This window comes from Phyllostomus discolor, chromosome 4 (assembly GCF_004126475.2).
Source record: "Phyllostomus discolor isolate MPI-MPIP mPhyDis1 chromosome 4, mPhyDis1.pri.v3, whole genome shotgun sequence".
Lineage (NCBI taxonomy): Eukaryota > Metazoa > Chordata > Mammalia > Chiroptera > Phyllostomidae > Phyllostomus > Phyllostomus discolor.
Genome location: NC_040906.2, coordinates 172,154,442 through 172,276,337, shown reverse-complemented (window position 1 = coordinate 172,276,337; position 121,896 = coordinate 172,154,442). Strand labels below are relative to the sequence as shown.

General features: G+C 36.5%; 1 protein-coding gene and 1 long non-coding RNA gene across 2 annotated transcripts; one reads left to right on the top strand and one right to left on the bottom strand.

Moving 5' to 3' along the window:
• The first annotated feature begins 2,337 nt into the window (after nt 1-2,337).
• On the top strand, nt 2,338-94,050 carry FRK (fyn related Src family tyrosine kinase). Its single transcript, XM_028510235.2, has 8 exons — nt 2,338-3,291; nt 48,628-48,749; nt 75,484-75,647; nt 77,595-77,763; nt 82,168-82,326; nt 89,337-89,518; nt 90,742-90,907; nt 91,290-94,050. Exons 1-8 carry the CDS (start codon nt 2,945-2,947, stop codon nt 91,493-91,495), a joined length of 1,515 nt encoding a protein of 504 aa, XP_028366036.1. The 5' UTR covers nt 2,338-2,944; the 3' UTR covers nt 91,496-94,050.
• LOC118500310 lies at nt 86,577-106,414 on the bottom strand. Its single transcript, XR_004902875.1, has 4 exons — nt 105,762-106,414; nt 103,202-103,210; nt 87,377-87,382; nt 86,577-86,587 (listed from the first exon to the last, which is right to left on the bottom strand). It is a non-coding gene; the product is annotated as an uncharacterized LOC118500310 (long non-coding RNA).
• Between the last annotated feature and the right edge of the window lie 15,482 nt (nt 106,415-121,896).

Here is a 121,896-nt window from a genome sequence, read left to right as displayed (position 1 = left end):
GAAGGTCTCTGAAGAATTTTTTTTACATGGCAGATTGACATTAGGTTTTTGTTTGAGAGTCCTCGAAATCGAGGAGTTACCATCTGAGGCTCTGGAGTCAGATTGAGACTAGGGTGTTACTTATGGTTCAGCCGCCTGGTGGCTGTGACCTTGGACATTACTTAACGTCCATAAACCCCAGTTTCTTCTTCTCTAAGATTAAAGAAAACGTTAACCCCTAAGAAAAGAAAACCCCTTTTCTTGAAGGGGTTGTTTCTATTTTCTGAGGACTAAGTGATGTATCATTTATACCATTCTTAGCACAGTGTCTGGCAAATAGAAAGCCCTCCAATACTGATGGCTACTCTTACCAGTACACACCTATGACTTCTGGCAATGTTACTGTTATAAAAATGGAGCGGTGTGCAAGTGAGTCAGAGATACGTGGATACATTGGAGGGAGGGAGACTAGTTAGGAGGCCTGTGGGATAACCTAAGGAGTAATATTCTGTTTTTGTTTTTTTTTGCTCAGTACTCAGCTGTCATCCAGAAGGAATTAAAAAAAAAAACCAACTCTGTGAAGTAAATGAAAAGAAAGACTGAGCAACACTTGGTGATTGATTAGCTCAGAGAAATGAGGGAGAGAGTGAAACAGGACTGCAAAGCTTCAAGCTTGGGTGACTGCAGAATTCTGGTGCTACGGACACAAGGAAACCCTGTCTCCTCCCGCCCCTGACCGAGCTTTCTCAGCCCATTGCTTGCCTGACGTCGTTGGACGGTCTGCCGCTTTTTCAATGTCATTCACAGCTCAGGACGGCGCTGTGCAGACCTGCCCCTTCGTCTTTCTCCGGAATGACTTGGCATAACCATAATGGAAGCATATATGAATTTAGAACCTTCAAATGTTTGAAGTCTCATACTCCAGTTACAGATTGGTTTTGAATACTTCTCTTCCAAACATGATTTCATTTTCAGATCATGTAGGTATCTCTGGAAAAACTTGAGCATCCATGCCTCTGTTCAGGAGCATTAACAGAATCCCGTTCTTTTACAATTAATATTGTGTTTGGAACAACGTACTTTTCTGGTTTCTCAGTATTGTATAATTGCGATTTTGTGTTTTATATGTGGAATTCTATTTTAGACTCCATATGACAAACAAACACACAAACACACCTGGCTCAGCTTTCGGTTTGCTACTCCTGACAAATTGGTCTTCTCTGACTCTCAAAAACGGTTGGAGACACCTGGGGTCCTGACCTGAGATCTTGTTCTAACCAAATGCTCTGTCCACCATAAACACCTGATTTTAGTACAAGGTAATGGCAGGTGGGACTGAGGCCATGGTTCTCTGGGTTTCTTTCTTTCTTTTTTTTTCTTCTTCTGATCAATTTTTCTGATTACTAAAAATGCCTTGCTGTTTAAAAAACAAAACAAAACAAAACCCCAGGAGTTTAGAGATTGTACTGGGGGCTAGGTTAGCTAGGTTCAAGACTCCACCAAGAAAGAGATTATTTTTAAGAGCAATTTTAAAATAAATGCCTTACACGAAAACAAGTGACCCATCATAAACAAGTTTGCAGTGCTCTCTACTAGTGAAAATGGCAATGCACTGATCCATCCAAACTCGCTGCCCATATCCGTGGGATCCTGGACACATGTGTGATGTGAGCCAGCCGCCCTGAACTAGGGCAGTAGAGGAAAACACACTGCCTGTTGGGATTGTGTCCTGGTCTCAGCTTCATTAAGTCCTGAGCTCCTGCTACCAAAGCTAGTAGTAACTATATACACCTGGAAGTCAGCCTTTAGCAGAAAGAGCTTCCACAGCAGCACACACGGCACTTCTACTCTTTCCACCGGTCACCTCATTTGTGCGCATCTGTGTGTGTTTCACAAATAGTGCATGAGAGGTGGGAAATCTAATGTTTCTGTGGGAGAAAGCAATGTTTTGGGTTCTCAGCATTTTAGTCATCTGCTTTCATACATTTCCAGACTGTAAATAGACTTTGAAGCTATTAAAACATGTTTATAGTGATTAAAAAAGTAGGAACTCAATGGTTCTTTCCCAAATACCCCTTTTCTAGTAACAAATACCTAAACATTTTAATTCGCCTTTTTATTTCCCCTAGTGGTGGCAAAACAATCCTACTCATCTTTGGGGGTGGGAGGGGGTTTGGGGAGAATCTCCCATTAATTTCTGTGCTGAGAACATAGCAAGACAAAAAGCTCCCTGGGCTAGTCTGTTGTCCAGGAGCAGGGATTTTGTCAGCTGCTTTAAGAGTTTGGCTCCCTGATGAGGGCGCTGGTCTCTCTTGGGTGTTGCAGAAGTGAGAGGTAAAGAGGGCGGGAATCTCATTTAGATCACAGAGAAAAAGAAACCAGGAAGTAAGGAGAAATTATTAGAGTTTGTTCATAGCTCAGGATGTTAAAGGCAATAGTCCTGGCTTGTTGGTTACTCATTAGCAAAAAGGAAAGAGCCCTGGGGGTCAGGACTGGCCAAACTACAGAGACAGACCTGAAGGAGGGAGAGAGCTGCCGGCAAAGGCGAGACGTGCAGATCTCACCTGGAGCTAACATCTTTCTCTTGTTAACTTTTTCTTGGGGCAAAAGGCAAGGTGACTCTTTTCTGTTCTCAGACATTTGTCTAAATAAAGCCCTCTTAATTTTATTTTTCTTGTGGGATTCCTAAGTAGACAAGAAGAAGAGGCGTCTTGCCACTGAGCAGCTGCCCAGCTCCCACTCGGCTTGGTCTGGGACAACAGCTACAGCCACAGAAAGCAAGCTGGTGAGTCTCTCCAAGCAGCCAGCTCTGCCTGACTTCTGGGAGACAGGGCTTTGCACACTCTCTGAAGCCTGGTGAACTGGTGCTGATTTCAAAGCTGCCCAGTGGAGGAAGAGAAAGTGAATCTGCAGAGACAAAGGGGAGAGGGAGAAGCCCCTCTCCCTTCCTCTCCGCCAGGCCAGCATGGGCAACGTCTGCCTGAGGTTCTGGGCGTACCTGAAATCTTATCTCCCCTGCTTTGTCCAGGAGGCAGACAAACAGGTGGTGAATGAGAACGTAGGGGCCCCCTGTCCCCCTTGTACTCCCAAGCCACAGGGCCACTACTTTGTGGCCCTGTTTGATTACCAGGCTCGGACTGCAGAGGACCTGAGCTTTCGAGCAGGCGATAAGCTCCAAGTCCTGGACACTTCCCATGAGGGCTGGTGGTTCGCCCGGTACTTGGAGAAAAGGGGAGACCGCTCCAGCCAGCAGCTGCAGGGATATATTCCTTCTAACTATGTGGCTGAAGACAGGAGCCTACAGGCCGAGCCGTGAGTATTACAAACCCACACTTTATTTCTTGACTCTCTGAGGGTGGGTAATGAGTTTTCCTTCTTACTTATCTGCAACTCCCTATTTTCCAAAAAGCTGGCTAGAAGATACGAGGAAGTATTGGCACGAACCTTCTATTTGAAACACACTTCCCTGTGCTAAGTGAGTGTGAACTGGGCAGGCTACTGTTGTTGATGTGACTTTTATTTCAGTATGTATACTCACAGACTCTGGGTACATCTTCATCAGCATCAACAAATGGAGCATTTAATACTGTACATTTTCTTTGGCAGTAAAATAAGTCATGCCTCCCTCACTTGAACTATAGAACTGAATTTCATTTGTAGGTATATCATAGATCTTCCTAAAACCACACTTTCAAATCTAAAGTCTCTCTCTCTCTCAACATTTAAAGCATCAACTCCAGCCCTAACTTTAATCTTCCTCCCTTTTCATTCTGATAGGCACAGACAAGTCTAACTGACATACAAGTAACATTTAGAATATGCTCATTTTTCACTGCATTTTCATGACTAGACGTTTTTCTTTGAGCTCTGGGTATAAAGTCATACTACTCAAAGTATGACATCTTTTGTTTGTTACTATGGTTAAAAATTTTCCAGCTATACATGTACAGGAAGTTTTTTAAAAAATATTGTATTTATTTATTTTTAGAGAGAGGGGAGAGGAGGAGAAGGGGAGGGAGAGAAGCCTGGTGACCTTTTGGTTCACAGGCTTGTGCTCAGTCCACTGAGCCACACCAGCCAGGGCTATTCAATAAGTTTTAACAAGAAAATAATGACAAGATTTCCCCAGAAAAGGAAATAAAAACTTTACCCTGATATTTGAATAAATGCTATACTATATATTATAGTGGACCCAAAGAGAAAAATTGCATGTATAGGGTTTGGCACAAATAACACCCCCCTTTTAAATTACAAAACCTTTATTATAAAAATCATAAACATGTAATTCTGTAACATAACAATAACACACACAAGCACACCATATGATATTTTAGGTGAAATGTTCAAATTGTCCATCTTGTGTGAGACATTCATGTACCTTACCAACTGCACTCAAGCCTTACCTCTCCTGGACCCTGTGTTTTTTCAATTAGCCATCCATCAATCTGTCTGTCCATCCATCCATGCAAGTGCTAGGCATAGCGGTGGCATGGTGAGTGGGGGAAGGGGAAAGTTATGGTAGTGGTGGTTGAATGTAAAGTAGACAATACATGATCTCGACAATGGAAACTTGGGGTCTGGTGGGTTAAAAAGCAAATGGGGTCTGTTATGGGCCCTAACCTTATTTCTACCTGGTTCTAGTGAAACCCAAGACTGGAATGTCTCTCAGGACTCATGTTTTAGTGGATCTTCAGTAGAGGAACCACTGGAGATTCATTCATTTTCTCATATTTTTCTTCTTCTTATGTGGACTGTAGGATCCCTTACTGGCCCAGGGAAGAAAATGGTAAGGAAGAGCCATGGAATGTTGTGGCTGCTTTCCAAACTCAAATCCAACTATGAAAGGGTTAATGGTTATTTTTGAAATTCTTTGCAACACTAAGAGACCGTAAATGTTGGGAAGGATTGTATTTTAGGCCTAAATAGAGCTGAGTTAAAATAGAGACTTTTGGAGAATAGGATTGATCAGTTCTCAAATGAGAAAAATCACCTTCATGAACGTTTATTTTCTTTGATAACCTATGGAAAATATTGTTTATTGAGTACTTCCTTATGTGCATTTATGGTTTCACTACTGTGATTTCCAGATAACATTTGGTATTATGTATATTTTATCCTTAGTGTAACATGTATACCATGAGAATGAACACTATAAAATTAATACTCATGCCTTGAATCCATAATCTGTGGCTTTTAAATATATTCAATTCATTTAACTGCCTAGAGCCTCCATTTCCTCATCTGTAAGGTCTCTGGATTATCTGATGTTTCATATGCAGTAATTCAGCTACATTCATACCTGACATACTTGAAGAAAGCATGTACTGAAACTAGACAAGCATTTCAAAAATGATAATGTCCTGAGGCTCAAGCTCAGTGTCTTTACTTATTTAGATTCTTCTTAACAAACAGAGAAAAGCAACAAAAACATTGTGGCTATTTTTTGATTCTCAGGGGCTATGTGTAGCCAAGGATACTTTTCCCTTTACACAGGACTCCTGACCTTTCGTCTTGGAATTAGTTCTCAGCAGTGTTCCCACGTGTCATTACTGTCCTAGATCTCTATAGTGGGGCTTCCCTTGGGACCTTCACATGCACTGGGATAAAAGCTTGATGCCCAGACATTGCTGGTGCTGTGCCTCCTGGTCAGAACAGGCCACTTGTTTCTTCTAAGTGTTCTCCGTGGCCTTCACCTGTGCACCCAGGTTACTAATGAGGGCGCTCGCCATCAAATGGCTAAGTTGCTTCATGACTTTTAGCAACTAGCTGTGGCCTCTACAATTCACCTCCATTTCAAGTGGAAGTGCTTTTAGCTTTATAGTCTTCTGAATGAGGGTGCCCAAATAGCCCACCGAGTGCCTAAGTACTTGGAAATTATACAAAAATGGCTTCCTTTAATATCTGTCTTCAGTGAGTTTTTCATTTTTTCTTCATTTTTTCCTAATGAATACTGTGAAAGTTAATGCAGGTTATTTTACAATGAAGTCAATACAAAGCATTCAGTAATGATTATTACTTCTATTCACATGTGTGGGATGAGAGGCATGGGAAAAAATGACAGTTGTCATCTAATTCCTAACTAGACTAGTTCAATGCAGTGCATCACAGTGTTCATATGTTTATGTCTTTATTCTTGACTTGCATTAATAAGAAAACAGTGCAAATACTCCTGGAGTTATTAGTGCCTGGGCCAACAGTTGAAGATGTTAGTGTTTGGTGTGTTGATTTGTTTGTTTATAATACCAGGAAATAGAGATGTCAAATAATGAGCTACAGTTAAAAGATAAACCTATTGAATAATTGATTATTATTCCACCTATAAATGCTTTTCCTCTCCTGAATATCTTTTACTAAGCCATGCAATAAACTTACTCTCCCCCATTTCTTTCTCTAGGCTCTATTCCTCAGGACCAGAAAAGTTATTTTTGTTTATTTTCCAGTTTTATTGAGGAAAAATAGAATACCTCTATATAAATATAAGGTATTCTGCAGGATGGTTTGATTTACATATATTGTGAAATGCATAGCAGGATAGATTCAGTTCATATCCAACTTCTCATATAGATACAATATAAAGAAAATAAAGAAAAAAGAAAGGAAAACATTTTCCTTGTGATGAGAAGTCATAGTATTTACTCTCTTAATAACTTTCTTATACATCATACAGCAGTGTTAGCTTTCATCATTATGTGGTACATTACTTTCTTAGTACTTATTTATCTTATAACTGGAAGTTCGTACCTTGTCACCACATTCCTCTGTTTCTGGTTATCTTTTGTCTTTTTGGTGATGGCTATTGTGGCAGGCAGGAGGTGATATCTTGTTGTGGATTTACTTTGCCTGTCTCTAATGATTAGTAATGTTGAATATCTTTTCATGAAACTGTTGGCTTCTCATATGTCTTCTTTGGAGTCAGGTCCTTTGCCCACTTTTTAATGGCATTATTATTACTGTTTTTCTTATTGAGTTTTATGAGTTCTTTATGTAGTTTGGGTATTAACCGCTGACCAGATATATGGCTTGCAACTATTTTTTATCATTCTGTGGGTTGTCTTTCACTTTGTTGAAGGTTTTTGTTGCTGTGCAAAATCGTTTCAGTCTGATGTAGTTCCATTTGTTTATTTTTAGTTTTGTTGCTTGTGCTTTAGGTGTCATGTCCAAAAAGTCATCACTAACATCCATGTCAAGAAGTTTTATTCTTATACTTTATTCTAGGAGTTCCATGGTTTTAAGTCTTACATTTATGTCTTTAATCCATTTGAGTGGTGTAAGATATGGGTCCAGTTTCATTTTTTCATTTACATATGAATATCCAATTATTCCAATGTCATTTATCGAAAAGACTGCCTTTTCTTTATTGAGTATTCTTGGCTTCTTATCATGTATTAGTTGACCATATAGTCTTGCATTTATTTCTGGGCTCTTGCTTCCATTCAATTGGTCTATTTTTCTGTCTTTATGCAAGTACTATCCTTTACTGATGATTATAGCTTCATAGAATAGCTTGAAATCAGGACATGTGATGCCTTTTGCTCTGTTCTTCATTCTCAGGATTTCTTTGTCTATTCAGGGTCTTTTGTGGTTCCATATACATTTCAGGAGTGCTATTCTACTTTTGTAAAAAATGTCATTGGATACGGAATAATTTTCCACTTATTTATATGTCTTTTTCGATTTCTTTCATCAATGTCTTGTGGTTGTCAGAGTTGAGATCTTTCACCTTCTTAGTTAAATTTATTCTAGGTATTTTAATGTTTTTGATGCTATTGTAAATGGGATCCATTGAATATTTCTTTCTTTCATTTTGAGGAAATACATTGTGATTGTGTACTGATTTTAGTATGTTAATTTTATATTTTGCATCTTTATTGAATTAATTGATTAGATCTAACAGGTTTTTTGTTGAGCATTTATGATTTTCTCTAAATGAAATAATGTCATCTGCAAATAGATATAATTTTTATTTCCTTCTTTCTAATGCTGATACCTTTTGTTTATTTATTTGCTTTTGTTGCCAGATTGTTCTAACCATACTTCTAGTACTATGTTGAATAAGAGTGGTGAGAGTGAGCATCCTTGCCTTGCTCTTGATCTTAGAAGAAAAGCTTTCAACCTTTCACCATTGAGAATAACGTTAGTAGTGGGCTCATCATATATGGCCTTTATGCTTTTGAGACATGTTCCCTCTGTGTCTAATTTGTTGAGTTTTTATAATGAATGGATGCTGAATTTTGTCAAATGCTTTTCTGTATCTATTGAGATGGTCATATAATTCTTTGCTTTCATTCTGTTAATGTGATGTGATGTAATGTGATGTTAAACTGATTGGTTTGCTAATGTTGAACCTTCCTTGCACCCCAGGGATAAATCCCACTTGATCATATCTGGTATATAATTGTTTTAATGTGCTACTTATTTTGGTTTGATAGAATTTTATTGAGAATTTTTGCATCTATATTTATCAGGGATATTGGTCTGTTATATTAGGGTTTTTTTCCTCTAGTAAAATCTTTTCCTGGTTTTGATATCAGGATAATGACCTTGTGAAATGAATTTTGGAGTTTTTTTCTCCTCTTTGATGTTTTTGGGAAGAGTTTAGGTTTGGTGTTAATTCTTTAAATGTTTGGTAAAAGTCACTAGTGAAGCCATCTAGTCCTAAGGTTTTCTTCATTGTGAGATTTTGATTACTGATCCAGTCTCCTTAGTAGTAATCAAATAAACCTATTCTTAATGATTTATTTTGTTTCTGCAATGAATGATTATGTTTATTTTATTTTCTATTTAAATTCCAAGATCCTTTCATAGATAAGTGCTCTTCTACATCTTCAATATGGAATCCCTCCAAAATCTTACTCTCATGATCTGATTACTCAAAAACACCCTTTCCTTCTCTTTTAGTCACAATTTTTAGAGAGATAAAGTTCACCTAGAAAATTATGATATGTAAGTTACATGTCAATCTTAGAACCAAGAACAATGGCTTTAAATTCCATTGCTTTCATTGTAAAAAGTTCAAGGAATGCAACATATTGATGAAAAGCAAAATAATTAACAATTGTATAATTTACCCTTAGCATCATTTATATACAAAGAGCCTATAAAGCTGTTTGCCTAATTGTTTTAGGTGCTTTAGGTGCTGTCCACACACTTTTATGCTGTGTTGGACTATGTTGGAAAGCTTCTTCTCTTCCTATTGCCATGTAAAGGTAGAGTTCCAATTCCTTTCCTAGTCACCCTTTCATGGGCTGCTTTGAGAAAGAAAGTGAGAATATATATTTGTAACTTGTAATTTTGTTAATAATTTACACTTAAGGGATAAAAGTGTTAAAATTTTATAATGTATAACATAATGAGATTTCTTTCCATCCTGTTTAAGGTATATATTTCTAATTGTGCTCCTCTTTAATATAAATATTAAATAATAAAATATTGAGTTCCTTCAGTATTTTATCTAATATAAGTTTGTTGTCATAGTCTGGCTTGAGGAAAGTGGCATAGAGAAATAAAGTAGTATATTCTCAAAAGACAGTTCTCTTGCACCACCATTTTAAAGTGGAACTGCAGCTTCACTATTTGATTTGTATATTGCTGAACTTAATAATTATCCAAGACAAGTTGTACACAGTGTTCTTGGTTATTTTCAACATACATGTCAGTCAATTTCTTTCTCAGCTGGGAAATGAAGCCAGTTTTGAATCTTAAATTAAAGGAGAGGAACAATGGTTTAAAAATGAATGAGAATATTCACAAACTATTCTGACATATCTACTTTGAGTAGCTTAACTCATTAGAAAATTGCCTGTGGGCAAGCAGTCCAAAAATTGTTCTTTATCCAGATCATTTATTTCTTTTCTTTGTACTAGTTTTCAGGGAAGACAAAATGTGGAAAATGAAAATAATGCATTTTAAATTTCTTCCCTCTAGAACAAAGTATACCTAAACACCATAATTTTAGAAACCAAGTAAAAAATAGGCTTACATATATAAGTAAAAGACATTATAAAAATACATGAGTCTGTATACCAAATGTTTTGGATAAATTCATAAGAATTTTAGGACAAATAATTTAATCAACAAAAGCGTATGTATTTTCCAAGAGATTAATTAGGAAAGTCTATTATTAAATGACTGCATTACCTATAGAATTATCATGGATTCTTCTTGTCTTATTCTTGGATGTAAAAATAACAATTGCAAATATGTTGCTAAAATAATTAATTTATAATAAATTATATAACAGGTATAATATTATATGATTTGTTATGTTAATATAACTATACTTTATTTACATTAATGTAATTGTATTTATTTTAATTTTCTATGTAATGAGTTTTTTGTAAGTTTTACCATTTTTAAGACAATGCTAATAACTGCTAAATTAAAATAAATTTTATAAAAATGATGACCAAGTTATAGAAGTGAGGAAAAAGGAACCAATTGAACTACATTAAAATCACAGTTAAACTGTAAGTGTAATTAATAGTAGTTTAAAATATTTGATTAACAGAAGTAAAACTTGACTACATGAAATCTCCAAATACCTTTGAGAAACAATGAAGTGACAATGGTTTGTCAAAGAAGACAAATGTCCTCATTTTTATTAAGCAAATATTACATCTTGTCCACTAGGTCTTGAGGCTCCTAACCAAAAGCAAACAAATAAACAAAAACACAAAAAACCCTTAACCAAAAAAAAACAAACAAAGCAAAACAAAAACAAACACAAAACACACAAGACTTTGCCACAATTAAATCTGTCTGGTTATCAGCTTAGAAAATTCCCTTCATATTTTCTAACTGCCAATGCTGCAGTGAGAATCTATATGGTACCTAAAAGTCAGAGTAATCTTTGTGTTTTTCTGGTGGATATTTTAACTAGGTCCAAACATTAGTAGTGTAGAATTTTGATTGAAATATAGTTGCTCTTTATGGATCTGGTTTTGTTATGACTTAGCTGTGTGACTTTGAGCAAATCATTTGACCCCCCTCTGCCTCAGTTTCTTATCTGTAAAATAGGAATAAAAATAATAGCTGTTTCATAGGATTGTTATGTAACAGAAATGGGATTATTTGTATAGAAATTGTGCACCACAGAGAAACTGACACATGGTGAAGTCTTAATAAATGTTATTTATTATTTAGTTGGGTAGCTCCTTATTTACTTCTGTCTACACGGATCATACACTGCCACTCTAGCCTCAGCTCACATGTTGAGCATCTTTCAGCCTTTCTTCCACACTCTCCCTCACCTGTGGTCTTGGGCTTCACATGGGCTGGATATTCTCCTGCCTGCCTCTCTCCTCTTCTTTTCCTGACCAGCTCTCATACATCCTATAAGTCTCATCTTGTTTGTTCCTCTCTCCCTGCATCCTTTCCTGACATTTTAGACTGAATAAGGTGCTCCTGTTTAGAGCCTTTAACCTCCTTTGTCATTATTGCAAATTTATTTTCAGCAAGACCATACATAAGCTTGAGATGTGGTAGGTGGGAAGGAGAGCCATTCATTGCCTTAAGCCCCAGAGCTTAGTGTGACATTCATTGCCTTAAGCCCCAGAGCTACACATAATCAGTACTCATAAATATTGATTTAGCAAATGAATAATTAAATGAATGATTGCTTAACTAAAAACCTCAGGTTTTAAAGAGCTGCTGACAGAGCCATCTCTTTTCTTCACTGTTCTTCTCTGAGTTGCTTTTTTACCTACAAGGAAACTCTCCTGAATTTCTTCATTAAAGGCATCAGCTCCTTTGCATTCTTTTCTCAGTGAATTGTTCATGCCTTCATTTTTGGTTAGACTCATAATAGCATAATCCAGACTTCCAGAAATTAGTGCTCTAAGCCACCCTTGGGGAAAAAACTTAAGGGTCGCAGACAGATTCAAATATTCTTTGTAATGTAGAATGAATATGAAGCTAGGAGCAGATTGTGAATCTTATTGAAGTGGTATCTAAAAATCACATTTATACTGATTTAACTATGGTTACATTTAGAATAAAGGAATTATTAGCCTGAGGTTTTAAATGAACACAAAACCAAAACCCTATTTACAAAATAATGCTGTGGGCCAGACCTGTAAGTTCAGTTTTTGTGCTAAAGATACATAATTTCAAATTATTATGTATATAACATAATTTCAGTTTGTGCATGCTGAACATTTGACTATTTTGCTAAATATTAATAGATTTTTACACGGTTACATTCTAAAATATTACTTAACAAAGTAATTATTGTTCTTTTTGCTAGTTTTCTTACTAATTAGCTGCTAATTTTTCTGCAGCATCCTCTGACTCCCACTTTTAATGGGACTGCTTAGTACTTCTTAGCACTGGAAGGGTTGGGCTGGTTTTTCTGGAGAAGGTAGTTATGCAGATTAATAGCAGCTTGAACGACCTCCTTATGGCTATTTTCCTGAAGCCTGCAATTTTAGAATTAGTTTATGTGGATATTTCTGTGAAGATTAATGGAACAGAAGAATTTTGCTAAAATGCATAGATGCAAATGTAGGTCATGTGATCTATATTTCCCACCTTCTTGCTTATTTGGCTCATTTCAAATGCTATAGTAGGCTCTCTCTTGTGTAAGCTATTTTTGTCATAAAGCCATTTTTTTCTACAAAGTTTTTCAGTTACATTTTCTCATTTAAAAATGGAATTAATTTCATTTCAGATTCTCTAACGTTTTTATTTCTTATTTTTTATTCATGCAGCATATTTTAGTAGTGCTTTAAATTCAGACTGGATTTTTCAATTAGGGATTTATTTCATCAATACTGTGCCTTTTTAAGGTTAAAAGAAAAATACAATTCAAGGAGTACTATTAAGAACTTTTGCAATTCAAGAAATGTTATTGCTAAGAACTTTTGAACTTTATATTAGATTTCTAATTTGAAAGACGTTTAGAATCTTATATCAAAATAAATATTTCCATTACACAAATGTTGCCTATCACATTGTCAGCATGGTTTGGTTGATTCAGAAGAATCCAATATGGTTCCCATGAAGGGCCAATGTTGATAGATTTCAAGTTGCTGTAATGCTATTCTGATCTCACTATAACTTTTTGCCATTTCTGAATATTAATCAATTACAACACACCGAGATTCCCATTAGAGGAAGAACATAATCTTGTAAGCCCAAGAATTGCACTGCTTGCAAAATTACTGCCGGGAACCCATCTCTGGAGGATGCCTGTGTCACTTCTGTGAAGTAAGACTCAGGCCACTTTCTCCAAAATCTTTTCAGCATTCGTAGTTATTAAAGAAGATAGAGTCTATATGATTCATGTACTCATTCAATAATCTTTTCACATATATTTACTTTATTGAACCACTGATTTTTGTATAGTGAGAGATACCAAAATGAATAAAACAGTGCTTCTTTTCTAGAGAATTTTGCAACCTCTGGAGGTAAGACTCATACCAAAAATGTATGTCAATGGCCTTCAGCCACAGACCGCCAGGAATCTCCTGAAGTGGTTTACTACTCATTGCAGGGAAGGAGAACTTGCATCATGGATAGCAGTGAGCATCTCAGCAGGACTCTCTTAGAAAAGTGCATTACAGCATTTGAGGTGTATGATTTTGGGGAGGGTTTAAGAAACAAGGCTTTACTCTAGATTGATTGTTGTGAGAAAGTGGGAATAAATGTATGATGTGATATCTTAATTTGAGATTAAGCTGTGATCGAAAAAAAAACCATTTACTTTATATTAACCAAGATAAATGAGTGTTTGGGCATTTTTGTGGTTGGACAATATCCATGTTATTATGGGTCTTCAGACATGATTAGGAGCGATCTGATCTTGTTTTCTGATCCATCACAGTCACAGGGCAGCCTTGTCTGATGTTGATCGTTTGTGAGATTGTTTATGTTCAACGGGAGAACAACAAGGCCTAGTCCTAAGTGCCAGGCCAACTCCTGGATGTCAGCCGCTGCTTTTCTCTTTTTCATCCAGCATAACACAGATGCTGATAAATGCTATAAGAGTAGCACAAACTGTCCATCGTGAAGCATGCAGTTGAAAAAACTGTTTAATGGGTGAATGAAAAAACCAAATATGTGGATAAATGTGCACAAAGGTAGAAGATATCAGTCCTGGTTTGGGGAAATCACACCTTTTTGTTAGGGTTCACCTCACATGACCCCTTTTCAAGAAGCTTTTTCTAACCTTCATAATTTGTTTTCATGATTTTGTATTTCTTGTGAGTAGAGCACTAGTTAATAATAATTGATGTTTATGGAGGTTTTACCATTGTACCACTCACCACACAAATAACTTCGCTTGTATTACCTTATATATGCAACCTTATGAAAAAAATACCTTTATTACTTCCGTTGACAGGTAAGTAGACTGAAGCTAAGAGAGGCAGAGTGAGCTGCTCAAGGCTGCACAGCTAATAAATGATGGCACCGATAGTTGCTTTTTTCCAGCCTGCCTCCAGAATCTGTACTGTCATTATATGGTGACTGGTTGTAAATTTTCTGTCATCCATATAAGATTGTGAAGTTTTTGAGGGAAGGATACTTGTGTTTCCTGTATCATGCTTAGAAAACTATTTAAGATGTGTTTCTGCTCCAGAGAATTTATAATCTTAGGAGGTAAGACCATCGATTTCCTTGTGAAATTGTAAATTTCCTGTAGTGGAAACACTGTCTTATGAGTTTTACACAGTTGCTTATTGATGGAACAATTCAGTACAAGTTGTTGAATATAAAGGAGGGAAAGTAAAATATGTTCAGGGATTGGTAAATTGTATGATTTGGCTGAAGAATTCATGGAGAGAGCAATGAGAAACAAATCTGGAAAAGGGGTGGAAACAAGTATTTAGAACATGTGTTCCAGGTTAAAGAATTTGAATTTTGTCTGATAAGAAATAAGGGGAAAGCAGAACTTTGAAAAGACTGACGATGTGGAATGAATTGAGGAAATGAGAAACTAGGCAGGGGTAAGGAATTTGTTCCAAAGGTCCTCATTGTGAGGTTATAAGGGTTTAATTTCAACTTGTGGCATTTTTTTTAAAAAAAAAAAGTAAAAAAAAAGAAGTGTAGGTACTGGAACAATCTCATGAATGAAAATCAAGAAGACTTAGGGGAAGGGAAATAATTAAGATTTTTAAGTGCCTTCAATGTACCAAGCACACAAAAGTATATAAATGAGCTAATTTAATTTTTATAATAATGTTGCAAAGGAAGTTTAAATTCAAATTTAAATAAATCCAAGAGTATTTTATCTGGAAAATAGTAGAGGCAAACCTACAAATTAAATGTAGAAGAGAAAGAGAAAGTATGAAAAAATATGTGACTTGGGACATGGTGAAATATTAAGAGACATAGACATTTCATAAAATAACTTTTATAGTGGGCATATGGTTAAATAGAAAGAAAGACAATACATTCATTTTATGGCATGTCAAATTTGAAGTACTAGTAAGTCATCTCAATGAAGGTGTCTAGGAGAAATTTAGAAATACCAAGAGTGGGGTGAAGAGACAAGTCTGTTTTTATAAAGATGGTTTTTTGAATGCATTTCTACAGAGGTGTTTATAGATGTTATGGAAATATAAGAAATACAGAGTAATGTAGACTTCACAAGGATTATAAGACCATAAAGTGAGAGTCTAAGAAACAGGGGAAGGAGCCAAAGACTGACTCTTTAGAAATGCCCATAGTTTAGGTGAGTAAGTGTGTTGTGTAGATTGTATATAGTAATCATCCTGTTTGTCCACACCTTCTTGCATCCACACTCTTTGGTAGTCTTCTTCTGTAGAAATTCTCAGTTTGGCTAAGCAATTTGCTTTGACTGATAGGACAATAGTAAATGTGACAAAAACAGAGATTGAAAATCACTTGCATGTTGGAGCTAGCTTTCTTATTGCTCTTGAAGTTATGCAACTACCATGAGAAAACCCAGGCAAATCTCCCAGAGGATGACAGACCGCGGGAAGAGAAGTCCTGTTTGTCCCAGCTGGCTCACCAGCTGACCAGAGACTCGTGACTGAGCCCAGTTAAGATCAGCAGAGATCATCCCAAATTGATTACCTTTAGGTTCATGAATTAACAAAGTAGCTCTCATGGAGCAAAACCTAATTAATGCAAGGAAGAAGAAGAAACACTGAAGGATTCATAAAAGTAGAAAAAAAAACAAAGAGTGTCTTTTTTGAAATAAGAAGACAGAATGTCAAGAAAGAGGTTTTGGGTCAGAGTGAGAATAGGTTGAAAGTTCACCTTCAGCACAGTTTGGTCTTCCTAAAATTGTTGGAAAATTTCATGTTTCTTTTGACTGCTATAGTCCCAAGTTCTGGGGTCATTCATGTGGGAAGATTGAGCTAAGTTCTGGGGCTTAATTTAGAGGCAGCAAATATATGTAACTTTCAAAGAAAGTCTGTGGAGGAGAGATACGGGGTAGTACATTAAGGAACCATCACGGCCAAATTTACTTGGAAACCCTGAATCATTTTAAAAGCTCCCAAAATACTCAATACTTAATTACATACATGGTACTTACATTTTTAATACTTCTTTTCCATGATACAGTAGTAGTACTATTTTATAAAATAAAAATAATTCATTCAAGTCCACCTGTTCTAGTAATGTCTTATGTATATATGTTGTGCTCTTTGCATTTTCCTAGAAGACAGCTGGGGAGCGGGTTAAACAAGCCCAGATTGCCTTCCACTGTATACTATAATTATAGGATAGTTCTCTGTTTAGCTTGAGGCTATTGTAATACAGTGAATACAATGCTGCTGTTTCAGATACAAACAATACAAAATTGACTCAATAGCTTGTATCTGTGTTGTGCAGTAGTTTATAGGAAAACAGGCAGATACTGGTTTTGATGCTGAATCAGTTTGTACTCTCTGCTATCTCTTATCACTTAAAGAAGTTTAAAGAAAAGAAAGTCATGCTATGGATTTAGTAGGCCCTGGTAAAATGGTAGACAGCAAAACAGTTACATAATCATTATTAGAGATCGAAAAATCCCAGCAGATGATTTTTTACTTATTGTAATTCTGGTGTGTTAGTGAACCTCCTGATATCTTTTAAAGCATAATTATCTACTTTCCAAAATTTTTGAAATTACAATATATTCTAGTTTATCAATGGCTTCTTTTAACTTTACTACTGTTTTTAAATAAATATGTTTGATAAGTACAAAAGAATATCTGCAACATTAAGGTAAGCTTTAAAACATAATGATTAAAGATTATCCATAGAACCAGCTAGCCCATAACCTAAAGTATTACTGATAATAAGCGTATAAGTTCCTCCCTTTCTCCATCACCAGAGTAAAACCTTTTACCTAGAAAATGTTGATAGAAACTCAATTTCTGATAGCAAAAGACTGAAATCAATCCAAATGTCCACCAATAAGGGGTGGGGGGTAAATTGTGGTTCACTTATTTATAAAATATTATACAATAGTGAAAATGATTACTTGAGATGCATGCTACAGCACTGGCAATTTTAGAAGCATAATGTTGAGTGAAAGGAAAATTTTAAGAGATTGCAAATAATATGATTCTATTATATAATACCTACAAACAGGGAAAACCAAAAACATGTATTGTTTGGGCATGCATGTTAATAAAGTATAAAATAAAGTAGGGGAATGATAAATAGAGCTGTCTGACTTACTCACCTGACATTGTAGATTCTATGCTTCTGTAGAATACTTAGAGATAAGAATAGAAGTCACTCGTGTCATGCACACTAAATGATGACAATTCTGCTGGCCAAAAGGTCAAGTATAGATATTGTGATTACACATGTAGTTCATGACTCTGTCTTCCTCACAAAAGTATGTTTACTGAATTATCCTTTAATATGATCTTCTTAACATAACTAAGAAAGACATAAAAAGATATAGCTTTTGGAGTATCTGTTGTTATTATCTACTATGGCTTTTAAGTCACCCCTTTCCCACATTTCAGTGACAGGAATCCTTAGGCTGCAGACCATGGGCTCCTCAGGGTTCCAGAACTGGGCCTGAGACAGTCCATGAACCCTCTGAAATTGAACATAAAATTTGTGTGATGTATATTTGTGCATTTCTTTAAGATAAGGGTTATGGGTTTTATGACGTTCTAAGGGAATAATATTTAAAAAGTATGAGAACTTGTGTTGTAAAATCAGTGCAAAGTTTGTTTGTTCATTTTGGAAATTTATTTACTTCCTCATAGCATAGAATTTATTGCATATCACACACACACACACACACACACACACACACACACACACACATTTAATTCTTAGTTTCCAGAAAGCTCAGAGTCCAGTTAAATGCTTGTTCACAATAAACTATATGACCTTACCTGGCTTATTTTCTTCTTTTCTCTTTCTTTCTTTTTTTGAATCCTCCTTTTTTATTCTTATTCTATAGAACATATGTAAAGCTTTGTGGGGTCTGTTGTTGTAACCTGCTATTATATGCATAACAATTAGTTTATACATGTTTTATGGTTTAAAAATTTAAATTATAAAGAAAAAAGATGTGTATCTTAATCTCTGTACTAATTAAAAGTCACTTTTTAAAATTGTCTTTCTGAACTTGGTTGAGAGATAATTTTAAGCCAGACATGAAAGGTTAAATACAATTAATGACTATTGGCCAAAAAACCTACCTGGCCACTCCCTTACCTTGCTCCCACTTTGGTTTTCTGTGTCTAACACTGGTTGGAGCTCTCTCTCTTGCCTCTTACCTTGTTCCTTTTATGTCTTTTCCATTTCAACCAGGCATAAATCTTTGTCTGCTGGAGAATTGGACACCACCTCCACTCCTGTTTCCTTGTTTCTGGGATTGCAGTCAGTGTGTGTTTGTTCATTCTGACTATCTCTTCATCTGTAGAGTGAGGCAGGAAAGTGCCCCTGGTAGGGGCTCAACCCTGTGTGAGACCCATTAGAGGAGAAACAGATAAGGAGGCAAGAAAAAATAGACACAAAAGGAAGGAGGGGGCACAATGTTTGAAAATGTGTGTAAGGAATGCAGATTAATTTCAACTAACATAAAAAGTATGTAAGGAGCAAACAGAGGAGCCCATAAGAACAAAAACAGTTAATGTTTAAGGGAAATGAGGTGAGAGTGACTGAGAAAGTAGAGAGGTTAAGAAAGGAAATTGATGAGCAGACAGATAATAACATGACTTCGTTCTAGTTGAGGGAAGACTAGATAATGACAGTATGCTAAGAATGGATATAAATCAGACAGATGTGGGCATGTAGGGAAGATCATCATTCTAGGCCTATATGATTTTAACTGTATTTAAGAAATATTCCTGGAGCTTTTACATTTGTGTTACATAAGGATTTATTCTCAGAAGACTATAGCCAGATGCAGCTTTTCAATTTAGGCTTTAGAGTTGGGTCCATAGTGAAGAAAATAAAATGCTCATTTAATTGTTTTCTTTCTTCATTTTACTTTCATTCTACCATCCAAATGATATATTACACTTTAGAGTTGATTATCATTCACAATGTAAATAAAAAAACACAATTCCCCCAAATACACCACTTATTGTACAGAGGGTGACTTCAGGGACCTGAAAATGAATTGACTTCCTACAAGGTGGGCAAATTGGGTTAAAGCAACTTAATAGTGATCTAAGAAGTCTTTTACATTTGCTAATGGAAATTGGCTATATAGGCAAGGTGGTAAAACAAAGGACTTCTGTAGGGAATTAGAAGAATTTAATAGCTGTGTTTGGCTCCCGGTAATTTAGAAAGTGTCACAAAGAAAGAATTGACACGTTTGGATATGCCTGACATTTTCCATTAGGACAAACCTGAGGATTTGTTATTCCCTGATTTAATAGTCAAAGAAATACTATGTTAATAATAATCAAAACCATTTTTGTTCTGATAGTATGTTCACATGTAGAATATGAATTGCTTTTTGAGGAGTTAAAAGAAAAAATAGCTGAACATATATCAAGGAAAGTTTACATAAGCTTCTGCACAGTTACATTGTTGGCTTTTCCGAGGACAGAGCTCACTGGCTTCATTCACCTTACCTGTATATTTACATTTGCAGCTAAGTAGCCTGGCATTTATCTGGTAAAGGTGTGTCACTTATTTAATGGACAAAATACTATTTTTTTCTTTTTTCAAAGAAGTATTTTCAGTTTATTTGATTTTGAAAGTAACTTCAAATGCAAAGGAAGAATGTCTCCTAGGAATTTTTGTTTAACACTTCTGCAGAGATAAAATATTTGAAGAAAACATTTAGCATTCTACCTGCATTGTTGTAACTGATAGACGGCATTGAACACAGTGAATTAGTTTTGTACAGGGAGTTGCATGAGAAAACTAAACCCAACCTTGTTTTTTAAACCTAGGTTTTTATCCATTTGACATATTTAGCAACATTTGGTTGCTACAATTTTGTGCTATATTGTAAAGAAATAAGAGTATAAATAATGAATGGCTTGGTTTGATCCAGCAGAAAGTCAATATGTTGGCTGAGGGCAATCCAAGTTAATTGGCAAAGTTCACTGCATTCCGGAGGCCTACTTTATCGAATGGATCTCAGAGCCTGCTGAAAGAGAGGCACAAACTATCCCTATTCCTCAAGCACTTGTCCTGGAAAGAGCCTTTGTCCAGGCAAAGAGGAAAACTGTCATTTCTTATTAAATTGCTGATCTGTATTCAGAAACAAAGTATTTGGTCAAAGTTACTAAAAATAAGTGGACAGAGGGACTGCGTGTTCCTTTTCTGTCCAGATACTTCCTCTAGAATGTTTTACTGAAATGAAATCATGTTTTAATGAAACTTAGAAGTAATGGTCATTGAGAAAAAGAGCCTGATGAAGAGAAAGGAAATTGATGAATGAGAACAAGATGAGGGAGAATACACCAGGAATGAGGGGGGAGAAGGCAGTATTTCCATTTCTATTACAAAGAAAAGTAAGAGTCACTGTGAATGTTCTCTACTGTAAACAGATATCATAGAAACAGATATTCACCTGCTCACGCTTTATTCCTGAGTAGTTGTTGCAACACAAAAGCTTTGTACCTGTTAGCTTCACTATTGGGAAAAAAATAGTTTTGTAGAGAATTAAAGAAACCATTTCATAATAACTCTATTAAGAGGTCAGTGATTAGAAAGTTTGATTTTAAGTAGTAGCTATATAAATTATATGAAATGTTCTTTGCTTCATTTTTTTTTTGATTCAGGCACATGTTAGCAGATTATAACTTCGAAAGAGAATTTGCAATCAATGTTATTAAGTAGAAAGTTTCTGAAAGCATATTTTTGATGGATGTGGTCCTATTAGAAAAGAATTAGCAAATTTAAAATGTGCCTGATTCCTAAGCATTCTGTAGGTTCAAAGGAAATTGAGTACATGTGTGGATAGTGGTTTCTTATAAAAATTCTTGACTTCTCTTGAGTTCACCATCATGATTTAAACTCTAGTTATAAAAAATTAATTTTTTTCTTCAGAATTATTTCTTGGAAAGCCATGCATCAGAAAACTAATAAAATAGACATTCTTAAACACAACTCTACTCTTCCCCCAACACGTTCATCTTCTCTCCTGTACAAATCTTTGAAAAAGTTGCCTATACTTCGCATCCTGACTTCTTCTTTTCTCTCTCACTCCTTTTTTCTTTCTTTCTCTCTCTTACTTATTTTTACTGTGGGAACTTTCTAACCTTTACAAAAGTGTAGAAAACATACCCTCATGTACTATCAATCAGCTTTAACAGTTACTGTCACATGGTAATCTCATTTCACCCTTATTTTCCTTCTCCCTACCCCTATCCTCACCACCTCACTCAGTTGTTTTGAAGCAAATCCTAGATATCATATAATTTTATCTGTAAATTCGTCTGTAGGTATCTTTAAAAGACATGAAATATCTTAACAAATAAACAATTAAAATATAATGATCACTCTTAAAAAATAAAATAACCCTGATATTATCCACTATCCAGTCAGTGTGAAACTTCCCATAGCCTTACCAACTATTTTTAATGCTTTGATTGTTTGAATCCAGGTTTTTTATTTTCTTTTTTCTTTTGGGATTTACTTTGTGGTTTGTGAATCCAAATGAAGTCTATACGTTACAATTGGTTGATTTCTTCCTTAATCTTCTTTAATGTATTTCTCTGCTCTACATTTATTTCCTGGAAATTTATTTCCTTTGCCTGCCGAGTTTTCCACAGCCTGGGTTTTGCTGACGAGATTCTCTCTTGAACACACTGCAATTAGACTTTCACCACTCCAGGAAGCTGCTCTTATCGAAGGTCACCAAGGAAACTTCACATTGCAAAGTCCATTGGTCAGTTCTTAGCCTTCATTTTAGTTATCTTATCAATACTATTTGACACACTTCATACTCAATACTATTTAATATCCTTAACAAACTTTCTTTAATTAATCTCCAGGACAACTACTCACCTGTTTTCCTCTTACAGCACCGACCAAGATAGTTTTTTTCTGGTTCCTTCTCTTCTCCTTGACCACTGACCGTCAGAGTGCCCAGCCCTCACCTGTGCTCCTCTTTTCTATCTGCTCCCACTTTATTGTTCATCTTGTTCACTTTGAGACATGTACGTTCATGCATATTCACTGATCTATTTGACATTACTCTATCCAAAAGGAAGTTACCAAATTCTAGACATTTTCAATACTTTAAAAACTGAGCTCTTACATTTCTCTCACTCTTGTCCTGCAAAGCCTCCCCCCAGCCCTATGAATAGCAACTAGGCCTTCAGTTGCTCACTCCAAATATCTTGGAATCACCCTGACTCTCATTTTTCTTTTACATCTCGCTCCTAGTGGATTATTTTGCCTTCATCTTCTACATATATGCACAATTTAACCATCTCTCACCAGCCTCTTCTGCCATCTGGTCCCATCCATCTTGATCTCTCAATCTGGCTTAGTGTGATAGTTTCCTAACTGGTCTCTCTGATTTGACTGTTGCCATAAATATAGTTTATGCTCAACCCAGCAGGCAGAGTTACTCTTGAAATGCCAAAAAATTAAAATTACTTCTCTCCTCAAGATTTCCCATCAGCTTCTTTTCTCACTCAGCGTTAACACCCAAGTCTGCTTGTTATGGTCCCTGCTCTCCACCATTACCACTCTGACTTCATTCTTTATTTCTCTCTCTTTGGATTCTTCTACTTATGCCACAAAACTTTTTTTAGGGGGGTGGGGAGGGGAGAAGTATAGGTCTAGCTAAAAACAATTTTGTAAAATTTTTCTTAGAGCCTGGAATTTGAATTATTATTGTTTAATCAAGGTGTAAGAAATATGGAGAAAATGACTTCCTCAAATAGGATTAAAAAGCTGAAATTTGCAGCTTGGTATTAACCTTGCTGTACCCTGAACATTGATCTACAAGGTATGGCCAAATCAACCCTGAATTGTTAAAGAGAGAATGTCCTCCTTGGTCCATATATATATTATATAATGTTATATATATGGACATTTATTTGTTGTAATATTTGTTATAATATATATTACATATATATTATGTTTTATATATATATACATATATATATACACACACACATTCATTTGTTGTAATATTAGAGAACATAGCCACTTTCAGGTCTATTGGTAGTGTGGAAAAGTATTACTTTCACTTAGAATTTGGAATTGAAGAGTGGCCTTTTGATTAGCTTCTGCTGATATTTCATCTGTGTTTGCCATTTGAAACTGATTCTCATTCCTAAGTGGCAACCTATGTTCCATCATACAGATTTGAGACACATTCTTTCTGGCTCAAGAATACTAAGTGCAAGAAGGAAAAATCTGGGAGTATACAAAATAGTCTCTTGTACTTCTAATAATGTCAACAAAAGGCTGTGTTGTTAGTAAACAGATATCTGTATTTTAGTCCTAGTTATTTCAAAATCCTTGATATTGCATCTGTTTTTCTCTTATATTTTTAAATAAGAATTTTCTTCATAAATTCAATGCAATATGTGCACATCTAAAAATGGATCTGAACACACAAAAAATAATTTGAGTCAATTCTGTGTTGTCATTATGTAAAATTACTCTTGGTATCTCAAATATGTTTCCCCTAAGAAATTAAAAACAGTCATGAAATATAAATTAATATGTGTTTGCTGTAATACAACTTGACATTTTAGTTGTAATGAACAGGACTTCTAATGTTAACCAACATTAATTAGAAATGTGAAGTGCTTTAAACATGAAATGTAATAACATTGCTGAGTAGATCAGGCACATTCATTAATATATCCCATGCTTATTAAAGATTTCTTTTTGAATGATGCATTATTGAGCAAATTTATAATGCCTATTACATGACTCTTGAGTTGTTCTGTAGATGTTACTCCTTCCTTGTGTATGGTGATGTTAGTGTTAGGTTCCAGGGTCTAGGCTGGCAGGGTTGAGGGGTGTACCACCTCGAGGTGAGAGGTGGCTTTGGAAGTGTGGTTCTAGAAGCAAAGCTGCCTGCATTTTTTGGTTTGGGTTATGTTAGTATTTTATTTTTTCAAAATGGTTTACTTTTTTTCTGATTATGAGAACTAATAAATATACACTACAAAATGTTTCAGACAACATTGGAAATTGTGAAGAAAAATTTCCTCTCTGAACATCCAGAAATAGTAACTGTCCACATTTTTTATGTATCTTCTTTTAGAATTTTTTTCTTGTTCAATGTTCTCTTTCTTTTTCTTCTCCTCTCTCTCTATATGAATTGCCTACATATTATGTGAGAATTATGTATATCCTGTAATAAAATTATTTACATATGTATATGTATGTTTGCAGATTTTTATTAGAGAAAAATAAAATCTATTAATTATACTGTATACCCTATGTGAAACTTCGCCCCTTCACCATATACCTGCACCAAGACTTAATGTTACTTTTCCTTTCCACCTCTGTGTTTCTGTTATGTGAAAAATAATAATATCTTACATTAGTTTGCATTTTTTAAAATTAGTATAATTGAACACATTTATTTTACTAATTGGTTATTTAAAATTTTCCTTTTGTAAACTGAGATTCATGTCTTGCTTATTTTTTCTTGGATCACTTCTTTTTCACTTGTAAAGGAGCAGTACAAGGAAAACAACCCTTTTTCTCTAATGTATGTTGCATATAATGTTTTTCAGCTTATAGATTACCTTTTGAGATTGATATGGTGTTTTCTGAAATATAGTTTATAATTTTTACATAACTTAATCTATTATTAAAAGTCTTTAATTTTATGATTTTTGCCTGTGTTGATTTTCTCAGAAAGAAAGTTGTTGTCTGCCATGTGCTCAACACTGTGGGCAAGTCTGAGGAATGGGACCAAGGGAGCAGAACTCAACAGGGGCATTTTAAAGATTTCCTCCCTAAATTATTCTTCTTATTCCTCCCTAGGAAGAGAACATATTTGGGAAATGTCTCTATTATTTTCCATCCTATCTCAATTTAATTATAATTTCAGAATTACAGTGAGGCTCTATTACAATAGAGTAGTGATAAGTCATTATCCACAAATCTGGAAAGAATGGAAAGATTGGTAGATTTTAGAGTGTTCAATTTGCTAAATACTTTACTAGACTGATATCTTGTACTAAATAGTCTAACGGAAGCCACAGTGAACATATCTCAGGAATTTATATCTGAGATATGGAGACATATTTCATGTGAATGATCATGACATTTCTTTTTTTTAAATTTTTGTTTTAATTATTGTTCAAATACAATTTTCTATCCCAGCCCTCCCCACCTCCCTCCCTGTTCCACCCACCCCTGGTTTTTGTCCATGTGTCCTTTATACTTGTTCCTATAAACCCTTCCCCTTTTCCCTTGAAATTCCCCCGAAATTCCCTCCCCTCTCCCCTCTGACCACTGTCAGCCTGTTCTCTATTTCAGTGTCTTTGGTTATATTTTGCTTGTTTCTTTGTTTTGTTGATTAGGTTAAGCCAAGCGGTGAAAGACAAATATCATGACATTTCTTAAAATGAATTTTATTCCCAATCCATTGTGTCAGATTTTGAACATAATTGGTTAAAGCTGATCATGATGTACTTTTGTGACAGTTTTATCTTTCAAATATCAAATTGAAAGAAAACTAGACTGAATCTAATACTAGTCGATCTTTATGTCTTTTTGGTGGTGAAAATGGAGGTCACATGACTTTATAGAACTCTATGGACCCTAATTCTGTTTGGCCTAGATGTTCATAGATCTGCTGAGTGGGTTCCTTCCTTCTCCAAATTGGGCTGATGTGGAGAATGGATCAGATATTAAAAGTATGTTCTGAATGTGCTTTTCTTGTTTCTCTGAATGCAAATTAAAGGTTCAGTTTAAATCCACTTGCTATATTACATCTCCCCTCAACTACTACAGCTAGATGTGATTTTTGCTTCTCTGAAATTCTCATGTTTTTGGTACTTAATCATATATTGCCTTGTATTGATATTTTGAAAATTATTTAAAACACTTCCCAAGTGATACACATATATAAAAGATATAAAAATATAAAAATGTCTTTTTAGTTTTCATATGCACATTATTCTGTATGAAAATAATCAGTGTACATATTCTGCTTTTTTTACTTCTGTGCATTTAATGGTACTGTACAGTCTCTATATTAATTTTTCTAATCTCCATACCATTCTTATCAGTAAATGTGTCATCACTTATTTAACCCTTTTCTTAATAGTTAGCATTTAGTTTTTTCCATTTTTATTTTAAAGTGCTTTGAATAGCATAGCAATGAATAAGTTTCTACATAAAGATTTTTCCATATTTTGTATGATTTTTTTAGGGTACATTCCCAAAATCTGAATTACTGAGCCAAAGACAATGAACATTTTTAAGGCTCTTTGTGCTTATTGACCAATTTCCTTCAAAAGATGAGTCCACTGATACCATATAGAATGGTTATATTCTCTCAAAACATTGTCACCACTGATTATTGTCATTTTTCTACGGGAAATTACAATTTTCTAAAATATTCTATACTAGCAAATTTGAACTTCTTGCACTTGTTCTTTTACTCATTATATTTTCCTGTAATGAATTTTTAATCCTTTGATATTTTAAAGATTGGATCTTATTTTTTTTTAACATTGTGTGTAGGCTCTATCAAAAGAAAACATTCATTCAGTGTATTAGTTTGTTAGGGCTGCTATAACAAAGTATCACAAACTCAGTGGCTTCAACACAAGTTTATTGTCTTACGGTTCTCAAGGCTAGAAGCCTGACATCAAGATTTTGGTTCTTTCTGTGAGTTATGAGGGAGAATCTTCTATGTCTCTCTTCTAACTTCTGGTGGTTTTCTGGCAATCTTTGGTTTGGCTTGTAGATGCCTCACCTGGATCTCTGCCATCATGTTCACGTGGCATGTTCACATGGCTTTGCTGAGTGTTTTTTTTTTTATCATAAATAGGTGCTGGAATTTATCAAATGCTATTTCTGCATTTATTGATATAATCATGTCATTTTTATCTTTCAGTTTATTTATGTAATATATTACATTTATTGATTTGTGTCCTTGGGATAAATCCCACTTGATCATGGTATGTGATCTTTTTAATGTATTGCTGGGTCTGGTTTGCTAATACTTTGTTGAGAATTTTAGTATCTGTGTTCATCAGGGATATTGGCCTATAGTTTTTTTCTTTGTTGTATCTTTTTTTTTATTGTTGTTCAAGTACAGTTGTCTCCATTTTCCCCCCACCACTCTACCCTGCCCCACCCATCCCCACCTCCCACCCTTGATCCTACTACCCCCCTTTGGCTTTGTCCATGTGTCCTTCATACATGTTCCTTGATGACCCTCCTCCTTCTTTCCCCCATTACCCCCTTCTTCCCTCCCTTCTGGTTACTGTCAGTTTGTTCTTTATTTCACTGTCTCTGGTTATATTCGGTTGCTTGTTTGCTTTGTTGATTAAGTTCTACTTATAGGTGAGATCAGATGGTATTTGTGTTGCACTGCCTGTCTAATTCCATTTAGCATAATGCTGTCGAGATCCATCCATGCTGTTGTGGAGCATAGGAGTTCCTTTTTTCTTTCTGCTATGTAGCATTTCATCGGGTGAATGTACCATAGTTTTTTTATCCACTCATTTACTAATGGCCACTTAGGTTGCTTCCAGCACCTGGCTATTGTAAATTGTGTTGCTATGAACATTGGGGTGCATAGGTTCTTTTGTATTGGTATTTCAGGGTTCTTAGGATATAATCCCAGCAGTGGAATTGCTGGGTCAAAAGGCAGATCCATTTTTAGTTTTCTGAGGAAACTCCCTACTGTTTTCCAGTGGCTGCAGCAGTCTGCATTCCCACCAACAGAGTACTAGGGTTCCCTTTTCTCCACGATCTCACCAGCACTTGTTATTTTTTATTTGTCTATGATGGCCATTCTGATTGGTGTAAAGTGGTATCTCATTGTGGTTTAATGTGCACCTCTCTATTGGCCAGTAATGCTTTCATACATCTCTGGGCTTACCTAGTTTTGGAATTAGGGTAATACTAGTCTTGCAAAAACAGCTTGGAAGTCTTCCCACTTCTTGAATTTTTTGCAATATTTTGAGAAGAATAAGTGTTAGTTCTTTGAATGTTTGGTAAAATTTGTCTGTGAAGCCATCTGGTCCAGGACTTTTGTGTGCTGGGAGTTTTTTGATTATACCTTCAATTTCATTAGTTATTGGTCTATTTAGGTTTTTTGCTTCTTCCTGATTCAGTTTTGGAAGACTGTATGTTTTTTAAAATTTATCCATTTTGCCCAGGTTGTCCAATTTCTTGGCATAAGTTGTTCCTAGTATTTTCTTATAATCCTTTCTATGTCTGTGCTATCAGTTGTCACTTCTCTTTCATTTCTAATTTTATTAATCTGGGTCTCTCTCTCTCTCTCTCTCTCTTTTGATGGTTGTGGTTAAGTTATCTTTAGTAATTCTAGGTCTTATTTTCTGACCATCTCAAAAAGCACAGTGTAAATACTCTTAAGTTTATTGTATTTCTTGGCAGCATACCTGGATCAGTTTTCATTTATGAGTCATAGACCTCTCTGAAGAAGGTGTAATTTGGCTTTGTGTGCTATATAGTTATTTTCCCCTGCCTCATCATAGCACAGGCAGACAGCAAGATGATAATAGCCCACCACTCCACAGTTGAGCCTTCTCCAAGAATTTCTCTTAAGTCCTAAGGTTGGGCAGTGGGGAAGGAAAGAGAATGATCCTTCGCATATTCCACAAAATGCTATTTTCTTTTTTTGATGTGTTTTGCCTGGCCATGCTATGCTATTGCTAACTTACTTCCAATGTATCTAAGTACTCAGCCAAAAGTACTCCCTAGGTGGCACTGTTTGGGGATTCTGTTCATTCATAACATCTGTATCATTAATTTTTATTCAAGCAACTTGTGGCTAGAATGGCTTTGTGCCTTAGCCAACCACCTTCTCATGAGAGGACATTGCACTGTCCCTTCCTTGGTACGTTTTATGGATATAATAACCATAACCAAGTATGGTTATAATGATTTTCAGTTTCTTTTCCTACAGATATTGCATGGCTATATTCTTGAGCCCTGAACCTATCTTTGAACAATTCCTTAGCATTAAAAAACAAACAAACTTCAAAGTTTCTATTTTGTTTTGAAGTTTTCAACCACTGTCTTTTCATCTTAATCTTTTAAATCATATTCTTTTTACTTCTTTAAGCCATTAAAAATCTTGTTTATTGAATCGATTATAGACCTGTAAATTGGGTTACATATGTCCTGTTTTCCCTTTTAATTTCAAATAGTTCTTACTGTATGCTATTTTGATTTACCCTATCTTACATATATTAACATATTTTAATTTTTCACTATGACTGCTACCAATTATAAGAACTTTATTTTGTTGCCCTAAAGAAAAATTGCAAACTCTACTTTTTCTAAATTAATATTGTTTTTCTAAATTAAGAAACATGGATACATATTTGTCTAACATTTATCATTTCTGTTTCTTTATACCTTTGGTGCCTCAAGAAATAAGCATACAATTAGATTTTTTAAACCAATCTTAAATTCTATTAGCTATTGGACCATGTAGGCTGCCTTTAGCCACCATTCATTATATAATATTCATTTGCTTACAAAATATTAATTACTATAAATATTAGCTATTGTCCTATTTGGTACTTTAAAAATTTTGTCTCCTTGTCTTTTTTCTGCTGAGAGTCTTTATTTGGGACTGTTTTGTTTTGTACTATTAGTATTTTAAATAGTAGGAATATTTGAATGCTGCTAGATAATTTAAATATGTTCTCTCATTAGTTCTTGCAATCACCATGTGAAATAATAACTATTTCCAACACATCTAACAGTTTAGGATGGCCCATGGTCAACTCTTTAAGTCCTGCTCCTATCTCTATGGAAGCACATCATTCTGCATAAAGCAAACATGATGGTCAATATGCAATACTCTTTGAGATTTATTATGAATTTAACATCTCTACTTTATACCCTTAATTCTTACCACATTTTGACACATCTTTCTTCATTTTTCCAGGTCCCAATTAATGGCATCATTCATTTATGTGCTGTCTTTCCTTTCTTCTGTTAAATCATATGCAAGGATTATCTCTTTAATGACTTACCTTTTGACTTTTCGCAGCCTTTTCTTTCTTGATCACTCTTGTGGGAAGAGCTGCCAGCTCTAACATGAGTTCCAGAGAACTTGGCTCCTCGAAGGATGCCTTATCACATTTCTGACACTTTTATATCAGAAAAAGTAAACCTAATAGTTGTCTGTCTATCCGTCTGTCTGTCTCTCTCTATTCATCTATCATCTATATATATATTTTTTCTATCATCAATGTTTGATCTACTTTGGCCTGTCTATTTGTCCCTATTGTGCTTTGCCATGAATGTGGGGACTACTTAAACAATAACGAGATTGAATTTTTGCACTATAACTCAAGAATTATTCTAGGTTCATCTCTTCTTAAGTCACTTAGAATGTCCTTACTAATTAGTATATCTTATGCATCATCTCACTTACTTCAAACATTTTACTGGGAAATTGGTGCACAGAGACTCTGCTATACTCCACTGTAGTATCAGAGCCAGGCTATTGATACTGATGCAGTCGAGATTCAGACAGTTCCATCACCAGAAGACTCCTTCTTACTGCTTTATAGTCATCACTACACTGCTTCTTAGCATCCTATCCCTGGCTCTTCCAGCTCCTGGGACTAACCATGGATATCTGTTAATTTCCATTTCTTTAATTTTATTTCAATCATGTTATATACACGGAATCATATGTTTTGAGATTGACCGTCTCTTCCACTCAGCATAATTCCCTGGCAATTTATTCGGTTTATGTTTGTATTGATAGTTTATTCCATCTTATTGCTGAATAGTAGTATTACATGGGTATGCTTGTGTATGCTTTATTTAACCATTTACCCATTGAAGAGCATCCAATTTATTTCCTTTTTTTTCTGGCTATAACAAATAAAGCCTCTATGAATATTCTTACACAGGATTTGTGTGAATGTAAGTTTTCATTTCTCTGGGATGAATTCCCAAGAATGCAATTGCTGAGCATATGGTAGTTGCATTTTTAGTTTTATAAAATCTATCAAATTGTTATCCAGAGTGGCTGTGCCACTTTATAGTCCCACCAGCAATGTATGTATGGGTGATCCAACATTAAGTATTGTCATTAATTTTTAGTTTAGTTATTCTGATAAGTGGTAATGATGTCTAGTGATTTTAATTCACATTTCCCTAATGGGTAATTATGGCGAATATTTTTACATGTATGTATTCGCCCTTTGTATATCCTCTTCTATAACATGTCTCTTTATGTCTTTTGTCCATTTTCTTAATAGATTTTTTTTCTACTGTTGAGTTTTGAGAATTCTTTATATGTTGAGATACTAGTCCTTTGTCATATATGTGGTTTTCAAATATCTTACACATTTTGTCTTGGTATGTGATTGTCTTTTTATCCTCTTAAAAGGATCTTTCACTAAGATAAAAGTTTTTAATTTTCCTGAGGTTCAACTTACCATGTTTTGCTATTATGAATCATACTTTTGATAAAATGTTTCTGATATCTTTGCATAGACCCTGAAGGTTTCCTCCTTGTTTTTGGTATATCAGTGCATTTTAATTAGAGAGTTACTTTCTATACTCTTCTCAACTGAAATTAGTAGTTTTGATTTCAAAGTAAAACTATGTAAATGAATATTTGAATGAATAGGCCATAATCTATAATATAAAGAAACACAAAATGCCTCTGTCTTCTGCAGGTATTGTCCTGAAGGACAGAGCAGTATGGAAAGATAAGACCCTTGTTCTCTGTACCTTATAGGGTTACTGGTAGAGTGTAGGATGAGGAGCTTCCAATAGAAATGTCAAGGAGGAAACTGAGGCCAGAGGTCACACAACATGTGAAACATACTCATTTATAGTGGGTAAGTGGCAGACTTTGGAGTCAAGGAAAACAGAGAACAGTAACATTCTTTTGAGAATGTTTAACATCTAGATTATGGAACTGATGGTAGATGATTTATATTAACAAAGGATAACACACAAATGCTTAGACATATTAAGGACATTGTTGTAAACAGACTATCACAAAGAAAGATACAATCACATGGTCAAAAGGTCAAAATTGTAAGGGTGTGCCTTTAAGCTTTATTATTTCTAGAAAGGACTTCCTTATTTTCAAAATATGTTTATGGTCCAGGCATAAGTTCATGATGACTTCAACAGTACTGATAAAAGTTTCCTTTTAGAACTGAAATTTAAATTTTTTTTTAGTTAAATACAACATGTATTATATATAAATGAAGGTTACAGTTATTTTTATAATAAAAGTGAAAGCAAACAATACATTTTTATTTGTTTCACAGTCTTAATATTTCCTTTCTAAAATAAGAGGTACAAGAAGCATAACTTTGCATAACATGTTGCAGATTAGATATATACCTTCTTGACTCCAGGCTTTGAGCTTAGCTGGTCCTCTAAAAACTGTGAATACGTCTATACATTTACAAACAAAGAAATTGTGGCAATCTGTGTGGTATCATTTAACACGTGTTCAGGGGCCCCACTAATGCCAATTTCTCCTATTCATGGAGTAGGAAATTTTTGCTGTCCTTTGAGTTAAAGCCCCCTTCTTTGAAAGACTTTAAAAATGTCAGATGGATATCTTACCAGGGAAGCAGATATTAATATTCTCAAGAGAGTCACATTTCTGTTCTCACTCCTCAGCTGAGAATAGGAACCACAGGGAAGGAGGATCAGGGCAGTTTTATTCACACAGGGCTGTTTAATGCAAAGAGGAGATTTCTGAGGTCAAACTTCCCATTGAATCTTTCTCACAAATGCCAATCTAGGTATTTTCAAGTCTAACTAAGGAAATGTTTGGATTACAAAAACAACATAGTGTAGTTTTTTAAAAAATAATTTTATGAAGCACAGTCTGTGTAGAGTAAAATGCACAGATCTGAAGCTTACGTTTTGATAAATGTATGCACCCATGTAAACAACACAACAACGAAGACGTAGAACATGCCCGCTACCTCAGAAGGTTCCCTCACAATCCCTTCTGGACTCTGCCCTTTCCCCTGCCCTGGACAAGCCTGTTGTGGTTTCTATCCCTTGTGCTTTGTTTCATTTACTCTTGCACTTTATATAAATGCAATCATACATTTACTTTTTTGTGTATTGATCCTTTTGTTCATCATAATGATTTTGGGACTCAAACATGTTGTTGAGTGTAGCATGAGTTTGACTTTTAGTGCTGAATACTAGTTCATTGTACTAGTACAATGCACATTTGAGCTTTTTGTTCTCCTGTTGATGGACATTTGGTCTGTTTCCCAGTATTGGCCATTATGAGTAAAGCTGCTATCAAGATTTTTGTGCAAGAGTATATGTTTTCATTTTTCTTAAGTAAATACCCTAGAGTGGAATTGCTGTGTCATAGAGTAAATTTATGTTTCACTTTATAAAATGTTGCCAAATAGTTTTCCAAAGGGCTTATACTTTTTCCACTCTTACAATAGCATATGAGAGCTGCTTTATATTTTGCTAATGTTTAATATTCTGTCTTTTAAAATTTAGCCATTATGCTGGTTATGAAATATCTTACTGTGGTTTTAACTTGCACTTGCTTAGTGACTGATGGTCAAAGCAAAGGTGTCAGACACGTATTCCTGTTGGCCAATCTTGTGTCTCCTTTTGGGAAGTGTCTGTGCAAGTTTTTGCCCGTTTTCAAACCTACCATCTAGGCCTACCTGGAGTTAGTTTCTATTGACTGCGTTCTTTTTCCTTGAGTATGAATTACACTTTCTTGTTTTTTGCGATATTGGTAATTTTTGGTTGAATACAGGACCTTTTGTAGCTACTCTAGATTCTATTACCTTCTTTTGAGAATTACTGGCTTTCTGCTGTCATCAGTAGTTATGGTGCTTGGAATCTAACTGCAAACTTTTTCTGCTTCGTGGTATGCTACTGCTTGTATCTCTGTTCTGTTCTTATTTCTCCATTGAGTATGATGTTAGGTGAAGGGTTTTGGTTGTTGTTATTTTTTTCCTTTTTAAGATTGAGGACATTTTCTTCTACTTTAAATTTGCTGAGTATTTTTGCTTTTAATCTTGAATAGGTGTTGAATTTTTCAAAATTTTTTCTGCAGTTATTGAGCTAATTATACAGTTTTTAATTTTAGTCTCTTAACATGATCAGTTTTATTGATTTTTAAATATAAACCATCTTTCTTCCTGGGATAAACTGCAACTAGTTATGATATATTCTCTCTATATTTTTAAGAGATTTTACTTATTTTTGGACAGAGGGAAAAGGAGAGGGAAAGAGAGAAGTATGGAATTTGAGAGAAACGTGATCAGATGTCTCTCACATGTTCCCACTCGGGGACCTGGCCCACAACCCAGGCCTGTGCCCTCACTGGGAATTGAACCATTAATCTTTTGGTTTGCTAGATGACACCCCACTGAGTCACACCAGTCAGGGCTATTTTCTATATTCTTGAATTTGATTTTACTAAAATATTTTAAGGATTTTTTGCATCTGTGCACATGAGAGATGTTTTCTGTAGTTTTCTTCCTTCAAAATGCTTTTGGTTTAGATATCAGCATAACTTTGGCCTCATAAAATGAATTGGAGAATATTTTGTCCTCTTGTGTTTTCTGACAGAGTTTGTGTGTCAGGTTGATACTGTTTCTTCCTTAAATGTTGGAGGAATTTACCTGTGAAGCCCTGGGGATACAAAGTTTTCTTTGTGGGAAGGTTTTGAATTATAAATACAAATTCTTTAACATACGTAAAGTTATCAAGGATATTCTACTTTTCCTTGTGTTACTTTGGGTAAGATAAACGGACATAAAGTGACATGGTCACTGTTGTAAATTTAATTTCAATTAATTACATGCAATGGGCATGAGAATTGCAGGCAGCACAGGGACCTATCATGAGGCACAAAGTCCTGGTTCTTTACTTGTGAAACCAAACTCCTAAAAGCAGCACTTTAATTTGAAGGTAGACCTATAGTTGTATATTTCAGGCAATTGTACCGCATAGGTAATGCCTTATAATCTCTGCCTTACATGTCAATTATGAATCATTTGTTTTCTCATAATCTCTGCCTTACATGTCAATTATGAATCATTTATTTTTAAAATGTATTTCTCCAATTATCTGACATCAAAATAATGTATGGTATGCTTAGGTACCTTGTATTTTTCACTTTTTTTCTTTTTATACTGGTGTGCATGAGTGTTTTTCCAATTATAATATAAACTTGTAATCAAGGATAGTCTTGTCCTTTTTCTTTTAAGTTCCTAGCTCATAGTTGGTCAATTACTATTTATTTCAATTTTAAAAAATAATTTAAAAGTCTCTCAGCATGAAAAATATTTAAAAGTCCATCCTTTTAGTTTCTAAAGAACAAGAATAATTTGATTTTAAAATTTAATTGATCATAAAATATCTCTTAAAAACTACCATGAAAACCATTAAAATTTTAGTTGCCCTTTTTGTTTATTTCAATATTCCAAATGAATTTTGGAAATCATTTGTATTCAGATCAATTAAGTATATAGTATAAGAAATAAAATAAAAAAATATTAATAATTATTAAATTTGGCTGCTGGAGAAAAGTGGGTCATTATACTATTCTCTCCACTTAGGAATATGTTTGAAAATATATAATGCAAAGTTGAAAAATAAAATTTTTGTTTTGTAATTGAGCATTCTTGTCTCAGAAAATATTTGTGAACAAGGGTGGATCTATGTTTTGTTGCCTACAGCTAATATAATTTGGAGGGGGAGATTCTCTATAAGAAAATATAATACTGCATGGACAAAATTTAGTATGAAGGGGAATATTTATCTAGAACAGAGGAAGAGATTACTGCAAATTACTTAAGAGAGCTGACAAATAATAAACATTACAATAACACTAATATATTAATTAACTGCATTCTTTATATATTTTTCCTCTACATTTTTTACTTTATTTTCTTTGACTTTCTTTTGACAATGATTTTATAATAACATTTTCTATAGGAAGAATAAATAATATCTATTTTTCTTTGAAATGTTTGGTTAATTTTTACTGGTACCTTAGAAAAGCTTTTATAAGCTTCATAATTCATATTTCTAATTTTAACAATAATTTTAGGATCATTTTACTTACTTAAATATTTAAATCTAATTTGTCTTTCCATTTTCAAAATTTGATTCTTATGCAACTAAACCTACCCTTAAACAACAAACAGAAATTAGTATTTAATTTCATGAAAGTACATCTGTGGAAATGTTTTTGGAACCTGAAGTTTGTCTGTTAATAAGTCATAACTATTGAAAGTGATCGATTCTTTGTACTATACATAATATATTTTTTCAGGCAAAATATCAAAGAGAATAATGGGTAAATCTCCTCATATAGTTTTTCTTTCTAGAAAATCAGTGAAGGTAAAGAGAAATTTAAAAATGAGAAATGAAAATACATAATTTGTTACACTAGTTCAAACCAATGATCTACCCTATTTAATATTTTCTCAGGGAAATATCATAGAAGATAGGTTGTCCACTCACAGAGAAAGGGATGTGTCCCCAGACCCCAGACATCCTCATTTTTATTAAGGTCACATGTGGGGCAATTTTCTATGAATGTAGGTGAAAATTTTTGATAACTGTTTATAATAGTTTCAACCTGGGGTTTCTCTTTATGCAATGGTTCCTTTATATTTCTGACCCACTCTGTAGAGTGAAGGTACGAATTGAGAGCAAGTCCATGTTTCCCTCTCCATGTTACGCACAATTTCAGAGAGGTCACATGTATCTGCTTTGCACATCTACTGACACACTGGAACTGCCCATTATGTGCCCACGCATGACTTGAACAAATCTTGCAGTTTCTCTCAGCTCTAACGGCTCCCTTCACAAGGGGGATTGAGGCACCTGCTCTAACTACTCCCAGGTTTGCCCTGAGGATAAGTGTCAGGATGTCGGCCATGACACTGTGAGTTATAAAGTAGAATCCAAATGTCGTTTGCAGTGTGATCTTTATCACTCTCACCTTTCTTAGAAGCTTGTGGTCACCTGAGAGCCTGTGACTGGTAAAGACCTGACATGCTTTTGTTCTCTGTTCCAAACCTTCAGACAATTCTCCCTCTCTTCTTTTGCTGTATTTTGAAGTTATTTGGCCAGCTTTAACTTTTAACTGTAAGACTCACATTCCCAAATAATCATTTAATTCATTCATGTATTCATTTAAAGGTATTCATTGAGAGTGTATTTAAAACCAGGTGGTGAGCCAAATTAGTGTTTTATGCTCTTGGAGCTTAGTAGCATAGGATGCAAGTAAGAATTAATCAAATAATACCGAAGAAAAGGAAACCATGGGAAGGGATATGAAGGCGAGGACTCAGTTGGTCTGGGACAAAATTTCCAATCTCAGGACTTCTGAGTTACAATCTGAAGGATGAATAGTACTTAAGTGGGAGGGAGGCACTCATGGAATGAATCTACCACCACTCATGCTTGCGAAAGCCTGCAGCTCAAGCCTATTTTGGGTTCCAATTCCAAGACTCTAGGATGCTCCTGTCCTGTGTTCTTATTCCACCAGCAGGTTTTTTCAAATCTGTATTTTAAAAACTCTTTTTTGGGTCCCAACTGACCGGTCAGCACTTACTATACTCTGTGGGTCTCAGTGAGTTCTTTCTTTGATTAGTCCCAGGGAAAGAAGTTAGCGTGGTGTCTTAGTACCTGGAAAAGTCTCTGTATCACCAAAAATATGAAATGAAACCTTACTAAATAGCAATTTACTAATTAATAAGATGGCCATCCAGGCAGGGCTTATTTCAGTTTTTTAGAAAACATACTAGTATACAAATAATTCACATGCTATATAACAAATATTTATGTTGTATATCATTAGAGTTTATCCTCTCAGGAAGAGGCTTTAAAAGAGCAAATATTCAAGAAATTTATAATTTTACTGAAACTGCATTATTTGAAAAAAAATTATAACTGCCCCTTCACCCTTGTCCTTGATGTAGATTCGTTCTTGGCAGCAACAGTACGTATGACTCTGTTTCTACCTTCTGCTGTGGACAACGGTGTACGAGGTGTTTCACCTAAGGAGCTGATGTACTCAAGAAAATTCTGTTTTCAAAGCTCTGGCTGTTTGTGCTGTTGAGAATCAAGACATAGAATGGATGGGTCTCTATGGAGCGGAACAATTTTGCTATTGTTGGAGTATACAGAAGGAGGCCCAGAATCTAGTTTGGAGTGAGGGTGGGGCAGGGAAGCTAATTGGTTTTGCACACAAAAGCAGGGGGGATTTTGTTGTAAAAAGCTGGTTGGCTGGCAAGAGGCAGAAAAGAGGAGCCTAAGCAGCCTGGCCCGGAGCCCTGGACCTGAGGGCGAGGGAAAATATGGTTTGTGAAATTTCCTCTTTGGGGACAGGATATTAAATTTCTAGCAACAGAGATTTCTGATACATGTTTGAACTTGTTTTCTGGTCTAGATTGTACTTAAATCTTTGCTCTTGACAAATTTCATACAGCATTTGGAATGGATTTTGAGTAGGTTGACAATAGAAGAGTAAGGTCCAGTGTGGGGCAGAGTGGACCAGAAAGGACAAAGGTTTAGGGTGGGTGATAGAGGAGAGGGGAAGTTCCTCTCCTCACCAAACACGGTTGTTGTGCTTTTTCAGAATACATTGCCAGGTTCCCTGCCTCAGAATTCTCTGCTGCATTTGGGAGCCTGTGTCTTGCTGAGCTCCAGCTCTGACTGGGAGCCCTTGCCGGGAACACACTCTTCTTGGGCACACTCAGGCAGCTGGAGCTGAGAACTGAGACCCTAGAGGAAGTTAGGTGGAGCTGATGAGCTGGTGCAGTGGGGTGGGGAAGGAGGGCACTTTTCCTTTTGTCAGCCGGCCTCTCCGCAGAGCAGTTCCTAGGAGTGAGGCTGTAATATACTTGCACAAAGTGCTGTTCCTTCTAATTCTAAGCAAAAACAAGTCCCAAACTAATTTTCAGGTTTCTGAAAAATCCACCAGGGCTGGCCAAGACTTCCTTTTGTTTCCTGACAAATAGCTTGTCGGCACTGAAAACAAAAGGTGTATTTTCTGGCACCGCTTCTGACTTTCCTTTGGATAGCAACAAGCTGCTTTGTAGACGTGTTCAACTTCTACCATTTCAAAGTCCAGTGCGTAACATTTCTGTGGGTTATAAACAACCTCCAGTAATTAATGCTGGCATTATTATTGGTAATTATTAGTTATAGTAATGTTTAGTGGGTAGCTGTGTGCACAGGGTCAAATTATTTAAAAAAAATAGAAAAGCAAAAGAGAATGGGTGTGTCCATTGTGACCTTTAATGGACCCGGTCTCACCCCTTGTCTGCCTGGGGACATCTGCTTCATTCAAACCCCTGGAAAGGCAATTAAACTAGTGTACATCTGTGATGTAGCTTCAGACACATCAGACACACACAGCCCTCAATGCATCCACATGCCCATATATATGTGTATCTCTGTGCCATATGGATTAGGGTTACACAATAGAGATTTTGCTCTTCATTGTGTTTGCCAAGTGCAAACAACAATTTCATTTAAACACTTTTATTTTTATATGGATTTAAGAGATACTATAAAGATAACTTACCTAAATTATGCCATTATAATCAGAAATACGATTTCTATTCTATGTATAGTTATTTTTCATGAAACAGTATTCTTCCTGTTAAACAGATTGCTCACTTTTCTTTGGCTGAAGAACCATAGCCCCTCCTTGGAGGATACTTGTAGCTTCTGGTGTTTTGTGTCGCCAGAAACATCAGTGATAAAAATGAGTGAAGTTGGTGGACATTGTTTATTTCTTAATTAGAAGGAAATGCTCACAGACCTTGGCCAAGCTGCAGTTGAGAGATCTGGATACTGGCTTCAGTCCTAGCGTGGAGTATGATTCTCACTAGTGTGGTCTCTCAAAGCTGCTATCTAATTGTCTCCACAGCCCTCTTTGTTCTCCCTATTACTTTGACTTCAAGAACACACAGAAAAATCCTCCGAATTCCACCTGCCACATATCACTGCCCACTAAAAATGATTTTAAAAATGCATTCTTCCCCTTTCTCACTTTGCTTTTTTTTTCTTCTGTGCACTTATCACCTTTGAAGACTGTATAATTACTTTATTTTGCTTATTGTCTGTCTTTCCCCCTTGTATGTGAGCTCCACAAAGGCAGGACATTTTGTCTGTTTCATTCACTGCTGCCTTTCTGCAAATGAGAACTGTGCCTGACATATAGTAGGTGCTCCATAAGTGATTGTTGAGTGAAGAATGAATGAGTGGATTACTTTTATGGTGGTGGGCTGTGGCTATAGCTTTGTCACCAATTGTTGTGTGGATCTGGAGAAAACATTAAACCTTATTGAAGGAGATGAGTATTTTCTGTCACAGGCATCATTGGGAATTTAATGAAACACCAGACTCTTTTCCTAGGAAAATGCATGTACATTAAAGCACATTTACAACAAGTTTTGGAGATTTACTCATGGATCCTCAAAATTTCTCTCCAGCTCTAAAATTCTTTCTTCCTCCCACAGGACAATTCTTTTTGCTTTTCCCTCTCTACCTTCACCTGTTAAGTTTGTTCATTAAATAATTGTTAAGGAACAAGTTAAATTTTCCTGTCTTTTTTTTCTTTCTGATGAACCTAATACTTAGAATTCTCCACTTTGCTGAAGATCTGCTTCTCCCATGGAGTTAGTTTCCACACAGAATTACCTGTAACCATCAAAGAACTATATTTTCTTGCTTTTCCCTTTAATGGACCTTCCTCTCCTACCATTGCCGACCAAACCAGTCTGCTTACACAGACCTTGTGGTCCTTCACCCCCGTCCTTCATTTCTTTGACTTTCTCATCTCTTCCAAATCCTTATTCACAGTGTATTGTCTTCCAGAAGCTTCCACCAAACAACACTGTTGGTTGTTCATTTCACTGACTGTACACCCTTGACAATTAAATGCCCTTTTTGTTTTTACCACTTTTTTTGACACATTACCTAGTTAAAATGGTCTTTTATTCCTTCCCTGAGTCTCTAAGATTCTTAAAGAAAAAGAAATATACTCTTCTTTTCCTCTTTTGCCTTTTTATCTATCCTCCATATAGTTAGTATGAAATAAATATTACCAATACATTTCAGCATAGGAAGCACATGCACAATCACATCAGTATTACCTGGTAGCGATAAGATGTATTTATTTGGGATAAAGCTTTAATGAAGGTAGGTGGTGATACAGGGCATCATTTAGAGTTAAAATCGTTGCTACCTCGCTGAAACATAGACACAAGTCCCTGGTTTTGCTGGTGTCTGTTCTGATTGGGGGCACCAAAATATTTTATCACTCACAAAATATTTTGAAAATCACCTGGTATAGGCAAAACATTTAAAAAGGACAGAAACTTCCTTTTATTTTTGTAAGGGAAACCTGGATTGGGGGAATGCCGAACGGGCTGCCAAGTCCAAAGTGTGTTACTAACCCATCTGGGGCAGGATGCAGATGCAGACTACCAGCTGGCTCAGGTCAGTGTTGGCCTTGTTTATTCCGTGGAGGTGATTCCCAAAGAACTCGTTAGTTTGTACATTTAAAAAAGAATACTCAGTGACTAAATATAGTAAGATGAGATATCATTCCTGACACTGGGAATTAAAATTCCCTAAAATTAAATAAACTTAAAAATTGCTTTTATTTTTTCCTCTTGGGAATTATATTTATTCCCAAATATATAAAAACAATTATTCCCAAGAGTAGGGTATTCGCTTACTGTAAATATCTAAATTACAAATATCAAGAAAATGTTTTATGAAAGGAAACAACTTTTGGGGGGCTAGGAAATGAAGTAGTCTGTCTTGTTTGAAAATAATGCCCCATATAACTGTTAAAAATGAATACTGCTACTCAAAAGCTTACTTTAAAACAAAACAAAACAGAATGCACCTGTGTGGTGTTTTGTGCGGTGAGGTATTTTCCCAGGTTATAATCACATTCTTTCATGAACACACAGCACTGTACCTTCCACCCTGAGCAAAGTACCAGTGAGTTTACCTTACTTCCTCTGCAGGGAAGTTCCTTTAAAATCCCCCTTTTATAATGACTATCAAAGTGGACAACAGCAACAACAACAAAAAAAAACCCCTTTATCAAATGACACAAGCAAGGAGCTTCCTGGTTTCTACGTGACTACAAATGCTAGTTCAGAAACTGGGCGTGATATCCTCCCTTTATTACACATTCTTTACACGTGCCAAGCCCTGATACGTTTGTGTTTTGGAGCACCGAGAAGTCAGTTTCATTTATGGCCTTTACATTTATACCGAGTGTTCTCTTTGGGAGAGGGGAGTGGTCAGATTGAAATCTATGGTCTGAGGCCAGTAATATTCGAATCTGAGCTGCCACGGGACAGGAGCAGATGAGCCTTTTCCCTCAAGCACTTTAAACTCCAAGCTGTGTGGCAAGCACTATCTGGTGAAAACGTAGGCACTATCTGACCTGACAGTCAGCATTCAATAGAAACCAGAAGACTCTATGAAATGCCCACATCGAGGTACAATGTATTAATTATTTCCTCAGTGAGTATTTAACTGCTCCAAAGGTTACATGGCCTGTAGCAGACCTAGTCTTTGTGCTGAGGAGGGCTGCCAATTTCAAGCGCACACAGGGAATAGTGTAAAAATTAAAAAAAAAAAATTAAGTGCAGCATTAGCTTTTGCATGCTACATGCCAAAACAGAAGGGCAGTCACCCAGTAGGGTAGGTAGGCATTCGGGGTAGGTGAGTTTAAGCAGCGCCACTACAAATAGCGGTAAGGGTGGAAATTTTCCCTGGAGCCCAGAGTGGCAGGGAAGATAGTGTTGAGGAAATGGTGAGTGGCAGTTGGTGGGGGGCTTGAAATTATGTTGATTTCCCTACATTTTGACCCATATCTATATTCTTTACATGTTGATACTGGGTAACACTGCATACATTCTGTTGTTTTTAAAAAGATTTATCTTGGCTTTTTTGTAAAATAAAAGTTATGCTATAGTTTCTGTTGGCCTTTTGGATTAGTAAAATGGCCTACTGCCACCTGGTGGAAACATGTCCTCGTCAAGAATGGCAGGCCAGTTGGAAGGAAAATTTCAATTTCAATACAAAGGGAAGTGAGATCATGTGTACCTCACAAGTGACTTGTGTTCCATCATGACCTCAAATCCAACATGTTGAAAGCCAAGTATGCAATTCTCCCTTAAATTATTTCTTTTCAAATAGGTGCTATTTATGGAGCATCAAGCACATTACACATTTTATTTTTTAACCTCAAAATAAGCCCACAGGGTAATTGTTTTTATTCTTACTAACAGATGAGGACATACATGGATAGGGAAGTGAAATAACTTCCCCCAAAAGGTGCCATAGGTAATTCTTAACCACTATTACACTCTTCCTTTTAGTGTGTTGCCGGGAGTATTATCTATAATCACTTGTCCCATATTCCTTTGAGAGTTTCCTTGTGTCTATCGATTCTAACTGCCAAAGTTTCTAGTATAGATCTTTAAAACATAGATTTTTGTAGAATATTCCTGACTGACTTCTTTTATTTTTTATATTTAAGTGACTTGTAACATGGTATAAAACTATACCTTACTGTAAATATCTAAATTACAAAGAATGCAAAAAAGTAAAAGTCCTTTGTCATCATTTCATCATCTCTCACTAAGATCCAGAGAAATAAGTATGTATAATTTTTAGTTTGTTGGTTTTTAAAATAGAAGTAAAACTAGGATGTCCTATTACCCTGCACATAACCCTTTTTTATTGAACAGCGTGTCTTGTAGATCTTTCTGTGTCAGTGCTATGGAATTTATGCACCATAGATGGTGGGTGAATGTTTGCAAAATAAACCAAATCTTAGGCTTCAGTCACATACTCCTCACTCTGTTTTCATCTAATTAAGTGTTTCTCCAAGGTGGTAGATTATTTGGGTCTCCTCTCCTTTTTGGTTCTTAAACAAGATCTATTTCATAGCACATATGGCATAGCAATAATGATCATTTTCATTAAAATATCAATAACCAATATCAATAAGGATTTGTGTATGTGAGCATGTATTCTATCATTTTACTGGATAAATTTTTACATGTAAGTGCCAAATTGTAACTTATTCTCAGCTGTCTTGTGTAAATTTCTAACTTCTTGACTACTTCTGTACATCAGCAGTTCTCAACTTACATAGATTCACCTGGGAATTAATGAAAACCAGGACTGCAGGGCACCTTCCTCAGAGTTCAGAAGTCTCCATGTGATGCTGATGTGATGCTCTTGGTCTGGGAGTTACACTTTAAACCTCCCAGGACACCCTGGCCCGTTCTTGGCATTCGCTGTTTATAGCACGCAAGAACCATGGCTTTACAAAGGTGTTGGAAATGGCTGTGGTGGACAACCAGACCTGGGATGTGCACACCCTCCCACAACAGGGACAGCAGGGGCTCCAAAGGTGGCAGTGAAGAGAATGACAGTTCTGCCGGAGGCTCAAACCACAGATGAAGGAACAGTTTTCACATGTGCAGAGCCTGGAATGAGCTATTGTTCGCCCATTAGTCCCTAGAGAGCCATGTGCTCTCCTGATTGTGATCTGTAGCAATTGTGTCTTCTTCGAATATGAAGGATGACATTATGAGGTCACTACATCCAGAGAGAAAGCAAGTTTTTATTTACGTTCACTTTCTGATGGGAGCTCAGCCAAGTAAAATTCAAGGTGCTGAGTGAGCGGATGCATCCAGTCAAATGTTTACCTCCATGGTATTGTTATCATGAATTCAATACTGGTGTGCTCTGCCTTGTGAAGTCATTGTATTAATCTACTACACAAGATACAGAATGGATGAGTCAGAAAGGATTTTAAAAAATGATAGTGTTCCTCTCTGTCAAGAGTAAAATTACTATATCTCTAATCATTTGATTACAAAAACTGCTTGCTTATACAGAAATTGGGCAGAGAAAATACATCATTTGTGTTATCCAAAATACAAATGTAATGTGTGTACATAAAACTTATATAATGGAGTATTTATCTTGAGAATAATGAGTTGTAGGGGATATAATCATACTTCGGCTAGATAAATTATAATTCTTGTATAGTTTTACATGTTTACATTTTGATCAAACATCTTATTATTTATGCATACTCAATGTACTTGGAATTGGGAAGATGCATGGAATTGATCAGTATATTTGATTGCTGTTGCTTCTTTGCTTGAAATATTTGCATAAATAAGTCTTGCCATTTCTGGATATGAAGTCTAAAAAAATGCCTGTGTATTTTAACTATTCACTTACCTTTCGTTAAGCATGCATGCACCCATAAAAATATATAGTGTTTTTAAATGTTTGCATGAACTTGACGTGAATGTCATTATAGTGTACTTCTTTTTGCCTTTCAACAAGTTATTTTTAACTGATGCATAGTATTCCATTTGATCTATAAATAAATGTATCTATTTTCCTATTATGGACATTTAAGTCATTTTCAAACTTTTAATGCTACAATTATTCAGTGAATGTTCTTATAGCATATACAGTCTATACTTTATGTTCTTGTAACATATACAGCATATACTTTAACATGCAGTCTAAAAATGAAATTGAATCATATACAAATATTCACCTTTACTAGAAATTGACAAATTGGTCTCTGAATTACTTATGCCTAATTATATTGCCACTAGCATTGTATTAAGGTTCTTCTTTCACATTTTCCTAATAACTAATTGGGAATTTTTAATTTTTAGGATTGAGTTTTTAATTTTGTCAGCCTGAAGAGTGTTAAATTGTATTTTATTGTTTTTATACTTAACATACCTAATACTCTTGATTATCAACACAGAGAGAAGCTGTGTTTTCTTTCTTGTTTTAATAATTAGTTATTGGGTTTTCCTCTTCTGTGAACTGTCCAATTATGTCCTATGCCAGTTTTTACAGTGTGTTGTCTTTTTCTTATTGATTAGAGAGGTCTTTATATAATCTGAATATTAATCTTATTTTTGGTTATGTATTTTGAAAATATTTTCTCCAGGTCTGTGGCTTGTATTTTAATTTTATTTCATGGTAATATTGTTGTAGCAGAAGTTTTTAATTATGGTGTAATAAATATTATCAATCTTTTCCCTTAAGATTTGTATGTTTTTTTCTTTTTGTCTTTTCTAAGAGAGTTTTCTTAGTCCAATATTGTCAGAGTTTTAAAAGTTTGCATTTTTCATTAGGTTTTTAATCTATATAGAATTATTGCATATACTGTAGGTAGCATGAATTTATGGATTATTACAGGTTTTTAATAGTACCAGAACCATTTATTGAATAATTAGTCCTCTCATCACTAATTTATTGCTTAGGTCTGTTTGAGTTTTTTTGTCATGTTCCAATATTCTGTTGACCTATTTTGCAGGGCTAGAAAACATGCATTTCTATTTTCCCATGAGTTCCTTACATGATCATTCTCGGAATGCTTCCAGGCCTTTCAGAATTTCAATTGGACAAACAATAGTCCACGGGCATAAATTTGACCCCGAGGTTAACCAAGGTAGTAGTCATTAGTATAGCCAACCAACTCTTTCTAGTTCTCTGACTTACAGAAAATAGTGGGATTGCACTTTCATTTCATTTTTCTTGCATTTAAGCATGACCAGAGATTGGACTTCCATGTCAGTGAGTTCATTCCTGAATAGAAGCTTTAAGTAGAAGCTCCAGGAATCAGGCAGTGATTTGCCACATTTTCTAACCCTGCCCTGGCAATCATGGGCGTGTGGGAATGCAAAGTGTTTGTAAACATAGACATGGATATGGAGCCGAGCCCCGATGACATGTAGTTGAGTGTAAAACAAATCTTTGTTGTCTTAAACCACCGAGAGTTTTAGAGTTATTGCTACTCCAGCATAACCTGGCATATCCTCACTGAAACAGTTACTATGTAATTTGCAGTTTGATAATTGGGGAAGTGGTAAAGAAACAGCATGCATTTGTTAGATGGTAGTACTTATATTTAATGTTTTTTTTTAAATTTTTAATTCCTCTCCCCTCCTTCCAACTGCATCACTCACATTTCTCAGTACTTAAGACCTGCCAAACCAATTGGAACCATTTTTTGATGGCCTGTATTCCTCTTCCAGCCTGCAGTTTCTCACCCAGCTTGTATTTCTTCCTTCAAGTCAGCATTTCTTTTCTTGAGGAGTTTACATTTTTAAAGATGAAAGATCATTGTTTTACCTAAAAACTTTACTGAGAAACGTCAGCATTATGACCCTGCAGTGGGGGCTTGTTAGTGAAAGGGCACTTTCTCAGCTCCCCCTTATTTATTACATGGGTGCCTACTGACTCCATATGCACTTGAGACTGGCTCTGGCATTAAAATTCATAGTCATTTGTTGGTGTTGCTTAATCCCATAGTTCTCAAAACTGTGTGTTCAGTATCTGACTCATATTTCTGGAATGTTTCCTTATTACCTGAAAGGATAAGAGGGTAAAGATAAGAATCAGAGGTGTCACTAAGAAAATACTTCCTTGGAAAAAGTAGTTTTTTCACATAATATCTCCATGCATGAGAGTTTCCTGTATGTTAATAAATTCCCCCTAAATATGCAAAATCATATCACATTATGGTGGGGGAGGAAATAAATGAATTAATGTCCAGAGTACTACATTTTTAATTGTTCATGCTTTAAGGTAAAATATATGAATCCTTTGATTGGAATGTTTGCCTCCTAACACCCAGGAGGGGTTAGTTGAGGTAGAGGGCAGCTGGATGGTGGTGAGTAACTTTAAAGCAATGGAATGCAGTACGTTTATGTGTGGGACTCACCCAGAGGCTCTGATTTGATGGAAGGGCTTAGGACCTTTCAGAGACAATGCAGGTGTGAGGAGGATGTGGGAGCCAGCAAGCAACCAAACTTCCTGTCTGCATTTTTTTTAAGACTCCTCTGTGGGAGTTACTAACATCCTGAAAAATCATCTTAAGTATCAAAAGCGTTTATACCTATAGTCGTTTCACTAAAGCATATCAAACATTTCTATGTTAGAATACTTTCTTGTCACACTTCCTGTTTCTTAAAAAAATGAATGTTGATTGGTTAATTAAAGTTTATGTCTCCCTCTTTTTAGGTGGTTCTTTGGAGCAATCAAGAGAGCAGATGCAGAAAAACAACTATTATATTCAGAAAACCAGACAGGTGCCTTTCTAGTCAGAGAAAGTGAAAGCCAGAAAGGAGATTTCTCCCTTTCAGGTATGGGCATTGTTTTGTATGGTTTAATTATGGGTTTGATTTCTATAGTCATGAACCTACTGTGTGAATATGGACAGGTTAATTTTAAACTTGCCTTTTTTTCTTATTTTTCACAGTAGTCCCAAATTATATCTATTGAGCTATTCCAGAGTAATATAAAAATTAGCAAGAGATTTATATCTATAGCTAGAAATCTCTATAAACAGTTTCAAATAACATGTACTCTAGATTTGAAATAAAAAACATATGGCTATGGCTGCATTTTTCTCACTTGCATTATCAAGGATCCCATCCTTCAAGGGAAATAATAAGGAAGAAGCAAAGACTACACCGTTGTCAAAATTGGTCTTGCCATAGTACATTTTTGTTTTGCATTTCATTTGTCTTTGTCTGGTACATAGAAAATGAATTGAAATGCAGAATGCAAATGCATTTAATTAACTCCATGACTTATAACATTTTGTCAAATGTAGTTTTTCAGCTAAGAGTCAAGGACATGTTTAATTTACAGTGCTCTAGGAAAGAAGCACAGAAGGCCTGACAATTATCTTTAAGAGAGACAGGTACATGCGTGTCTCTGCTTTCAAGAATCTGTGCTTCTTGGTGTGTGTTCCAGTGCTGCAGAATGTCCTCACTTAAGGATGGCTCCAGTCCCTCTCTCCTGTGAGACTTTCTCCTTGCCCTTCTCTGACCTCTGTAATATCCCCTTTAAAGCATGTATTTTGTTTTACCAATTAGATGTGTGCCTTTTGGGAGAAGAGATTTTTGCCTTCCTTTATCCCTGTTGCCCTGCAACAGAAGTTTATTGAACACGATGCCCACACACCTCGTTGTGTCTGCCTGGCTCCCTGAGCCGGAAGTGAGAATGGCGTGCACAGCACAGTACGGAACCTGAGCCCACTTGTACTGGGAACTTTGATCTGGCCTGAAGCAAGGCCAGATGGTGTGTTTGGTACCCATTTTCTTCCACACCTGATGGTCCCAAATATCAGGGCAGGTGGATGGGAGCTGAAGTGCATTAAGGGCAGTGGTATTGAGGCAGGTTTTGCAGGTTTTGTCCTTCATTTCCTGCCTATTCTGACGCCGAGTCAATATGGTATTACAGAATCTTGTGGACTTAGCTCTACCCCTACCTGGTTAGAAAATGCTGTTCTCTAATTACCACTCTTGAAACATTCCTAGTTATGATATGACATTGACCTTGCTAATTTTGGTTATACCCAGGGTGATAAAATTTTTAATGGCTTATATATGTGATGGGCATTAGGTACTCAAAACTGACCCGAACAGGCTGGGCCTTCACACTGGTCCACATTTGTATACATCCAGGTGACATAAGTGAACATTTTGTTATGTGTAATAGATTTTTTTCTGACTATGAAAGTAACATAAACACTTTTATAGAAACAGAGGCTCAAAGAAGAATAATTTATAATATAACTTTCTGAAGACACATTTTTAATACTAAAATGCCTTTCTGGCAAGGTTTTTTCTATACTTCTTTAAGTATATTAATATAAACACACACACAGAAAAAACACACACAGAGAAAACAAAATTGAGATAATACCATAAATAAAAATATAAATAGATGTGTATGTGCATACGAGTGAGGGGGGACCCAAAAAACTCTGAAATTTATCTATAAAAACTGTGTATTTATTCTTACATGATTTAACTTCATTCACCTTCAAAGTACTCTCTATTTGATGCAGTATACCTATCGAGACTTTTTTTTCCCACTCCTGAGAATAGTTTTTGAACTTGTTGATTTTGATGCCTTTGAGTGCTTGTACACTTTTTTTGGTTTCACCTCTTCCACATCAGCAAAACATTTCCCTTTCAGGATTTTTTTCAGCCAGGGAAACAAAAAAAAGTCACTTGGAACGAGATCAGGTGAACAGGGAGTGTGGGGTGCAGGGTTCATGCTAGTTTTGGTCAACAAACTGCTGAATACTCACCATGCTGTGGGCAGGCACGCTCGTAAATCACCCATCATGAAATGGGCAAATGTGTTGAAAGAGTCTTAAAATTTTTTTTTCACTGAAGCGGAATGCAGCCTCTCACAACAATGCCAGCTGGAACACTGATACAGATGGGTTCTTAGAACACTCACCAAGCAGGGGAAGCCTGTACTAACTACAAGGGACTCACCCTCCAGAAGATAATTCTGTTTTTATTTTTAGTCCCCCCTTGTATAGATACACATGTGTGTATCCACATGCGTGTGCATATCTATATGCATTGGTATGTATGTGTGTGTGTGGATGTGACATGGATCTGAGCTTCATTTTTCTTGTGTCTCAGTGTGCTGCAAACATTTTTCACATTATTTAATATTTTTATAACATTATTTTTAGAAGTCACATTACTTTCCATAGTGGGGGGGTTATCATTTATTTAACCTTTTTCATATTTTATACATTTTCATTATTTTCAGTTATATTGCTGTCATAAAATGTGATGCAGTGCATATCCTTGTAGAAAAGTATTTGAAGAGTTAAAGATTTCCATGAGAATACTATATTTAGAAAAAGAAAAAGAAATTGTTTTGAAATTTCTATGTCTAATGATAAGAAGAGCTGCAAGGGAATTCCTGGTAGAGGTTAATGCATCCACATTTGTTTATTTGCTGTTGCCAGTACTTACATGTCAAATTAGGTAGTCATTATCTAGCCAAAAGCTAGATTAAATCTTTTCGATTAGCATTAAAGTATAGAATAATAACATTTCCATGAGGAAAACAAACTAAAAGTGAAATTAACTGAGTCATATCTTTGAGTAATACTCAAGCTACAGCTGACTATTCTGAAAACTCTCTAAGTAGGATGCTATGGGACAAAACAGCTTTATAGGCTTAGAGCAAATTACAATGATGTTGCTGTTATGTGCTGAGAATACTCTAGCGTTTGCCTACGGATTTAGTAAGCTTTGTAGGCCCTACTTGGAGATCAGCATATCATTACAGATTCTTTTTCAATAAGTCACACAATTTAGAGTCTTTCAAACAAATTATCTGATTGCTGTATATTCACAGGGGGACAAAGTAAATGCAGACCATTATGCTCTACTGAAAGGAAAATTCTCTTATTAGCCAGAAGGAGGGCTGTACAGGAGGAAAATGAAAAGAAAATGGCCCTCAGTATATCCACATTAAAATAAACAAACAAACAATCCAACCGCTGACTGTCGATGACCACTGAGGATCTTCAGATAGATAGACTACTCATGGATTTATTTCGTGGTGCAGTTTTCTCCTTAATCAGTCAGATTGATTGACGGTCTTCAGTTTTGCTGACTGCTGTGCTGCTCAGGACAGGCAAATAATATCTCCTTTCTATCTCTGCCTCTTTCCCACGTGATTTTTCTTAGAAGTATTGTCTTTATTCCTTGGGCGGCTGTGGCTTGCAGCTGTCAGAAACAAGCTTATGATTTACTGAGGCGGGGTGGGTGGGGAGGGGGCACTCCAGAAGCAGCAGCCCAAAGCTGGGGTGGGTGCTAATTGGCTTGTTGTGGGTCCTAGCCTGGCGCTGGGCTCTTGTGAGGTCTGAGTAGATCTTGGAAGAGAGTAAGGGCCGTGACACCTCTCATAACGGCAAGATGCTAATTAGCTGTGAATTACAGCAGTGCTTTTGGATATCACATATATTATATGTGGCAGCTGGAGAATCTGTCTTCATTAGATGCGTGACAGGTAGTTTTAGTGGCCTTACTGTTATTTGTCATTGGTAAGGAATTGTTTTTCTGATGAAAAATATAAAATTCTGACTGCATGTGAACTGGTTTGGCTATTTCTTGACTTCAATCAATTCGTTTAAAGAAAATAATTATTGTTTTTATCATTAATACTAATTTGATGTTTGGCACCCTATAAGCAGTTGTACTATTGTTTAAAGTACATTTTAAGGAAAATGCACTTGGAGGACTAAAACCGAGCTGCAGGTGAGTTTTTCAGAAGAGATTCCACGTTGCACATTGTAAGTTTACTTTAGACAACTCTGCAGATTCACCTTCAGTGAACCCTCTTGAAAGCAAGTGATCATAGATTGACTCTAATTGAAAAATCACTACATTGAGGACATGAGGCAAAAAAGCTCATCAGCAATATTCAGTGTGATTCATCTTGGAGTGGAGATCATTAATTTCTATATTTGTTTATTTCTTCAACAAATACTCAAGGTGCCTACTATGTGCTAGACCTCTGCTAGGTGAAAGACAGCAAAGACAGCAAGACCCCAGGTCCTGAACTCAGTCTGCAAGAGGGTTATATTGCAATACAGCTGTCTTGCTGTAAGATAAGAGGGGTCAGGGGCCAAGTGCCCCAGGGGGAGTCAGGAAGGCTTCACAGAGGAGAGAGCATTTGGGTTCTGTACCAGTTTAGCTGTGTGGGAAGATTAGTCCTGGCAAGGCAACTGCACAGCATTGTGAACGTGTCTGGTGTTCGGTGGAGCAAAGGGTGGGGGATAGCGTGTGTGTGTGTGTGTGTGTGTGTGTGTGTGTAGACTGCTCAGGGCTTTGTGTATTATGCTAAGGAATTTGGCCCTTACTCTATAGAGGGAAGTCTTAGGCAGAAAGTGACCTGGTCTGACCTTTGCTAGCATGGCGAGAGATTTATAGAGAATAGTCTGAGAAGGAGTGAGAGAGACAAACGCAGTGATATCACTTGCTGCTGTGCGAAATCACAAGTGCAAGACGGCAGAGTTTGTCAGCATTCTGCGGAGAAGGGCAATGGGACCCGAGCTCCCTGGGCTGCATTAGGGCTGGGCTCCAGCACAGGATGTCTCCAGAAGCCACAGGTCCCTCGGTTGCTCTCCTTTTTTTTATGAGGCAAGTGTGGGTGTGGCCCTAGGACTAGGAATAAAAGTGTTTGCTTTGGTGCTAAGTAGAGTGAGTTTGGACATCAATTAATCACAGGGTTGTTTGGAAACCCCAGCACCAATGGGCTTGGGTGCTGTGGGAACTTGTCGCTCCTCTTTCATGGAAGAGGAAACCATGGGGTCTGTGGGAGTTGAATTCAGGTGCAGGTCCACTTGCTGGGCATAGGGGGTGATGGTAGGACAGTCCCAGTGGGCCCAGGGAAAGCTCCCAGGGTTCATTACTAGACATTCCTGCTCATCCCCACAGATGATGGCCTGACCCAAGGGAGAGGTGTGACAGGGAGTAGAGAATGGAGGTGAAGAATGTTTAGAAGATATGAACAGACAGGAGTTGGTGGCTGAACATAAGTGGGGCAAAATAAGGGAGAATGCAAAATCTAGAACTGACCCTCAGATCTCTGATTTGAGTGATCGGGGCAGAGTGGTGACTTTATCAGGACAAGGTGTACAGAAGGGGTCGATGTACAGGGTGAGAGAGAGGAGCAAAGGAAGGAAGCTTAGAGGTGTTCGAGGCAATTGCAGGTGAATGTACAAATAGCATTGTTGTGTTTTTGACTTGTTTCTGCTGGTTTTGAGCAGAGTATTTACTATGATAAATTTCCATTACAATGAACATGAAGGTCCATGGAATATGCAGGACTTTTATAATACTTTGTGGCTGCTGTGAAGTCCCTTCTTGAGGGTATGAGATATGCTTCTGTAGTGACATGATTTAATTTTTCAATAAGTATACTGGAATTTTTAGGACCAAATACATGTTTTATTCTTCAATGTAATAGGTTGCCAGTGCTCAAAGTATTGCACAAATGGTAGAAGTATCTTTATAGAAAAGATATCACTGTATTTTAAAGGCCTTTGGCTGGGGCAATTATGTGTTCGTTAAGGATACTTGAAAATGGCTAGAATTATCTGAAGCAACTTTCTGAATAATCTGAATGATTAACCTGAGTGACACCATGTACTTTATTACTTTGTAAGCATTTCTGTCTGTCTTATAAATTAATTCTGAAAGCAATTAAAGAAGTAATGAGAACAACGGTAGCTTCACCAGGGAAGACGTCTACCCTTTCACGTTGACCTTGTGTGTACCCTTCATGTTGAACTCACATATTCAAAGATTCATTTATATTTATGACTGACTCTTTCAACATAGGCAAAAATGTACTTCTCAAACTAGGTTTTAACTTCTCAAGCAAAGAAGGATTCTTTTATGGCTTCTGTTCATGCTTCTTCCCTATATCCCTGGTTTCCAGTACAGTTTATAATGATAGCAGATGCTCACTCACCTCTTTACCTGGTATTCTATCAGGAGCAAAGGTAAGACCATCATCACTTCCTCAAACCTCTGAAGTCCAGGCCACGTCATTCTCCTATTTGCGGTGTTTCAGACCTGTTTTAAAGAGACAGTTTCTCACCCCGAATGGCTAGTTGTATTCAGATAACAAAACTTCTGTAGGGCAGGCAAATTGGAAAAGAATGTCACTCACAGTGTGGCTCTGTATCTTTTGTCTGCCTGGCACTGTGTTCAGACCCAAGCTCACTTTCAACCAACCACTGAGATACCATTATTGCTTCTAAACTTTTAGATCTGTTGACGCACTCTAATCTGAGAGTGGTTCAATGGCAAAAGGCTCTTTGCTTCATTATCAGTACCCTGAGCAATTTATTCATTCTTCATTCAAGATTAATGTGGACCTAGTGCCACAAGAATGTGTCAGTAATTCTATTAGTATTAACCATGAATGTGAATATGATTGTATATCCCAAGTAGGGGCAAATATTAAATGGCCAGAAAAAATCACTCCATTAATTTATGCAGTGAAACTTCTATGGATTCTAGGAACATTTTTATATTGGTTATAAATGTTTTGCTTTTTAAAAAGTGCACATACTACAAAGAACTTTTTATGTTAATAATTCTAATATCTCATATAAAATGTATTAAATTTTAAACATGTTGGTGCCATCTTGCAAAATGCCTTTTAATTAAAGTCATAATTTGGATGGTTCAGCTTAATTGCAAATATCATTGCCTGTAATAGCAAGTGGACTTTTTCATGAATTGTGTTATTTTCTGCCTTTTCTTAATAATACTGCTGATAAATTATATTTCATGTGTTTTAAATACTCTATAAAGCTAAATTAACAGTTTATTATATAGTATATAATAAACTCTGTTTTGTCTGCACACACACAGATGCACAGGCAAAACCCTATTTTCATTAGGGCGTTGCCTCGTGGAAAAATCCTCTATCTCACTGCAAATCCATGACTGGTACTTCTAGAGACCATAACATTTTTTAGGAGGTTTGCAGTCTGATTTTTTTTCTTCTTTCACTTGTCCAAAAGTGAAATTGACTCACCTGAATTTTCTCTTTGGCTTTGCTTACTTTGTTTTACTTATTTAAAAAATCTTTCTGCATGAGTATTTTGAGCTATTTGGATGAAAACATAGCAAAAAGAGATGCATATTATTGTCCTTTGAATGTAACTTTATAATAAAGCAATTCCAGGTATAAAATATGTTGATAAGTCCCATGGAGATCAGTGAAATTGCTACCATTTTGTAATTCATGACATATTTTGAGAGAGAGAGAGAGAGAGGGAGATAGATAGATAGATAGATAGATAGACGGACAGATCTGGTCTTTCCCTCTTCTTATAAGAACATTGATAAAATCATGAGGATTCTACAGGCCCGACCTCTTCTAACCCTAATTACCTTCCAAAGGCCTACTTCCTAAGACCATTACCTTCGAGGTTAGGGCTTCAACACATGGATTTGAGGGGAAAACAAGCATTCAGTCCCTAGCAATTACAAAGGACTGAATTCTGTTTCTTACCATGAGCAGGCAATACAGCAGATCATAAGGTCCACCCTTCCTCCAGTGAAGTCGTGGACTTTGAGTGGCAGCATGCTTCCAGGCCTGGTGCGTCAGCAGCCCTGCTGTGTGGTGCATGTGAGAGGGAAATGTCCCCGACCAGGTGGATGGAGAGGACAGTGCGTGTGTTTCTTTCCTAAGTGCCAAGTTTCTTTTCTTTTAATGATGAGTATGACAGAAAAAAAAAGGAAAACCATGGGACTCCAGATACACAATTACAAAATTTCCCAAGTTATGTTCTAGAACAGTGATTGTCAACCTCGTTTGCATCTCATGGACACGTAAACTAATTACTAGATTCTGCTGCACACCAAAAAGTATATCTTTTGCTGATCTGAAAAAAAATAGGTACAGTTTTGATTCATGAACATTGGACGATTATTGTGTTGGCTGCTGTCATTTTTTTAATTTGACAATCTAAGGGAAAAGAGGCCAGTGCCCAGGACTAAACAGTCAGATATTACATTTTTAGGAAGTTCTTGCAGCACATTGGTTGAAAAGCACTGTTCTATAACATAAATTCTTTGATAAGCTGAAGTATTTCACAGAACAGAAGGTTTAGAAGTTGAATGCATTTGAAGAACACCTCATATTAATTCCTTTATCCTGACTTGACAAAGCACATTGAAGTCTCAGAAGTCTTCTAGGAAAAAAAAATTAACTTTTCAACCGAAAGTTTCCTAAGACACTTGATTAAAGAACCATTTTTTTCCCTCTGTAAAACGGGGTTTGGGAAAAATAATAGTATAAGAGAAATAGTGTAAGGGATAATAAATAATAATCTGCAGATGCCAGGAAATTTCATACTTTTGAGCCATATTCACCAAAAGGAAAAGATGAAAACATTTGAAAGCATTTAATTTGAAATTACAAAATACAAGAAAACATAAATCTGAAACTAGGCATAAAAACAGCATGAAAGGCAATATGTGGGAGAGAGCAAACAACAAAATTGTTATTGCAGGGATGTAAGGAACAAATTTGGGATGCACTTTGGGGAGTAAAGGAAAATAGATGAAAATTTGTGAGGGTTGATAATGCACCAACAGGGGACATTTCTTTGAAATTTATTAGAATAATTAAATGCAGCCTACAGTTATATACATAATAGAAGAAAACCTCCTGAGTTTAAAAAAGAAATCTGTGCTGGTAGACTAAAAGGTCTCAAAGTTGTTACAAGCATAACAAATCAAAACATGCATACCGAAGCCTTCTTTACAAAGTACTTTAATGTCAAGGGTAAATGAAAAATTCTGGGAGCATCCAGGAGAAAATAATTACCAAGAATGAGAATTGAGTTGGTCTCAGAATTCTTTTTCTATACCATTAAATATCAAAACTCGGTATGAACATTTAGAGAATCTTTCTTCTTTTCTCCCCTGATTTTATTGATAATGTTGAAAAGTTAACTGTATACCTTTACCTAAATTAACCAAATGTTAATACTAACATTTACTTTCTCTCTCCACCATTCATGTGTCTGTATGTCTCTCTGTACAGACATACACATGTATTAGTCACAGATATCATGTCACTTCACCTTTAAAAACTTTGTATTAGTATGTAGGTCCCAGGAATAAGGACAGTCTCCTACATTATCATAATACCATATTACACCCAAGAAATTTCACAGATATGATAATGTTGTCTGCTGTATAGTACATACTCGAATCTAGCTCTTTATTTTTTTGCTTTTTGATACAATAAAGGATTTTGCATTGCATTTGTTCATTGTATCTCATTAGCCTCTTTAAAATATTTTTTATTGTTGTTTAATTACAGTTGTCCCCATTTTTCCCCCATTGCTTTCCCCTGCCCTTCCCAGCTCCCTCCCTCATCTAGAAGAATCAAAACACTTTAATAACTTTCCTTTGTGGACCATATACATTCCTACCTACTTGGACATTTCAGCCCTTCGTAATGTTCCTGAAATCCGTTTTCCAGCCTAACCATTCGTTCTCCCTTGAGTCACACTATGCATCTTGCAGGATGTACACCAGCCATTGCATGATCATGCCTTGTACCTCCCTTCTTGTACCTTTTGTTTTTACTTTCTTTGAGCAAGGTACTCGACTTAGCACAGTGCCTTGCATGTAGAAAAAAAAATATTTTTGATACATATTTGTTTACTGAAAGTTAAATTGTTTCAAAAGTATGGCACTGATTTTTTTTTCTTGTCTCGTCTTCATATAGAAAATAAATATTCAAAAATATTGGGAAGAATATTTTGAACTCTTTTTTAGCCATTCATTTTTTCATTGCTTGGTTCGGTCACCTGTTCATCATAGAACATTTGGTTGTGTTTGCCATATAGCAAAATCATGTAAACAACTAACTAGTTCACATTTTATCAAGCTTTCATTATTATACATACAAAACACCAAATGCAAAGTGCTTTAAGGACCCAAATAAAAAAAACAATTATTTTCTGTGAGAGATTAATAAGGGAAGGCATCACAGGATAATGAGAGCACAGCCAACTCTATAACTAATAATGAGTAAGAATAAATGGGAAATGGTGTGAATGAAATGTACTTTTCTGCTCAGATAATGCTTATTCTTAAGAACCATTTTTACTTCAAAAAAGCAGACGATGCTCCTCAGATTAAAAATGAGGAATTCTTTTCTGTGATGTACTTTGGAACCCTTTAACAAATAGAATGGAGATCTGTAAATTGTTCATCCATTTCCACTAATATGCTTGAATAACTAACAGGGCACTAGATTGGAAATACTATAACTGTGATCTTGATAAATTCAGTATGGGTTATATTATATTTTAGAATAGCAAGACAGTGACAGAGCTGACATCTGACCTCAGGTCTCTCTAGATTTTGAGTCCAGTTAACATAAATTTAATAATTTCAAACTGGAAAAAGAAAGGATAGGGTTAAAAAAAGAGAGGAGCAATGGAAGACAGAAGGAGGCAAAGTGAGAAAGGAAGAACATTTGAGACAGCATGGGGCTGAGTTTTTGACTGAACAAGATTTGCCCTGGATATGAAAGTCGGTGACCCACAGGCCTTCCAATTCCTCCTCCTTGTCACTGGCCTGCACAGTTTAGTCCAGTTTATATTGCAGGGAAATAATAAATACATGTTTTCATCTCAAGGCTGCCTCATTCTTAAACTACCTAAGCAATTTCTTTTTGTTATTCTAAGTGGAAAAATGTGTTATTGAAAAAAATACTGTAAAATGCCCTGCCTGATGTGGCTCAGTGGGTTGAGTGCTGGCTTGAGACCCAAGGGGTCGCTGGTTCAATTCCCAGTCAGGGCACATGCCTGGGTTGTGGGCCAGGTCCCCAGTGGGGGGCGTATGGGAGGCAACCACAAGTTGATGTTTTTCTCCTTCTCTTTCTCCCTTCCTTCCCCTTTCTAAAAAAGAAATATAATCTTTAAAAAATACTGTAAAATTAAGCCTAAGTAGCACATTTTATATGGTGTTTGTACAAAGATGGGCATGGTTTAAATGGTGAATGCCGCATATCTGTACCTTTATTTTAAAACCAAAACACCTGCTGGCTTCAGCTTTCTGCTCCCTACTCTTTACAGCTTCTGGCCACTGGAGGGCTTTCCGTCTCTTGTGGCACGACAGGAAGTAACATGCCACCATGTAAACAATGCAGGAGGTCCTTGTTTTGTTTTCAGTTTTCACGACCCATTAATTTATGGGAAAGGGAAGAATATCTGATTTTTAGTTGAAAACACGTTTATAATTTTAAAATATCTCTAGCAACTTGTTCTACAAATGAAAATACCACAACTGGCAGTAATTTTACTTTATTAATGTCAAAAAATTGACCAAGATTTAAATTTTCTTAATGATTTAGGTATATAGTTTCTATGTGGTGACAGTTACATCAAGTGTGTTTATTATGTAAAAAGTGAATGAAATAAATACAGTTCAAATTTAATAAGTCAGTATCTCTAATTTTAAACTATTATTTAAAGTGATATATGCATATTAGATACTTTATAACTATCAGCATCGCATCAATCATGAAGTCATTTCGGATGCACTTTAGAAACACGCTTTGCATTAAGTTATTAGACACGATGGCACAGGTACAATCTGAGAAAATATTTTGTTGTCTGTTGTCTTAAAAGCCTATGGGTGGTGCAGACTAAATTTATTTTCCTATTTGTTTCAGCTGAGTAGGGACTTCCTTAAATTCCCTCTCTCTGTAGAGACATCTCCTCATCACCTTCAGATGCTTTTAAAAGAGTTTTGCTAGAAGTAAAATATGGAGGAGGCAAAAGCATAAAAGCAAAAAAGAAAAAAGAAAAAATTATATTCTTATTTTCATGTAATTTCAGTAGGCATAATTTTCTTTATATTTTTATATCTGATCCTGAACAAAATAATGACCCAAGCCTTAAAGAACTTGTGACTTATTCATTCAGTCATTTTTTTGTTCATTCATCATATATTTATTTGATGCCTACAATATGTAGTTAGTATTGAGAATGCTGGGGTACAATGGCAAACAAGACAATTTCTGCCCGCATGAAATGTCCATTCTAGGTGACAGTGGAGGGGAAGTTCCAACTAAATAAAAAAGACACACCCACATAGGAAAGATATCTATTTGTTGTGTTACTGTGTTTTTTAAAAAGAGTAAGCAAATAGTTGAAAGCAAAGGAAACATTTTGTTTTTTTTATGTAGAATAATAATGTGTTGGAGTAGAAGTGGGGTTGCTTTCTTACATGAAAAATTTGAAAGAAATCTGGAAGCAGAATTTTATGCTAAGATTATGTAGGTTGGAAGGATGAGGCAAGTTGAGCTTCAGTTGGGTTCCCCCATGAATGATACGGCAGTTTATAATAGATAATAAACTGCAGCCTGTTGGCTTGGGTTAGGATTCTTCCTCTTACTATCTGTGTGGCTTTGTGCAAATCATTTAGCCACTTGCATCTCAGTGTTCTCTTCTGCAAAATGGAGATTAAAAATAGTGTCTACCTCTTGATGGCATTTTTAGGTTAGATGAGTTAATAATACATAAAAAGTAGAAAAGTACTAGAACATTGCCAACAACGCAAGCAATATAATTGTTTGCTATTGTCATTAGCATTCAAGCCTGGGCAATAATGAACCTTTAGGGATTTTGTTTCATGATCCTAGCTTGGTGTCATGGCATAACAAAGAGACCTTCAAACTATAATAATTGCTTTGTGCAATGGAAGGAAGAAGACGCTGGTTTTCTTCTTTTCTCTTTGAAATTTGTGGTGTAGTTTCAGCATTTTGTTTTGTTTGTTTCGGTAATTTAGGTTGCAAAAATGAGAATTAGGCACATTAATGGAATTTCTATCGGGGTGGGAGGAATGACCAATGAACAGAGCAGAATTCCAAGTGTCAAGCATGTTACTCTCTGTATAACACTGCATTTCCATGCATGCACCTTTGTCACAATGGTGAGTCAGGAGAATTTTCAGGTTTTATCTGAATGGTGAAGTTGCTGTCTTAGTTATTCTCTTTCCTAAAGTAGAAATTGTAATTTTTCTCTATCACATTTGAATATTGTGATGACTGCAACATTTATTCAAAGCACTCATTTCATAATGGAAGGAATTGAAGGCCAGATAGGATACATTACTCATCCAAGGTAACACAACTAGGTATGACTATAGCTAGCTTCAAAATTGGAGCTTTGGGCATTGTTTAAATATTATTCAGAAGTAATGCTGGTTTCTTTAGAATGTCCTCTATTTTTTAGTTTTTGCTCCTAAATCTTGGTGGTTTACTCATGTTAACTGAGGGCTATTTGTTGGTTATGCTCGGCTGGGACTGTCCAGATCAGGGTAGCAGGCCTCAGTTCAGCTCCATGAATCTTTCCTTCTAGGACTCAGGCCGAAGGAGCTGCTTCTGTCCCAGGTATGAAACTCGCATGGTAGAGAGCAGAAGATGGGAGGCTGGGGAAGATCAAACTATTCAGACTATTTAAGGCTCTTCTAAGTTGTGCCATATGCTGTGCTTGCCCCCACTTCAAAGCAAGTCACATAGCCACATCTTAAGTCAGTGGGATGGGGAACGATGTTCTACCTATCGGAAGCCATGGCTATGGCTAAGAGAAAATGGGTTATTGACCTCACATCTTGTATAAATAAATTCAAACAAAGAGCTCAAAATCCAATAGGAGCGGCACAGCACATGTAAATATATAGGAGAAACACTGTGGAATGAATTCAGTAACAGAAGGTGGTGTACAGTGGGATACGCAGGACCAAGTGCACTGCCGTTGCTTAAACAAGGAGACGCTGAGGAGGAGATGCGTGAGCTGGGCCTTGACTATAGAATATGTGCACAGAATGGCATTTCAGTTGGTGCTAACAGTTTGTGCCAGTTGCAGAAACAGGGATCAGCAAGAAATTACAGATGAGCATTTATACCATGAGGATAGGTGCCACAGACATCTCTGTTAAGGCATCTGAACTCTAGGCAATGGAAGAACTTTAAACAGAATAATGAGTTCCAATCTATATCTTAAAAGATTACTCTGATGACCGTGGAAGGTGGATGTGATGTAGAGACAGGGGAAGCAGCGTATGAGCTTACTGCAGTAGTCCAGGAGAGAGAAACTTAGGGGTCCCTCCACAAGGAGGTGACAGTGGGAGTACACAAGGTAGGGCCTGTGCTTAGTCAGAAATGAGATGTCAGGAAGAGAGGGGAACTGATGGAGATCCCCAACTCTCTGGCTTTTCTGTCTGGGTTTCAGGAAAGCAGTGTTACTCACCGGGATAGAGTATTTAAGCTGAGAGGAATCTTGGGGCATAAAATAATATGAATTAACATTTTGACTTGGTCCCTTTGAGGTAGGTGCCTGCAGGGAGGTAGAAGGCCAGAGTGAAGGCCACGTTGCAGAGAGACTGGGGAGTCATCCCACATTCACAACAGTCACCGGAAGCTAAATGTCTGTAATACAACCAGTAACAGTTGTGAGAGATTGTATGATTTCCCAGGGCAGAACTGATGTGGATGGAGCGGAGGAAGAGAGTAGCCTGAGAAGTAGTAAAAAGACAGGTGGAGTTATTAGATGCAGCCAAATATTTCAGGGAGAAAATGTTCAGCCTGTTATCTTTTAAAAGATATTAGTTGCAGAAACAGACTTGATCTGCTACTTATCATCATTTTATTATGAAATAATAGCAGTAAGTTGACCTGCTTCCAGAGCTGTGATCGGTGCCTTCTGAGAGCTACCTAAACCTATTTGCTGTGTGGCTTTAGAGGGAGCCATTGGGTGGAGGGATTTAGAGTGTGGGATTCAGAGTCTCATTGCCTGGGTTTGAATCATGGCACTAATATTTACCTGCTTTGTATCCAGGGACAAATGACTTAATCTCTCTACACACTTTAGTTTCTCCTCTGTAAAATGATGAAAATAATATCCATATCCCATAGGGTTGTTATGAGGATTAAAGAAAATACTACATAAAAAGGCACTTAGCACAGTGTTTGCTAAAGGCAGGGGCTCAATAAAAATCCAACTGTTTTTATTATTATTGCATAAACAGAGCTACCTTTTGTAAAGAAAGTTAGAGGTGTTGGCCCATTTTGCACTGGAGCATGTGCTTTGAACTGTTTTTTTTTTTCTGGGAGTGGTGATGGATCTTGCTGAGTATTCACAGTTGTTCACCTGGTTCACCCCTGAACTAATAATAGGAGTTATTAGGAAGACGGTTGGCCAGCCTTCTAAGGATAGGCTGGGCCTCGGGGATGGTTTGTCTTTATGTGATGTGTTTACCTGAACATGACCTGAACTGTGTTTGCACTGAGCTATAACAAATGAAACTAATTCTAAACAGACAGAGCCTGCCTTGCATACCCTTCATCTAATGCTTGTCTGAAATAGAAAGCAGGAGTGTACCTTATATCATGGGTCTTCACTCAATATGAAGAAATTTCCAAGAATGAGAGCTGCCTGCTTTTGGAAATGTAAATGAATAATAAGCAAATTACCAATAGATAGATGTCTTGCATGTGTAATAACAATAAAAAAATGTAGGAGACGATGTTCAGCTAGGAAAAAAAATTACCTTCTACACAAAAACTCCCTTGTATTTTCATAGGAAGATAAAGATTGCTTCCAAGGTATTTTAATCACCACGCATTACATTGCTCAGTGACTTTCTTGTTCACTCTGTTTAACACATCTGCTATTCACTGAAACTGGGTGGGGAGGAGAGGAATTTAAGGAAGACTTCCTGAGAATTTGGAGAGGATTTTTAGATGGAGGGGGAAAATGGCATTCAGAAAGCTTTGAGGTCTAAGATGTCTACCAAGAAATTAGCAAATTATTGTTTTCTTTAAAAAACAGAAAAGAGAACATAAATGGCTAAAGGTTTCTACTGTTCTTACTGACATTCCCATGATACCCTCGGTGGCTAGATGCGGGTTCCAGCCCTGCAAACCCCTGCCAGTTCCTTCTGGCTTCCAGGCTTCGTTTTTCTCATCAGTGGAAGAAAGATTTAGACTAAATTATTTCTAACTTTCTGGTTGTTCCCATATCACATTCTATTTTCTGTATCTTTTTCTTGATTTGTCAAGATAGTAGAATTTGCAAAGGCTGTTTAGCCTAATATTGCTATTTCTGGGGAATTTTTTTTAAAATTTGAAGCTCCTAGGAAGAGTGTCAAACTGCACGTGAACAGAAACCTGAGTCTACTCCATTGCTGCATAGTTAATTTCACTGGAAATTCTTTATCGTGTTGAGCAGTTGGGTCATGCTGCTTGGTTAGTTATTATTTCTTTGGTGCATGTGTTTACTTCTACAAAAGGTTTCAGGTTGGCTTAGAGTGCTGAAACAATATGAAATAAAGCTAAACAACAACAACAAAAAGACAAAACCGGTGAAAAAGAACAGAGAAATAGATCTTGCTGAGCCTGTAAGGGGAGATAATTGTCACAGTTTAGAAGTCAGGTTATCTGGGGGGATCTCAGGCAGATAAGGCAAAAAGGCAAACAGTGCTTCTAACTGGCTTGTGTAAGAAGACATGCATTCTGATTTCAAGCATGAAGTTCAAAGAGATATCGGTTCATGTGTGTCTTTATATAGACACTATCAAGTATCATAACAGATAGTGTGGACATTGTCTCAGGTATTTAATCCTCATATAGCCTCTGTAAGAAAGCTGGAAGTATTATGTACATGTTCTTATTTTAAAGTCACTGTACTTTCATCACATTTGGTTGGAAACAGTAAAATACTCACAGATCTGCCAATGTAACACAACTGTTTTCATGTTGGCAAATTTAATCATCTTTGTCCTTATGCAATTATTGTTTTTATAAGGAAGCTCACAGCTGGTTTCCTTTAATGGTAAATGACCCCAGGACGTATGAGCTGCCAGATGTGCCCTCATGTTTACAATCACATTCTCCTCTTCATTTTGTATTCCACTTATTTCACTTATTTCACAGTATGTTTTTTTCTTGTTACTCTATGGTTTTAATGATTATATTTTTAACTCTATTTTCAGATTTACTACAATATAACAGCCACTTAATACTATACAAATGCTGCAGTAAACACCTTTATACACACAGCTTTTCCTAGATGAACTTTGTTTAGCTTCCCATACAAATGCTTTTATTGAATTTTATGTTGGAAAAGAGCCCACATTAAGGGGCATTATAAGAACCAGCCCTTAGAAGTGTGTTGGTGTGGTTACTATCAAGAATGTTGATGATGATATTGCTCACCGCATTTTCTGTTTTCTTTCTGAGGACCTATGTGAGAAATTTCTTTCTCAGTTCAATACCAGGAATAGTGTTTTCTTTTTTGTTTGTTTCTGTTTCTGCTTTTGTTTTGAGTAACAGTTTGCTAATATTTTTCTTCAGGGAATCAGGTAACTGATTTTTTTTCCCTTTTGGCTATGAGCTCCAAAAATGTAGAGAGCCAAATCTTTGGCCCCCACCTACCGGACATGAATTGAAGCTAAAGAATACCTCACATAAAGTGCACCAGCCTCATTCCTGGACCATTGTCCTCTCTTTCCTTTTTGTCCTATTGCCTTCATCCACTTATTTAAATTAAAAAAAAAGTTCATAATTTATGCAAGTCTCTGGATTTTTTGGAGCCAAGCAGGGAAATAACTAAATAAATGCATGCAAATATTTGGAATATTTCCTTGGGGGTAATATAGCTCAAGGAAATGGGCTATATTTTGAAATGTAGCACTGGCGCTCATGTCTCAGTAAATCATAACCTAGTAGAAGATTTTCCGTAGGAAACTGAGCTAATATAATCCGAGTATGTAAATTCCTGGTGATTTATCACAAATCTAACACTGAGTGAGAAGTTAGAGTCCTTCAAGGAATAGAGAGTCAAGTTGTTTCTCAGGGACTCGCTCTGTAATATCCTGCTGCAGAGGCCACTTTCATGTGATGCTGTGGTAGACATTTTTAAACTGAATTATCTGACAAAATACGGATTCGCAGTTATGTATTGTGAATTAAAGATATATTCATCTTTAGATATCGTATGTAAACAATAAAGTTGAAATTCTATTCTGAAAATTTAAGAGCCAGCTTTCATAGGGTATTGGTCTACTTTTATAATGCTTCCTAGGGGTATCCAACCTTTTGGCATCTCTGGGCCATGCTGGAAGAAGAAGAGCTGTCCTGGCCCACACATTAAATACATTGCAACATGATACCACACAAAAAATCTCATGATGTGTTAAGAAAAATTATGATTTTGTATTGCCACTGCATTCAAAGTCACCCTGGGCTTCATGTGGCCTGTGGGCCACAGGTTAGGCAACCCCAATAGACCATAGGGGTCTTGGGGATAAGACTAACATTTTCCTAAAAATATCATTACTGTATGGAAAAACACATGGTTGAAACACATGTAGCATGATTTCTATGCTACATCATATATGAAAGAGGTAGTCTGTTTCTGTGTGTAGAGTTTGATTATGTCGTCTTTGACTATAAAGGGATCTCAGCTGGTCTCCTAGATCAGTGATGATCCTGGATGACCTCAGGATAGGAGAGCTATCAGATGTTTCCTCAAAGAGCTAAGTAAGTTTTTTGAGTCACTTGACATGGACATTCTTTTAATAGGTCTTCACTTAACTCAGCCTACCATTTTAACAGTCAAACTCACTGACCGATGTCCACAGCATACTGAATACGCCTAGTGGGTTGGCAGGAGCGTTAGGGGACTCACTATTTGAGTTGTATGCATAAAAAAGAGTTCTGTTTGTTCCCTTTGGTTTCAGTGGATTTTTTTCCTCCCAGAAAAGGAGAGGACAACTCTTCTACCTGATAGACTTGAATATTTTAAGACAGATGTACTTTCTTCTTTCCAAACTACATACTGGCATCCTGTTCTATTTGCTGTAGAACAAAATGCAGTTTGAAACGTGTGTGTCCTGAATTTCATTTGAATGGTAGATACAATATAATAATTCATGAAATGTTATTTACATGTTGGTGTAGACCCACTTTAACATAATTTCTGAGGCAATGGCTTGGGAGGAGTTATCATGATTATTTTTGTAATAGGTTTTAAAAATACAAACAAAGCTTCCACAGAGAAACCAAATACATAGGAGTTTACAAATGCAGGAATTCTCTCACACAGAATTAACAGCAATTTCTTCACTTCATATGTCTGGTTGTCACTATGTTATGCAGCCATTATTGTTCAAAGAGTGGAAAATTTTACTTTGGAAGTGGCTCTCCTTTGCTGATAATGCTGTTTGATAATACTGATATTCTAATATAGTGCTCACACATTGGACATCTAGATATATCCATCATCCTTGGAGAATAATGACACTCAAACTATCCCTGTGGGGGTATATAGATAAGATCATTATTCTCATTCTCTAGATAAGGAAACTGAAATGGAATTCCTTGCCTAAGGTCAAAGAACAAATCACTGGCAGAATAAGATTAGGGCAGTGAGTTCTCGATTTTCAATCTTTTGCTCAATCATCTAAGTCTTATTGTTTCACTCAGTATGGAAACAGATTATGATCAGTCAGTAGGAATAAGCTTGTGCCCAAATGGTGCCAGAGGAACAGTTGAAAAATGAAAACCAGCTCAGTCAACCATTTGTTTATCTATAAAATGTCAAACTCCTTGTTACACTGATATTTTTCTTTGAGTGTAGTAGGTTGTCTTTGTGTGCTCCAGACACACACTCTAACTTTATTGATTGTACTCAAAATTTAATTTCTGGAAGTTCTGCCTTTTAAAAAACCCAACTTTGGAATATCATGGATCTCATAATGATTTAATATGTTCCAAATAACATGTCAGTGGTGTGGTAGAGTGGGGACAGGACTCTGAAACCATAGTGTGATGAAATCTCACAGCACTCCTTCGTGCAGCAGCAGACGAACCTGTTTCTACCATGAGAGACAGCGTAAAATAAGATCTTGCCACTAGGAGAAAGTTGGGTTTCTATGGTAGCCATTGACTGCTTGAAAAACACTTGGGCCTCCAAATAGCACTGAAATTGCAAGGTTCCATTGATGTCACTTGAATTCCCTGGAATCATTTACTCTGGATGTGAAGCTGACCAAATAATCAGGTGACTTGTATCAGCATTCCTATAGATGTTTATGAGCAGAAATAGATGAATTCTTTCAATATTTAACAAACCTTTATTGTATTCCTCATACATGCTTACCTACATCTCTGCAATATATCCTAATTTTCGGACATGTTCTGGTAGATTAATCGCTTGATGGGTGAAACGTTTTTCCCTAGGCCAAACAGCATAAATGAGAGTCAAGATGTAAACTCAGGATGCCTGCCCTTTCAGCTCAGTCCATTCAATCATGATACTGAGTTTTTTGATGGATGACTCCATTATATTTTATAGTTAGCCTTATGTATTTTTGCAGTTGAACTACTGAAATGCTTAACTAATTTGAACTCACAGTAATTCTCAATAAGAATGACACAAGTATTATCTATCACTTCTGGTGTATAGAACTTGAAGTAGATTTGGTTCAATATTAAAGATTACAGTGACCCAGAAAAGGAATAGAAAATTTATTTCTTCCTAGTTCTGAGACCCTCTGAATTCAATCTTTATTCGGAATGTCAATGCAAATGTGTGGACTCACTACTAGCAAATTAAAACCCCTTTTATAAATTAATCATATATTTTTGATTTGATTATTTAAGAATACAATATTAATACTGCCTTCACCCTGACTATAATGTATTAAATTTCCTTGATATAGCCTCTGTGATCTAATTTTTAAATATATATCTTTTAATCTTGTTTAGATTGAAAACTTTAATGAACCACATAAAAATACCCTTGATGTTAGCAAGAGATGGAGCAGTTATTTCAGTGTTATGTTGCAAAAAAGAAATAAATTGGACATAAACATGAACAACGATACTCAAATAGTATTTATGTCCTCAGGCTAAGTTTGTTTTTCTCCCTTTAAAAAATAAAATTCCAGGAAGTCTTGTCCTGAAAGTATTTGTATAATTACCTATTTAATTTAAGCTGACATTCCAGAAGCTTATATTTTTCCCTGAAAATCCAAGAGTTAGTGACATTGTTCATTCATCTAGCAGATGTTTATGTTAGTCGTTACTCTGTGCCAGGCGCTAGACAGGTACTGCACTAAGACAGCGGAAACTTTGCTCTACATGGAGCTATCTCTAATGAGATAAACAGCATCACAGGATATTATAAAAATGTAAGCACCATTAAACAGGGGCAGGGCAGGGTATATTCCATAAGGCGGGTGGGGAAGACTGGTTCTGAGGATTGAAACTGAGACTGGAAGGAAGGGGTTGGTTACTAGCAGATTCATAGGAAAAGCTTTCTAGTGGTGTTCAAGGTTCTGGGGGGAGAATGAAGTACTGTGAAAGGGCTAGAAGAGAAATGGGATTGTAGGGAGGGCAAGCAATGGCCATTAGAAATGTTGGAACACTAAGGTGGAAACATTTGGAAATACGAAGATTTCTGATAGCTTGCTCTTTTATTTTAATGAGGAAGGAATGGAGGCTCGGTGTGATTGCAAAGTTTTGGTCATATACTAGTTAAATTGTAAGCTGGCACTCCTTTCTCCTCATCTTTATCTTTTTCAATTAAACACAATTACTTTTATTGTGCTTGACAACCCTAGATGTATTACACAGTACTGGTTTTTGCAACTGAGAGTTTAAGCCTTTGTCTGCAAATAGTTGGCAAATATTTATTTAGGCTTTCTTTATAATCAGTATCAATCATTGCGACTCACATTTCTTATGAAGAAAATCCCAAGGAGTCCTTCAACCCTTCAGTCATCCATAGACTTTGGTCTGTAGCTTGGACATCATTAGGGCTTTTGTGGTGCCTAAAAGGAATTCCTAAGTTTATGTTTCATTTCTATGTAGTCCATTTGGAACCAGACATTGTTCATCTTGTTTATATGTGGGGATTTTTTTTTATTACTTTTCATCATTTCCAATTGTAGACCTATTGGCTAGCTAGACATCTCAGCCATAATTTGTGTATTTTTCTTTTTGATAAATAACAAAGATTGAATTTTCAGGGCAATAATTTATATAAACTGCAGATATACTTTATATTTAATTACCTTTCTACTTCTAATATTTTATTACTTTGTGGAGCAATGAACTGGGGCTAATATTGTTTAGAGCTTTTGTTGATATTTTGCTAGCCTTTTAATCCATATATGGGAATCTGTTAAGAACTTAGCTCTATATCATAAGAAAACCCTTTTATTTGGTAATGATTGTACAGGCCAGTTAACACTGTCCTGCAGTCATAGCCAGTGGGAATGCTAACTCGACAAATCAGAGAGCGCAAGGATGTGTTCCACATACCTAAAAAATTGTAATTTAAGGATCTTATATTGATATTGGAGGGGCTAAATATAGTCTTGCCTTCTGTATTTTAATATAAAAAACCTGAAAGTAAAATATTTTTCTATATCTGGATAACAAGATGTTTTTTCAGTTTCAGTGAGGTATAATTGACAAAATTATAATACAATTAAAGTGTACAATATGATTTGGTATATGTATATATGGCAAAAGGATTCTGCCATTGAGTTAAGTAACACATTCTTTACATCACATATTTATCTTTTTTTTGTGAGAATATTTTCCATTTGTCTGTGAACTAAACAACCATTTTTTTTTCTTTTCAAAAATTGTTACATATTACAGTTGTCCCAATTTTTTTCCCCTTTGGTCCTCCTCTGCCCTGCCCCTCCCCTACTCCCACATCATTGTCCATGTCCATGGTCATTCATACCTGTTCTTGGACTAGAACTTTCCCCTTCTTTCCACTATTATCCCCCACCTCTTCTGGCTGCTGTGAGTCTGTCCCATGTTTCCATATCTCTGGTTCTGTTATGCCCGTTAGTTTATTTTGTTCATTAGATTCTTCTTATAAGTGAGATCATATGGTATTTGTCTTTCACCAACTGGCTTATTTCACTTAGCATAATATTCTCCACTTCTATCTTCCCTAAGGAAAACCAATTTTTATGTTTTAAAAGTTGATGTATGGCACACATAATAAAAGTGTACAACTTATGAAAGTTTATATATTCAAAAAGCGAATATACTCATGTAACCTGAACGCAGTCAAGAAACAGAATGTTACCAACATACTAGTCCAACTCTTAATGTCAGTAGTTTTCTTGTTTTTACATCTGTAAATAATGGAACCATAATTTGTGTTTGTGGAATTCATTCATGTTATTGTGTGTATTCATAGTTTTTTTTTATTTACAAATCTTTATAGTATTCCACTGGACACATATAGAACAATTTATTGGTCCATTCTATAGTTGATGGATATGTAGATCTTTTCCACATTTAGGCCTTATAAAAATGCCACTAAAAGCTTTCTTATATATGTATTTTGGTGAATATATTGTACATTTCTGTTTATTATATTCTTTGACAAAGTAGTTTTCCAAAGGGGTTGTAAAAATTACAGTTTTCATCAGCTCTGTAGAGAGAGTGTATACTAGTTATTCTACTTGCTTGTCAACACTTGATATTGTCTTTTTTTATCATAGGTATTCTGGTGTACACCAATGATTTTTTGGGGAAAAGTTTCATCCTAGACACTGGCATGTCCTTAGTAAACCTCTCTGCTGGAATTGAGATGTCTTTTCAGTTTCTTTCCTTTCATGAGCGCATTGCTCCAACATAACTGATTGTTGAAGCATAAGTTTCCCTATTTAGCAAGGAATTCAGACTATCTGCATTCCAGATAAATGCTGCTCAGTACTTGTCAATATGTTTGTTAAGTGAAAGAGTAGGTATGAGCAGCTTCAGTAAATATTTTGAATGCAAGTGCAAAAAACCCCCTATTTAAACAAGTTTAAAGTGAAAAATGTAATTAATTGGCTCTTGTAGCTGACAAAACAGACTTGGCTGGCTCCAGGGGTTAAGCTTTGTTTTTTCTGTCAAGACGCTGTTATTCCACTGAGCAGCCTTTTTTCTTAGGCAACCTTTGTCTTTCTTTCCCTGAAATGCAAGACATTTTCTAGTAGCTCCAAACTCTGAGAAGTTAGACAGAATAAAACCAAAACAACACAGTAACACATTTCTTCCTGTATTTCTAGAGCTCTCCAAGTCCTAGAATTCAGTCTTCTTGGCCCTGACTGCCTTCCATGGCTCAGGGTTGGTACCAGGTCCCTCTGAACCATATACTCTTGGAGGAGCAATAATTCTTCAAGAAATATTGGGGTGTCATTATCAGGAGAGAGGAGGAAAATGGTTAGTGGAAAACAAAAGCAACAGTATATCTACTACAAGTCGGGAGACTTAAAAACAGCAAGCAGTCTATTCCTCTAGATGCTATAGGATGTATGCTTGGATTAAGCAAAACTGCTGGAAAAGTGTACACATTGACTCCATCATTTTAGGCCCTGTGGTGCTCCTTTTATTGAAATGTTCTAGGACGTTCTGTTATCAGCCTGCACTGAGAGAGAGAGTGTAATGAATGGCCCTGCAGAATTTCTTATGTCTTTGTAAAATACTACGGAGGACACTGTTTAGTCTATTTTACTGTCTATGTTATAGGATTTCACGGGGGAAAATTCTTCCTGTTCTTTGTATCAAGAAGACTTGAATTGTTCTTTCTTTTCTTTTCCTTTTCTTTTCTTTCTTGAGTTGCTTGCGGGAGGGCGGGAGGTGAGGGCGGTCGGGCTTGCGGGAGGTGAGGCGGAGGGTTTTATGGAAGTATCGATTGGCTTTATCTAGTGCGCTCTCTGTTACTCCCGCTGCACCCTCCTCCTCGCCCTCCCCTCCTCTCCCCGCCCCTCCTCTCCCTTCCCATCCCTTCCCTTACCTTCCCTTTCCTTTCCTCCCCTCCTTCCAGAATTAAATGACAAAGTTTATTCAAGGGTCTTAAGATAGTGTTCTGAAGAAAAAGTGAGAGTTTTTTACTAGTAAAAAGTACATTCTTGAGAAAAATCAGTCCTGCATTCTTAACTTCTGCACTGGTCTGAGATGGTGACCTTGCAGATGTCAGGCAGCCTGGATACTTGAACAGGACTAGAAAGAGTGTGTGTGTATTTATATGTATGTACATAGATACATAGATACATAGATACATATATCTATGTACATATAGATATACATATGTATTTACAGTACGTATATACTGATGTTCAAACTGAAAGTTTCAAATGTTTAAGTCCTTGAGCTCGTTAAAGTGAAATAATGTCTATTTCTTATGTTTCAGCCCATTCTGATTAAAGTAATTTTGGTAGCTTGGCTATGATCATTCCATTTTGTTCCTTCACCCTTTCCTTATCCTCCTTCCACATTATTTTTATTGATTATGTTATTTCAGTTGTCCCAATTTTTCCCTGTTTGTCCTTCTCCATCAACATTTCCCCCACTCCCTCCGGCTATCTCTCCTCCTTTGTTCATGTCCATGGGTCATGCGTATAAGTTCTCTGGCTTCTTCATTTCCTGTACTTGCTCTTAACATCCCCCTACCTATTCTGTACCTACCAATGTGTACTTCTTAATCCCTTAACATTTTCTTCCATTCTCTCACACCCCCTCCCCACTGGGCACCATCCCAATGATCTCCATATCTGTGATTTTGTTTCTGTTCTGTTGGGTTTTTAGATGCAATTATTGATAGTTTTGTATTTATTGGCATTTTAATATTCGTAGTTTTGATCTTCTTTTTCTTAAATAAGTCCCTTTAATATTTCATATAAGAAGGGCTTGGTGATGATGAACTCCTTTAGCTTTATCTTGTCTGGGAAACACTTTATCTGTCTTTCCATTCTAAACAATAGCTTTTCTGGACAGAGTAATCTATGTTGTAGGTCCTTGCTTTTCATCACTTTGAATACTTCTTGCCAATCCCTTCTTGCCTGCAAAGTTTCTTTTGAGAAATCAGCTGACATTCTTATGTGAACCCCTTTGTAGGTTATTATCTGCTTTTCTCTTGCTTCTTTTAAAATTCTCTCTTTAAAAATTTTTTTCTTAAAATTTAATCTTTACTTTTTTCATTTAGTTCCCTTGCCTTTAACCATTGGCATTTTAATTATAATGTGTCTTGGTGTGGTCAAGAAGAATTGAACTTTTTCTAAATACCTTTTAGGATTTTTATCTTATAAACATTGTGCTTTCAGAAACTGACGTTTCTGCTTTGCATTGATAGAGTAATAAAATCAATATTATAACTTGTTTTAGTCAAATGTACTATACCTCAATGCATAGTTTTTTAGTGCTAATGTCCCTGTTTTATTTTTATCTTGTATTTTATTTAAATTATGATGTCATAACTTTTTTCTATTCTGCTATATGTCCTTTGTAAATTTCATGAAGACTTTTCTGAAACAAATAAATAGAATTACTTCAATTCTAGAGAGATTTATTTTCTGAGAAATAAATAGAATTTGTGAAAATTATATTCCATGTATTGAAACTATCACCACAAAGTAAGAAAATCTTCATGGCTTTGGCAAGAAGTTTATTAACAGGACTTATGTTGGGCTCCAGTTTTAGACGGAAGCACTGTGAAGCACTACAGAATCAGAAGACTGGATGAAGGGGGCTTTTTCCTCATTCGGAGAAGAACCTTTTCAACACTGAATGAGTTTGTGAGCCACTACACCAAGACAAGCGATGGCCTGTGTGTCAAGCTGGGAAAACCATGCTTAAAGGTGAAATACTTTCAAGTTGTGTTCATTTATTTTTGAAGTTAACGTTTTCCTTTCAGATATTGGATATTTTTTATGTGATATGTCAGTTCAGGAAAAAAAAAGTCTTTGATTACCTAAGGCAGGGATAGGCAGACTATGGTCCATGTGCCAATACTGTCCCACACTTACTGTAAGTTTTATTGGAACATAGGCTTATTTATTTACAAGTTGTCTTTGTTTTTCTACTATAATAGCAGAGTTTAGTAGTTGTAGTAGAGGCTGTATGGCCCACAAAGCCTAAAATACTTACTATCTCATTCTTTTCAGAAAAAGTTTGCTAACTCTTAATGTAAGACAGTCACTGAAGGCAGAAAATATTTATCCTTTGCACTAAAAAATTAATATGGTACCCTGCCATTGGAGCACTTAATGATATGGAGGGAGGAAAAACATGCCAGAATATAATCTTAATTAGATCTGTACTCAAGAATATTATATGAAATTATTCAATTAATTATCTGGTTGAGTTGTCTGCATATAGACATCATTTAACTAACTGTTCTAATAGTCTCATCTTTTGACCTGGCCTGTTTGGTGGGAGAAGACAACATTTTTAGACTGTATCCATCCACATCCATCATTATTTAGTTGTTTGCTTGTTTTACCTAAATGTATTTAAAGTTACATATTGGTCACATACTATAGTGGAGCAAGCCCTCAGATCCTTCTGAGTCCAGGTCTCACATACAGTAGCAGGACAGCCAGCACTGTGGTTTGCACTTGGGGGACTGATGGAAGCTTCATGGTAACACCTGATCAGAATTTTATGGACAAGTAGAAGCTGAGGAATTTTACCCAGTACTTATAGAATATATTGCGTTAAATTCTGCCAAGTTAATAGGCAATTTTGTTATAAGAATGTACATGTTAGTACAGAAATGACCCCACAAGAGTATCTAAGCTCATGTTAAGACATAGCTTAAAAAGATATAGCTTATCTTTTATTTTTTTTTATACAAAGCTTATATACCAAGCCTACATCCTACTCAGTTTAACCAATATTGTTAAATTCAGTGGGGAAAGGTTTATAAAGAAGCATAGGCAACCTTCTCTGCTGTAGAAGCTGATGACTTGGTAGAGGAGACAAGATACTGTATTTTTAGGACTATAAGATGCACCTAGGTTTTAGAGGAGGAAATTAGGAAAAAATTTTTGAAGTAAAAAATGTGGTAAAATATTTAATAACCTGTTACCCTACTCCACCACCGCCTCCCCCCCTGGTGCCACAGTGAGCCAGGTAAGCTATATTCGGACTATAAGTCACACCCCTCCTTTTCCTACTAAACTGGGGGGGGGGGGGTGCATCTTATAGTCCAAAAATAAGGTACATTTTAATGGTAGATGGTAAACTAGACTATGAACTCTAGGAGAGCAGTGGCCTTGCCTTTTTGGTAACAGAATGGAACCTAGTTTGTTCTTGAAATATTTATTTATTAAATGGAGAAGTAAATGAATTAATGAACAATTAAGTGAATTTCAAAAAAGAAAAAATGTAATTGTGCAAAAAATATGTGACACATAAAGTAAATGTTATAAGCCAAAGATTTTAGGAAGTGATTATGAATGAGGTGGAAACTTCAATTTGGCCTTAAAATTGGGAGGATTTAGCTAGGCAAAGAGGCAGAGAGAAGTCATGCCAGACCTGTGTGAAGGAGGGACTGAGTGTGGGGTAGGACAGATGGACAGCAGGTACCTGAGTTAGCAGGACATGGGGGGAGAGCAACTTGACAAAGTAATTATACAGATTCTGCTGTAACTGCTTTTCATTTTTAAGTAATTACAACTAAAATTTATAATATTTTGTTTTTAGAAATGATGTCATTTTAGAAAAGTATATAGACTACTATTTCCATTCAAAAATTGTTAAATCTTATTTCTTACAAGTATTCTTATTGTTCTGTGACACAGATACAAGTCCCAAGCCCTTTTGACTTGTCATATAAGACCGTGGACCAGTGGGAGATAGATCGCAACTCTGTGCAGCTTCTGAAGCGATTAGGATCCGGCCAGTTTGGTGAAGTGTGGGAAGGCCTATGGAACAACACTACCCCAGTGGCAGTGAAAACATTAAAACCAGGTACCAAAATGAGAGCGTCAAAGGCTAATAGTATATGTTGATTTTTCTAATTTCAACTTTCTGCTGTGTGTGTCCAAGAGGTCACAGGACAGCCAATTCAGGCACCAAACAAGTGTTGCAATTGCTCTCTTGCCCCGGCTTTACAGCCTAAGGCCAAGGCTTTAGCGTGCAAGGGCAAGAGCATGCTTCCAGGGTAAAGTAGGTCTTAACACATCCCCAGTGTAAGATTTGAATATAGCATCTCTTCTCTAGGGTTAGGATCCAAACTTCCAGTGTCCTTCTTCCCCCTTTCCCCCTAGATTTCATTAAAAAAATACTCACTTACTGAAAATGTTTCTAAAAAAATCAGCGGAATCCTGGAGTTAATTCATGGAATGACTATTTTATTGCAAACTAATTGTGTATGGTCAAAGGCAAAGTGGTCCATCTAAAAGACCTCCTATTTGAAAATGTAAGAGTTGTCTTTTCTTCTATCTTCTTTCTTCCTGTAGCAAAAATTAAACATATACTAAAATCAGTAGTTATTCAACCAGACATTATTTCCTCCATTTTAAAGGTGAGATAGGAAATTTAGAGAGATTAAGTAACTTTCTTAAGATTTACTAGTCATATAATCTTGAGTAAATTTTAAACTACTATATATCTCAGTTTTATCATTTGCAAAATAGAGTTAATAGAGGTTAGACCAACCTAGCAGGGTTGTTATGAAGATTAAATTAGGTCATTAGTGGAAATGTTTTACACAGTGTCTGAATCATAGTACATGGCCAATCAAAACTCTTATGATAATAATAACAATAACTATTATTATTACAGAGTCAGTAAAAGGCAGAGTATGAATTTGAACTCACATCTACTATTATTGCATCACACCCCAAGGAAACCACATTCCATGAAAGTGCAATGTTACTGTAGTATCCCCATATCTACTTCTAAAAGCATAGGCAAGAATGATAACCAGAAGGTAGAATAGAATGCTCTGGGGACCTCCATGATTCACCTAATCCAGAATTATTAGAAGTTTAGAAAGCTACCACATAACAGCTCTTGAGCACCTGGTGCTGCAGGCCAGCAGTCTAGTATATACCACGGTTCCCAAACTGTGTTGCAGGGCACACTGGAACAACACATTGAATTTACAGGGTATCACAGGATATATAAAGCTTTGAAGTAAGCACCTCAAATACTGCACAAACTGCTACATTGTAAAGTAATTTGTAGCTTTAGCATTAGATCATGTTATAGTCCTTTTGCCAACATCATATCTTTGTGAACCAGGTTTTTGGTGGTTGCTATGATCAAATGCAAGGGCCACACAGAAATCATTGTGGACCAGGAAATGTAGGTAGCAGTGTTCTCTCTGCTTCCAAGACCTGAGAAATTGTGTAGCCCCAGCACATGCACATATCCCTTTAGTGATTAATTGTAGTTAAGAATAAAATTTAAAAAATTATTTTTGTAGGGACACAAATACTTCTTAAATTGTTTGAATTTAATCAAATAATCAATAGCACTCACTGTTAGACATTCCTCTTGGCTAAGGGGCATCTTGAAAAAAGTTACTGAGACAGTGAGTGTGTCATGAGCTGAGTAATTTTGGGACCCTCTGGTATAGTAGTTGAAAGCATAAAGTTTGGTGCAGGATAAACCAGGGTCCTAACATGACTCAGCCCTCTATGACTTTGGACAGTTTATGAACCTTTTTGAATCTCCTCATCTGAGAGTGGAAATTATATTAGTTCCTACTTTATAGGATTTTATTAGGACAAATTGAGTAAATTTATATCAAATATGTGCAGTGAGTTCTTAATCAATACTAGCTTCAATAGGCTGATGACAGATGTCTGCTGATGTCCAAGTTCGCTAGTACAGGAGTCCAGTCTCAGCACTTACATCTGCCACATGAAACAATGGAGAAGCACTTTTAAGTGGCTAGATGCCATGTGAGTACCCCAGGTGAGGACGATTTGTTCCAGCACCTGAGATTTCTGCAGTCAGTGTGTGTTTATGTGTTTGATTCCTAATCTTGTTGACAACTGACACTAAACTTTAATGTCCAATCTAATTCTTCTCCAAAAGAGAAGCAGCTAGCTATCCATCCTAACATTGCTCTCCAAGGACTGCCTTCTGGAGGTCAAGAAAGAACAAAAAAAATCAGATTTCTTATATTAAAAATGTGCCATAATAGCTTTCTCTCCAACAGGAATAATTATTATTGATTTACTGTGTAATAGCAGCAAACAGCTTTGGTGATTGGTTAAATGTCCTCACTTCACTGGGGCCATTAATCAATCTTAGCAGCTATTTATTGCTTAGCAGACTACCATACAATAAAGACGAGCCTGAAATCAACTCCCACGGTAGCTTTGACAGGCAGAAATTAATATTTAATGTTGCATTACAAGCAGAGTTGAGATTTGGTCTCTTTTGCTGTGCAGCTTGGTCAGCTATAACCAGTGTAGCCAGCCTTCACCTGCAGAAGTAAGTTCCCAGCATATTGTGGTTTCAACTACTATGAACAGTCTGATTTGGAAATGATTTCAATGTCCTTCATTCCATGAATCTGATATCCCCCCTGAGGCATCGACATAGAAACATATTGCATATATGTATAAATTGTCCGAGTGGTGAGCATAATTTCTGGTATCACTGGAAGCTTCATGAATAAGATTATTTTTGGGGGATGAGGAGGATCCCACTATGTTCATATTTGACCATAGGCCAAACTAGTTGTAACAACTAAGAATAAAGTCCTTTGCTATGGTTTGCGTGCCTCTTTTATATTCAGCTCCATTTTGCCACTATGATTTAGGATTTGAGTACCATTTGATTATACAGAGCAAACCAATCAATGATGGGGATGAAATTGAGGAAGCTTAGCAAAATGTGACGGAAAAAAGAATAGGCCATTTCTCCTTATCTTCCTTTTTTAAACCCTTGTCCCTTCCCCTCCTCAGGCTGTGAAAAAAATATATGCCATCAATTAGTTTGGTTTAGCCCAGATATGCATATTAATAATATTACTAATATGGTCAAGTCATTGCTATTATCCTGATAATCATTTTATGATGCCAGTGAGACCATTAGCCATGTTTTAGAGATGGAGAAACTGAAGTTCAGAGATGTTTGATAACTTGCAAAAAATCACACAGCAAACCAGGATTTGTTCAGAATATGGAGTTTTATTGAGCCTGGGATCTGAAATTCTAGACTCTCAAAGGGCCTGTTAGAGGATAGATTGCACCCAAATTGTGTATGTGCAATGATCTGCAGGTCACGTGTAACTCTTCCTAATGTCACATTAGTAAACAAGCCAGAGCGTTACCTTAGAGTGTCAAAGCTTACCCTCATGCCTGGGTTGACATATCAGTTGTGAAGTCTTCAACACTAGAGGATGAGGAATGGAATAGTCTTTCTGAGCATCAGTGGAAATATTTGCACTATCCATCGTGAATACAGAAATGTAAAATTATAGTATTTCTTCAATCACAGTAATACCTCTGACATATCATATCCCATGAGAAATTAAAAATTTAAAAATTACTGATGAAATGTAAACTCCAGGTACCCTTCCACCTCCCAGATTTTATTTGATGTTAATTACTAGGCACTTTGCATGGTGAGTCAGAGTTAAACCATTTAAATGCAATTTAATTGTATCGTAGATGAGTCTTTAGAGTAGGTCCCAATACTGTCTCCCTTATTGTTTGATGAAACTATTAGGACCCTGACTGTGGAAATATTAATACAGGAGAAAATTTTGAATATTGCTTCAAAATTTATGTTTAATAAGTTTAATTAACTTATGTTTCAAGTTAAACATAAAACATTGGTGGAAAAACACCAAGTTTGGGGGTGGCCATTGAACGTTTTCTACTTGGTCTGCACTGTATGTCCCTACAGTACTGAAAACATAAATATGGCTGAATGTCATTGCTTGGGATTGTTATACAGCTGTTCCCACAGTGGGTACCAAGGACAGGGCAACCATCAGTCTTCCCTGCATCCTGACCCAAAAGCTCTGGATGCAGTAATTAAACATTCAGGGTCCTCCAGCATTCAAGTTAATAGTGTTTTCTTTTTGTGTTCTTAAGATGCCTGCCTTGTTTATCAATTAGACTATCAGTCTTTTCTTTTTTGTTTGTTTTTCATATGGACCTGAACTGACCTTTCTTCACCTACAGGTCATAACACATAAACTGCACACCCCGATGCACCAACACATCAATTATTATGTTGCCCTGGATGAACTGATTCTCTTCTTTGATAAATCTGAAGATTTGTGGCACCAATGTTCTTACTTTACTGAGACGCAGGAAACAATCTCAGTGATTCCTACCTGGCTGTTCTAAGGACAGGAATGCCTCAACAGCATAAAGTGATTTCCTGCTCTTCTCGTTTCAGGTTCAATGGATCGAAATGACTTCCTGAGGGAGGCACAGATAATGAAGAACCTAAGACATCCGAAGCTTATCCAGCTTTATGCTGTTTGCACTTTAGAAGATCCAATTTATATTATTACAGAGTTGATGAGACATGGAAGTCTGCAAGAATATCTCCAAAGTAAGCTAAAGACTTAATAAAAGGGGGAAAAAGAGTAATTTAGTTTTAGCATGTCCTATAAATGTCAATTTAGAAAGCTTTCTATAACCTAAAGGATATTTACTATGTGTATATCTGTGAGAATGAATGTCTTCACACTGAATTGCTCAACTACTCTTTAATAGGATATATACTGTGTACTCAAAGGAAGGAAAAATATTTATGTAGTGGAAGAACAAATTGTTCACCACAGACACACTGAAGTACTTAAATGTAATGTAGAAAATTGAAGAATAGTTGTTTTGCATGATGCTGTGTTTCCTATAATAACTAATTGAACATCATGTGGCCTGGACCAACATTTTATATGGCCTGGAATTAGGAGACATAAAATGCTTTTAGAAAAAGAGGGGGAGAGGTACCCTCATTTTTTCTTTGCCAGTATTTGACTACATTGTACTTGTTCATGTTCAAAATACTTCCAATATTAAGCAACATTAGAATTTTGGACTAAACAGCAGAAATCTACTATTGCTTTATTTCTACATCTGCTTCCTGTAGTCAGAGAAGACTTAAGGGCATTGTAAAATTTGCATGCTTCTTAACGAATAATTTCATAAGCAACAATATAATAAGCCTTAAAATGAGATGTTTAAAGTTGTTGAGATCAAGTGCCGAGAGAATACAGTTGACTCTTGAACAACGTAGGGTTACTGGTGTTGATCCCCTCTGTAGTTGAAAGTTTGTGTATAACTTTTGACCCCACCAAAAAAACTTAACTACTACAGTTGTCATTCAGTATTCATAGGAGATTGTTTCTGGGGCTCCCCACAAATACCAAAATCTTCAGTTGCTCAAAGGCCCCCAGGTGAAATGGTGCAGGTCAACGGATCTGGTCATCCCTCTGCGTCTGTTGACTTCCACCTGTGGGTCAAATACAGCACAGGTATTTACTGAAAAAAATCCCGTGAACCTGTGCAGTTTGAACTTAAGTTAAGAGTTGACTGTAATTCATGTTTAAAAAAGGGGCTTTTCTCTACTTTTTCAGATGTCAGGGTGGGATTGGTATAATATAGAGAGAAGTAAAAGGAGATGAGAGAAAAGGATACAAGTATTCTCTTATTTCAGGGTGACTTGTGAAACTGGTAATATTAAATTGCAAAAGTAGATTAGAAGAAGTAAGAACATAAGGCCTCTTAAATGCTGTTAAAAACAAAAATACACCTAGCTCCCTTGCATACAGCTATAAATTTTAACAGCATCAGAATATGTTAATTTCCATAGAAAGAGCAGCCTCAACCATTGACCCATTTGTCCTTATTCCCAGGGATAAAAGTACAGGAGCTGTCTTGGGTCATCGCTAACAAAAAAGCTCTGTCAAGGTCACTTATAACATTCACAGTGTTAAATCTAATAGTCAGTTTTTAATCCTCTGACCAATCAGCAGTATTTTATTCAATGGACAGTTTCTCCTTCTGGAAACACTTCTTTCATTTGGCTTCCAGGACACTTTGCTCAATGACCTTTCCCCCTGCTTCTTGCTGGTTCTTCTCAATTTATGTAATTTCTCTCATGTCCCAAATATCTTGGAATTTTCCAGGACTATTTTTCAATTCAGTAATTCCCTTGATAATATCAATCAATTGCATTGTTTAGTAACATTTATGGATTAACAATCCTCCAATTTATATCCCTCCATTATTTTAGAATCCTATATCCAATTGCTTTCTTTACTTCTCTTCTTAAATGTTGTGTCAGTCTGGATAATGTGGGTGTGATGCAGTAGGAAACAGCCTCTGAGTCCCAGAGACTTAAAACAACAAGTGTTTATTTTGCTCATGATACATGGATTGGCAGGTGCCTCCTCTCTTTTCATTGCCTTGGCAGGAGCAGGGGTTGTGCCTAATCTTTTTCTTGGCTTCTGAGTGACAGAGGTGACTTTTGTGTTCTTTTTGTTTGGCCTAATCAAGTGAAAGGGAGTAAGGGAGTGTGATTCTCTAAAGTGCTTAAAAGGAGATAAAAATAAATGTATGTGAACAGTTCTACCACCTATGTCTATTAGGCATTTTAAAACATGTCCCAAACTGATCTTCTAGCATTAGCCCCAGAAATCTACTCATGTTAGAGTCATTTCTACTTCTTCTCACATCCCATGTCTAATTAACCAGAAAATTCTATTGTCTTGCTTTCCAAATTTATCTAGAATATTACTGCTTTTCAACTCTGGTACATGCTATCATCAACTCTCTCCTGGATTCTGCAATAGCATCCTGATTGGTCTCCCTTTTTATGATCTTATTCCCTTCACTCTTTGCTCAATATAGTAGCCAGAGAGATCCTGTTAAAATGTAAATCAGATCATGTCCCTCCTCGGCTCAAAACCTTCAGTGACTCCCATCAGTTCTTCTCTCCATAAAACCCATGAAGTCCTCTGTGACCTGGCTCCCTACTCCCTTTCTGACTGCATCTCCCACAGCTTCGTCCTTGTTCACTCCATCAGTGACACCACCCTCCTCTGCTACTCTTCATATCTTCCAGATGTGCTTTCCTTTAGGCATGTCACCTTTGCTGTTTTTTTAAATCTGAAATGGTTTCCCATTACTTATCCACATAGTGCAGTTTTTAACTTCCTGAAAGTCTTCTGAAATATCCTCAGACATTCCCCTTGTATTGAGTCCTTCACTGATCACACTCTAAATTCTATTTAAAATTTAATCTCTCTCTGTCAACTTTTCACATTCCTCTTTCCTGGTTTTTGTTTTTTCTTTTAGCTCTTAATTATCTTATATTGCATGACATTTATGTAGCTTATCTTTAGTATCTTCAAAGTACAATTCCATGAGGGCAGAGCTTTTTCTTTTTCTTTTTTGTGTGCTAGAAGAGTATCTGGCACACAGACGGTATGCGCTAATTATGTATTGAAAGGTTGAATGAATAAATTAATGGATAGATTAAGTTGGAGCTGATCTGAACCAAATAAGATTAATTTGGGGCCAAGCTTGTCTTAAGCCTCTTGTTATCAGCTTAAAAAGATCCACTTATTACCCTGCAAACTCCTTTGGCACTGAGAATTTCTGTGGCTTGTTGATGTGTTTTCTTTGGGGCTAAGCATGAACCCTGTCATCTGGGTTGGGACATGAGGGTCAAGTTTACCAAGGCTGTCATTTGCCAGGATACTTAGCAGCATGAGGACTGGTGAAGATATGCTCATTATGGACAATCCTTTCTCAATCAAGAGGGTTTAAATTCAATAAAGTGGTCTTTAATGAATTTACCATTTATAAATGGTCTATCATGGTAAATATTAATCTGAGAGACTCTTGAGTAATGGAACATAATTGAAAATATTTTCTTGCTGCATATGTAAATTGTCACAGGTCTGTGAACCTTTATGTCTGTTTTGACATCTGGCCATTTTATTCGAAGTGTGCTCTGAGGTTGAGTTAGACTGTTCCTAGGCTGCTGTACTATTTCAGGGTAGGAAACTTGTTATTACTCAATTTCCTTCTCTGCCATGACTGTCAGTGAAAACCTTTTTATATCCCCATAATAGCATTAGATGTTGTATTTGATAGCCGAAATACATATTTTTCTATAGAACCATGTTTATCATCCCTAAGCTTGGCTGAATATTTTTTTGCAATAAATTTTTCGAAAATGGGAGATGCTTGTCAAAAAACTTTAGCATTGAGGATAATTGATGCAGGTGTTTCTTACAGAAATTTTAAAATGGATAAACATCTGCATTTTTTCCAGTTTAGCTGGGCTTGTTCTCTTTCCAATAAATACTTATAATCTGACATATGTTAGGATGTTTTATTTTTAAAAAATATAAATCAAATCCTAGCATGTTGCTCATCATTCTCATTGGCAGTTTACTTAAGTGGACTGAAGGAGAGGAATGGTCTCACTGAGACGCCCTTTTACTGAGTATAGCTGCATGACTTGCTGCTGTCTGCACGAGTGGAAGTTTCTCTGCAGCCCCTCGCTTCAGGGTGCTCAAGAGTGATGTGTAAGATGTTTTAGGGAGGCGGTATAGAATAGTTCTTGAAAGTCTGTGATTTCAGCCTTAAACATGCCTGGATTTGAATCTCTACAACACATTATCTGCTCCTCTGGTATAGCAGGAACCCCCATGAAATGGGGCAAATAATGACAGTACTTACTTCATATAGTTTTTCTGAGTATTAAATGAGATGATTTCCTGGAAATCAACCATATGGGATAGTGGTGAGAGAGAAGCATACACATTTAATTATTCTTTAGAAAATACTATATAGCACTTATGATCTACCAGGCATTTTTGTAAGTCCTGAACAATGTTAATTTAGTTTGTCCTTCTAACAATCTCATGAAGTAAATATTATTGCCTCCATTTTATGGTTGAAGCAACTGAGGGATGGAGAGGTAAAGAAACTTATTCCAGGTGGTTGAATCAGGATTCAAACTTAGGAAATTTGGCTTCATAGTCCATGCTTTTAACCATATGCATAGCACCGATGCTATTTTTTCTTTTCTTTTCTTCTTTTCTCCTCCTTCTCCTTCTCTTCTTCTTTTTTTGATTCCCAGGTATTTTATTGGGGGCCATTGTAAATGGCATTGCTTTCTTTTTTAATTTTTAATTTTTTGTTGTTGTTTAATTACAGTTGTCCCCATTTTTCTCCCATTGTTCTCCCCTACCCTGCCCACCCCCTCTCCCACATTCAATCCTCCTCTTCTCTGTTGTCTTTGTCCATGGTATATTCTAACATCAACCCATATTTGTTATCTATTGCTGCACAACAAATCACCCCAAGACTTAGTAGCTTAAAACAGCAAACATTTATCTCACAGTTTCTATGTCAAGAATCCAGGTGTAGCTGAGCTGGGCCTTCTAGCTCAGGGTTTCTCACAAACTGCACTCAAGGAGTCCGCAGGTGCTCCAGGGCCCTGGAGGCTCCAGAGGAAGCTGATTTACCTTCAAGCTTACTCATGAGATTGTTGGCAGGAGCTGGTTTCTCTGGGCTGTTAGACTGAGGAAGTCAGTTGCTTGCTGGTTGTTGGCTGGCAGCTGCTTTAAGTTCCATGTTACATGGGTCTCCCGTTGGGGCAACATAAAACATGGCCAGTTGGCTTCATCAGAGCAAGCAAGTTCCAGCAAGATGAAATCACATCTTTTATAGCTTATCTTGGAAGTGACAGCCATCACTTATGCCATATTCTGCATGTTAAAAGTGAGTTACTAGGTTCAGACCACACTTAATGGAAGGGGATTTCATAATGGCAAAGATACCAGGAGGTAGAGAATATTGGGAACCATTTTAGAGACTGCCCACCACATAGCCCAGGATGAGGCACCAGTTTACCTTAAACATTTTTACATTTATTTTCTTGGAGCCATTTTGATAGCAAGAGGCATAGCTATTTTGGCCATTAGAGCAACAAAACTCTGCTATTATGCTGCATATTAAGTTACATTTTGTCTTTTTGCTTACATCTCATTTTATACTGAATAATTAATGTTAGCTGCTATAATGCAGAATTCAAAAATCTCAGTGACATAACAAAAAATAGAAAGTTTTGATATGCATCAACTACCTGTTCTTCAAATGGTGACGTGGAGATTTAGACTCCTTCTATCATGTGGCTCTGTCATTTAGAAATTCATCTCTTTTAACTACAAAGATATGTGGGATTTTAAGGATTAGTCCTATATGTGACGAGCATCTTCTCTGCAAACATTACAATTCTCAAAACTTGTACATGGCCCAATGTAACTGCAAGGGAAAATAAGGAATTAGTCTTCTGTGTTTGGGAAGAAAAAGTCCAAATACATCAGTGAGCAGTTAGTTAGTTGCAGCTCACATCTCATTTAAAAATGCTCCTTGCATCAAGAAAAAAATATATGTAAATGTACATACACACACACACACCCTGTTCTTAGGTCTTTACCATTTAAAAAATGTCTGTGACACTATTTATTTTACTGAAAAAGATAGCATCTGTGTAGAATGTGCACATGCCATTTAGTAGAATTTGCCCCAAATCAAGAATGAGAACACAGCCTGCACTCCAAACCCCTTTGAGTACTTTGTCAATGACAATCCCTCACTGTCATGAATTTAATGATACTCGCTTTCCTTGGCTTATGCTTTCCTCTACCAGGCCCTTGTTGTCTTCCTTTCTTGACTAGGGTTTTGGAAATTGACGTCTCTTGCTGTTTCCATTCTCAGCTCCCACCCTGCCTTCAACCCCTTTTATTCCCTCTCTAGTGAAACAACTTTTCCTTCCACTGAGGTCACCAATGACTCCTTAGTTATTGTATTTAACAAATGATGTTTAGCCTTTATCTTGCTGGGCCTGTTTGTGGAATTTGACAGTGGTGGTGACTTTCTTTTTCTCACCCTAAATGTTGGCGTTTCTCATGATTCTGTTGCTGTCTAGCACTCTTATCCACTAATGTTTAACTCTCACTCAAAAACTGTGACTGTTAAATCATATCTCCAGCTGCATATGTTCCCTAGAACTCCAGACTGATACGCTTTCTTTCTTTTAGGCATTTCCATTTGGGTAATCCATATGCATCTCTAGCTCAACAAATCCTAAGCTGTTTACTTCTGATTAGGCAACACCAACAGTGATAATAACAACAGGTAGGGTTTACTGAGTTCTTTCTAGGTGCCAGGCACTGTTTTAAATGCTTTACATGTATTAACTCATTTTAATTCTCACTTTAACAACAATACCATCAGGTAAGTACAGTTATCATTATATGGGTGAGGAAACCTTCTATGTGTAACTCATTCAGGGAAGAGTAAACTGCAGCCTTGGAGTGTGTTTGGACTCTGAAAATTGTTACCTTATTAATCCTTTACAGGAAATAAAAACTTCTGTGTGAAGATATCTATCTATCTATCTAACTATAAAATCTCAACAGATCAGCAATATGGTAATTAATCTCACTGCTAACTCATTCATCAAGAGTCCCAGAACTTACTGCCATAGTTTAAATATTCCCCAAAGTAAATCTTTTATTTTCTCTTATTGTCTAGATGACGCCGGATCAAAAATCCATCTGACGGAACAGGTAGACATGGCAGCACAGGTGGCCTCTGGAATGGCCTATCTGGAGTCCCAGAACTACATCCACAGGGATCTGGCTGCCAGAAATGTCCTTGTTGGTGAACATAATATCTACAAAGTAGCAGATTTTGGACTCGCAAGAGTTTTTAAGGTGGATTCTCTTTTGTTTAAATTAGTTTTTGTAATGCCTAAAACCTAACAGACTAGTAAAGTAATACATTTACTCCTATTCTTCAAAACAATGTTTCTCCAAGTTCTATGGTCCATAGAACACTTCCATAGGCCAAGGCCTTACAGACAAACTACCTCCTGTTTCTAAGGAGAAAGAAATGGGGAAAGTGATGATCAACAAGATGGCAGAGTATGTAATTAAGTTAGCAGTTGAATTGATAGTCTACTTAACAGTATCGGCAGCCTCTGTCCGCCTCTATTCTCCTTATTAAGAGCAGCATACCTGATACAGTTATCCAACCCACCTTTGTTCACTTTCTGCCAGACTAACATTCATGCTGCCAGAGTTTTTCGAAAATCATGTGCTTTTAAATTTCAGTGGCCCCTTTCCCATTTCATGACATTAGGCTAAAAGACATTGATTTAGGAAACACAATATTAGGTGTTTTTCTGTGAATTTGATTTTTAATTTATATAGCGTACCCTAAACTTATGGGCATGGGGCATGAAACAATATACAGACGATTGATTCTCTTTTAATCTTCATGAATTCATCACTTCTTTTTGTGAGTTAATTAGAACCCTAGTGAGTTCGTATATTAATTTAAATCTTTTGGATCCTACTTTTCAGTGTAAGAAAGTGGTTACATAGTAATTATCAAAGTCAATTGTTATTCAAAACCAGCAGTAAATCAGAAAACAGATGGGCTTTGCTTTCATTTTTTTTATTTGCTAAAGACCAGATGTAGAGCCAGTATCATCATCTATGAATTCTCCCTATGAAGTAGAATGCTCCTTCCAATGCTATATTTAGCACAAAGTAGGCTCTCGAGTAATATTTTATTAATAATTTCTTACAGATTTTTTAGCCTTGTATGGCAGCTTTGGAATTTAGTACTGTAGTTATCAATCAAACTATGCACATTTTGAATCTTTTCTCTATAAATTTTAATGTGTGGCAGGTTATAGATGAATGAGGGTGGCATATATATATGTGTGTGTATATATATATGGTATATATATGTATATACATAAAGTATATATATAATTTATACATATATAAATAAGTGCACACATATATTTATATATAAGTGTATACTTACATACTTTATATAAGTATATATATACATATAAGTATATTATATACTTTATATACATATACACACATACTTTAACTTGGCTTATTTTTTAATGCATTAACAGGTAGATAATGAAGACATTTATGAATCTAAACAGGAAATAAAGCTGCCAGTGAAGTGGACTGCACCTGAAGCCATTCGTACTAATAAATTCAGCATTAAGTCTGATGTGTGGTCATTTGGAATCCTTCTTTATGAAATCATTACTTATGGCAAAATGCCTTATAGTGGTGAGTAATTAATTCTAAAGTGGGTCTTCCTGTAACAGGTCACTTACTTAGGTGTGATTTTAACTACTTCATCCAGACTTAGTGGGCAGCATTATGAGGATGACCACACCATGTGCCTTTGGGAGCATAAGAGATAAAATTTGATGACAATGATTTGCATTAATGAGGTGGCTTATTGCCGCCTTCTCCTTTGCTCTTGAATTGCAATCTTATAGACATTACTTATTATAGGATTAATTTAATCTCTGCAGCCTGGGGAGGAGATGCTAGTAGACCTAGCTTCTCCAAGGAAATCAGTTTGCTTTGAATCTAGAATATAAGTTTCTATGAATTTAATACTCTTATCTTTAACTTTTTTGTTGATTTAATTCTATATTTGTAGGTATGACAGGTGCTCAGGTAATCCATATGTTGAGTCAAAACTATAGACTTCCTCAACCACCTGAATGCCCAGAGCAGCTCTACAAGATCATGATGACGTGCTGGAAAGCAGAGCCTAAGGAACGGCCGACATTTGAGACACTACATTGGATGCTTGAGGATTATTTTGAAATGGACTGTTTATATGCAGATAATTTCATTGGATGAACAGTGAAGAAGAGTATCAAATAATGAAGTAGCAATGAAGTTCAATAATTAGTCCAGAAATACAGCCTTATTAACCAACTGCAAAATGAGTTTATCTTGTCATATTCAAGTGATAGGGTCAATCTGACCATGTATTATAAAAAAAATTACATGTACATTTCATTGAGCAAAACTGCAGGACAGTCTAAGATGTTCTATCATTTTCTCACTGCTTTATGAAATTGAACATACTAAACAAAGTTATTTTTCTTTTAAAAAGATTCTTACATTTCTATTTATTATTTGAAATGTCAGTCAAGAGGATCAACCAATGATAGTTGATTCTTACTCAGTAATGTAGCATTTTTCTGTTTACTGATTAAAGTGGTTATTCATTATTCCTCGGATTACTGAACCCATCAGACTGCTATTATGAAGGAATTTGATTGCTTTGCTGCACAGCAGGACCTGTGCTTTAAGATGCTTTCTCTTTTGAAATATCCTGCAACTACAATGATGGCAAAGCCATGTTAAATGACTTGATTGTACTTGGAGTAATCACACAAGTTTTTTCCTATGCATAAAAAATGAAGCAGCTGTTGAGAAAAAGAATTAAAATTTCTCTCACTTTGTAGAAGGAAATGATGGAATTTTTCTATATACCTCAGTATGTGTCATCTGAGAATAATCTACATTAGTTTATTCTCTTAAGGTTAAGAATCAGATTGCAAAGCTGGTAAGTTATTATTCATGGAAACATGCAAGGAACATCTAGTGGTCTGCAAGATCTGAGAAGTAAGTATCAAAGTTGTTTAGGAAAATAAGAGGAGAGTAGTAGGATTGCTATGGCCCACAATTTCTCAATAGTTAAAAAAATGTACCTTTGGCACATAGGTCAGAGTTTAAAGTTGATTACAAAACAAATCGAGCTCTGTTTCAAGTCTTGAGACTAGGAATAATGCCTGGCCTTGGTTATGAAACTATTTTCGCCTGGTAGGACAAGACGGTCTTACTCATGTTAAATGTGCATTAGCCTTTGTGAGAATATTACTATCCTCTTAAGCAACTGGTGTATCAAATTTTTTGCCTCATTAAATGGTTAGGGAGAGTTCTCAAAGGCAGTTACAAATTCAAATACATATTCAAAGATCTTCTGACGTAGAGCAATATGAATGAAACCAGCCCTGAGAAAACAAGTATATTCTGTCATCTGTTTTTAAAGGGGAAGAAGATGTGTGAACAATCACAGTAACCCCAACTCAAAATGGATTAAACAATAAGTAAATTTGTAAACTTTCTAACTGGAAGACAAGCAGTAGGGAGGGCTCTAGGCAGAATGCCATTAGCAGTTCGATGATGTCCACTAAGACCCAAGTCCTTTCTGATCCTTCTCCCTGCCACCAGTATTCATTCTCATGGTCGCTGGTGGCTGCCAGTAGCAGTTGGGGCTTCCTGTTCTCTTCTCCTTTGGTAAGAGAAAATGGGAAAATACTCTGCATTTTCATCTGGCATAAAAGTCATTCTTTTTCTGTCCAGACAAATTGGGGTCATATGCACAGCCCTGGATCAGTAATAGACTCATTGTTAAGTGTCAATTGGCTTAGAATAAGTTTTGCCACTGAAGTTGGAAATGTGATCATCTTTCCTGGAGACAAGTTGGGAGGTTTGCTGTACTAACATCTGAATAAAATTAGAGAAGATTAGATGCTGGAGAGGTGTTGATTAAAGAGAAAATCCCCTGAGATGAAGTAGCTGTACTACATATATACAGTGTGGCACTGAAACTAAAACGGGTCAGGTGAGGCTAACAATTGTAGAGCCCCTTGATTCCCTTATGAGCAGAAAATATTTGTAAAATAAGGTAAATACTGATCTTTTTAATCAGTTGACCATTTAAAGTCATTGAGTCTAATTGTGAACATTCAAATACTACATAATTAGTCTTTTTGTAGCAGCTAAGAATAAGAATAATTATTTTTAGTAAGCACTGATTTTTGAAATGTATGAAGATGGTCCCGTCTTGTTTTAATACCACCTGAAACCCATTTAACTTTCTACATTTGATTTTTGGAGATGTTTATGTTCAAGGTCTGTCAAAGCAATCTATTATTCTTGTTTTCACCTGATTGATCATAGAGATAAAGAATGGATTCATTTATGAGAAGCATCAACAGATTTTTTAAAAACTGACATAAATTTCTTTTTATGTATAGAATAAAAGGATCAGGAAGAGATAAGTTGAATTTTCCTACAACGAGGCAGCTCTTGTTAAATTTACCACCCATAAATTGTAGCAAAGCACTTTCTGTGTAATGTTTTATGTATGTAATGCAGTTATTTGGAGGTGGTGGTGAGGGATGTGAGGACGAGATTTCATATGGCATTTCAAATCTCTTTTGACAAAAACCTAAAAATTTTTGTAATAGAAAAAATTCAAAATTCCATTAAGCTTCTTCTTTAAGAAGGTTATGAAGGAAATAGGTTTACCTTACCTAAGGTCAAAAGAGGCACAGAGTGGACTTCTAATAGTTGTGAAACCTGAATATTTTGTCACTAAAAACAAAGGTAAAGTTGAAGTGACTGGTAATCTGCAAACCGGGTGTGGCAATGGGGACACTGAAAGGACACCAAAGAACATGCCATGAGGAAGTATCAGGCTGGGTCCACTTACAGCGTCTACTTACAGCATGTGTCTGCTTGGTGACTCCCTGGGATGACTGAACCATAAGGGGCCCTCTTTTCATTCTCTGATGGCCCAAAGGGGACCATTGCCCTTGGAAAGATGCCATTCTGCCACCCAGCTGGAGCTTCCTGGAAGAAGCAGGGCCCAGATGGTGATCCATGGCCTTGCCAAGCATATGTCCTCTCTGCAATGTTTTTCGTGATCCAGTTGAACATACAGTTTCCAGGCCAAAGAACCTGGTGGGTAATATGCCTATGGTGAATTTTCAGGGCTCTTTGAAAAGATACATTGTGTGAACCAGAATGGTGGTAATTTGGGCACTCATTTAAATTGTGCCATTGTGTTCTTCCATTCAGGGAAAGCCACTCTTAAAAGAGAAAGTAGTTGAGGTTTGTATACTTGCGTATTGGAATTGCCTGTGAGTGCATCTGAAAATGTTGGGTTCATATATTTCTTAGCATTAATACAGAGAAGTCTTGGTCTATAACCTTCAACATGATTCAAAAATTCACTGTTGTAGGATAATAAAAAGATAGCTGGGAAGTTTGGTGTGGTGTACTCACAAATGTTTTAAGTCCGTGACCCCAATACTTGAATTTTCACAGTGTCATTCTTCCATTACCTATATTGCCCCATTAAATTTCTTCAGATTTTTCCCTCTTTATATTAAGCATGTGATAGTAAATCTCATACATTATTTAATACATTTATAAGTAACCAGAGAATAAAAATAGTATGCAAACCTTGAGTTTCAGAGTCCTCAACAAGTTTAGCTACAACCTCTACTCCAATGGTCCTGTCTGCACAGGGGATTATATTATAAGGAGAGAGACATCAAGTATCTCCATTTACTCTTCTTGTCTGGGTTTATTCATTGATCATCTAGAGAAACAGATGTCAATGTAACATCTTTTTGTCCTTATGAAAAATAATCCACTCTTTCAGAAAAGAGCAGCAAACATCAAACATGCCTTAAGTATCTAGTATTCGTATTGTTGTGCAGGGAGCTCAAGTCATAGAGCATAATGACCATGAAACCACATGTTAGAGAAAAATGGTTAAAAGTTATCAAAATTGATTAGTTTGGAAGAAGCTAAACATTTTCTAGGAATAATTTCCTGAAATTTTAGAATAGAGGTTTTGATTGTACTATTTGTGAAAGATAAAGTAGCTTGTTATTAACCAAATTATATTTAGTTTTTAAGGTCCACACATTTTCAGGGTAAAATATATCACAGCTTTTAATCGTTTAAAAAATCTACATTTAATTGTAAATTCAGAAAGTGACAAAGGAAATTAGCCAGATTAGTATACTTTGAGATACCACAGTGAGATTTTTGCCTCTAAAACATGTGTATTTCTATATTGTACCCTTTAATAATATTTATTGTATTATTCATACAATTATATAATTACATGTGAATGTATATTATGTATGATTAACTGTATGTAATCATACATAATATATGAAGTGCATAGAGTGAGCAGGAAGGAAACGAGTCATCTGGCCAGGCAAGCCGTGTCCCAGTCTCGGGGGTTGTTTTGCCCGGGTTTGTAAATGTTATTCTTGATCCTAATGAGCAGACATTGGAAGCTTTTAAATTGGCAGCATGATCTAATTTGAATTTTTAAAATATTATTTACACTAATGTATGGAGAATGGATATGGGGAAACAGTTTAGAAGGACCAGTTGTCTAGGGGAGAGAGGATGGTGGGTCCGGTGAGTGGGTGGCGGAGGAAGAGAAAATAATAAACACATGTGAGACTTTGGGAGGTGGGATGAACAGCACCTGCAAACCGCTTGGCTATGCAGACAAGGAATAATTAGGTATCAAGGATGACCTTGGGTGTCCTCTAAGTAAGAGAAATTAAATATGGAACAATGGGGAAAGAATGGGTGAGGGGGAGCTAGTTAGCTGGTTTGTTGTTTTGAAACATCCAACTTGAAATGTTAATTAAGAAGTTGAATATTTGTAACTGGAGCTCAGAAATGAATTATGAAGCCAGTTGTAAATCAAGGAGGAGTTGGCATCAGGAAAACCATGCAAAGGAAGGAGACCACTGACCATTGAGGGAGTGGGTGGAGAATGAGAAACTTTAAGGTGGGGCATTTAAAGTTGGGTGGAGAAGGAGCTAGTTTGGTTAGAGAAGTGGCTACAAGTTTTCCATTAGCTGGAAGCAGCACAGCAGTCTTTAGGAAGTTTTCTTTCACTGGACAAGTGGGAGCACAAGTGAAACTGAGGGAGACCTGGGCACAAGTGAAAGATGAGTGGGGACAGCATCTGTGGCCCTGGCAGGTTTTCCCACATGTGGTTGTGAATGTGAGAGGAGACAGACAGCGTTTAACAGTGAATGTGGGATTCAGAGGGGAGTCTGTGTTCCTAAAACTCAGACTTAACCTTGTTTGAATGCTGTTAATATGGTTGTTGAAAGTTATTTCAGCAGGAGTAGAATACATAGTGTAGGAACATTTTGTGACTCAGATAAATCTGTAAGAATAACTACTGTTTTCCTTATTTAATTTGTATGGATTTTATAATATAGATATTTAGTTATTAAACTAAATATCTTTGTTTTAGGGGAGCTAAAGTAAGTCCAGAAACTTATTTTGGACTGATACATCTCTTATTCCAGGATGATTTATTTTGTTTGTGGTTTACACTCTTACCTGTTTCCCCTAGACTGATCTAGTTTGCTAATATTCTGTGAGTAGATAGGTAGCTTTTCTTTAGAAATGTCAGTCTTATCTGAATTATAGAAACAGGAATACAAAGAAAAAATTCAAGTAATTCCAAGTAAAATATCTACTCATTTTCCTTGAATATGGATGTCAGGTCTAATTGTTCAAAATGAAGCAGTATGGCTTATTGCAGATGAATGATGCAATCCATTTAAGAGCAAGTTAAAATAGTGTCAAGGAAGTAATAAGAAGCTGGCGTTTTAATATTTCAGGTGGAAGGCATTTGGATCACCCTGAAGAATAAAATTATAAGAAAAAATGAAAACGGAAAAAAGGAAAATAAAGGAAGGCAAATCTTTTTAAAGTAAACATTTCTTCAAAGTCCTAGGAGAAATGTTTCTTTATCTGGTTAATCAACTTATGCATAATACAGAAACATTCTGTTCGACTTTAAAATATTTTTACTTCAAACCTCAGGCTTTAAGACCTGGGTGAGATGGAAGTGATTTTGCAATAAACTCTTTTTTGGGTATTATTTTTGTTAATCTATTTTCATAGAGCCACAGAATTTTAGAGTTGGTAGAAACCTTAGAAATCATATAGTCTCAGGACTTCCTCCCTTTCTTTTGGAACAAAACTTGGAAGCAAAAATAATAAAAAACAAGGAATATTTAGTCATTTGAGAGATTTCGTTGCAAATAAAACTGCTTCATAGATACTAAATCCTTGCGGAATTATTTACAAATCTTCAAGGAAAGACTCAGCATAAATAAGATGGTATTGTGTTAATTGTCTTTTCCTTGTGTTTTAGTGAAACTCATGCAACTTAATTTAGAGGACAGCAAAGATAAAATTCAAGGTTTGATTTTTGTGGCTGCATGTTAAAAGTATTTTGAAGCTTGCAAGATGTGCAATATTATGCAAATGGAAATGGGTGCCTACATCAAGTCCAATAACCCCTCCTTGTCTGTGGGGCATGTGTTCCTAGACTCCCAGTGGCCACCTGAAAACTTGGACAGTACTGAGCCCTATATATACTATGTTTTTCCCCATATATATACACATATGATAAAGTTTAAATTTTAAAGTAGGCACAAGAGATTAACAACAATAACGAATAATAAAATGGAAGGTATAAAAGTTATGTGAATATAGTGTTAGTAAGTCAAATAAGGATGACCTGAATACAAGCACTGTGATACAGTGACAGTTGATTTGATAACTCAGGAGGCCTACTGACTATCCAACTGGGATTTCATACAGTGTGGCTATGCTGAACAAAAGGATGATTCACAAACGGGGCACGGTGGGACAGGATGGCCCGGGATTTCATCGTGCTACTCAGAATGGCATGCAATTGAAAACTTATGAATTATTTATATCTGGAGTTTTTCATTTAATAAATTAGGACCAAGGTTGGCTGTGGGTAACTAAAACAGTAGAAAATGAAACCGTGGATAATGGGGGCTACTGTGATAGCAAAAGTCAAAGCAATAAAAGAAATTAATTTTATGAATTCTCAAGCTGACCAGAAGATGGGGGCCCAGGTTGCTACCAAAGAGCTTATCATTAGAACAAAAAAAGAAAAGAAACTTAAAAATAATCTAAAATTCTCATATATTCATTTGTGTAAAAAAATATTAAAAGTTTCCTTTATCCTATCTACTTGTGCTCCGACCTGCAATGAAGGCATTGTCTATAGATTATAATATAATAGTCCAGTGTTAGAGATATATAAACTCACATATTCACTTCTCACTGAACCCTAATTACCTGAGTAATTTTGAGTGCACCTTACCAAAGGTGCAGTTAAGTACTGTTAAGGGCACATAGCTCTCATGAATGGTCCTTTTTTGATATATGGATTCTAGTATTCTAATATTAGCTCTTTTCCATATATATTTTTTTATAATGCACACTTAATATCTTCCTATATGCCCAATTATATTTCAGAAGCATTGAATAACTTTTTATATATCTTGGCTTGCTTTCTTCTTTTATTCACTCTTTGAACAAAGAAGTGTGGATAGACTTCTGTGTAATTATTTTTTTAAAAAATTATAGGCATTTGAATTGTTGTTAATGGAAAAAGTAAAACAGTTTCAATACTAACTCACAAAACTGACAACTAATCATAGTTCATTTTTTCAATCACAGGAGAATTAAATTATTATTATACCAGTGAAAAATTATGCAACTTTTTCCCCACTATGCCTTAGAATTTTTAGTTCAATAAACAGTGAAACTGATATACTATTTGCAGCATTAGCTCTACTTAATTTGAACCTTAGAATAATTTTATTTTCTCTCACTAGATCTTCAGTGAATTTTTAAAATAAAATTTAAATATATGTCAAATATTGATTTTTTTGTTAACATTTTAAAGCTATCTAAATCACACTGATACTTTTTGGTGGATCTGAAAACCAGTTTACCTGGACTTCATTATCTGTTCAATGTTATGATTTTAAGTTAATTTGTTGACTGAAGAGGAGTTATGTCCTTCAGGTTTATTCTATCATGATAATTAGGTTCCTAATACTGTGAAAAAGATTTGGAAAGATTCATTATATGATACAATTATATATATATATTATGTATATATATAATTTTTGACATTACTTGGTTGTTTTCTGGCAGTGACTTACATAGTGAGAAGGTTTTGATAAAGGAAGGCAGTGCTTGATTAATACTGGAAAAATGCCAGTGGAGGGTTGACTTTAATCTTGGTCTTGGTGTTTCTGGGGTGAGATGGACGAGAAAGTAGGGGATGTTGCAGTGCTGATGTGGTTCTGACAGACTGCTGCGCTAAGAAAATATTGCCTTAGGGCCTATTTAAGAGAACACTTGATTTTACCTACACAATAAGATTTTAGTAAAAAGTTTGTAACCAGTAAATAGTTTCAGGAAAAGACAAAGGTAGTAGAAAGGGAAAGGGTGAATGTTCTCCGACTGATTTAGGAATTTTCCTCTTTTTGCATCCTATCGGGGTTATCCTATTTTTCCTACTTTATACTCCTTGTGTTTGGTGGAGGGTAAAAATGAGATCACAGGAAAAATATAAAAAGGGAACCAGGAAGAAGAAAAATGTGGTTAAGCAGCAAGGGGGTGGTGAGCTAGGGGTAGAAAACGAGTTTTTCTCTCTTGAGACTACATGGGTAGATTTATAGTCTCTATTTCAGTCTCAGCCAGAGATTTACTGATAGATCTTCGCCAAGTCAAATCACTTAATTCTATAAGCCTTTTTCTGCTCTTGGTAAAATATTATTGTTAGTATTTATGAATTGCAATGAGGGTTTCATAAACATAAAGCCATGAATATTTCATGAAGATCTTGAGATATTTGGATCTAAGTATGTGTTAGCAAAGACAGCCGACTTTCAAATACCACTCAGTGGGTTATGTGTGGAGAACTTGGTTCTGGACTGCTATCCCCTTGCCACGTCATATATTTCTGAGCTGTCTCAAGTTAGTCAGGGTGTAGTTAAGGAAAGCAATCTAATTTAATTTGGGTCTTGGCAGTAAATCTCCTGCTATGAAGGCTGAGATATAAGGTGGTGGGGGAGTGGTAGAGGAGGAACTGCTTTGAGCTTTCAGTCAATCATCAGTCCAATGCTTATCTAACATCTGCTCCTCATAGGGACTGGGTCTGGGCTTGGGAATAAGGCAAATGAATAATAGAGGAAGCCATGCGTGGGTACATGGTGAGGCTTTGGGGCTAGACTTTTGGATCTGAATTCTAGATTTGAGTTACTAGTTGTCAGCCTTGAGCATGTTATTGAATCTCTTACTTGTTACCAGTTTTCTTTTTTGAAAAATGGGGATATTACCTAGGTCACAGACTTGTTTTTAGAACTAAGTGAGAAAAGCAATTTGAGCTGTACATGGCACAGACATATATGCACTCAACACATATTTGATGTGAGGATCCAGTCTTTGTCCTCCAAGACAGTCATCTCTGGGGAATATGGATAAGTAACCAAAGACTATAACATAGTGTAGCAAGTATTGTGACCCAGACGTGCATGGGCTATTATAATGGCTCAGGAGACACACTGAAATCAGGAAGAAAGTGTCAACACCAGGTTTTATGGTGTTTCATACTAAAGGAATTACATGCTAAACCAAAGACCATATTCTAGTCAGACCATATATTCTAGTCTGAAAAATATTTGTATATAATATATAGGCCTCTAATCTGAATTTCAGACTCAAGAGACCTTTGTGCCAGACATTCTAATTAGTGTTTTTAACCTGTGACTTCTCTCTTAAGACATGAAAGAACTTAGTTTTATATCTTTAGCTTTTAACTTTCTTAGTCTATAGAAGATTTGGCTTAGTTCATAGGGATCCTTTTATCTCATCGAAATATAAAAGTTAATTTTATGTTTAATCTACTTTTATCTACCTTCATTAGCAATGTTTTGCAGATTGTTACTGGGCAGTTTGCAATTTGGCCACCAGCCGTTGTACACAACCATAAAACAAAGATTGGTGGGGAAGGAAGAAGGTTTTTATTAACAGGGTGCCAAATACAGCAGAGCTCAGGGATCCCCTGCTCCAAGCCATTCTCTTCTGCAAAACACAGAAATCCCCGTTTCCTAAAAGTCTAAAATCCAAGACGTCCCCCTTCATGCTTATCTGTCCTTTTTGGAGCCCGCGGCTGCTGCACAGATGGGTTTGCATCTCTCCAACTCTCAGCTCTCTCTGTCTCTCTGGTGTGTGCAGTTGTGAGGCCAGTGTCTCCATTGCCCTGCTGCAGATTTCTCCCTCTCCAGGGGCTGGGGTGCACTCTCAGATCACTGTAGCTGATCATGCTAGGGGCTTCCTCAATGGGTCCTTGGTGCCCAAGAATGCTTGCACCCCTGGAGCTAAGGACTTTTCTGGCCTGTGTGTCTGTGTGCTGTTCTCAGGGCAAGAGAAGGGAAGCAGTCCAGAACTTGTGCGCCATGCAGTGTAGGGTTGAGGTACCCTGCCAGCCCAACACTGGTGAGTTACACATCCCACGTGAACCAGCTCAGACCTTGAGAGCAGGACAAGACAAGAGCCTCATGCAAGGCCCAGCATTCTAAGGGTCCCGTGTACCGCCTGCACCCCACCTGACCAGGGGCAAGGAAGAGGCACCTTCTGCATGTCTTCCATTTTAAATCTTCCCCCAAATCCCACTTGCCGTGGGAGTGTCCAAGTCCCAACCAATTCCAGGCCAACGTGCACCATGAGTGTTAGCCCACACAATGTCTTTGCCTCTCCTCTAGCCACCATGATCCAGAGGCAGGTAGTAGTTTCCCAGCTGGTGTAGGGGCACAAGCATCTTGGCCCAGGGAAGGGTGTCCCGTCCCCACAGCCTGTGCAGGCTCTGTGCAAGGGTGTCAGGAGCTGCCTTAGTTGTTGACTTTTCCCAGGGGACAAGGAAGCACACTAAACCTCCAATTTCCATCCTGGGCTGTCTCTGGCACTTCCCAACCCATCTCAGGGGTCCTCTGGGGAGCACAGGCTCTTGCTTGCTGGGGCAACTCAAGGTGGACTCCGCTGGTTTGTTTAATGTTGCCTGGGCAACCTCCCTTCTTCAGCAGCCCCTCCGTTCTCCAGAAGAGCAGGCTCTCCTGCTGCCTTCGGGTTTCTCCCCCAATCCACCTCCCTTTTGCCGGCAGGGTAGTCTCTGGTACCAGATTGGGGTTCCCCCAGACTGGGGTTCCCTACACTCCTCAGCAATCTGGCCAGACCCCACATTACAAAATTATTATACTTATTTTCTGAATATTATTCCCATTTTAAAATTTAATCCATTTTGGGGGGGATTTTGGAATTTATTTGCCCTTATAAAATAAACTTTGTCTCACATTTTCATTCACATCCGGCTTATAATGGGTAAGGGAAAATGCTGATTTAGGGCAGCTGGTTCTGGGGTGGCAGATGCCTCAGAATGGGGTTTGGTAGAGAGAGCAGTGTGTGGAGGAGGAGGAGGCCTGTTTCTCAGCTCTGTTATCTCGAGCTGACTAATCACTCTAATCTCATTCTAAACAATTTCTAAAACAGGAGCATCACATGGAACAGTAAGTGTAGAAATGGCCTCCACACAGAAGGTTCTGAACAGTATAAGATGAGTCTTTTTCATGCTCATGAGCAGAGTCTCCTTCCATTTTGCATGGTTTCCTTGTCCTAGAGAGCGTTAGCCGCACACCAAAGGTGATCGACTTTTAGCATGGTGTAGGCACCTAGTAGGTGACCAATACGTGTTATCTGCATGAGCAAATGAAAGAGTGGGATAGCCCACAACTAAAATGACAGCTTCTAGCCTCTCAGGAGATGGTGAGTTAAACATTTCCTTAAGGGAATATTAAAGATGATGTAATTTGCTTATACCCAGATCAGCTGGTGCCTGGTGGTCAAGTGGCGTAACTTCCTGCCTGCAGTTGAGACATCCTGTAGTTGGTACCAGAGTAAATGTGAAGAATGGGGCCTGAAAGCCGAATCAAAAGATGACTCCTCTAATTGTCTACTCACAACTCTATTTCTACAAAAAAATCAGATGGTGCTGAATCTTTCTTTGAAAGTTTTCTGCTGGGAAGGACAGTATAGGGTTCCTGACTCATTAGAACACTCACTTCCAGGATAAATAAAAAAAATAAATTGAGTTCATTTTCCTTTGGGGCTGAATAGTTCAAGGAATCTTTATCTCCATTTCCTTCTGTCAATCTGAAATCAAAGAAATTACTTGTGTGTGGAATCAAAAGAGATGGAATTTTGTGTGAAGATCGATCAGCTCACTTACATAAGCTAGATAAAAAGAACTTTTGTTGTTTCAAATTTCATCCATGCTAAGAACAAAAATTAAGTATACATGAACCCTGCTATTGTTGACATAAGATTGTCAGGCTTGTGATTCAATAATTTAAGGAGACAAATATCAGGGTAGGAAGTGGTCTGTCAAGTCATAGACTGGGAAGTTTCCATGCTGCGGGCTGGTTCTTTAAGCAAAGCTTCTTGAAGCATAAAGGAGTTTTCAGGTCAAACACATTTATCGTTATAAGGTAATTCAGCCACCCTCAGGCTTAGTTTTCACTCAAGGTCCCAGGATGATTCACTATTAGTGCTTCCCCATTTTGGAGATGGATGTTTTAGAGCTAGCTAAGTGATCATTCATTCACTCATTTTTTAATCAGGAACTATTTATTGAGTGCTTATTATGTGCCAGTTGTTTTCTAGGCCCTGAGGATAATGGGGCAAACATAACAGACCCAGTCTCTGCCTCATATTCTAAAGGTGATTTATCCCTTAACCTTACTCTGACTCAGTATTCCTGCCTGAATCCTATAGAAATCCTGCTGGAATTTCTATAACCAGAAGGGTGATATCATGGATATATAAAGGTGAAATGGAGCTAAAATTGTTTCTAATAATGGAGTTAATCTTCTAAGTTCTAAAAGACTCTAATTGTCTACTTACACTGACATATAGGTGAGCTTTTTCTCAAACCAAATTCCAAGAGCTTGATGATTGTTTAAAGTCAGTCTCAACATCCCTATTCCGAGAAAACAGAGACTCGACAATCCCACATTTTGGTTAAATAAGATTACCAGATTTTTGTCACATCCTAGAAAATTTCTAGAGAAAATTATGAAATGATTTTAGTGCCTCTGTTTAGTACTTTTGCAACAAATGTAATGTTTCAAAGCTTAGGTTACCATTCTTTATATTAAGGGAGCTACCACAGGGCACTGCTGGTAATTATAGGTCTTATAAAGGAGAAACTGCAAATACCAACCCTGTGATGTATGGACAAGCATTTCACTCAGCTCTACTGTGAGCGTCTGAGTTTTTTCAATTGCAGTGTTTCTGTGGTTCAGAGAACAACAACAACAAAACCCCTTTGTGATCTTTTAAACATCTGATCAGTAGACCAAAGCAGAGAGGTCCCTTATGAGACCTCTTGCTGCCAAAAAATTTAGAGCCTGTCTTGGATTGTGAATCTCCAACACTTTGTGGGCATTCTAATTAACTCTGTATGGGGATTGTCCTCTAGATAACGATTGTGCTACATAGGTATGCGTCTCTCAGAATTGCTCAGGGGAAGCCTGCTCCATCTCCACATTGGGAAATGTCTCTTTAAAATCTTCAGGTTTAACATTAACTCTCCTCTTTTTTTGTCTGCTATGTTTTTCATGATTTTGCATGCCTCTCCTTTTCTGACTTGTCCAATAAAGCCGTATATTTTGATATTTGTTTACTTCACCTTGTCCAAGTTTACACTTAAAGGTAGTTTGAGTAGTTTGCTTAACCATACAGTGATTGCAATCAAATGATCTTTCCTTTTTTCATTATATTTATCACTTGAAATTTTTTTATTTATTGATGTGTGAGAGAGTGAGATATAAAGTTTTTTGTCTCATTTATTTGTGCATTCATTGGTTGATTCTTGTATGTGCCCTGTAAAAATTACCATGTAATTTTTACCATGTAAATTAGCAATTACCATGTGGTGAGGTTTATGAGAGCAGTAGGGGGTTATAAAGGACAAGCATACGTGGAGATTGAAGGATGAGCTAATTTAGACAGGGATATATATTCCCATGGGGGTAGCAAATGAGGTAAGATATTAATGATTATAAAGAAGCCAGACATTTGAAGGACAGGTGATAAGCAAATACGAAGGGACTGAGGCAGGAAAGAGGTAGGTGATACTTAAACCCATATCTGAGTTGATAGACCTCATATTTAAAGTCTCCTCTTAACCCCTGAAACTTTTTATAGATGAATATTTATATATTGAACAAAGAATTCGATCATACTTCCCAAGTACCAGACACTGCTGTAAATGCTTTATGTGATCTTGTTTACTTTTCATTAAAATCTTAAAAACAGATGCTATTTTCTCTATAGAGGAGGAAACTGTGGCACAGAGAAGTGATGTCCTTTTTCCTACAATTTTCAACCCTTTTGATCTCATGGCACACATAAACTAATTACTAAAATTCTGCAGCACACCAAAAAATATATTTTAGCCGATCTGACAAATAATTTTGATTGATTTACAAAAAAATTAGTAATTATCTATACTTTTTGCCCCAAAGTGACTTTTTAAAAAAATCAAGTGTGACTTGTATATAAGAATTTCTGATACCAGGAAAACCAATCAGCTGCAACCTTATTATATGCATCATGTAACCAATAAGATGCAACTCTACTATATGATCTATATATTGACATTTATGGTTCAAGACGAGGCATTCACACTGGACAGCTATTACTGTGTTGGCTTTTATCATTTTTTATTTGTCAATATAAGGGAAAAGAGGTCAGTGCCCCTGACTAAATAGTCAGGTATTGCATTTTTAAAAATTTCTTATGGCACACTGGTTGAAAATCACTGTCTTATTGTCATCTCAGACTTGGCAGATCCAAGGCCAATTTTATCATCTCTAATTCTATCAGTCTTATTATACTAATGGAATTCTCATTATCTCAATCACATAGGGTAGAAACTTTGATATTGCACTTGATATTTCTTAATCACCTCCTCTTTATTAGGCATGAATTCTTGTCAATTTTCCCTTCAAAACATCTCATATATGTCATTGTCTTTTTATTCTTACCAGCAATTGCTATTGTAAACCCTGGATTGCTGGATTACTGTCTCCCCTCCCTCAGAAGGTGAAAGTCTGAAGAAGCTGCCAGATTAATTTTTCCTAGAAAACCAAGTCATTATGTTATCTCCTTTTTAAACAATGCTCTGGAACCTAGCTCTGCTCTCTTTATCCTAAATCCCCTGTTTATATTTTTTGTTTCAACTTGGGTCTTCTGTACCTGATTTTCTGATTTCTCTATTATTTTATGCATGTGGAGGAATCAGAAATTCTGTGTTTATCATTGCCATCAAGTATAATTTAAGTGAACATGTTGGTTGTGGGGAAAACCTTGTTAATTTAGGAATCTGTTAATATTTGGAAAATTCAGTTAATATATATTACAAAGTGATTATACATGTGCAACTGAGAACACATTTATAAATATGAGATTTGGTTCCCTCTCCCTGCATCCACTATGTTGATTAAATAACAAAACAGGATATTTTAGCTGTGTGTGTATGTGTGTATGTGTGTGTGTCTGTGTGTGATAATCTTTCACAATTTCATTTTTTCTAGTCATTAGCCCTTTGGCTAACATGAATGCTGTTTTCAACTATGAAGAATATATATACACACACACACACACACACACACACGGGAATTAAATGTATTCATTTAATATATATTCATTGGTCTATTATTATGTGAAGAACTTTTTTTAAGAGCAATGGGGAATAGAGGAATATAATGCTTTCCCCCTTAAAGGAACTTAGAGTTCACCAGAGTTCAAAATGAAGCTTATAAAAGTTCATCTGCAGGTTTACTCGTGAATGGTGGGACAAGGTGTTAGAGGAACCCAGGCACCCAGGTAGGTAGACGCCACTGATTAACTCAATACTTGGGTTCAACACTTTGAAATGACGTTTGAATTTCTTTCCCTTTAGCCCAAAGCTGCTCTCTGATACAGTGCTTAATCTTTACTTATACCACTTTGCATTAAGAAACAGCTAATATTTATCTGAAATTAAGGATTGAGAAATCAATATTTAAAAAGTGCATAGTGACCAATCTCTTAGGGTATTTACTCACTTTCAGAATCACTTCTATTTCAGTTAATACAAAAGCTCTAGAATTTATTATCCTTTCTCAACATCCTTTCCTTCTCCCCAACATAACATGTTCTCATGTCTGCATAATTTAGCCTAGAACAATGCCCCAAGGGTTCCAGTAAGACAGTCTGGGGTGGCTTTTGTTATTCACTGCACGTCAGGATAGTCAGGGGACAGGAGAGGGGATCTTGGTTTTTCAAATCCTTTAGAACAAATTAGGGTGGCCATGTGCACCCCAGTTTAGTTATCCTTTGAGGTCTTTCTATTAATATAACTTGTATATATGCCTCTTAGTTTTTCTCATGTCTAAAATAATAACTATTGGAACACACACAGACACACGCAGTCACATCCTACCCGAAGACAAACATCAGCTTTCATGGGTAACACAACTTAAACTAGTGGGTTTCAAATTCAAATGTGTGCTGAGGCCAGTCAGGAAAATCAAGTGAATGTGGGGGCACAGTGTCATAGGGAGAGATAAGGATTGTGACAACCTTTACTCATCTCCCTCTTTTTGTTACTACATAGAAAGGAGTTTATGGTGTTGCCATACAATTTAAATGATGCCAAGAGAAACCAGAAATCATATTTTAAAACTAAAAATAAATAATTTGTAAGTTTTGTGATGGTTAATTTTATGTGTAAACTTGACCGAACCACAGGGTGCCCAGACATTTACTTAAACATTTTCCTGGGTGTGTTTTTAAAGGTGCTTTTGAATGGGACAAGCATTTGAATCAGTAGACTGAGTAAAGCAGATTGCCCTCCCCAATGTGGGTGGGCCCCACCCAATCAGTTAAAGACCTGCAAAGAACAATAGTACTGAATAAGAGGAATTCTTCCTGCCTGACTTGCGCTGGGACATTGACCTTTTCAAGCCTTTGGATTCAAACTGAAAAATTGGCTTTTCCTGAATCTCACACCTGCTAGCTTTGAGAATGGAACCTATACTATCCTGTATCTCAGACCTTTGCACTTGGACTGGAACTACAGCTTTGGCTCTCTTGGGTCTCCAGCTTGTCACCATTATTGTGTGAGCATCCAATTATCTGATTCTTTTTTCCTCTCTCTCTAAGGATAGGGAGAGAGGGAGAGGGGGAGAGAGAGAGAGAGAGAGAGAGAGAGAGAGAGAGAGAGAGAGAGACAGATTGATTGAGAGATTGAGGCACTTCACAGCATGTCCAAAGGCCAGTAAGGCTGGCGCCATCATTTCACACTTTATATGAAATCCATAAGAGAACAGATAAACATTTTGTCCTCGCTACTTCATACTTTTCAGAGTTCATTGTATTTCACAATACAGATATGATTTCAAATTAAAATGTAGAGCAGAATCAGTGACTTTTCTTTTTTCCCCTTCTCCTTTAGTGGTCACTCTACATTTTTCTAGGGCCTTCTGGCAATATGAATCACCCAATACCAGGCCGCACTCTTGTCAGTGACCATTCCCTTAACATCATACAAACCACGCCAAGCTCATTGGGACTGATATATTTTTTAAACCAGAAATCTCTTTCTCCTCAGTCCCCATTACAAATGACATTAGGGAAGTTGGGGGTGGTAGTTTTATTATTACAGTTAAGTAATAAAAATATTTTTTAACAAACCAAACAATATACATTAAAAGGGTTGTTGATCTTTAAGCTAAACTCTTTAAAAAGCTATGCTTAGTTTAATAAAAATATGGCCATTATTCACATAACACTTTTATTCCTCTTTTAGAATTGCCTTTTAAAAAATTTCACAAGAAAATTTTTTACAATGTAGATTACTCTTTTTTTTACTACAAGCATAATTAGTCTAATTAAAATATCTACATTTTCAAATAACTTCAGGTTAAAAGTTAAATTTAAATATGGCATTCAAAAAAATGATTTGCTATGATGAAAATTAAACAGAAAAATAGGTTGCTGAAGTATTTTAGGCAATGGCCATATCATTAGAATAAATGAATATTATGAAAAGATGGCTGTTCTAAAAGGGTCATGTGGAGTGGTTGTGGTGTGTTTATTCGGAAATCAGTCTTGTTACTTTAAAGGAGGGTCACAAATTCATTGAGTAACATGGGGTGGGAGTAAGACAACATGAAGTGTGGTGAGAGCAGGATTGATGTTCTGTTAAGAGCAGGCATCTGCTACTCAGCAACAGCAAGGTGTTTGGGAAGTTTCTGAGCCCCGTGTTGAGAAATTGCTGATTATTCAACATCTGTGGAGAATGCATAGGAGTCTGGTGATTTGGGGGTCACTGGTACCTTTCTTTGGTGGTCATTTTTCAGTCATGTGGTGCCTAGAAACCCTGAGGCACATAGATTGTGTATTTGCAAAGTTTACCTGTGAAAGGAAGAACATAAATTAAGGTGTTAGCAAGGTCCAGGGGATTTTCTTTAAGATGGATATAACAGGGAAGGAAAAAATTATGAGGCTAGGCTATGAGTAACATCAGTGCAGAGGAAACAGAGAAGATATCACAGAAAGAGCAGGATTAATTGAGTAATATGGAACCAGGGAACTGGAAGGAATAAAACTCGGGGTCCAGAAAGAAGGGAAAGTTGCAGGAATGAGGAAGGAAATCTCATCCTTTGGGAAAGAGATTTATTGTGATAGAGTGAGATAATCAATTCTTTGAATAAAAATAGAAAACTCACTTATAAAATTTGTGCATGCTTCCAATCTGGGAGGAGTAGCTAATATGATTGATAATAGAATTAAAATTCAAGAATTCATTTTGGAATGCGGGGATGATGAATTGAAACAAACAGAATGAAGTTTCATGGTGATAAATGCAAAATTTATCCTTTATACTAAAATAAATCATTCCAAGTACAGATGGAGGAAAAATGATTTAATACCATTTCATGTGGAAAAGATTATCATCTCTTACTTGATCAAAAACTTATGCATTAATGATACCAGAAAGGTATGTAAAATATCTAAAATTGGGGTGGAGTGAACAGTCCATAGTTAGAACACTAATTAAACTATGATACATTCTCATAATGGAATACTCTATGTACTGAGAAAGATTTTTAGGCTATATTGTTAAGCAACAAAAATGAAAGCACACAATAGTATATGTAACATGCTACCTTTTATCTATGAAATGAAGGAAATAAGAAAATAATAAATATATAATCATATTTATTTTTATTTGTATAAGTAAATTCCAAAATAATAAAAAGGAATTAGAAGATGTGGCTGTCTGTAGCAGGCAGAGTGGAAATGGAATAGAGACAGGGTAGGAATAAAGTTCCTCAATATACCCTTCTAAATTAGTTTCATCTGACCATGTGAATGTATTAACAAATTAAAAAATATATATTTTAAAATGAGACTGGTAAGGTGGGTGATTAAAATTTACAACAGAGAAGGCCCAGGGACACTATAATAAATATATTTTTCCCAATGGTAGGGTTTGCACTGACTGCATTTATGTGTTCTTTCCATAATATCTACAATAACTGTCATGTAGAATACTAGCAATTAAATATTTGCTGATCAACTGAATACAGGAATGAATACATGAATGCCATGACAGGAACTGATAGCTCTCCTCCAGCGTACCAATGACCCGTGTCAAAAAGGAATTACCCCTGTTTGAGGCCCATGTGATCAAAGTAGAATGAATGAATGAATGAATGGCAGATACAGGAGAGGAAAAAATGCTTGTTCTTTCATCAAGTACTTTCGAAAGTCTCCTTTGTAGCAGGTACTGGGATTATCAAGTGAAATTAGACATGATTTAAGCTTTCAGGAGGTTCCCAGTTTTGAATCAGAGTGTCAGGCACAGAGATGATCGCAGTGTAACAAAATGGACACAGTGCTAGAGACAGACATAGGGAGTTTGCAGAGTGCTCCACAAACCTGGGGGAAAGGTGTGTTTGTGGATTTGAGTGGTCACAGTCAGCTTCCTGGACAAAACATACCTAAGCTCGATTTTAAAATAAAGAAGGGAAGGGAAGGGGAGAAAGGAGGACTAATTCAGAGACAGGGAGGGCGTGAGGAGAGACTCAGGTGAGAGAACAGCAGACTGTGTTGTGAGGAACGTCCAGATGGCCTTGATCGGAGCATGGAGGTCAGAGCGGGGCTGGTAGGACATGTGCAGGAAATGTACACCAAGAACCCCGAGCTCAGCATAAGAAAGGTGTGTCTAGTAGGCTGACCGATCTGAAGAGGGAATGAACCTTCATGGAGGCTTTCATATTTAAGCCTAGGCAGGCATAGTACTGTGGAGAATAAAAAGGAATGCATATTTAGGGTATGTATGTATACAGAAGAAGACATTTAATTTAACATACTTAGGCCCCCTTTATTCACAGTTTCACTTTCTGTGGTTTCAGTTACCCACAACCAACCAAAGAATAAAAATATTAAATGGAAAATTCCAGAAATAAACAATGAGTTTTAAATATTAAACGGAAAATTTCAGAAATAAACAAATCATAACTTTTAAATTGTGCGGTCTCTGAGTAGCATGATGAAGTCTCGCGGTCTCTGGATTTCGCCCCTCCTAATGCAGGACGGGGTGGTCCCTTCCTCAGTGTGTCCACGCTGTAAAGCTCTCCACCGGTAGTCAATTAGTAGCAGTCGTGGTTATCAGATTGACTGTACTGTTGTGGTCTCTCCATGCTTGTGTTCAACCTACACCTTTTTTTTTACTTGATAATGACCCCAAAGACCAAGAGGACTGATGCCGGCAGTTCGGATATGCCACGGAGAAGGCATAAAGTGCTTCTTACCCATCGTGAGGCCCACCGAAGCCTGGTGGTACGGCAGAAGGCCTGTCACTCACCTCGCTTCACCTCATCACGCAGGTGTTTAATCTCGCAGCATCATAAGAAGAAAGGTGAGTATACACCATATTTCGCATAATTTTTATTACAGTATATTGTTATAATTGTTCCATTTTATGATTAGGTATTGTCGTTAACTTCTTACTGTGCCTAATTTATAAATTAAACTTTATTATAGGTATGTGTGGTACAGGAAAAAGCATAGTATGTAAAGGGTTTGGTCCTATCTGAGGTTTCAGGCACTTGCAGGGTGTGGGGGTGGGTCTTGGGACATGTCCCCTGTGGATAAGGGGCACTACTGTAGACATTCAGCTTTTGAAAGAACTGCACTGCAGGGAAAACAGAGGGCAGAGATCATTACACTAGAGTTTCCTGGCACATCAAAACTGCAGGTTTTCTTTTATCCAAGTACTTGCTACTTAAGATCACCTCCCCCACTGCCTGCCAGTTAGCAGTGCAGAAGAGGTGCCCTAATACTCAGGGAACAAGAGAAGTCTGGATGCTAAGCAGTAGGGAAGGTGAATCTTGAAGTGAGTAAACTTGAAAAGGCTATTTACAAAGGTTGCTGATCACATACACTTTAAAAGGGCTTTGTAATCAGTAAGCAGCTATCATTTTGCTGAAGCTTAAATTTTTCTCTAAGGAGAGTTGTATACAGCTGTCTAATCGGGGGAGGGACTTCTATTTTCTGCAGTAAGAACAGTAAAGAGAAGGAATCTAAGCACAGTAAGGGGTTAACTCATGGTAACGTGAAAGATTGTTGTTAAAACCTGTGTTAGGACTTTTCTAGCCTCATGTCACACCTAGAGAAAGAATCTGTGGGAGGGAGGAAGGGAGTTGTTTTTTTTTTTTTTCTGTTGACTTCATGTAGGCACTTTTACCTAGTAGGGACATTTTCTTTCTGTGAACAAATGAGGTCGAGGATTAGGAACAGTCTTTAAAATAATAAATGGTAGTTTTAACTGCTATCTAGCTTCTATGAATCTTTTACTAAACCACACAAACACACTTTTTACAGATGCAAAAGCTGAGGAGCAGCAAGATTAGGTAAATAACTTGCCTGAGAAGGCATATGGAGCTAGTTAATAACCGGACACACAAACCTTTTTAACTCCCAGGCTCATAATCATGGACTACTGTACTGAGACACTTATTTGGTTTGTTCTATTATTCATTCTCTATGTATTTTAAATTTTAAATTATTTTCAAAAGCCACATAGCAGAAACAAGGTGGGATTTTTTCCCCCTTTAAATTAAGCCACAAGGTCCTTGTGCTTGTTAAGAAGGATTCTCAGGGTAGCAGCCTGCATTTCCCAAGGGAAGCCCCTATCTGCTTTAGAGATTTGTCCTGTAATTTGGAGAGCTGGTAGAAGCTGACAGTATAGTGAAAAGGGGGAGGCACAATCAGCTTCCTGATGTGGAAAGAAAGACTGTGAAGGGGTGAACTCCCTGGAGCCCCTGGGCGCCAACTGGGGGACAGAGCTAACAACTTCCAGAGGGAGCTGAGGCCAGCCTTTCTTCTCCAGATGGCTCATTGCAGGGTGGAGGGTCCCACCAGTGGGGGACTGTAGAAGTGGCTGTCCTGGAGGCAGGAACAAACAAAACAATGAGCATCCCTTTCAGATACCAACTGGGGCAGCTATCCCTAAAAAGAAGGATCCAAGCTACTGTCACCTCACAGCAGGGTGCTGTCTTTCACACTGCTCAGCTGGACTCATCCAAGCCCTCCCTTTGATGTAAATAATTATAAATACTCTAAATACAATCTTGCATATGTTTCCTCCTTTGGCAAAAGTAGTTACACTAATTACTAGCATTCTAAGGCGTGTCGTGATTGTCAAACACTTGAGGCGAACGCTTTGTTACCTTGTAAGAGAAGCTACAACCCTCTGCACATGTGGTTCTGTATTAGTGAGTCACTGAAAATGATTCAACCAATTTTGGCTATTTTTCTCATATTATGTTACTTCCTCTCTATTTTACCTAAGTGATTGTGCTTATAAAGTCTACAAATATAACATTATAGCCATAATTTCTTGAACTTCTCTCTCATATAAACAACAACAAAAAAGCAAATATAAAACCCACAAAGTTGGTCTCGCTTCCCATAGCTATGATTTTCTGTTATCTTTCTTCCTTCTACAAAGAAAATTTAAGAGAATGTATTAGTTTTCAAGAATGTTTACTTTAGTTTTTGTAATATTATAATCATGGTAACATTCAGTTTTATCTTTTGTTGTGTTACTGATCTCAAAGACCTTACACAATTGCTAAGGCATATTCAGAATCCACTATTTGACTTATCATTTCATTATTGCTAATTTGTTAAATTGCTTTAACATTATATACTGTTAAAAGGAGTTTTTAACACACGAGTTATTTACTCATGAAAATAATTTGTACTACTTTGTGGCTAAAATCTTTACTGAGGCAGGTTGAGTTACTTGCAGGTTGTTAAGTGATAGAGGGAAGACACCAGCTGGCTTTAGGTTTTTAGCCTATGGCTTTAATCATTGCATTATCTTGTTTCTTTGAGGGGGAGAAATTTATCTCAGTTACTAGGAACCCATATATAGGCTACTTTCCTCTCTATTTGCAACTGCTTCACGTACAGCTATTTAAACAGGAAGAGAAGAGGAATAAAAATGTCTAGTGGATGGTGCGAGTAGGAGAGTGCCTGGTGCGAGTAGGAGAGTGTCTGGAGGGGTTGGTCCTTGACTGATTTCTTCTGCTTTTTGGGAATATTATCTGGTCACGGCTGAGCTGCTGGAAGCACCGTTTCTTTCAGGGTTGGATTCCCTGGTTCCTCTAGAAGAAATGATAAGGATCAGGAGAAGCTGAGAGATCAAACAACCTAACTCCCAAATGAAGTGGACATGAGACAAGAACATTTTACTCCACCTCCAGAATTTCCTGTATCTCCTCTACTATCTTCTATAACTTCTCTCCTCCCTTTCCTCATTCTCTTCCTTTTCCTTCAGTGTTGATACCCATTTCTCTCCTTCAGGAGTTCTGTGAATCTCTTTTCCTTCTGTAGAACAAAGGATCAAGATCTTTGTTAGGATATAGTGAAGAAACCAAGAGCTTAGGGGCCACAATGTCATGTCGAGCTTGTCTGTGTGCAGTGATAATGAACAGTAGTACCTGTGTCTTTCACCAGCAGCTTGTTTAGCTAGAGTGGGCAACGTAATCATGACAATTCCATCTCCAGCTCCATCTCCATTTGCATCTGCAGCTCCTTCTCTATCTTCATCCTTCTCTCTCTTTTTCCTCCAAAATGGAAAAAAGAAACTATTAATTATTTTGGTTTTACACATCTAAGTAAAAAACATTTAAAACATTTTCCCAAGGATTTCTAAAACAAGAGTCACATAATGACACTTACATGCAATATGTTGTCATGAGAATGTAACATTTAATAAGAAAATTAAAAAGTGTTACAGCTGGGTTGGGGAATGCTGAAAGATGTGTAATTCCTACTGAATGAAATCCAGATGAGGAGATCCTTAATTACAAAGGATTTGGTAGTCACTACAGTTCAAACTTCACTCCCTTTAACAAATTTTATGTTAAAATTGATAGAAAATTTCCACAATACATAGTGATATTTCTTTTTGTTAAAGATCAGTTATAAATTCATATGGAAAGTAGTATGAAAGTTTGTCCTATGTTTTTTACTGAAGTAAAATATAAAATATTTGTGATTGTTAAGCAGTTGCATAAGACTGGGGGCAAATGGTAAATTGGTAGAATAAATTTTAACAGGAAGTTAACTGGTTAGATGAGTAGGAAAAATGACAGTTTAAGTTCTTTGCTTAAGGCAATAATTGGAAGAAAAAAAACCCCAAGTACTTAATACTAAAACTTATACTAAGAGTTTAAGATTCAGGGATAGGGGAAACTAAGAATAATTGCAACTTTATGTTAAAACTATTGTTATAGAAATTGTTAATTGCCTATTGAATACTCACTTTTCCTTCCATCCATCCTTCCCCTGCCACTCTCTCCCCCCCCCCCCCCCCGCTCCCTCCCTCCCTTCCTGACCCTCTAAATCAACGGGTGGCTATCAACCCAGCTAAAACACACTTCCCAAACTACCTTTTAGATATAGACATTAATGAGCTATATGCAGAAATCTTTACTAAAGGAGCTTACTCAGATGCAGATGCATTTTTGTGCCCATTCCTCTTTCCTTTTACATGGAATGTAGACATGATGGATGGAGAATAATGATTATGGTGTGACCACTAGGTGGCTTTCCAAATTGGGGCCATGAAAATGCCAAGCAGAAAGAGAGAAGTGCCTGGGGTATTGATTACACTGTAAACTTCCATCCCAACTCTATACTGATGCCTTCATCTGCTTTATGTGGGAAAAACCATCCCATTTATACATATGTGTGTATGTATAATATGTGTACCATATATATGTGTAATAGGTGTACCTTTATATATATAAAATAATCACTCCAGTTGACTTCCTCAATGTTCTTTCCCATTCTTCAGCAGTCTCAGACACATTACACTGTTATACCTTTTCTTTTTTCTATTTACTTATTACTTTTTCACTACTCTGTAACTTCTTTTGTATTCTGCTTATTGTCTATATCTCCTTGCTAAAATATCTACTAGGGGAGGGATCACAGACTGTTGTGCTTACTGAATTATGCAAAGTGCTTTGAACAAGGTCTGGCATATATTAGGTACCTAAGACGTATTTATTGAATAAATAGATGTGCTGTTACATGTTAAAAACTCAACAAAATGCTTGATAATACCTAATAATAAATTGTAAATCACAGGGAACACAATCTTCCATGTATGTGTTGGATATCTGTCCCTGAATTTTATGTGTAATATCAGTTATTCAAACTCAAGAAAGCATGAGGGAATCAGATAACGACTACAAACAAGAAGCTAACGTTTCGGAGGTGAACTTTGAAAGAATTGGGATTGTTTAATTTGGTCAGCCAAACTGAGAGTAAAAATAGCTGAAATTAAAAAAAATATAAAAGACAGGATGAAGAATTATTTATCAGCCCATCAGCCTGGGTTGGTGTGGCTCAGTGGACTGAGCACTGGCCTGCGAACTGAGAGGTCACCTGTTTGATTCCCAGTCAGGCCACATGCCTGAGTTATGGGCTGGTCCCCAATTGATTGGGGGCATTCAAAAGATGACTGATCAATGTGTCTCTTGCACACTGATGTTTCTCTGTCTCTTATCCCCTCCCTTTTCCTCTCTGTTAAAAAAAAACAAAAACAAAACAAAAACCCAACACAAAGTAAATAAAATACAGGGTCCGGCAGAAGTAATGCCTGTTTGAGTGTGGTTGGTAAGGTATTAATATGACTGTAGTAATTTATAGTTTTAATTTGAACATCTCACCTAAAATACCATATGGTATACTTGAGTGTGATATTGTTATGTTATAGAATTACATGCTTATCATTTTGTAATAAAAAAGGGTGTTATTTGTGCTGGACCCTATATTTAAAAAAAAAGAAAATCAGTCATCAAATTCCAAACCCAAGTATAAGGAATCATCTATTATAACCTCATAGAGGTTAAGTTTTATATAAATATAAAGATATATGTAAAGATGTCCATGATATCCACATAGAACTCATTGTCCTAACTAGCATATGAGTATCAACATCAGATCTGCAAAGGCTGGAACTGGGACACCACAGGGATCCTCTCAGATAGGACAGAGGAGAGAATAGAGTCCAATGAGAGATATAAGGTGAAATTGTAGCTGGGTGAACTTAACAACTCCATGGGACTACCGGTAGAGGAGTTGAGAAATAAGATTCTGTGCTAGCACAGAATTAGGGAGGGGTCAAGGAAGGAAATGGAGAGCCAGGGAGGGAGCCAAGGAAAAGATGTGGGGAGATCCAATCCTGGACCTAGACAAGTACATAGTGTCACTGGAATATGAAGTCAGTCAGACTAATAGGGTCGATTAGCTGAGGGTCTGAATATTGGTACACAGGAAGTCTTATCATTCATGCCTTGGGGTCCAACTCTTCCCAGGATGTGAATAGGATTGATATACAGGTATGTGGCCTGTATATGGCCCCGAATCTAGTTCTTGAAGTGCCCTTGTAGCAGGAAACAAAAACTGGAAATGACATGGAAAACATACTCCTGAATGAAACACATGGTCTATTTGTATCTGTAATTTGTGAACATTTCTGCTTATTTATGTTCATGAAAGAGAAGACATGAAAAGCAAATAACTTTATATCAAGTCAAAATAAGTTAAATAATTTTGTATTCTGAATAAGTAACTTAAGGGAGGCAGGGCTATTTGAAGTACTTATCAATGTCATTGTTAAAGTTGATTTCTGTGTAACAATCACATCTCCCATGAATCTATCTTGATGTCACTCTCAGAGAAGTGTACTAAAATGGAGGAACCGTGAATCTAATTGAGTTTATAAATTTTGTTTTTTAATCAAATGAGCTGGTAAAAAACTACAAAAAAAGAAATTAAAATGTTTCCTGTATAATGTTAGCATTTAGTAACACAACTATTACTAGTCCACTTATTTGTGATTTGGCTTTCTCCTTTGGCTTACCTCTTATGTTTGTATATGGAGAGTTTAAAGAAACACATTATGCCTTGTTTGCCCACTTTTTATGCCAATATGGCAAAATATTTCCCTGCAAAATTATTTCAGCATGTGTCTTAAAATTTTTTGTTCTATAAATGCCATGATTTTACATTTTATATAGGCATTATTCTAGAGGAAGATATGTTAGTATTAAAACTTTTCTTTAAGAAAGTATAACATGTTTGGGTTGTATATATGTGTATGGATTATTATAGGCCTAGGGACCCATGTATTCACACTGAGCATTGTGTATGTTTACCACAACAAATATTCTATTATCAAAGATGGGGACTTTTTGGAACATCAGTGCCTACATCTGAAGAAGTGATTCTGGTTTCCAGCAGTGATTATTTGGTGGAAGCCATATTCTCTGGCAGGTGTTCCTTTTCCAGTAACCTTCATGATGGCTTCTATTCAAACAAGGTTGACCCTGCCTCTAAGCCAGTACTAGAAAAAGTCATTACAAGAAAAAGGAATTTGTTTTTGCCAGCTGAGGAAACTAATACTTTTCATCCTTTATTCCTCTTGAGACAGGATGGACAACACATTAAAACACCATGTACAAAGGACATGCAGCTCAATTATTTACTAGAGGCATAAATTAAATGCTGAGCATAGGTTGGGGGGCAGCCATCATTCTTTCTTGAGAAAGTGAAGATGGAGAAAAAGCACTAGATGCATCTAGTCTTGCCTGTTTACGTTATAGTGAACAATCATGTTTAATCCATTACACCGCTGGGCTTTAAATTTTTATGTTTTCTTCCTGTGTTTCAGTGAAAACTGGTGTGAAGACCAGTCATAGTGCTTGTTGATTTTTGTCTGAACGAATGTCTCCATTCCCACCAAAGAGCTTATGTATTCTTTACCCTTTCTCTTCCAAATGACCTGACAGAACTCAAAAAAGTCATGTTAATGTTTTATGGACAGACTATCCCAGCTGCTTCAGAAATGGCAGCACCACTTCAATAATTCACATCACATTTCTGCTGTACTTTTTCTGGTGTCTGCAGTTTCAGCAGTGAAAAACCAGACAGCAATAGGACTTCTAGGCAGCAAACCAGTCTCTAGAGCTTTGTCCACTTCTAATCCTGTTTTTTCCCCCTTAAGTGAAAAAGTCAAACAGTTTCCATTTTCCAGTGCTAGTGGAAACCATCAATCCATTCCCACAGAGTTATGTTTCAAGTTCATTTTGTGGTTCAACTTTCACACTTGCTTTCACCTTTTGAATTTATTGACTTTGTTTTATAATTAGCAACTTATTTTATATTAACTTGTTCATTAAGGATCCCATTCATAAATATATTGGTTCCTTAACCTTGATGAAAATGTCCTGGCTGAGAAGAGAGTGCACATTTCTTTTATGTCAGTTTACTATAATCATATAAAAATCTGGTACATTAAATACTCAATATTTAAGTTTTAAAAATATTACCATGAACAAAGCTTTCCTTTGTTTAAATATGACATGGTGGAAAGATGGAAGTGTTGGCAGCTGAGGCCTCAAATTGAGTCTCGATTTTGCCCTTGACCTTTTCTGAAATCATAGTCAAGGATTTGTGTTTCTTCACTTATGAGGCAAAAATTCTAATATTTGCCTGACATCTCACAAGATCTCTGTGAGGATAAAAGGAGGTGCCATATGTAAATGTTTCATCTCGACAAAGGGATCAGAAGCATAAAACGTTATAAAAATAGCCTTTTTAATGAATGGTGCTGGGAGATCTGGACAGCTACATGCAAAAAAATGAAACTTGACCACCAACTTACACCGTACAAAAAAATAAACTCAACATGGATAAAAGACTTAAATATGAGTTGTGACATTATAAAAGTCCTAAATGAGAACATAGGACAACTTCAGATATTACATGCAGCACTATTGTCACGATATGTCTCCTAGAGCAAAGGATGTAAAGGAAAGAATAAACAAGCGGGAGTTCATCAAATTAAAAAGTTTCTGCATGGCTAAAGAAAATATCAGCAAAATGAAAAGGGAACCAACCATATGGGAAAATATACTTGCCAATGATATCTAGGGCAAGGGTTTGATCTTCAAAACACATAAAGAACTCATAGGACTCCACACCAGGAAGACAAACAATCCAATTAAAAATGGGCAAAGGACCTGAACAGACACTTCTCCAAGGAGGACATACAGAGAGCCCAGAGACATATGAAAAGATGCCCAGCATCACTAGCCATCAGAAAGATGCAAATTAAAACCACAATGAGATACCACTTCACACCAGTCAGAATGGCCATCATAAACAAGTTAATGGACAAGTGCTGGAGAAGATGTAGAGAAAAGGGAGCCCTGGTGCACTGTTGGTAGAAATGGAGACTGGTGCAGCCACTGTGGAAAACAGTATGGAATTTCCTCAAAAAACTAAAAATGGAACAGTCTTTTGACCCAGCAATTCCACTGCTGGGATTCTATCCTAAAATTCTGAAACACCAATTCAAAAAAACCTATGTACTCCAATGTTCATAGCAGCGTCATTTACAATAGCCAAGTCCTGGAAACAGCCTAAGTGCCCATCAGCAAATGAGTGGGTCAAAAACTGTAGTGCATTTATGCAATGGAGTACTACACAGCAGAAAGAAAGAAGGAGCTTCTACCCTTTGGGACAATGTGGATAGATCTGGAGGGCATTATGCTAAATGAAATAAGTCAGGAAGTAAAAGACAAATACCATATGATCTCACCTATAAATGGAGCCTAATCAACAAAACAAACAAGTGAGCAAAAAAAAAAAAAAAAAGAACCAGAGACATTGAAATAAAGAACAAACTGACAGTGACTAGAGGGGAGGGAAGCAGGGGATAATTGGGGCAAGAAGGGGAAGGATCAAGCCATGGAACATGTATAAAAGACCCATGGACAAAGACAATGGGGGAGAGGACAGAAATGGAAGGTGAGGGATGGATAGGGCAGGGGAGAGTAATGGGGGAAAATGGGGATCACTGTAATTGA

Bases quoted from the DNA above. Each gene is read 5' to 3' on its own strand.
- FRK (XM_028510235.2), top strand. From the start codon at position 2,945: ATGGGCAACGTCTGCCTGAGGTTCTGGGCGTACCTGAAATCTTATCTC. The intron at 48,750-75,483 runs GTATGGGCATTG...GTTGGGCTCCAG, and splicing joins AGGAGATTTCTCCCTTTCAG to TTTTAGACGGAAGCACTGTG. The intron at 82,327-89,336 runs GTAAGCTAAAGA...CTTATTGTCTAG, and splicing joins TCTGCAAGAATATCTCCAAA to ATGACGCCGGATCAAAAATC.